Here is a 135,226-nt window from a genome sequence, read left to right on the forward strand (position 1 = left end):
GTCATTCCATCAGCTCTGTAGGAGAACAATCTATGCATAGACTTGGTGTTAGTCACACCAGGAAAACAAGCTGTAAGGCAAGAGTTTTGCTTTTCTTTTATCTCCACCTGCCACCCAAGCTCCATGTGTTTCTCTTAGGGAAACATTTTCAACCACTGCTGCTGCTGTTAGAGGAACATAGGAGTATATCAGTGTGTGAGAGACTGGGTGCTGCCTCGTTCTGTATTTGTTTCTAAACACAATGAAACAGTGCAATGCTCATTGCTTCAGGAAAAAAAACCCAAACAACCAACCACTCACTCCAGAACATAAATTGTCATCCTTTGGGACACTCCTTGAGGTAGCAAAGATGCCTTGTGTGTGCATGAAATGTTTTCTTTGCACTAGTGTCTTCCATATTGCTATATAACCATAAATTTCCTTTGCTTTCTCCTCTTCCACTCTCCTCAGATGCCTGTACCCTGCATCCAACCTTCTGCATGTACTTTAGGCAATTAAAACTAAGTGAGATTTTGCTCTGTCACCCCTGGTATTTGGAGCCATGGAAACATACTGTAAGTAAGCAAAGGGCAGAGATCTCACGTTACACCAAGGCATAACTTTATGGGTGCATTAGAAAATTGCCTGGTATTAATCCTACTGAGTTTAAAACTGATCAAGCATAAAATAGCCCAGAAACAATGCTTTCAATCCATCCTGCTGACTTATTCCTGCATATAGTTTGGTCCCAACTCAATCAACAGTCAGCCTTTAGATAACAGGTGCCAATTTGCCACCTGTGAAACATCTTCAGCTTGAAACCTGAGATCTAACTGAAGCAAGAAAAATCAGCCTGAAGTTGAAACCACTTGAAATACCAAAGCTAATTTGAGATGGAGCAAGCACCGAGGAAGATGACAGGGGATGCAATGCTCCATGGTGCATCTTCACAAGCTTTTCCACACCCATATGGATATTTGTCAAGCCAGACCATAAATTAGACCCTGATAAAAAATTTTATCTGCTTTTGGTTTCAGGCTTCTGCTAGAAAGGACCTCCTGAGTCTGATTATGTTATGTACATCTTGTGAAATCTGCAGCAGGTTTATTCAGAATTAGGCAGCAACACACAATTTGTCCCTTTCTTTGTATCATCAGCCAGCAAGAAGGGGAAATAATATTAGCCAAGCACCATGAAACCATCCAAACAAGCTTCATTCATTAAAAAACATCATTGCAACCTGACCCTGTCAGAGGACTTTAGCACAGCTATGTGACAGCCACTCTGGGCTACTTGTCAGTGCAGAGCTGGAGTGTGAAGGCAGAAGAGGATTCATCCTGCTTTGCCCAGGGCAGGAATTGCAGAGCTGATGTTCTGGCCAGAGACTGCTCGGGACTGTTGACTTTGCTGCAGACAGTCAGGCTGGGGCAAACTCAGACAGCAACAAACCCTTTATGAAAGCAGCTGGGAAACAGAAGCAAAGACATCCAGTAACTGCCAGTTCCCACTGGACAAATTTAACCCATTCTGGCTGCAGTCTGGCCTCAGCATGCCCAAGCAACCAGTTTTCCTGACTTACAGCCACTCAGCCTCTGCCTTTGCTTCATTACACCTTTAAATGGAATGTCTCCAGAAATGTGGGACTAGAATGGACTTCCAGGGTCCATTCCACAGTCACTCCATATTCTGATTCCCACCTTAAGTTCTTACAGTATCATTTTAAAAGCTGGTGTGTACAGGGGGCAACTTTCCCCACTCCCCAGCTTGCTGAGCAGCTGTCCCAAACCACGATTAAGAACCATCCTTGGACGTAAGATCTTATTGCTTCTCCAGGGCATACAGCAGCTTGGAGAACATGTTGAACAAGATCTGCTGTTGCTGCTTTTCTCCAAGCCATGGTAGCTCCAGAAAGTATGAGCTAGGGTGACTCCAGTTGTAGGTGATGGCATCAATGAGTTAGAAGGATTGGAGAAGACATCAGGAAACAAAATCAGGGCAGAAATGAGGGCAAAGACAGAGGTACCTTCAGCCTTTAAGACCATCTCCTTGGATCTTTGACTTTACTATAGTGCTATGGGTGCAAATATTGACTGTCAGGAGGACAAGGCACAACACAGTTTGTTCTGAACTGGGATAACTCAGTCAATGCAAGACTAGCAGACGGATGGACAGGAGGTGATACCTCAAACAAAGTCTGGCACTCCTGTAGAACATCCCTGGGAGGGAGATGGGGCTTAATTAGAAGTGATAACATGTTTATGTTATCATATTATCTTTTCATATTGTGTTTTCTGTCTCTGCTGAAAAATGTGTGTGCTGGATGTTGCCTGGAGTCACATCAGACATCAGTCTGCAAGAAGATACTTGACAAAAAATGTGAGTTTCGTATTGCACTGGATTCATAATGAAACTCCTATTCATTAGGAATTCAGCACAATGAAGCTAAATATAGTGCACCAGGGCTTAAAAGGTGAATCTCACATTATAGATAGATTAAAAGTTAAACATATTACCCTCTTTACCTATAAACTATTGTGTAGAGATATATAGATATAGATATAGATATAGATATAGATATAGATATAGATATCGATATCGATATCGATATAGATATAGATATAGATATAGATATAGATATAGATATAGATATAGATATATACAGACATAGATGCACACACATATATCACAGAATCCCTGAATGGTAAGGATTGGAAGTGACCTCTAGAGCTGCTCCAGCCCAACCCCCTGCTAAAGCAGGTTCCCCTTGCTCAGGGGGCACGGGAATGTGTCCAGATCGGGTTGGAAACCTCCCAAGAAGGAGCCTCCACACCCTCCCTGGGCAGCCTGGGCCAGGGCTCCCTCACCTCAACACCAAAGGACTTTCTCCTCCTCTGTTCCAGCCTGTGCCAGTTATGCCTTGTCCTGGCACTGGCCACCACAGAACAAAGATTGGCCCCATCTTCTCGACACCCACTCTTTAGGTATCGATCAGCACTGCTAAGGTCCCTCTTTAACCTTCTCTTCTCCAGGCTGAACAATCTCAGGTCTCATGGTCTTTCCTTAACAGAGAGATGTTCCAATCCTCTCAGCACCTTGGTGGCCCTGCACTGGACTCTCTCCATCTGTCACTCTTGAGCTAGGGAGCCCAGAACTGGACATAGGACTCCAGAGGAGGCCTCACCAGTGCAGAGCATTGGGGAAAGAGAACCTTCCTTGACCTGCTGCCCATACTTTTCCTTAATGTCCCCCAGGATGCCATTGGCCTTCCTCACTGTAAGGACACACTTCTGGCTCCTGCTTAGTTTATTGTCTGTGTAAGATATATACAACATACATATGTGGAGTGTGTGTATATATGTGAATACATATATATGGATGTGTCCTTGTATCTCTATGTGTTTTCCAGGAGGTTTTATTCCTTTACATCACTCAGATAGGGGCTAACTGGGATTTGCCACAGCACTTGCTTCCAAGCCCTCCAGGAGATTCCTGCAGTCACCTTTGCATCCCCTGCACAACGTGTAGATACAACAAAAGTGCGTTTCAGCACATGTGTCTCCCAAAGAGATGCCACATGCTGATAAACAGTTTTCTATAAACCTCACATCATGATCACACATGTATTAACACTGATAACTGCAGTGATAAGGTGCTTAGCTTATGCACAGCCCTGTTCATCAGCAGGTTGCAGAGTGCTTCCAAGAAAGGTTTTCATCTCCTCCCTGTTTTAAGGGATGTGAAGAAGCATGTCTGCAAACAGTGTACCTGAATTTAGGGAGTCAGTCTGATTCAGCCTAATAGAATTATAGAATCATAGAATCATTTTGGCTGGAAAAGATCTTTAACCTAATCAATTTAAACCCCTCCCCTCACACTGCCAACCCTATCACTAACCCATGGCCCTCAGCACCTCAGCTCTTAGAGTTGGAATCTCTCCAGGGATGGGGACTCCCCCACCTCCCTGGGCAGCCTGGCACAGGGGCTGACAACCCTCTCAGGGAAACAGTTCTTCCTCATTTCCAATTTAAACCTCCCCTGGGGCAACTACAGGCCATTTCCTCTTGTGCTATCACTCATTTACTCAGAACACTGGAGTTCAACGTGGGGACAAGCTGTTTGGATGTCTCCCTTTCATACTGTACCTTCAAAGGCACTGAACCACTGGACATCAAGTCTTCTGCTGTAAGCCAGACCCTTGTCCCATCAACTGGCATGAAGCAGGTGGTATATTTGCTTTCACAAAGTCCTGTGCTCCAAGAGATTCAGAGTTTCTGTTAAAATGCCATGGAAGAGCCTGGCCTGCTCTTCTCCAGAAGGAGACATTTTACATCAGCTATAAATCTATAGCTCCTTCCCTCACCATTCTTGATATGATGAGGAGAACAGGCCTTCCTCTCTGTGCAAATTCACCAGTGCTTAGCTAAGGCACCCAGCAGAGAGCTCCAGGGCATAACACAGAAATCCAGGTATATCCTGGGACATCTTGACACAGGCAAGGTCAGCATGGTGGGAACACACTGCTGGGGTGTGTTCTTCAGGGCAAGAATTTCCCCATGCTTCTGGGACTTCCATCTCCACACTGAGAGGACTTCCAAGACAGCTGCACTCACACCTTTGCAAAGCACTTTTCATTTGACTTAGTTACTCTTCCTGCTTTCTTTCCAGTAAACTGGAAGAATTAACTATCTGTCTGACAGCCACAAGAGGTGTTGTTTAAGATCCACTGTAATTCATTTGCCTGATCAGTGTTAGCCAAATTAATGGCCAGTGCATGAGGCAGCCAGTTATTTGGATGGTTTTTGTCCCTGGGAGAGGTTAAATAAGGACAGTGCTGAGAGCTGCACCGAGATTTGGCAGTCCTAAAGAGGAAGCCTGTTTCAGAGACTAACCTCCTGTTTTTCAACTGAAAATGTATTTCTTCAACTGCCTCTGCAAGTAGAGGATGAACATAATTTAAAGTGGAACTTTAGCAGCCTGGAAAATAAAATTAGCAGGAAAGAAGATGCACTTGTTTCACTTTTCTGCCTCTTCCAATATAATTTTTTCCTATCATTATCTTCTCTCATTTGTAACAGCTTCCCATCTTGCTCTGAGATTTTTTTTTGAGTCATCCAGCATCTCCAGCTACAGAATCACAGTTATCATTTTGCTAGGAAAAGAGCTTTAGGATCAAGTACAACTGTTAAGCCAGCACTGCCACAGCCAACATTAACCCATGTCCCTCCACCCCACAGCTCCACAGCTTTGGAATCCCTCCAGGGATGGGCATTTCACCACTGCACTGGGCAGCCTGTGCCAGGGATTGGCAACCCCTTGAATAAAGAAGTTCTTAATATTCAGTCTAAACCTCCCCTAGCACAACTTGAGGTTGTTTCCTCTTGTCCTGTTGCCTGCAGCTTGAGAGCAGAGATCAATCTGCTCCCCGCCACAGCCTCCTTTCAGGGAGTTTTAGAGCATGAGAAGGTGTCCCCTCGGACTCCTTTTCTCCGGGCTGAACACCCCCAGGTCCTAGGAAGAACTTTCAGGTTGCCTCTCTAAAATCCAGGGAAGCAGTTTATGGGCTGCCCAGATGGGCTGTGGAGGCTCCTTCTCTGGAGACATTCCAAACCCAGCTGGATGAATTGCTGTGTGACCTACTCTAGGTGGTGCTGCTCTGGCAGGGGAGTTGGATTGGATGAGCTTTCGATGTCCCTTCCAGCCCTTGAGATTCTGTGATTCTGTGAATATCACTTGAGTTTTCAGACTTTGCTCCTCCTGACACTGGCTTCTTATGCAGAGGTATAACCTTTCCCACCTCATAAGGTTGTTGTGAAAAACAGAAAAACCAAAGTAACAACAAAATAGAACAAAACGTGTGGGAATCGTAGCCTGTGGTAACTGGAAACATGCCTGCAGTGGTGATACACAAGTTTTGAGCTGAGACAAATCAAATTGATGTATTTTAGTGGGAGATTGAAAGGAAATGCAGTTGATCTGCCTGCAGAGAGTCACATCATGTTAGCATGGGACCTGAACCCATCTAGAAAGGTCAGGGAGAAAGGGATAGAAGAAGAAAGAAGATGACAGGGTGTTATCTCATCTTACACCAAAGTATATAACTCCAGGTACTGTCAGATCCAGGATGTCATGCAAGGAGCAGATAAATTCATCAGCTCTTACTGGAGCCTGCACTGATCATGCTTATGGACACAGCATTGTCAAAAACCCTACAGTATCTGTAAGACCAGAAGAAGAGGCTTCTTGAAGGAATCTCACAATATAGTAAAGCTAACAGCAGGGAAAAACAAATAAGCACATATACACACACAAACAAAAATACAAAAGAGGTAAAAATCTTAGAATTTGAGGTTTGCTTGCAGTAAACTCTGATGTAACAGGCACAAGGAGGAGATCTTCTCAAAGGAGATCTTGCTGCTGTTGGTGTGAGTCACTCAGCTCTGCAACGTCAATGCAGGATGGAGCAGATGCACGATGGCAGCTGGCCTTTGAGATCTGAGACAAGCAAACCCTTCTGAATCTTATTAACACCATGGTTTTGCCTCTCAGCAGTGATTATTTGCAGATACAAAGGTTGGAGCCCAAAGCAAGTCGTTGTGAGCATCTCTAGTGACTCAGGCCTGCCATCCTGCCTGAGCTGGACCTCTTTGTAGGGAAACATCCAACTTGATTTGAGATGTAGGGATAAGACCCAGCAGATCAAACACAGGCAGTTCTATTGGCATGTCAGCTAATTTTTCCATTATCAAGATTAGGGGTTATTTAACCTAAATGGGGCAAATTATTCCCATGTTGAAGTGCCTGATGTTTTCCAGGGATTAAGATGGGAACTGTCAGTGGTCAGCTCAGAGGTGATGTCTGAACAGTAAACATTTAGCCATACAGTGCCATTTAGCTGCCTGAACACTGTTGTATAAGGAAGACAAGTCACCTAAATGTTGTCCTACTCGCTTCATACATCATTTCCCAGAAGTGTGTGGTTTCCTGGAGATTGCAGGAGAGTCAGGTGTTTGCTGGGAGCACTGGACAGCTGGAAAGAAACACAGGCTGGGAGCTGGACAGCTGTGTTTCAAGCACTGGCCTGTTGGATTCTCACAGCTCTATGGATTTTGGAAGGCAGTTCCAGTTTGCCTTTGCCTCCAGCCAGCTCCCTACCATCCCTTGCCCTCTCTCATCAAGCACATAGGGAAACACCTTTCCTACATGAGTGCAACCAACAGGGCATCTGTGGTCAGCAATAGATTTCCAGTGGAGATCCCTCTAGTCAGAGAAGACTGAGGGGGGAATCTCATTAATATTTACAAGTATCTAAATGATGAATGTCAGGAGGTTGGGACATCCCTTTTTTCTGTTGTATCTATTGACAGAACAAGGGGTAATTGGATGAAGCTGGAACACAAAAAGTTCCATTTAAATATAGAAAAATCTATGTCAGTGTTTGAGTGAGGGAGCCCTGGCCCAGGCTGCCCAGGGAGAGTGTGGAGGCTCCTTCCTTGGAGGGCTTCAAGCCCCACCTGGACACATTCCTGTGTGACCTGATCTAGGTGGGACTTGCTTCTGCAGAGGGTTTGGACTGGATGATCTCTAAAGGCCCCTTCCAACCCTACCATTCTATGATTCTATGACATGAACCTCTTGGATGCACTAAGACTACAAGAAAAGGAAAAACAAAGCTGTCCCTTTGCTTCCTTTTTCAAAGTGGTTGAAGTCTAGAATATGTTCTCACCTCCTGAGAACCTCACAAAACAATTTAAGGGCCAGGAGATAACTTCAAAATCTGTTCCCTGATCCCTCCTTGCCAGGGAAGAGAGAAGAGCTTTCCTCTTCTAAGGCATAGGTTCAACTGCAGCTCCAAAGACAGCTGACCCAAGGTCCTTGCTGCTGTACTAAAAATAGGGTGAATCACGTGGCTTCTGATAGGCACAAAGGCCAGATGAGATTATCATGATGCTCCTCTCTGAATTGCAAAGTTGTCTGTGAATATTTTAAAAACAGCACCCCAAAGGGGGGCAGTGAGCCCTCCCCTTCCACTGTTATCTGTTAATTGACCTGTCTTTCAGTGCTGATATGCAAAGACATGTCCAAGCCTGACCCTTTCCACCTGTCATCCAGGATATCAGTTACAACAATCAAAAAGTAAACTTGTCTTTCCTTGATCTAAGTGAGAGATGGGGTGACTGTAATCACAGCATACTGCCCAGAACCCGCCCATTGGTTTTGGGCACGGGAAAATGTTCAAATTGATAAGGGAGACTAGGAATCTTGGCAGTCACAAAGGTATTGAACATTGCTGATAAAGTATTGATCTTTTTCCTTTTGCCTCACAGAAATGTCAAGGCTGTGTGTCGTAACACCAAGAGGAATTCATGGCTGGGAGTCCTGGGAGTTCATAAGTCATCTCTATCCAGCCCACAGTGACTGGGTAGGTTTCCCTCAACAACAATGGACCCAAGCCTAAATCCCAATGGGATGCTTTCCATGCTTTGCTGAGCACACCTGGGCAGGGTTGGATGGTGCTGCCTACACAGGGCTGAGGAGGGTTGTTGCTGCTCTGATTAGGAAGGCCTTACAGGTTTGTCAGGGGGCTGCTGTATTGGGTTTGTGTGGGAAGGTTTTGGTTGTATGAGGGCTACAGGGGTGGCTTCTGCCAGAAGCTGAAAGAAGCTTCCCCCACATCTGATGGAGCCAATGCCAGACAGCTCCAGGAGGGACTTTCTGCTGGCCAAGACCATCAGCAACAGTGGCCCTGTCTCTGGGAGATCAGACTGAGGCAAGGAGGGAACTGGAAGAACAATGCCAGCAGAGAGAGAAGAGTGGTAATATCTGAGAGCAACAACACTACAGACACCAAGATCAGTGCAGAAGGAGGGGAGAAGATGCTCCAGGCCTAGGGTCAGAGGTTGTTCTGCAGCACATGGTGCAGGCCATGGTGAGGCCCTGCCCCTGCAGCCATGGAGGCCGTGGTGGAACAGAGATCCACCTGCAGCCCCAAAGGAGGCTGTGACCCTGTGGGAAGCCCACTCTAGGGCAGCTCCTGGAAGGACCAATGGTCTCATGGAGAAAGGACCCTGGGCTGGAGCAGGTTTGCTGTCAGGACTTGTGATCCTGTGGGGGACCCACACTGGAGCAGTTCCTTCCTGAAGGACTGCATCCCGAAGAAGGAATCCACATGCAGTAGTTCATGAAGAACTGCAGCCCGTGGAAGGATCCATGCTGGAGAATTTCATGGATGACTGTCTCCCATGAGAGGGACCCCACAATGTAGGAAGGGAAGAGTGTGAGGAGGAAAGAGTGGCAGAGATACCATGTGATAACTGACCACAGAGAAATCAGGAGTGAAGTTGAGCCCCGAAAGAAAGAAAGAGGGGGAAGGTGTTTTAAATATTTTGATTTATTTCTCATTATCCTAATCTGATTTAATTAGTAATAAATTAAACTAATTTCCCCAAGTCGAATCTATTTTACCCATGATGGTAACTGCTGAGAGACCTCCCTGTCCTTAGCTCAAGCCATGAAGAGAGGGAGTGATAGAACAGCTTTGGTGGGCACGTGGCACACAGCCAGAGTCAACCCACCATGTCTGTGCAAGTGTATCTCCAGGGTTTGTGTGACCACACTATGCTATCAGTGTGTACTACACCAGACAGTCACAGCATGATGAGGAAGAAGAGGTCAAAGCATCCTTAGTGTTATTCACCCTCTTCATATCTCCAGTAAATCCGATCTGAACCAATTTAAAGACAGAATAAACCTTTGGGTTTATTCCCTCACATTTCTTCTTTCAACCTCTTCTCATAGACTCTCCCCTCCCTCTTTACTGCTGTCCTCAGCCCCTCACGTTCCTGTCCATCTAGGAGGTCGTTGATGTTGTTGTTTTGTTTCTCTTTATTGCCTTACAGATTGTGAGTTAAGCTGAAAATCTGCTCTTCTTGCTGGATAAAGAGGCTCGTGAAATCAGGCATGTCTGTGCAATCCCATCACTCCACTGACTTGACCCATTCCCATGCATTTGGTTTGTGGAAAATGAAGTTTCTGTGTAACTAAAGGTTTCTCTAATTTGCCTATGAATTTGAATGCCCACACATACACACAGTTTTATTCTTTTCCTTTGGGGAAAATGAAGGCAGACAACTTCTGCTTAAGATCACTTGAATCTGTCTGGTTTGGTTCTGTTAATCAGAAAGGAAGCATGGGGTCATGTTGACCTCATGCTTTGCTTATTTTCTTTACACAGGGACTTCATAAAAGCACTTTCCAGCATCTTGGACCTTTTTCTTCATCTGTGAGGCAAACTGTCAGTGTGGACATTTCCCATGGTATGCCCTGGACCTTGTTCCTCACCACATCCAGTGAGAAGAGTGCAGTGCCTGGCAAGAGTTAGATGGGAACCTGGTACAATGAAACCCAAACACAGATGATCTCTTACAGCTCAGAAAGATTCAAGTTAATTGTTATGGAAAAACACCTCAATTACAAAAAGCAACCAAACAAGTAGAAAATGTAATTCATTCATTATCACACTCAGGAATCTGAAACGATTTCTTTTGGACTAGAAATACCAAAATAAGGTCTTTCCAGAGGTGTGTTTTAGGGGAGGGATGGTTAATCTGGAAAAGCCAGTATTTCAATGTGGCTTTGACTTATTGAGGAAGAAAACAATGGCATTCCTGTGGGCCTATAGTTCTTGTTTCAACTAGCTGTAACGTGGCCCCACATCCAGCAGCCTCAGCACCTTCTGGGAACTGCGCAAGCCACATCTTTCACGAGAGACGTAATTCACCCAAGGCTTTTTGGAGGCTGGCTCCTGTACTGGTGGGTGCAAGAGACAGAGCAAGTTTGAGGAAAGGACTGCAAGAAAAGTGGGGAAAGAAGATACCTAGAGAGCTTCTAAAGCCGAAAGAGGAAATCATGAGAGTGAATTTTTGTACTGAAGGGGGAAATGTGAGTTGAAATGAGTGTGCACAGTTGAAGCCTTCACCAACGAGGCATTCTCTGCTCAGGATCATATGAGAGGCATGAGTCACACACTGTCCCTGCCTCTACCTTGGAGGGACAAAGTGCAGCATCGCAATTTGCAGTGCAGTCTGCTGGAAATAATCTCTCCTGGACAAAAGAGGTTGTTGGAAGCCACTCCCATTTCCAAATGCCAGCATGTGGAAGCATGTAAAGAATGACAGTCACAAGAACTGATATTTGAGCAGGAAAAATAGTGCCAAGTGCTATATATGGGCATGGGTATTGCCATGTTTATTATTGTTATCACCACTGGAATTATAGTTGTGGCTGGAGACCGTGCCTGATATGAGATCTCCTTTTAGCAAGGGCTGTCTGCAAATATTGCAAAAGACAGTCCTTTCTCCCAGGGCAAAAATAAAAAAAGCTATTAAAAAATATCCCTTTTTTAGTAACAGCAAGGTCATCCTGTGTGTATAGGCAGAGTTAACTTCAGGTTATGCCAGAAAGCTATGCTAAGTGCAGCCAAAATCATCTATCTGAGTTTGCTCCTCTTACCAAGGAGTTTTATCTCCTGGTAGACAAGAGGTGGAAAGGGTAAAGTATTGTCATCCTCTACTGAGGCACAGTGAGATGAAGCAACTCTTCAAAACCTACAAGAAGATCTCCCTAAGCTCAGTCTTCCTACTTCAGAAGAGCAGAAACTAGGTTCTTCTAACTTGAGCTGGGTGAGAAAAGGCTTTGATTACAGAAGCCAGTGCCCAGGCTACCTGACCCAGGAGAACTCAACTCTTAAAATCAAGCTATCAAGGCAAAACCCACTAAGGTCATCTGGTCATCTTCGTCTCCTAAGGGATACCCATAGCAGAGAAGGGTCTTGACTCTATGTCAGTCACAATCCCTAAACTGCAGACCAGTTTGTGCTTTCAGAGAGGATCATGTGTGTCATTTCTTTCACTCCACAATTTCCCATCAGATCTCCAGCTGTTGCTCCCCAAAAGCATAGATCTCTCATAGTCCTGTGCCATATCTGCCTGCCCCACATGAGGACATCCCAAGTGATACCAGACAGCTCTGTTTAAGAAACAGTTTGTTCTCCATGTGCAGGTGTCTCTCTGTGAGTTGGGCATCCAGTCTCCTGTCACAGTCAATGGAGACTTAGGGCTCTACCAAAGTGCCCACACAGATTTGTCTAGTTGAGATGCATTGATTTGTCTGAAATATCTAAGCAGGAGAAACAGATAAAACATAAGACCTCCAGGAAATGTGTTCCCTTCTGGAGTAGCAACTGGAGGCTGGGAGGTACTGTAGGTCCTCATATATAACATCAGCCACCTCTGCTGGGAAACTGAATCACATCCCTAACCTCTTAGGCCAAATCCCAGCCATCCAGTGTACCCTTCCCTGTGGGGTCTTAAAAATATTTCATGTTCCTTCTTATATTCAGTCTTGCTGTTAGAAAAAATGTATTAAATGAGCTCATCTGTTTTCCAGCAGCATCCCAAATAACTTTCCAGAGCAAAATGAGCTATTTCAGAGAAGAGGAAAGTGTGGCACAGAGAGGTTAGCAGAGATGCCTGTGGTCATCCAGAAGGCAGAGCTGGGAACAAAGCCTAGTTCTCTTGACCATCAATCCAGGCCTCAAATCAGGAAGCGAAATCATGTCCATCCCAGGCTTTGATCCTCAGGTCCAACACAGGAGCTGGTGGAGTCCAGCTGCTGGCTGGAGGCTGCCCTTTTTCCCATAGCCATAGATTGGAAGTAGTGATGTTTCCAACATTCACTTTATATAACATCCAGCCTCACTTTTTAACCTACTTGAGGGCTGACATCCATCTCAGGAATATCCTGGGACTCTCAGAGGAAAGGCTATATTACCCAGCTTTGATGCACAAGGAAATCCCTGTTGCATTTGCTGCAAGGCACTGAAACTCCTCTCTGTGCATTCCCCCTCCTGGCTTTGTGCATTGATATTCTCCCCCATCACACTGCACTGATGCGACTCTGTGCACTGAATTTTAATTAGTGGGTAAGGGGTACAGTCCTCATACAGAAATCCATTAAAAGCTGCCTGCTATTGAAGGGCAGTGAACAGAGAAATGTGATTGTCTATGAGCCTGAAAACAAAGGCAATGTGCTGTGATTGTACTGGAAGCAAGGTACTGTCAGTGGAAACAGGTCAATATAAAAACAGCTCTCAGCTGCTGCATTGAAAAGTCTGGGAAAACGGAGATGAATAAGTGAAGCAATTTAGCTAGGAGGCAAAAAAAAGAGGATGGAAAGAAGCTTTATTTTATTAAATCACAGCTGCAGCTTTCTATCTTTCTTTTTTAAATTCATGGGATGCTGGAGAGAGAGGTCAGGATCCTCATTCTTCAAAGCTGATGTTCAAGCCCCACACACAGCAATTCCAAGCAGAGGCTGCCTTTTCACTCTGCATTTCTAATCTGCTGACCACCCCTGGGGCTTTCAGGGCAGGTCTCACAGAGGCTTTCAGCTTTAGCTGGAGCAGCCACTTCTCCCTGGGTGAAGGAGAGTCAGATAAAGCCTCTATAAAGACCTGTGGGTGTCTGACTTCTAATAGAGGTCCCACAGCTCATTGTCTCCATGGATTCAGCCTTGATTTCCACTCTAACACCCTTATAGTATGGAAATCTCTTGAAGAAGGGGTTACCCAGTGCCAACCAACACAACCTCTGTCCTTCAGCTGCCAATCCCAAAAGCAACTTTGTTGTCTTCTAGATCCTGAGCCATATCTGCCAGCTGTCTTGTAGCTGGGGCAAGTTTGGGCACATGAATCCATGTCCTGAAGTGGGGTGAGACAATTGCCACCTCCAACCTTAAACACCTTCAGGCAATTCAGCTGGAATTGGTAGGTGCAAAGGCAAGTCCCACAAGCTGTGCTGGCATCTTCACCTGCATGTTCTCAAACAGGTAAGATATTAATTTAATGTTGACTCTTCATGATGTCTCTCAGTGATGGGAAAGCCCAATTCCCGGACAGGGTGACAGGTGTTGCAAGCTATAAACTTACCCAGACCCATCTATGTTTGACATTTCTGCGTCCTTCAAGCCTGAGATTTCAGCTTTTCTGCCCTGTAGGCCCTATTTCACAGCCTTTAAATGACAGCCAGTGTATAACATATCTGTCTCCAAGTATCATGTCTGTATTTGGCACTTTAGTGCAGCCTTCCAGAGTTTTACAGCAACATTAAATGCTGAGAAGGATGCTTTGGAAGGTGCCTGTGTGTGCATTGATGGTGTTCTCTGCACCATGCCCTCCTTTGACTTTCTGTTAGGCCAGCAGGAAGGAAACTTGTAATTGCAACACAAACTATATGCCAAGATTGCTCGGTTTTGTGCATGGTCAACAGTGCTACCAGCATCAGTGCTTCAAGCAGGAAACAAGTCAAATGAGGAAGGAATCACAGGACAAGTCTAGAAATCTCCTTGTTGTACTGCAAAAGCACTTTCCTCCTGCCCTTCATTTCTCCTCTCATTGAGTTACATTCCCTTGCTGCCCTGAGTCCCTCTGCCTTGACATATCCGGAACTCACTAATTAGCTCTTTCGAGCAGACACAAAAACCCCCACTCACAGTCCCCTCTTCTTTGTAGTGTTGGCTGGGACCAAATTCAGGAGCTCAGTTCACTTGCTTGCTTCTGTAGTATAATCTCTTGGGTACCTGAAACATCTGCTGGGGAGCCAGGAGCAGCTGTAGAAGTGGGAAAGCTACACAGGTTGGGTCTTGAGAGTCCCCAGATATTTATGAGTGGAATTAGCTTTCTGGATACCATTGAATATGCCAAGGGCAGAAGAGAGTTGTTTAAATATTTGGGCCTAGAAGTAACTGCAGTGCCCAAGGGCATCCAAGACATTTGCCCAAAACTAACAGACATGACAGAGGACCATAGTAGACAGAGAATCAGAGAATCATTTCAGTTGGAAAAGACCTTTAAGGTCATCAAGTCCAACTACTCACTGCCAAGACCATCACTAATCCATGTCTCTCCGCTACATGGCTTTTAAATACCTCCAGGGATGGGCACTCCACTATTTCCCTGGGCAGCCTGGGACAGTGGTTGACAACTCTGTTGGTGAGAAAATTGTTCTTAATACCAAACTAAAACTCGAGGCCATTTCCTCTTGTCCTATCTCTTGTTACTTGGGAAAAGAGACCGACACACACCTCACTACTGAAGACCAAAGATGATGTATCATAGTGACTAAGGTGGCAGCTAGCACCTACACCTAGACAGCTGAAGGCTGCCCAACGTCTCCTGTGAGTATTTAGAGGCTTAGACATCAGACTCACAGGAGGACACCATGAAAAGAGAGGTCTATGGCTCTGGAGCTGAATCCCACCACTGAGAGTAGATATGTACATCTGAAGTGCTGTCTACACCTCTTTTGAAACCAGTGGAGGAAATAGGCTCTTTTGGGACAATTCATCCCACTTGGGAGCAAATACATAAATAGCTCTATAGCAGACACAAAAGTCCTAGACATCAGCACAAATATAGTGTGAGTGCCCACTGTTCTTCCTACCTATTCCCCCAGACTTCTCCACTCAAAAGACAGCAGCCAGTACCCATTTTCTTCTGACTCTTTGGCTCCCACTTACTTTCGACATCAAGCTCACATTTCTGATTCTTCCCTTCCAGTCATGGCAGGATTACACATCTGTGTTCATTTCTTTCCCTTTCCCATCCACACAGACTTTGCTTCAAGAATAAAGCTACTGTATACTTCCATCCTCATCTTACTTCTTCCCTCAGGACACCTTGTTCCTTGCCTGGCATGTCTTTATTCAAACACTTCCTTAAAACAGACACTGGAGTTGTGTAGCTGACACATCCCATCATTGAAGCAAGGGGGAAAAGTTCAATAGAAGTTACATTTGGATCAGTTCAGATCAGTGCATGAAGTACCCAGTGGGGCTGGAGGAGAGCTCATCCTTCAGTGCTTTCCATTCTCAGTTTTTGCACAGAGCACTACTTCTTGGGTGCTGATTTTACATTACAAATCACATGGTGAAAAACATACATGTCCTTTGGGCTAAATTAAAAATACTGCAAAACCCCTTGGAGGTGACTGACCCTTTTAGAAGGGCAGATGACCAGCTGGGATAAGTCAAGTTCTGGTTTCACCTTTCCACCATGCAGCAATACATGGTTGCCACATGTTTTGGCTCTCTTCTAGAGATAGATGCTGCTACTATCTCCCATAGCTTCTTTTTTTTTCATCTTGGCTACTGGGATGAAAGATAAGAATGGGATTGCATGATGATCAAACTGTTGGAGTCATCTGAAGTCATCTGACATTAATGAACCAGAGACCTTAATGCTAAACTTGTCTTTTAATCATCAACCATATCGTAAATAGCTTTAATCCAAGTCTCAAAGGAATTGCTCTGCAAAAGGGGAACAAAGCCTTTTGGGAGTGATTTTTAAATCACTCTCATTATACCAAATATGATGAGCCTAAGAGAACCAATATTTCCCCTTCTTTTCACAGTGCTTCAAAATAGGCCAAAGATATCTTTAGAGTTAGCCAAAAGAAAAGGAAATTGCAAACATCTGATTCCTCCTTATTTTCTTCAAAGTTCTTGTTTCCACATGTGCTTATAAGACTTTATTCCAACCTTCACTGCCTTATCCAGAGTCAGCCATGACAGAACTTATAGACTTCCCAGAGTGAATCAGAAGTTGGCGTGAGGCAGACATAGGCCTCGTATGAGGTCACAAACAGTTCAAAACAGCAGAAAGAGGACAAAAGGCAAGAAGGATCTACAATACAAAAATGCAAATACACGAGACTAAACAGAAAGGCATGTGAGATGCAACATATGTGAGATGCAACACATGTGAGATGCAGCTGTGTCTGGTCACTTTGGACCTTGTGGAAGAGTAGGTTGTATAGACAAGGCAGCTACAGGAGCCATATTTGGGTCTGGAGAACCAGTCTTACAAGGAGTGGGTAAAGGAGATGAGGTTATTCAGACTGGAGAAGACATGATCAATCTCTACAACTGCCTAATAGAAGGCTGGAGTGAGGAGGGGGTCAGCCTCTTCTCTCCAGTAATGAATGACAGGGCAAGAGAAAATGGAGTCAAGTTGCATCAGAGAAGGTTTAGATTGGTGAGTGGGAAGAACTTTTTCCCTGAGAGGGTTGTCAGCCCCTGTCCTAGGCTGCACAGGGAGGTGGGGGAGTCCCCATCTCTGGAGATATTGCAAAGCCGTGTACCTGAGGTGCTGAGGGCCATGGGATAGTGATCACAGAATCTTAAAGTTTGGAAGGGACCTCAAAAGATCAACCAGTGCAACCCCCTGCCAGAGCAGGACCACCTAGAGTAGGTCACACAGGAACTCATCCAGCTGGGTTTGGAATGTCTCCAGAGAAGGAGACTCCACAGCCCATCTGGGCAGCCCTTACAATGCTCCCTCACCTCAAAGGGGAAGAAATTCTTCCTTGTATTTCTTTGGAACCTCTTCTGTTCCAGCTTGTGCCCATTGCTCCTTGCCCTATCATTGGCCACCACTGAGAGCAGTCTGGCTCCATCCTCCTGACACCCGCCCTTTACATACATGGAAACATGAATGATGACACTCCTCAGTCTCCTCCAAGCTGAAGAGCCCCAGTTCCCTCAGCCTTTCATCATAAGGGAGATGCTCAGCATCTTTATGGCCCCGTAATGGCCCTGACAGTGTGAGGAAGACAGTGTGTCTTTTCCAACCGTAATGATTCTATGATTCCATGTGATAAGAGGAAAGGCAGCAGGATGGAAGGAGGCACCAGGATCTAATAACAGTGATTGCAGTTCCTGGCTGCCTAAACCTGTTGACATCCAGGCTTCTGGGTCCATCTGCATCTTTACTTCTTGCCCTTGGGACTGTGAATGTTCTGAGACAAGGGCATGTTCTTAATCTGTTCAGTGGGACGCCAAACAGCTAAGTGGTCTCTGTGCCAAAAGACCCTCAGTCCTGTGGCTCCTAGCAATCACAGAAGATGCACCAAAGTCCCAGTATCTGCAGTTTGTAATCCTGCAATTCATTGCCAAAACTTTCTGTGTCTATGCCTGGTATTTGCAATATCGACCATCTCTTCAGTCTAGGTGACATTCAGCTCAGGCATAACCATGCCAGCTGGAAATAAGGATTTAATGCACAGCTTAGGTTCCTCTGTCCTGCGGTAGCTGTGGCTCTGTGGAGCCCACAGCACATTAACCAAGCATCTGCTCAATTTCTTGGGCACGTTTTGCAGTTCACATCAGTTCCCACAGCTTCACTAAGAAGGTCAGAGAGGGTCCCACAGCCTGAGTCCACTGGGATGTGCTTTCTCCATTGAGAAGGGGAAGGAGAGGGCAGAGATGAGTCTGTAGCCTTCAAGTTGAACATCTCCCTTTTCTCTAAGCCCTGAACTGCTGAAACAACGGTTAGGACACAGAGAGTGTTTTGTGACTTCACCCAAGGAACAAGATAAAAATCTAATTTCATGAAGTGCTGGTGGAGTCTGAAGCTAAGAGGACAGAGCACCATTCTCCGTGGCATGACCTCTTTGATGTCTTGCCCAGAGAGGGTGTGGAGTCTCTTTCCTTGAAAGTCTTCAAGACTTGCCTGGACATGTTCCTATGTGACCTGATCTAGGTGAACCTGCTTCTGCAGGGGGGTTGGACTGGGTGATCTCTAAAGGTCCCTTCCAATCCCTACCATTCTATGAGTCTTCCCCTTCCATCAATGAGCATATGCTCACAGCATCATCAGAACCTAGATTCTCCTGTGGATGTGGTCTAAGAGCCTTTGGCATGGGCATCACATCTCTCTTAAGGTCATTCCTGCCTTTAGTAGTAACTGCTTACCTTCATGCTGAGTTAAATGACACTCATAATTACAACAGGAGAGATGTCATCACTGAGCATCTCAATGAAGTTGTGCTCTACCCATCACAAAGTTCAGTTCAGATAAATTGCAACCAAGTTTTTCACCAAACCACTGCATCAAGTTTGGGATTTCTGAGAGGCTGAAGGTTATGAAAAGCTTCTGTCAGTGACTTTTGGGGAACTCTGGGACAAAAGGCTCATGGTTTCTGGCAGAGGCCCATCTCATTGCGACATTCCTCCTGAATTTGTTCACACAGCTTCCCCACCATCTCTCTTTATGTTTCACACACACATTCTCAAGGGCAAAAGGTGTTCTCTAAGGCTGAAGAGGTTTTTTTTTTATTTCAGACCAAAGAGAGGCTAACAAAAACTTAAAATCATGTGGCAAAGATGAAGAGAGAATGAGTCATTAGTGCAAAAGGACACACCTGCGAGAGGAAATCTGAGCCAGCTTCTTCCCCCTTCCTGCAATGTGCTGCCTCATACAAGGGACTGAGAATGTGTCCTTCTTACCCTCCAACCAGGCACATCCAGAATCAAAATCCAAGTCCTGGACTCCTCCAGTGCCCACAGCTTCCATTTCCCCAGCCAGCTGCAGAAGGAATAAACAACTTCAGTGTCGCTGCATTTCAGCAAAGGCAAGCAAAAGCTTTGTATATATAAAAAAAACCAAGTCACATTGCAAGTGACAGCAAACTCAGACCACAGGCAAAGTTCCTGCAGTGAAGTGAAACTCAAATGTCTTCAGCAGATTGGGCAAAAACAAGCCAGCTTCACTTGAAGTCATCTGACAGGCATTTTCTCTTCACTGATGCAGGAGAGGAGACATCACCTGTTTCCCCAGCTCCCTTCTTGTCTGTTCAAAGCCCTGCAACCACAGAAACAGAGATGATCTCGTGAGGAAAACCTGGAATTTAATATATGAGAAAAGCTGTTATAAAAGAAACAAAACTAAACAAAACAACCTCAGGGTTTTTTGTTGGTTTGTTGTGGGGGAAAATCTGCTTTTCCAGAAGCCACTGTCTGCCTTAGCCCCGTGTGATTTCAGACACCCCACCAAGTCACTTGGAAGACAGGCAGCTCAGCTTGTATTTATACTCAATGCAGAGCAGCAGGGCTTCATGAGTCCTTGGTTTCTCTTCTTCCCTTAAGATTTCCCCCTTTCTTCTATTTATCTAGCGAAAAAACTTCTCCTACCCAAAAAGTGGGTAAAAACAAGGAAGAAAAGTGAAAACCTGCATGAATTTTATCAAGCAGTGACTGTTAAAAGATACCTGAATCCTAGCTTTAAAAAAGAAATGTGTTTCCAAACTTCTTTTCACCTGCAATCACTTTGCTGAATTCAGGCAGGATTCACAGGGAGCTTCTGCCCATCTGAAGCTGTGCTTTACACCAAGTGCTTCATACCAACAGCACTGTCTCAGCCCAGGTCCTGAGCTTTTAGAGTCACTGGGAGATCAAAGCCCTCAGCATCATCCAATCCTAATCCATACAGTGCAAGACTGAGCCTGGTAGGAAAATTAACAGAGATGGAAATAGTTTTCACTCCCACTCATCCTCCTCCACTGCAGAGGCACTGGTGGCTGTTTCAGTCAGCTGAAGCTGTGAAGAAAGAGGACAGTTTACATTCCAGGACTATGGGTCATATTCGAGCCTGTTGCCTCCCTCCTCATCGTTAGGGAATGGCTGTCACAACAGGAAAGCATTCTACCTTAATTTGTCAACCAAGCTGGCTGTTGGCATTTAACCCAAGGCCAGGGTTTGCTTTTGGCACAGATCAGCTTCTCACAGCTTCTTTCATGGAGCCGCCACCAGTTTCCACCGTTTTTTGCCTTCATGTTTACTTCTTTTTCTCCTGCTGCTATTTCCTGGCTCTTCAGGTCCACGTGACTCAGAGATTTCCCGGACTCTGACTCTGTGTTGACATCAGCTCTGAGAGCTGATATTAATAAATACCACTCACTCCTTATGAGAAACCGTAATTGCAGAGGAGGTGGGGAGGGTTGATTTGGCTTTTGTTAGAGTGAGGACTTTGAGTTGCCTCTAAATCCATATTTGGCCCTGAGTTGTAGCTCTCCTGCTATAAGGAATCAGTACAGTTTTAATGACCAAAGGAGAGAAAGTGCAACACCCTGCTTTAGTTTGGTTCCTGGTGTCTCAAGAGACATGTCTAAAACAAACCATACTCTGAAACACCTGGTATAGACATAAGGCAAAAGTCCAGCAAAGCCTTGAGGTGATTTGCATGTCCTCAAATCACCTCTGAGAGTGACTTCATCTCCATGAGACTCAGTAACTTGAAAAAAAACAAGACAGAAAGAAAGGAAAAAAAGAAACAGTAAAGATATTTGAGACATGCCTAGCATCTGTCAGCTCAGGCAAACATTAGTTACTGTGTAAATACATCTGCTTTTCCCTGCTTGATGTTGTACATTCACTTTTTCCCTTAGAAAAAAAGCATTTAGAAGAAGCATTCCTTTAAAAGAAGCTCGTGCAGCACTTTGGTGTCAATGTTATTTACAGTGGGTCTCAGCACAGCAAATCTGCACCAGCCCAAACACAGGTCATCTAAAACCCTTCATCCTTTTACAGATTCTCAGTTTCCTCTGAGATTTACCTGACACCACAGCTTTTCTACAGTTGGTAAGATTTGGTTTTAACATGCTTTTTCATCCCATGCTTTTGTGTCCACTGCCCTGCAATCTCAATCCTTTGGCCATATTTCAATAGATCCACTCAGAACTGCATCACCTCTTCTTTCCAGGATGAGGACATGCCCCTTGCAAGCGCTGCCTGGGGCCATGGCACGGTGCTGATGGGAGCCAGGAGCCCAGGGAAGCTGCCATGCCACAGATAACACATGCTCACACCCACACTGAGGGTGAATTATGAGCTGTCACAAGAATAAGGCCATCAAACATGCAAGTAAGGCAATGAATGCCTCTCCTGTCAGTACAGGAAACAATGACATCACAGACCTGGCCAGAATCTTGCAGTACCATAGACTTTCAATCTGGTTTATCAGCAATGTGCCCTCATGACCAAGAAGGCCAATGACATCCTGAGGGCATCAAGGAGTGTGTGGGCAGCAGGTTGAGGAAGGTTTAACTCCTCCTCTGCTCTGCCCTCCTGAGGCCTCATCTGGAGTACTGTGTCCAGTTCTGGGCTCCCCAGCTCCAGAAAGACAGGGAACTGCTGGAGAGAGTCCAGTGCAAGGCTACCAAGATGATCAGGAGATGGAATATCTGTGTGAGGAGGAAAGGCTGCAGGGCTGTTCAGCCTGGAGAAGAGAAGACTGAGGAGGGAATCTCATTAACACTTACAAGTATTTAAAAGGTGCACTCAAGAGAATGGGGCAGCACCTTTTTCTGTTGTCTCCAGTGACAGATCAGTGAATGGACAGAAGCTGGAACACAAAAAGTTCCATTTAAATATAAGAAAACACTATTTCACTGTTAAGGTGAGGGAGCCCTGGCCCAGGCTGCCCATGGAGGGTGTGAAGGCTCCTTCTCAGAGGGTTCCCAAACCCATTTGGACACATTCCTGCGCCTCCTGATCGAGGGGAACCTGCTTTAGCAGGGAGCTGGGTTTGATGAGCTCTAGAGGTCCCTTCCAAACCCCACCATTCTGGGATTCTGTGATATGAATTCCAGCAAAGTAATTGAGTCTACCTCCCCTTTAAAAGAAAAAAAATGCAACAAAATAGAACCCAAAATCAGACTTCATAACCTAAGCAAGATGTCAGGAGAAACGCCCCTGAGTTCTGCTGAGGATATTTGTTTTTTCAGCCTGGATTTCATTTTTGTTTGGGTGTGTTTTTTAATCTTTTAATAACTCTGGCCAGAGTCATTCCTCTCTGAAATCTGCCACCCTCAACCTAAGAGACAGGAATAATTCTCCTCTGCAAATGCAAAAGGGCACCTTTTAAATGTTTAAATTCTTTTTCTTTTTAAATAAAAGGGAATTTGGGGTTAAAGGATCAATGCAGGCAGACCCAGGGGGGGAAATCTTGCCTAGCATTTGGATGGGAGGTTTTGGCTGATATCAAACCTCCAGAGTAGGAAGTTTGCTGGCTTTTTCTCCAGGTCTGTTTTTTTTTACCCATTGCTCCTCTGTCCCTGTTAAGGTGATGCTGTTCTGCTCATGGGTGCAGGCTGGAGCACTTCTGCCCAATGCTTCCCACACTTGTGGGCATGATAAAGGTGATAAAAGTACCTCTTCAGTGCATGCAAAGGTTAAAATCCTCTCTGTCCTGAGCACTCTCAGCATTCCAAAACTATCCTCTCCAGTGCTTAATGTGGATATAACCACCTCAACATCAGTGGCTCAATGCACCACAGGTCCTCATGAATTTCTGCACAGTTTCTTTGCTGATGTTGAAGCACAGTGTTTTACACTCAACAGCTGGGACCCCTGTAGAAGAAACAGGATTCAAACAAGACAACAGCTGTGTTCAGAGCTGTTCAGACCCACTTTCCAAGCAGCTCAGACCAAGCCAAAGACCCGGGGCAGAAATAACACACTTTCCCACCAAGCTCAGCTTTCCCCATGGGTATTTATGTGTAGGCCTTGGTCTCACCATCTCTATCTCCATTGCAAAGAAAGCCTGAGCTGCAGCAGAGACTGATGAATCCAAGCCTCTGGAGACATCAGAGTGACAACACAACAAGGATGCTACAGCAGACTTCAGAGTGAGTTTGCAAGCACCAGGAGCCAGGATGGGCTCTTTCTTTGCATATCAGCAATACTTGTCCATAACTGCCAAGCTCGGAGCCATAGATCACTGGAAGGCTATCCTGGGAGAAGGCTCTCATCTTCTGAACAGTCAATGCTGGCAGTGGTCTAGGTGGGCTTTCAGTCTGATCCTATACATCTGCTTCATGCTCATCTTACTCTTACATGCCTGCCTCCTCTAATTTCAGGGTTGGCATTAGACTGACCCACTCTCATCCCACTTGTGCTCGTCTTGTGCACTATGGGCAAGAGCCAGAGAGTGCAAATAGAAGTGTTGTGTTTATTTGTACAGAACAACATCCAAATGACTACACTGTGGCCATCCAGCCCAGTATTATGGCTGACAGCAGTGACCTAAGGGAAAATATGACAAGATAAACATAGTCACATTTTTCCTGAATGCTCTCCCAGTCAATTTGTCCAAATAACTTTTCAAACCCTGAAAGCAGCAGGACTCTGTCTGTGGCATATTTGGTGATGGAAAATACGTCCCTGGCAGTGGAGAATATCCATGGATATGCACAGCTTTGCTTTTCATCCCCTGTGCTTTAAAGAGATGCCGCAGCCCCGAGAGAAGCACTCAGGGTAGGAGTGAAGGTCCCAGGGAAACACAGCACAGGAAAGCCTTGGATGTTAAAACTATGCCTTTTCTTATAGTTAGATATGAGTGATTTGAGCATGACTAATGAGACTACTACTGGAAAATTAAAAGGATCTTGCCTGGGGTGTGCTATCCTGTGTGACCTGATCTAGGTGGATCTAGATGATCTCTAAAAGTCCCTTCCAACCCCTACCATGCTGTGATTCTGTGATCTGTAGTAACTCTGTTAAAGCCAGTTCTGTCACACCAAAGCACGAGCAGCATAGGGTCAATCTGAATGACTGATGTTCTGGGTAAGAAACTCTTTGTGTCTCCAAAAGTAGTCATGTCTGTGCTGTATGTCCTCATGGACAGATGTTAGATTTTGCTACTAGCTGTGCTGGTTATTTCAGTATTTAAGTGCAAATATCCCACAAGAGAGGCTACAGTGTGGCTGTGTCTCTTGAAGAAAGTTGGAGCCTTTAAAAACAACTGAATCATTTTGGAATTAATGAGAGGAAAAAATCATGAGGAGGTGTGAAAAAGGAACCTGTGTAATAAAACATGATCAAATCACACTCCTTTAAACATTAAAAACTACACGGAAAAGGGCTTTAAATGGTTGAAAGTGTGGGAGTAATGTCTGAAGAGCAACATCAAGGTTTGGCTCAGGACACATTGCAAGGGAAATGTGAACACTCCAAACCTGTGTAATGACTGCTTTGTTCTCAGCCAGCAGCAGAGCCTGCCATAGCAAACTAGGTCCCCTCACACCACCTCACTGGAATAATCCTGCAGAGGAATGATTTTTGCCTGACAGGTAGCAAAGAAGCAAAAGATTTAATAGACATGAGAAAAGCATCACTCAGAGATCTCAGCAGGCCTAAAGTTTGAACCCAGGCGTAGTCATGGAAGAAAAACTGTCAGTGATTCTGTCCTGGAGACTCATCAGTGACCTCGTGGCTGCTTTCCCCTTTCTGGAGCCAGTACAACTATCCTGTCAATACCTAGAAGAATCTGCCTTCTTGACATCTTATTCCTGGGGCTGGAAGGTGCTTCTCTCCAGGGAATGAGGGATCAGCATTATCAGTCAGACAGCATTTCTTTTTACTTCTCACCATCAGTGTCTTGGGTTTTGTTCCCATTTAGTTCAAACAAGTGCTGTCTTTCCTATATAGAGTCTTCTTTCATGGTTTTACTCAACCAATGTCTCAGAGAGACCTTGCCTGTCACAAATCCCACCTTTTCTCTGTAGTGGAAATTCCTTACATTCCTGTGTTCCTCATTTCTGAGAGGGAAGGCAAATATTCCCATCTCAGCCCCTGCCCCAGCACCTAGCTTTGCTTGATTCCTTGAATAACATGATTGTACTAGAAGGTGACATCCACAGAGGGCTTTCTCCTAGTTGGGAATAAAACCAGCAGACTTGGGAAGGAACAGACCTCTGGGATGTGACAAAGCTCAGAGGTTTCTGTGGCCCAAAGACGGGGATGCAAACCCTCACGTGGCTGTCTGCCTTCAGTTTTACCCTCACCCTCCTCCTTGGAGCTGAGTGCCTTGAGCTAAGAGCTGGTTTGAAATCCTCATGGCTCACTTGGTTGGACATATCAGGTGCTCAAGCTGTCCACAACTGTTACCCACAGTTGAAGTGTCTCAGAGACTCCCATCTGTCCTCTATCCAGGGTAAAAGAATCCCACCCCAGCTCTCCTCTTCAGAGCAGGATGAATCTGTAGTCACTATTGATTCCATCTTGCCTGATTGGAACTTAGACATCCATCTCACATCTACAAACCTCTGTATAGGAGTCTCCCTGTGCAAACCAGAGCTAATTTCAACTCATTTCTGACCCTTGTTCCTTTGTAGCTATCGACTTGGAAAGATAAAACTAATGACAGCAGGACTCAATTAATCTGACAGGAGCATAGAACAGGAAGACTTCAATGAGTCTGACCCATTAACCCTAATCTCATAATTACTCTGCCATTGATCAGGAAGTGTGCACTAATTGGCAGAGCACTGGAACAGAAACTTGCACCTATGCATGAGTCACAAGCCTAATTACCAGCTCCTCCTCCCAGGCCTCATTAAGGCTGGAACTGCAGCAGATAACATTAATGGTCTCCCCCTACTTTTAGATGAAAACAACACAAAATTACATGAGAAAATTAGTCTTATTATTTGCCTTGCACCATGTTGCCCTTGTCAGATGCTTAGTAGCAACACGGTCTCAAAAGAATTTACATGCAACGGTGATCTAAACCAGCCAAGAAGAGTCCAGCCTTGCTCTTTGGATGACATTTGAACCAAAAAGGGAAGGCTCATGGACTGATTCTCATTTATGTTGTCTCCTTTTCTTACCCATAATGACCTATAGCCCTTGGAAAGCCTAAGGCAGACATGTAGAAATAACTTCAGACCATCTGGCTGTATGTCTCATCTTCTCCAGTCTTCCCCCAGCTTTGCAGGGCTGGAAGTCCCAATGACCTAATGTGGTTGATCCTTGAAGAGGTTTCCCACTGCTCTAGGTGATAAGTTTGCTTCTCATTAGGAGGAGCGTGGGCTTCATCATGCCCATTTGGTTTGGCATAGATAGAGGTCCAAGTGGAGAGTAACTGAATGGTTTTACAAGAGTAGGAACTGCTTTGTTCCCAGTGCTATTCTCATCAAGTTCATGAAGAACTGCAGCCTGTGGGAAGGAACCACATTGGAGAACTTCATGGAAGACCGTCTCCTATGGGAAAGACTCTGCGCTGGAGCAGAGAAAGTGTGAGGTGTCCTCTCCATGAAAAAGAATCAGCACTGTGATGAACTGATTGTAATCCCCATTCCCCAACCCCTTGCACCACTGTGAGGGAGAAGGTAGAGACCCAGGAAGGAGGGAGAGGTACAGGGAAGGTGTTTTAAGATTTAGATTCATTTCTCATTACCTTTTTCTATTTTGATTGGTATATATCAAAGTAATTTCCCCAGGTTGAGTCTGTTTTGCCTGTGACAGTAATTATGGGATGATCTCCCTGTCCTTATCTTTAGCCAGCTGAGGAGGAGGAGTGATAGAATGGCTTTAGTGGGCACCTGGCATCCAGACAGGGTCAAGCCCCTATAACCCACAGGAGATTTCACAAAGCATGAGGAGCTGAAGCAACTCCAGTGCACCAAAGGGGAACAATTACAAAGGAGAAAAGAGCTTTGGGCTTTGCAGCCTTTCACTTTCCAGCTCAGAGTGACAGTTGCATGCACCACAGAGGTGCCTGAGACCAACAAACCTGAGTTTCATCTGTAGGGTCTTGTACAATGCTCAAGGGGAAGAGCCAGAGGCATTTGACCATTTCATTTCCCATCAGCATGCCTACTGAAGATTAAGCATTTCCAGTCAACGAGTCTGATGAGTCCTGTGACCAACGGTTCGAGAAAGAATGACTGTAAGCAGGGACTGCCTTTCCTCTTTCCCTTTCTGTTTCTCCTGGGGATGTCACACCAATCATTTTACTACAAGGCAGAGTGTTTTGCAATAACCACTCACACCAGCCCTCCCAGTGCTCTCCACACTGTTTAGTGTGCAGGACTGCTTTGGAGAAGTGACCTGGATGTCCTAAGCCTCACTCAGCAGATGTATACATATGTAGAAATACTGCACTGGTGAACTTTGTGACACCTCTGCATCTTCTGGGAAGGACCTTGTGGTGCTCCTCAACCAAATAAGACGGAAAGTTTCACTTTTATTAGTTGATGTTGCAGCCAGAGTGTGGGATCCAAGCAGTTCATGGCTAGAAGCATCCCTAAATCAGTGACTCAGGAGTTCTTAAGCCTGAGCAATGACCTCTCACATGCAGCCCAGATTGAACCCTTGCTCCATGACCATGAGTCAGGACTGAGTACATTTAGCTTCTCACGTCAAACACAGTTTTGCTTCTGCTCTTGTTTCTTTAGATGTCCAGTGTGGAAAGAAAATAAGGTAAAAATAAAAGAATCAAACAAACAAACTAACTAAAGAACCACAACAGTGTTTTGCTATTAAGCTGCCTCAGTCCAGGCCTGCTCCCACATCAAGAGATTCGTTTGCTAAGAACTGTCTTTCTGCCTTGTGTCTTTAGAAATTCTTGGAGTTAAGTCTCAGTTTTCGTATCCCAGGTTTGCTGCAAAACTCCTTTTTAAGCTATTGTAAGCAAATTGTGACTAAATATTATGTCAGAGAGGTACAAAGTCCCCTCCCCCTTTAATTAGCAGCTCACCATGCAGTAAAGATCAAATTCCACTGCCTGCATGTGGCATGTAGGTTGGCATCTTGCTACTTCACGTGCCTGGAAGACAGGATTTAAACTGATAACAATGATATTCTTGCCCTTTCACAATCTGTCTTTCATCCAAGGACCTTAATCTGCTTTAGAAATTCTGGGAAGCTCTGGCCAAGTTAAACATCACACCTCTCCCTGAATTGTTTTTATTCACTATTGTTTCAAGCATCATCTTTGTATGCTCCAAATATGAGTGACTGGGGAGAAAGATGGCAACTCTCTGTGTTAGATGATTTCCTGCCAGCCATGTGACTCATCTTTATTCTCCATGATTTCTCACAGAGCTGCAAACATCCACGTCTTCCTAGGACCCTGTGGAAGTGGGTCTGGAAAAGGTAATTCTGCTTCAACTCATCATTGAAGCCAGGGTGAAAGGCACACAGCAAACTGAGGCAAAGTCCTGTCTTTCAGGCTCTGTTTTTTACTTTCACATTTTTCCCACACGTCACCTCCAACAGGACAAGAACCTGAAAACAAAAAGGAAAATGAAAAGGAAAGAAGGAATAAAACTTGCTAAAGCACAACTGACAGCAAAGGATGTGGAGCAGGTGTAAGATGAACCTGTGGTGGATGAGAAAGGATTGAATACATCCCTTTTCTCCCACAGGGGAAATTTTAGCTGGTTTTAAGTCATTGCTTGGAAATGCTTAACTCCTTGTGCCTGAAAATAGCCATGTCTCTGAGAAGGTGGTCAGAAGCTACAATCTGACTCATTCAAGCTGTGTTAGAGTAAAAGAGAAGCAATTTCTATGTGGAGAAATGCCCTCTGGAAACCACCTGTGAGTAGAGTCAACAGGACAGGCACTCCTAGCCCAGATCTGGAGACCACGTCAGCTGAACATGATTACCATGACCACTCATGAAGAAAGAGTCAGTTGTCCAGCATGTTAGAGGCTATTAATATATGGAGCTTTCAAAGTCTCCATTACCATGGGTTTAGAATAGATGAGGGTAGTATAATATATATATTTTATATATATATATATAATCTATGTATTTCTTTTTCCCCCTGACTTTGCAGCATTTTCTACCAGAGGCATGGGATCAGTTGCTCATGTCAGTTGCTATAAACCAAGTACAAACGTGCTACCACAGGCTCCTCCAGAGCCTGTGGGTGCTGAGACCACAAATTGAAGCCACAAGGATGAAAATTATAAGCATTTCTGCATTCCCTGGCATTCAAGACTTCTCTAGTCATCTTACAGACAGTGAGGAATTCATCCTGTGTGGAGAGTGCTCAGTATTGTTCTCAGTGTTTTACACGGTACTGTGAGCCACAGAGATGTTTAGGAGTCCTGGCCAAGGTCTTGGAGGAGTTTTGGTCACAAATTCAGGAGCAAAGCTCAGATGTTTCCTCTCCAAAATCCTGCTGATTGAGTACCATAAAAGGTTTCTTGTCCTGTCACCTCAGGTAGATGCCTTTGTGATGAATCACTGGTAGTAAAATAGAAGATGTAATAATTAGAACAATTAACCCTTACATAAGCAAGACATGATGCAGTGTACAAAGATCTCCAATAACTCCTTATCATGATTTTGGATCTAGAAAAATGGAAAGTTAAAGCATTCAGCCCTAGGCCTTTTCACTCATGGGTATGTTGGGGACCACAGAGGCTCTGTAAGGTCACTGTGAACTCACGGCTCTCTGCATGCCATGGTGACTCCACTGCTTCCCTGGACAGCCTGTGCCAGGGCTTGGCAACCCTTTTGGTGAATAATTTATTACTAATACCCAATCTAAACCTCCCCTGCCACAACTTGAAGCTGTTTCCTCTCATCCTGTCACTCATTACTTGAGAGAAGAGACCAAACTCAACCCAAACACAAACTCCTGTCAGGGAGTTGCAGAGAGTGCTCCTGTCTCCCCTCAGCCTCCTCTTCTCCAGGCTGAACTCCCCCAAATTTCTCAGCCACTACTCATCAGACTTGTTCTCTAGACCCTTCCCCAGCTCCCTTAGCCTTCTCCAGACACATTCCAACACCTGAATGCCTTTCTTACAGTGAGGGACCCAACACCAAACACAGCACTCAAGGTGCAGCCCCACCAGCACCATGTACAGGAAGATGATCACTTCCCTAGTGATGTCTTACCTAGATGCAGTGTTTGGCAACACCCAAACACCAAAGGTGGCTGAGACACACCCTGGTTAGTCTTATCACATGCCTAAAAGCTGTCCCAGGAAGGCTAATTGCAACACCTCATCCCTGGAGCGTTCAGCAGGTGATCAGGGTCACATTTTGCATGTCAAATTTCCCAGCTGGAAACCTGGGTGATGCCCACCAGGAATTGGGGAGGGAGGGAAGCAGAAACTTACTCTTCTCCTGCCATTTTGCTCCAGGAGGAGCAACACAAGCATATCCACTAGAAGAGATGCTGTTAAGAAGCTGGTGAAACCCATAGTTTATCAGGATGTTACCTCTGTTTGAGAGAAGTCCTTGTTACTCATGGCCTTTGGAGAAATGGACAATGGGACTACTCTTCATTGGAGACAAACAAAGCCAATGTTTGAACAGGAGTTTCATTCCTACAGAAACCACTGAGCAGGAGGTGGAGGGTGTTTGATTTTTCTTGGGAGAAAAAAAAAGCCTGCAGGTTGCTATACAGAGGACTCCTAATTTACCCAACCATCTGCAGCAGAGGGCTGGTGATGAATCAACACCAGCTGGAGCTTAGCAGAAGCCTTCACGTTGCAATTATGCCAGGCTGTGTGTTTGCATCTTTGTTAATGAGAACCTCCCAATTGTTTCTGATGCTTACTGCTTACCTTACAACAATGCTGAATCAAGCTGATCAAATTCTCACTACAAAAGCATGCAAGAGGGCCTGAGATTGCATTTCACTCCTAGATGACTGCAGTCCTGGATGACTGCTGGTGGTACTAAGAAAACTGGTTTTAATTAGCTCAATCTCCAATTTTTAGTTTCTCCTCCAAAATCTCCCCTGCTTTTGGGTTCCAAGTTCCTCAAAAGCTGCTTCCTTCTGTTTTCCAGGTCCCAGAAGATCTGATAGTATATCAGACAAAGTACTTGGTGTGGAAGCATACTGAGGTCAGTCCCCAAGTCCCTCAACCAAGTTGATGTCCAGACCAGCTGTATAATTTCCTGCTTTTTTCAGGGAGCACAGGAGAGATATTTAAATTTGCATGTGGATATTTTGTTAAAATTGTGACTTGGAGCCATCCCACATCCCCTTTCATGAGCTCACACTGTTAACAGTTCCTATTGATAGTTTCACTAACCAGATATATATAAATGCAAACAAATGCACATTAGCTTCTTGGCCATTGTAAAATACAGCAGCAAAAAGTGGTGCTGAGCTGGGATCAGACATTTATGTGTCTGGAAGTCTTTGCACTCCCTAAATAAAGGCAAGTTCTTCTAAAAGATTGATGGCTTATCTGGAGGCCTTGACATTTGCTCACATGAGAGGCCGTACAGAAGATACCCAAGCCCTGCTCGTTTCCATTATGCTCTGTGATGGCTTTGTAGATGATGTGAAACACTTACACATTGTGGTTCATCTTCCCTCTTGCCTAGAATGTGGACTGCTGAGGGCTGGGAGATGCTGAAGCTTCTGCATAGCCTTTGGCTTCATCTACAGAAGCAACAAAGTCGAGCTAACTCAATTTGAGGTCTTCACTTTATGAAACTAATAACCAGGCTCTCGGGCAGGTAGAGAGGAGCATGTGTGTTTTGAACCACTGCTACCACCTGAAAGTGCAGGGGAAGGACATACCCCACAAATTGCCTTAGAATGACAACAAGTCTTCCCACATGGATGCTGACTTGCTGTCTTGCTCCAGAAATTGCATCTTTTGTAGGCCTGGTAGGGGCATTCACAGAATCCCAGAACGGTGGGGGTTGGAAAGGCTCTGCTGAGCTCATCCAGCCCACTCCCCTGCTAAAGCAGGTTCCCCTCCATCAGGGGGCACAGGAACGTGTCCAGCTGGGGTTGGAAACCTCCTGAGAAGGAGCCTCCACACCCTCTCTGGGCAGCCTGGGCCAGGGCTCCCTCACCTCAACAGCAATTTCTCCTCATGTTCAAGTGGAACTGCCCATGTTCCAGCTTATGTCCATTACCCCTTGTCCTGACTGGGCCCATCATCTCAGTGCACACCCTTCAGGTATTTATCAGTATTGCTAAGGGCCCCCCTCAGCCTTCTCTTCTCCAGGCTGAACAGCACGAGGTCCCACAGCTTTAGCTTGACAGAGAGATGTTGCAGTCCCCTCAGCATCTTGGTAGCCCTGTGCTGGACTCTCTCCAGAAGTTCCCTAAACTGTTGTACCTCTGTATTCTTCTACCTGGGAAGAGTACAGAGGATCAAGTTCTGCCCCTAACACAGGGGTTGCAAATTCAATGTAACATGACTGATTGTGTCATGTGTTAGAACATGCCATGGAGACAAATACTGTCCTTCAGCCACACCTGTCCTATCACACATTAATCTAACATTTCTTCTGTGCTTGATGTGAGAGATATTTCTTATCTGATCACAGCAGAGTCAATGAACCCAGAGTGATAACTTTCTCCGTTTCCCTCTGACCTTCACTGGATGGTCTACACAACCTTCACCTCGTGATTTTATGCTGACAGTGGAGAACATCTTGTTGCCAGAAGCAGATCAGAAAGAACAGCATCATAGCTGCCAGTTATTATCTTTTGCCTGGCTTTTGCTTGTTGCCAGATAACAGTCCCCAAATATTTGCTTTTTGTTGGCCTTTGTATGAATTTTTAAGAGAAATAGCATCAAGTTTTTTGATCCCAGACACCAGCATGTTTCTAAATTTGTACTCAGTCATAGGAAGAGCAGGGCAATAGATTCAGCTACTAATGACCCCCATTCTGTGAGCCTAAGAGTATCCTCTAAACCCATTCCTGGAGGGATGACAAGGAAACCAAGACTTATCACGGCAGTAGATGGCGCTGAAGACCTTGGAGCTTATCAAGGAGCCTTGATCAACCCACATCGACCTTGTAGGCTGTCCCAAAAATCCCTCTGCTCCCTTCCAACAGTGAAACCGACCCAGAGGAACACAGGGAGACCTTGCCACTGAAACCTGGGCCACTTTGGGTTCAGCACAGGAGCTGACTTATGCTAAGTCCAGGGATACTCCCACCATAAGTGGTATCACATACCACGAATGACGTCCAACTGGGAGTCTGAAAATGGCAGCAAGCCATGGACCACAGAAGAGCAGCCATCTAGAATGCCTTCTCTATAGACTTTGTGACCAGCCTGTTTCAGCATGGTCACCATGTAGCTGACAGCCACCTTTCTCTGATATCAGTTATCTCTTGAGGTGCAATTAACTACATTTACAGCTTCAGAGATGTGTCTCAACAGAAGTGCTGCAAATGAGCTGGAAGCCACTGTCTGCCACTGTTACCACGAGATCACTGGGTACCTGTGACGGTCTGTGTCATGGGATTTCAGGTCAGGAGCCATCACACCTCCTCTTATCTGATAGAACATGCAGTATCTCAAGTGGAACTTGACACATCTGACTGTAAAATCTAGCCCGACCTCTCAGGCTTCCCTTCCTGGTCTGATCATTTCAGGAGAAAAGAGCAGGGGAAGGTGCTCCTTTGGGCCATTATCTAAAGGTGAAGGAGTGCCATAGGCTACGGTGGCTTGGCTCTGGGACCACAAAGCTTTCTTAGCTGGAAAGTGCAAATTTGTGCCTATTCCACTGGTGGGTAGTTGTGTCTGTGGAAGAAAAGCACAGTTACAGGAGATGACTTCAGGTGGAACCAATGTCGTATTGAACAACTTTCTGGTGTGACCAAGATGAGTTTTGTCGTCTTCAAAACACAGAGAGCAGAGCACATCTCCAGAGCTGTCTGACCCCAGCTCACTAGCCAGTCAATGGAGTCATTGACACATGGACATTTTGTCACCTACATCTAAACAATGGCATCCTGGCCTGGATCAGGAACAGTGCTGTCAGCAGGAGGAAGGAGATGATCATTCCCCTGGACTCAGCTTTGGTGAGGCCTCACCTCCAATATTGTGTCCAGTTTTGGGCCCCTCTCTACAAGAAGGACACTGAGGTGCTGGACAGAATACAGAGGTAGGCTGCCAAGCTGGGAAAGGATTTGGAGCACGTCTCAGATGAGGAAGGGCTGAGGGATCTGGGGCTGTTCAGCCTGGGGAAAAGAAGGCTCAGGGGAGACCTCGCTCTCTACAACTACCTGAAAGGAAGCTGTAGGGAGGTGAGGTGGGTCTGTTCCCCCCAGTAACAAGCAATAGAACAAGAGGAAACAGCCTCAAGTTGCACCAGGGGAGGTTGAGGCTGGATGTGAGCAGGAATTTCTTTGCTGCCAGGGCTGTCAGGCATTGGAAGGGGCTGCCCAGGGAGGTGCTGGAGTCACCGTCCCTGAGGGGTTTCAGAGCTGGGTGGATGTTGCACTGAGGGCAATGGGCTGGTGGTTGATAGGGCTGGGACAGAGGCTGGGCTCCATCAGCTTAAAGGTCTCTTCCATCTGAAACCATTCCATGATTCTATCCCATGGTCCTCACACTCCCTGTTTTCACTGGGAGCTGGACATCACCCACCTTTCTCTTGAAGTTAAACTGTAATGTGGACACTGAGGCACATTGCAAGTGCTACAGACATCTCAGCAAAGTCTTAGCAAATTGCTGTCATAAAGAGGATAAAAATAGGTTGTCCCTGATAAAGATAAAACCTGTCCTACATTACCTGTGAGTACAGAGGCAGACAGACTTGGGCCAGAACAAGAATCTCAATGTTGCCTTTAATTCTCCTCTGAGCTACCAGTTCAAATTCAAGTCTCACCGGGGCAATGGAGAATCATCCCAGTGACCACTTCTAGATAAAATCCTAACTCCACAAAGTACTCAGATTAGCTGAGGAATTCCCTCCTTTTTACATCCTTGGAGACACTGAAAAAAACCCTTCCCCTGGGGCCCATTCCCTGACCTCCAGCAGCCCGTCCTTATTCATCACATCCCAGGTCATCATGACCATTTTAGGCAGGAAATGAAGCTTCTCACTAAAACCTCTTATCTAATCACCATAGTCAACATTTTGAACTCACTAGCCCTAAAGGCATTTCTCCTAATATCCATAAAGCTGGGACAGATCAAAGGGTAGTTTATTCACGTGTCCTGGGTGCTCAGCATTATGGAAAGCTTTTCTCCCAGGTGCCACACCTCCACATTTTACCTGCAGCCTACTTCAGTATATCAGAGGATGAAGCACTTCAAGTGGTTACGAGGTCAACCAGGAACTTTTCCTCCTAAGTCACACAAGGGCATTTTGTTCTTCCCTCGGGACTCACATCAAATTGATCAGGACATTGATGCACGTGTTGCACTTCTGTTGATTCAACTAAATACAACAGGCATATGATCTTTATTTAAATGGTTCTGCTGACGTTTTTGCTCTGGCTGAGATAACCAGTGCTGTGTGCTAACTGAATTCCTCCACATTGCCATATAAGAGCATTCTGGTGTTAAACACTGGAGTGTTTGTGACCAGACAGGTGGGGAAAAGCTGTGTGCATATGCAGATTAAAATGGCATCATGTGCCACGTATGCACTGCTATAAACATCAGGTGTATGCATTATTATTGCCAAGGCATACAGATGATCATTTCCAGCACTCTGTAGGTAAGAGTGGGTGGATATATACACATATGTGCTAAATACATATGCACACACAAGTATATATATATATATGTATATAAAATTTTGTGAGTGCATGAATATAAATGGACAAATGTGTGGTGTAGAAGAGTGTTTAGGTGGAAGTTCAGATCACAGAATCTCAAGGGGTTGGAAGGGACTTTGAAAGCTCATCCAGTCCAACCCCCCTGCCAGAGCAGGAGCACCTAGAGCAGGTCACACAGGAACTCATCCAGCTGGGTTTGGAATGTTTCCAGAGAAGGAGACATCTTGGCATCAAATTGCTAGAAATCCTAGCATATTTCCAACAAATCTTGCAGGCAGGGTCTCTTCCCTCCTCGTGCCTTAGCAGACAGAAGAGTGCCCAGGCTGGCTGGGAACACAGGCATCTGGCAGACAGTGTGAATGTGTGTGTGTGCCCCTGTGACAAACAAATATTTGGATGCTGAGTGGAGATGAATAAATGCTTGCCAGTGTTTATTCCACACCCCAGGGTGGGGCTGGCACTCAGGCTGATCAAGTGAACCTTTTTTTGTGTTTGTTTTGTTGGTCTCCAGGATTTTTCCCTCCCTCCCTGTCATCTCCCAGCCCTTCAGTGAGGTTTGGCTTGGGGAGGAAGGTCCTGTTGGACAAAGCTAGTTCAGGCAGAGGTGGGCTGATCAGGGAGGTTTAATGAGAGGTGAGGAAAGGAGAAGCATCTCTAAGTACAGAGTGAGTCAAACTCACCTCTGGGGAAGAGAGAAGAAAATCTGAAGTAGAGAAGAGGCGTTGACGAGGCTCTGTATGTGCTCTGGGTCACATCCTCTGCTGTTTACTCAGGCTGGAGAGATGTGAGCAGAAGTAAAACCTGATGTAGGTCACATATGCCTTTCTCTTTGCTCAGTGCCGGAGTCAAAACATCCCTTGGGCAAGAGAAGGAGGAGACAAGGAGCCAGTGCACTGTCTGGGAGATCAGATAGAACTTGAAGTGCAGTCCTGGCATCGATGCCATTTCTCCCAGCTTCAGTGCTCCAAGTACGAGGCAGGTTTTACATCTCCCTAAACACTTCTGGGTTTTTGTGGGCCTCATGACAGGCTAGTTTGGCTTATCTGAGGCTTTATTTTCATAATCACATAGCTTTGCATAACTGATGAACACTACCCAGCATGTTCTGTAAAGCAAGCACTGGCTGGCAAGGAATTTGCTGGATTTATGCACCTAAACAACAAGCATGGGTTGGTTCCTCATCTCCTCCTCTCCCACCCACACTGCCTTCTCCATGCACAGCCTCTGGTCTCTGTATAAAACCTTCTGGATGGTTAATTCAGCATATCAGGGGTCTATCTACAGCTCCACATCCATGCAAGGCCCAGTGCAATATTTGCTGCATCTTGGTCAGCCTCTAGGCATTGCCCTCATCATTTAATTGGTCTCGCTCATTAATTTACTGACTTGAGGACTTGAGTTTCTGATGGTACCAGTGACAGCAAAGTCAAGGTGTTGGACACCTCTGACATCTATCTGCTGTGGAGGAACCCTGTGGCAGGTAACACAAAGCACCTGACCCCCCATCTCATGCAATTCAGACATGAGGCACTCATAGGACCAAATCCAGGTCATTCAATCATAGAATCATTATGGTTGGAAAAGACCTTTAAGATTATCAAGTCCAATCCCACCCCTCACCCTGCCAAGCCCACCACTAACCCATGTCCCTCAACACCTCAGCTACACAGCTTTGCAATATCTACCCCACCTGCCTGGGCAGCCTGGCACAGGGGCTGACAACCCTGTCAGGGAAAAAGTCCTGCCTCAGCTCCAATCTAAACCTCCCCTGCTGCAACTAGAGGCCATTTCTTCTTTTCATATCACTTGTTACTTGGGAGAAGAGACTAACACCCACCTCCTTTCAGGCAGTTCTAGAGAGTCCTCAGGTCTCTTCAGCTTCCTCTTCTCCACCCTAAATAACCCCAGTCCTCTCAGCTGTTCCTCATCAGACTTGTGCTCCAGCCCCTTCCCCAGCTCTGCTGCCTGGCTCTGGACATGCTCCACCACCTCAATGTCCCTCTTGTAGTGAGGGGCCCAAAACACATTATTTGAGCTGGGGACTCATTGGTGCTGAGTATAGGGCCATAATCATTTCTCTGGTCCTGCTGGCCACACTATTGCTAACACAAGCCAGGATACCATTGGCCTTGGCCAGCTGGCTCATGTTCAGCCAGCTGTCCTCAGACATTCAGGACCAAGAGAGCAGTTCTGCCAGAGCAATGATTCAAGTGAGTCAACTGAGGGAACCTTCTCACCAGGAGATCACACGTAGAAATGGATCACAAGATCAGTGTTGCTGGTTGCCTCTGTTGGGGAAACAGCAAAGGAGACTTCAGGCCCTGTGACCTAGCAATGGCAGAATACTTACTCTCTGTCACACAGTAACTTGAATATGAGCTTTGCCTGAGCCATGTAGCATGCACTAATTACTGGAAATGGCTGGGGCATGTGGTGACATCCTGCCCCTTGCTCTCCTTCTTTCCCTGTGCTGCTCACAGCCCAGTCTCTCATTTCAAGCAGCTGCTTCTCACCTCCCAGCCAGCGCCAGGCAAAGATGCAAATCTCACTCACTTCTACTCCCCACATGTGAGAGGAGTGCATTTACTGTGGGAAGTCACTACCCACAGCTTTAAATACCACTGTACTCAAAGCCTCTATCTGCCTCCAGAGCTCCTCCTTCAAGGGAGGGGGTCAAACCCACATACTTTCTGAAGGCTTTATTAGAAGTGGATGGGGCAAAATGCACCTGAAGTCAAACAGCCTTATTGCTTGGGCTGGCTGCTGCTAATTTTTCCAACCTGGCAGAGAGTTAGGCAATGCAAAAATTCAAGTCTGGTTGCCAGATGCAAAAGAGGCTGCAAATTTTTGCCAGTGGCAGCACCTGCTGAACAAGGCACAGGTTGTAAATCAAAGAATCAGCACTAACAAATGCAATGGCAAGAAGGTGAAGACAGAGTAAATATCCAGTCTGGACACCAGTTACAGGTTGTCCCATGTTTTATGACTCCACAGGTTCATCATCTGCCCCATTAGACAACATCACTTCTGCTGCAATCTCCCAACCCCATCAGATCCCAGACTAGAAGGCAGTGATTGGAGTGAGATGAGAGCACAAGGCTGATGCTCCCTGTAGGAAGAGCATCTGCTCAGGATTGCTTAATGCCAGGTCTCAGGATTGCAGAAAATCCATACTTGGGACCATGGGGCTGGAAGGGGGATGTTGGCTCTGGAAGGCAGAGAGGATGTGTTTCCACCTTGGCTTTCTTTTGGGAGATGCCTTGTCTGTCCGTGAGAGCAGAATGGACTTAAACTCTGATTTTTTATGTCTTCCCCATGCAGGTTTATCAGCCAGTCAAACTTCTGGAGATCCAGGTGGTTACAGGACTCTTGCTAGAGGCTATAACAGAAATCTATCCCTCTAGGGATGTGTGAAGTATGTCTGGGGATCACAGAGGATGAAAAATGAGATTTACCATTTCTTTTCCCAAACTCTTCCTGGACAAAGACACCAAACACAGGGTTTGGGCTCCAACAGAGCTTTACTGAATCCATTGTGCAGCCTGGATCCCTCACTGACCTCTTGGCTCCCAAGATGCACAGATAAGCATATACCACTCCCAGACTTAATAACAGTCAAAGTAACAAAGACAACAATAATAACAGTAATAATAACAATAACACATTTTTTCCATCCATCAAGAGCCAGACCTGCCTTGGAGTGATTTACACACATACAAGTTGAGAGACCAGCACAACAGGCAACTTTCAGTGGCCCAGTGACCCCAGCTGTGCCTTTTTAGCTGGGAGCTACTGTTCAAGAATGGAGGCTGCTGTTCAAGAATGGAGGCTGCCACAGAGGCAGAGACACTGCAGAGATCTGTCAGCTTTGGTCTACAGGGTGATGTCCTCCAATGAAGAGATCTCCCATGGAGCTGTGCAAAACGCCAGCTGGGGAACAGTGCTGCTCACCTGCCCTTCCAGCTAACCAGAGCTGGCACGCAGCTGAGGGTGAAACCACTTTCTGCCTCTGCCTCAAACTCCTGTGAAATGGGTGGTTCCCCACAGCTCTTCCTTTCCACATGCAAGCAGTGGGGATGCAGCCATTGGGATGGAGTTTCCCTCTGTAAGCACTGGGACTTTCCTGGGGCTGTGTCTGGCATGCCCATGGTGTGCATCACACTCACAAGGCTCCGTCTCTGCTCCTCACCCAGCTGCTCCCAGTCTTAGCCAGTCTGTCTATCATGCAGTCAGAATTGTTTAGGTTGGATAAAACCCTTAAGATTATGGAGTTCAACCATGAACCTACCATTGCCAAGTCCATCAGTAAACCCTGGGCACAACGGCCTCCTGACAATAGGCTGCTGCCTTCAGCTCTGTCCACAGACCCCACAGGTACAACCACATAATCCTGCTGTCCACTGACTGCATCTGTAGCCAAGGTCTTGCTCAGTGTGCCTCAAATAAGGAACTAGTTTGAGCACTCTGAATTGTTTTAGGAGAGTCCCTTTTGCCTGGAGAACACCCCAAGGTGATGCAGACAGCCAAGCTGGGTAGTGGGCATAGTGTGGCTGCATCCAGGAGCCACCTCTGAACCATGCTGTCCCCTGAATCCACCAAGCATGGATCCTGCTTAGCTCAGGCCACCACTGCACCAGGGAATACACCAAAACATCACTGATGATGATCACAGCCCCAGCTCCAGCCCTTGCCCTGACCCTGTTGGTTTGCCAGTATCAAAATAGCCTGGCCTGTTGCTGCAGAAAGCTTCAATTTTTGACAAACCAATGTTTTCAGCTAGGAAAAGAAAAGCTCACCCAGAAGAATCCTGCCTGGCTTTGCCTCTGTTCCCAGTTTTACTTAAACACAGTTGATTTCTCCCAGTAGCCACAGCCCCTGCTGTGCTCCTGGCCTGCTCAGATGAGCAGGCAGCAGGGCTATAAATAATCCCAGCCAGCCTGAGAAACAGCCTCCTTGACGGCTTTATTTTCTGCAGGCATGACCAATCCACAAGGATTTCATTTGCTCTTTGTGCATATTTGCTTTGGTCTCTTGGTTAAATAGTGTATTTCCACCCTGGAACACGTCTGGTTTGTAATTGAATGCTTCCGTGTGTGCTTTGTCTCATCTGCCATGAGCAGAGGTGATGATAACCCAGAGCAGCTCAGCTGCAGCTCATGAGATCTATCTCAAACATGTCTGGTTCAACAGAGGAGACAAGGCCTCATTCTGCAAGAGCTGTTAGGCCTGTTTCCTTCAGTGGATTTATTCCTAAACCTTTGCAGCTAGTGTTTATTCATCCAGAGGGATCTTGGCCTCTGTCATTTGTGTACTGCAGTTGGATGCAATTGGATGGCGAGTTAGCGTGGAACTCCCTCACAACCTGGCTTTGAACATCCTCCTATGGAACTGCTCCCTGCTGCTGTTAAATCACCTCTCCAAGACAATGCAGGGATGTAGCAGCTGCTTAACATTTCATCCAGCCTTGGCACAGGGGCAAGTAAGTCCCTTTTGAAGCAGGCAGCCAATTTGCTTGTGCTCATGAGCAGAATATCAGCTTCTGTTGTATATATTCTGTACATAAACCCATGGGCCCTGATGGGATGCACCTGCAGGTGCTGAGGAAGTCATTGCTAAACCACTCTCCATCATCTTCAGTAAGTCATGAGGTGAGGTGCCTAAGGGCTGGAGGAGGGCAAATGTCACTCCAGTCTTCAAAAGGGGGAAGAAGGAGGAGCTGGGAAAATACAGACTGGTCAGCCTCACCTCCATCCCTGGAAAGGTGATGGAATGACTTATCCTGGGTGCTGTCTCCAGGCATTTAAAGGACAAGAGGGTCATTAGGAGCAGTCAATATGGCTTTACCAAGGGGAAGTCATGTTTGACCAACCTGAGAGCCTTCTATGAAGATGTAACCAGGTGGATAGATGGTGGCGGCACAGTGGATGTGGTTTATCTCAATTTCCCACCTGGTTGCTTTCCTGTGTGACCTGCCCTAGGTGGTCTTGCTCTGGCAGAGGGGTCGGACTAGATGATCTTTCAAGGTCCCTTCCAACCCTTAAGATTCTGTAATTCTTGGACAGTATGTATTTATTAGTTATCACTTGTCTTTTTGCACTGATGATTTAGTTTTGTGCACTCAAGGATTTTTACAGGCCCTTCCAATGATGTTCTGTAATTCTGTGACTTTGATCCATAACCTGGGAGCAGATGCAAAGACATGAGAACTCCTGTATTCCCACAACCAGGTGATGGGTTGGGTATTATGATTGTTTGGAGTCCTGCCTTCTCTTGGCAAACATCATGCTTTGCAAAAACTTTGCCTGTGCCAAAGACAAGACATGAAGCTTAATGCTCTGTCTCAGACTGGCTCAAAACCCCACCAGCACAACCAGTAAGGGAAATACTGTGCAATGCATTGCACTGCCATCAGGAAATACCAGAGGATTTTGGATTCCCAGGTTGTGTATGTGTGGAGAAAACCCAAACAAGCGTCCCAATGAAGCTGCAAAACTCACATTACAGACTCAGACACACAACCAAGCTATTGTAATGGCAGCCAAAGCCCAGCTGCCTGACATGTGCATGGGCTCACCCCGTGTCAGGCCTAGCTTAACTCTCACAGCATCACTAAGTCAGCCTCTCTGCAGACAAATGGACTTCACTGTGGTGGCAAAAAGCTTTCCCAGGCTGGCTGACATCCTCACAGCCCTTAATCAGCACCCAGTCACGTCTTACCCAGCCCTGGAGCAGCAGTGTGAGCACACAGACAGCAGCAGCTTTAGGAGGAAGCCACAGACATGCTCAGATCAGATCAGCAGATAGAAGGTAATTAATAACTGCCTTAAAAACCACCAAGGACAGACAGGTGGGCTTTTTGTTTGAGCTATCGCTCCCAACCTTCCTCTCTGTCTGGGGCATTGCTGGCCTTCCAGCTCACACAGCTTCCAAGAGCATTTTGAGGGGGTGATAGTGAGATGCCAGAGACATGATGCTGAGTCATATCTACATAGTCATAGAATCGAATCATAGAACCATTTTGGTGGGAAAAGACCTTTTAAGATCATCAAGTCCAACCACTCACCTCATGTTGCAGAGCTCACAACTGGCCCATGTCCCTCAGCACCTCAGCTACATGGCTTTTGAATATCTCCATGGATGGGGACTCCCCCACCTCCCTGGGCAGTCTGTGCCTGTCAGGCTAAAAGCTCTTACTCATCTTCAATCTAAACTTCCTCTGGTGCAACCTGAAGCCATTTCCTCTTGTCCTATCACTCGTTATTTGGGAGAAGAGACCGTCAACTCACCACAACCTGTGAGGGAGTGTCAGAGAGTGCTCCTGTCTCCCCTCAGCCTCCTCTGCTCCAGGCTGAACATCCCCATTCCCTCAGCTGCTCCTCATAGCACTTCTGCTCCAGCCCCTTCCCCAGCTCCAGTACCTATCTCTGGACATGTGCCTGAACCTATGGTTCCTCTCTGCTGGGTGTCCCAGGAGGTAATCTGTTGTGTTGACAAGTTGGGTGTCCAGCCTCATGAAAGTTAAGGGCAATGAAACCCCTATTTTCAATGAAAACCCCAATGTGGCCATTCCACATTCCTTCAGCAGTGGGGCTTCTTCCCCTCTGCATTACTTCAAGTTATTCTGGTGTGGTGTTTTCAAACGAAGGAATGCTGTGTCAAAACAGGCCAACACTTTGTTTGAAGCATCTTCAGCAAAACAGGGTTTGTGGCATCAAAAAGAGCTTTGGACATTTTGAAAAACATCAGTTTCCATTCCATTTGGACAGGAAAGTATTTTTATTTACGTTTAAAAGAGAAGATCTCTGGTGAACCAAAAGCCTGTTTTTCCATCCAGCTTTAGCCATGAGTCTTGCAAACCCTTCATTATGGCTCTCCTGACTTCATTCACTTCCCTCTCAGTCCCATTTCTCTCATAGTCTGCTGATTCTTAAAAGTGATTTTGCAGATCCCTTGGAAGATGGAGACAGACTTGTCTCACCTCTGCAACAGACCCAGTGTGCAACAGGAACAACCCCCTGCACCAGGACAGGCTGGGGATTGACCTGCTGGAGAGCAGCTCTGCAGAGAGAGACCTGGGAGTGCTGACTGATAATAAACTGAACATGAGCCAGCAATGTGCCCTCGTGGGCAAGAAAGCCAATGGCATCCTGAGATGCATCAAGAATGTGGGCAGCAGGACAAGGGAGGTTCTGCTGCTCCTCTACTCTGCCCTGGTGAGGCCTCATCTGGAGTCCTGTGTCCAGTTCTGGGCTCAAGAGGGACAGGGAACTGCTGGAGAGAGGCGAGTGCAGGGCCACCAAGATGCTGAGGGGACTGGAGCATCTTCCTTATGAGGAAAGGCTGTGGGACCTGGGGCTGTTTAGTCTGGAGGAGAGGAGATGAGGTGGATCTTATTAATATTTATAAATATCTCAATGGTGGGTGTCAGGAGGTTGGGGCAGCACTTTTTTCTATGGTATCCAGCAACAGAATAAATGGTAATGGGATGAAGCTGGAACACAAAAAATTCCACTTAAACATAAGAACAAACTGTGTCAGTGTTTCAGTGAGGGAGCTCTGGCCCAGGCTGCCCAGGGAGGGTGTGGAGGCTCCTTCCTTGGAGGTCTTCAAGACCCTCCTGGACATGTTCCCGTGTGACCTGATCTAGGTGAACCTGCTTCTGCAGGGGGGTTGGACTGGATGATCTCTAAAGGTCCCTTCCAACCTCTACCATCCTATGATTCTATGGGCAAAACTGTGCAGGAAGAAAAGGCTCGAAGTTAGCCTTTGTACAATGGCCATGCTCAGAAGTACTCACTACAAGCCTGCATGCTGGTTTAGCAAGTCTGGAAAGGCATCCCAGGCATTATTACAAGTTAATTATGGCGAATATTAGTGCTTTATTATTTTATTGTGCCTTGCTTACTCAGCAGCCAGTCCCTGCTGGGTCATTTATAGACAGATACAAAAAATACCTTCCCTTCTCCAAGTAGCTTCTAAGAGCTGGTCTCATCTGCAACAATGGGGCCTGTGATGGTGGGAAGGTGTCCTGGAGAACATGCCCAAATAGATGATATCCTCTTAGGGAAAATCTTGGGGAAAACATTAAAAGGATAACTGAAAGTACTGGCTGGAAAGGCATTTTGTGGCAAAGGCTCTGGCACAGTAGATTGGGTACATCTCAGGTAGAAAGGGCAACCTTCTCCTCCAAGAACCTGTTCTGAGGATAACTTCCAGACCCTTCCTCTTTCTCCAGTAGGTTAAAACCACAAGTGCAAAGCCAAAAAATAGCTGACATATAACCCTTGTATCCATACAGCAGACACTGGGCATGGTGGTTGAGCAATCAACTGGGTTAATGAGCAGGATGTCTGTATTCTATCAGAGGATAAAAGGTGGCCTGGTGAAAGGAGGACAGTCTTGAGAGATGCCTATGTGTTGCACAGAAAATAGAGAGCAAGAAGAGAGTATGTGGTGCTGCAAATGCCCAGCGAGTGCTAAAGGATGGGGCAATTAGAAAGAGCGAGGTGATGCGTGGTAGGAGAGCACGTCGGCCATGTGTGACAGATGAATCAAGGCTGGGCAGAAGGAGGAGTGAGTCAGGGCTCCTGGTGGTGTCACCCATCGGAGTGGGTGACATTAATACCATCTGGAAGGTAAAAGATCAGTGGTGGAACAGTCAGAGTAAGCCACAGTCCTTCCAGCATCATCAATGGGAGAGCTGGGCAGGAAATTAGTGGGACTTCTGCTCCCAATGAGGGCATCAGTACCCCTCACCTCCCCTAAACCAATGCATCTCCTGCCAGCCAGAAAGCCTTCTCCTCTCCTCGTTGGGAGAAGGCAGCTCTGCCCACAGGCTGGCACCCAGCTTTGCTGGAGGCATTCAGCACAGGCTAACACAGGCTCTGGTTTGGATGGCATTCATCGAAATGTCAGGGTTTCTCTCTGCTGATGCTGAGTCAGCTGTTTTGGTGGATAAAGGCAGCAAAAGACAAGAACCCAGCTTTAGAAATGCCTCCTCATAACGACCAAAATCCCAGCTTAATTGTGGGGTTTGAGCTGCAGCTAGAAATATGTGGATTTGGGGCTGTGCTCATTCTGGAGCTGCCCTCCACCATGGTAATTATTCCTTAGGTCTTAATTACTGTTTCTCTTCGTAGCTCCAGTGCAGCCACGCTCTTTGGTCACAACCTCTGCTGCCATCCACTTCTCTAACTTCTGCACCAGGCCACCAATTGGTACAAATTTTTGCCACCACTGATTTGAGTACAAAGAGTACACAGTTGCCTCTTGTGACAGTAAACACCAAACAGTGTTTGCTGGGTGTCTGGCTAGGAGTGGATGCAAGAATAAAGGTCTGAATTGTACTAGAAGGAGAAAGAATTCACAAAGCCTGTCTGATCCTGAATGTTGTCTCATCATTCAGACCATGCTGTCTTCTTAGATCAGCAAGATATTATCTCCTGGCTTTGCCATCAAGTTGGGTGGACAAATGTGTCGGGTTTTGTATGGCTTGCCATGGACACCATCAGACTCAGTAAACTATCAGGTTGCAAATTGGTTTGCTTTTCTTTAGGGTCCTGGTAGATAACATTCAAGACCTCTCAAGGCATTTAGCCCATCCTCAGTTGGGTTGGAACTGCTGAGTCCTCTAAGGGATAATGGTGGCTCCTGGGGAGATCTGAGACCTGGCAACACTCATTGACTGATTTCTTTGCATTCTGTAGACAGTCTCATGTGGATACATGTTGGCTAGTGCACCAAACCACAAAGAGAGCACAGAGCAAACCTTCCAACAAAGGTTTCCCAGGGCTCAGAGCCCAGATTGGCCCCCATAGCAGCAAGGAGCAGTTGCCCCATGGCCTCCTCCCATGGTCCTGGGGGTGGACCACAGAGCAGGACAGAGGATCAGCAGGATGTAGGCACTCTACATGAATTTCAGGGTTATGTCAACCATTTTGGTCTTGACTCTACCACTATTCCTCTGTGCACATGATGTAATTTCTCCTAGCATTGCTGACAACTAGATTCAGTTTCAATTCATTTTTCTAACCAGAAGCATTGCCAGCAAAAGCCAACTGACCAAACCTTTAACATCTACCCTGACTCCTGCCCTGGCTCCAGACAGCTGCAGCTCTGCAAACAGGGTCCAGAGTCCATTTCAGACAGTGCACAGCAAACAGATCATCCCCTAAGAGGAAAGAGATTAGAAAGGAAAAGCACATGGCTGAGGAAATGACACAACCTGCTTTCTCATGTGACCTGTTTTCTGAAGGGAAAAAAAACCCCAACCCAGAACACCTCTGTGTTTATCCAGGAAGTTACAAAGGGCTGTCACAAGGTGTTTGTCACTGAGCAGCTATTTCTCAGCAGCAGCTCAAAGGCAGAAATGTTTCCAAACAGCTCTGAGGATTGCTCCTTATTGCTGCACAGAGTGGGGAGCAGGGCTGGGAGGATGCTCTGCAGTGGCCTGGAGGGTAACAGAGGGGCTGCACAGATGCAGATTTCTCCAGCAGATCCAACTCATATTGCTTAGTCGTATCTGAGCAGGTTCAGATGCAGACTGGATAGCTGCTGATGGTGACAGTTGTCCCCTTTCTTTCCTTCTAGATGAGTCTTCTTCTACTGGACCTTTTAAATTCAGAGAGGTTTGTCAAAAAACACTCTAATGCTGTTTGGAAAGAGCAGGACTTCAGCATGGTAAATCCTCTCAGCTATTGCTACTGGGAGTCTGCCTGGTGAAAAGCCAAGGTATGTATGGGCAGGAGAGCAAAAAGATGGGCAGGTGGGAGGAAAAGGAGCCAGCAGGTAGTGGTGACTCCCTTGAAGAGCAGTGAGCTGAAGGATAGGACCAGTGTGGGACCCTTGCTCACTTGACTGCAGAGATGTGTAGTACCAAGGGCATGGGACCCCTCAATGGGCAGGGGTGAGGTGGGAGTTCTGCAACAGGAGCAACAACAGAAGGGTTTTATCATGGGCATGAAATTGCTGGGAGCAAGTTTGCAGCCCCTCAAGACCCACACTTGGGAACAGGCTGTTTCACACCTGGGGAGAGGACAGATAGGAGAGAGAAGCCCCATCACTGCCCCACCACACACTTTAGTCTCAGAGAGGAGAGAGGACACAGACATGCAAGGGTCAACTGTCCACATCCATGCAGCCTTCCCTTATCCACAAACAAAGCCCAGGCTCTGAGCTCACCCAGGGCATGAGGAGGGGACACCAACATTTACCAGGGTTTAGGCACAGAGAGACTGTGATTTACACAGGTCACAGATTTACATGGCTGCAAAATCAATTTTCCCCATTTCAGTAGTGGTGGCACCATGTTTGTGATGGGGAAAGTGCACAAACTGCACTGAGATGCCTAGAGCTGCTGCAAATAATTCCTGTTACAGCCACAACCAGCAAACTGCTTCCCCTTGCAAAGCAACACCCTCAAAAATATCCATCTCTTTTCATTTTTCTTTTCCTTGCAGGTGAAAAAACAAAAGGGGAAAACCCCTCTGATCTCATGAGGTGATGGTAGTGGCTCCCCAGCCAGAGGCAGGTGAGCGGGTGCTGGCTGCCCTTCATCCAACACGCTGGATTGCAAAGGTTTGCCCATAGTTGATTTAATCCCTTGCACGTATCAGACACATTCCTGAGCCATCAATCAGAGCTGAGTCAGCCAGCGTGACTGGGCTGCCCTTTTTCCTTTTTTTTTAGCAATCACAAGTTCTCCAGCCTTGTTTGCCAGCACTCAGCTGGGTTTGCTTTTCTTTCTTGCTTTAGAAAACAAATCAAAATGGGTCTGGGCTGGAAGCAGGGAAATGTTCCTGCTGTCAAGTGTAACCTTTAAAGCTGCCTTGCCTCGAGGAACAGCTCTCTGTGATGCTAGAAAATGCATCACATGGAAGTAAAATAAAGGCTGCTGCTTGGGATGGTGTTAGCCCATGAACCCCCTCCCCTGCATGGATGGAATGATCTGAGCCCCATCATCCTCCTTGATACAGAGAGAGGAGAAAAGGCTTTTTGGAGGGGATGTTTTCTTGCAGAGCAGCCTTGAAAGCACTGCCCATAGCCATGCTCAGGGAGGCAAAACCTCCCCCTTGAGCTCCCCTCACAAGGCCAAGGTTATCACAGCTTCAAAACAGCCCCTGGCCCCCCAGGGAAGGCAGGGGAGCAGCACGGCTGTTGTGGCTACACGTAATCTCAGCCCACCGTGGCTGTCAGCATTATCAAAGCCCCTGCATCCTCCTGGGACACTCTGCAAGGCTCTGCTCCTTCCCCTGAATAAGGCAGGAGTGTTTCATCTCTGCTTGGGTCAAGGAGATGGTCAAGGTTGCTGGATGTGAAAAAAAATATAAAGAAAAGAAAAAGAAGATGTTGTGGTTTGTGGCTGTCCCAGAGAACACGGCTCCTTCCCTGCCCCTAGGATGCTTCCAGGGATGAGCATTGCCCTAAAGTCTCACATGTCTGCATGCACACCTAGAGAAGTTACTGCAGATGCCTTGATCAAGCTTAAAAGCCTTCTCTCCCTGGTGAGGGGTCCTGTGGCACAGAGCAGTCAGAAGAGAGAAGGCAGACGGCCCCATACATCCCAGCTGTACTGCAGCAAGCCCCAGCCTACAGCAAGCCCAGGGAAGAGCAGGACAAAGGTTGTACATCAGCCAGCAGTAGGTAACTGCAGAGCTGAGTACAGAAACACAGCAGCCCACACCTTTTTGTCTCCCCTTTACTCCTAAGAAGTTTTCAGACTTAACTGCTGGAGGAGGATGGGCCTCAAAGCGGGTTGGGAGCACCCACTGAAGATATGCTTGAGCATCACGTCCAAATTACACCTTTCTCTGCTTCCTCCTCCTCTTTTTCTTTGGAGCCAGAAAAGAACTAAAATAATAAACAACCCACCTTGCAGGGTATTTTACAACTTTGCTTGCAGATGGCATCTCCTCTTTTCCCACCTTCAGGGCAAACACGGCAGTGATCTCAGCACAAGTCTCATCCAACCCTTCAGCTTCATTGAGCACCACATCATCTGCTTTCAAGAACTGTACTAGGTTTCAATAAATGGCTAATGCTGCCTCATTTGCAGCCTAGATTAAGATCTAGCCAAGACATACTTCAGCATAGGCTCTTTCTGCTCCACAGTGGTGGGTAAAGCTTGGGGCACATTTATTTGTCCTAAGGCCTGAAGGCCACTGATGAGCTCTTCACTTAATAGAAACCTTATAATTGCTGTAATGTGGTCAGAATGTGGCATCCTGGGATGCAGCAAGAAGAGTGTGGGCAGCAGGTCAAGGGAGGTTGTGCTGCTCCTCTACTCTGCCCTGGTGAGGCCTCATCTGGAGTCCTGTGTCCAGTTCTGGGCTCCCTAGCTCAAGAGGGACAGTGAACCTCTAGAGAGAATCCAGAGCAGGGCCACCAAGATTGAGAAGACTAGAGCATCTCCCTTATGAAGAAGGGCTGCAGGACCTGGGGCTGTTTAGTCTGGAGAAGAGACTGAGTGGTGGAACCTCATTAATATTGATAAATATCTCACTGGTGGGTGTCAGGAGGTTGGGGCAACACTTTTTTCTGTGGTATCTAGCAACAGGACAAGGGGTGATGGGATGAAGCTGGAACACAAAAAATTCCATTTAAACATAAGAACAAACAATTTCAGTGTTGGAGTGAGGGAGCCCTGGCCCAGGCTGCCCAGGGAGGGTGTGGAGGCTCCTTCCTTGGAGGGCTTCAAGACCCACCTGGACACTTTCCTGTGTGACCTGATCTAGGTGAATCTGCTTCTGCAGGGGGGTTGGACTGGATGATCTCTAAGGCTCCTTCCAACCCCCACCATGCTGTGATTCCATTCTACAAATGAAAAAAAATGGAAGCCCAATGGCTTCTCTCACTGAGGTCAGGAGGGATCCACGAGGCACAGGAACACCAGACAGGCCTGTGTGACACCTGGTGACCCTCAGGCCACCAAGCCACATGTGAGATGGGCCTGAGAGCACAACCCCTAACACAAAGAAGCAGCAGGTCAAGTCTGTATTTCAACAAGGTATTTTATTGGTCCAGCAACTGCAAAATATACAAATTTCTGAAAGGCATACCCTGTTTGTAAGCTGGCACAGCTTTAGATCAGGCAATTATTCCAAATGTATATACAGAACAGGTAACATACCACAAATCCAAAAAACACACCCCACCCCAAGTAACCACCCTTCTCTCCAAGCTTTGCAGTATACATTAAATAAATAAAGAACGCTTTGCTATCAAAAAAACAACCCAATAAAAAAATAAATTCAAGTATTGCAAAGAAAAACAAAACCAGGGGGAAAAAAAAGGGGGAGGGGGAGAGGGAAGAAGTCATCGGTGTGGTTTGACAAGTCCCCATCTTGGCTAAAGTATCACTGCCAAATCCTCAGCCCAAAAAGAAGTTTGGGGCAGCGTGATGGCAAGGGGCTGGCACCATTCCACCTACCACCAACCTCTGTCCAGCATGAGGATGTCTCTCTGCTGGTCAGACACCAAATTTTTCCTCTTGCTGGAAAAAACCAATGCCAGGTTCAAATTCCATCTGTTTGCAGACCTACTGAGACTTTTTATTCCCAAAGAATGAATGTTTAGGGTCATTAAGCTTTTTTTGCTGATTTTATATATACCATTTTATATACACACACAAACACACACCAAAACATCTGCAGAATTAACATGTGTACAGGATTGATCATGGGGCAGCCAGACGTCATGTTTGCATTCACTGGCTTATCTTTTTGTAGCAGGAGGAGAGATAAAACTCCCCAGGAAAGAGGCTGAAAAGCCAAGTGACTCTCCCTCCCAAAACATTCAGTTATTCTTCAAGTCAGAGAAACTGAAAGAGCAGATGTCAACTGCACAGGCAGGGAGGAGCCTGCTTTTAATGTGGTTATTACAAAAAGAAAGAGGGGGAAGTGTTCTTTGTTTCATCTGTACAGGAATATATAATACACATATGCACAAGCTGACACAGGCAGGGCACTGCTGGGACCTTCTCTGTCAGCAGACATGGACTGAGCATGGTCCCAGCCCCCTCCTGCCATCAGAAGGCTGAAGATACTAGGCACTGTGGTTCACCTTTTCCCAAAGGAAAAAACAGACCAAACTCCCCCCACCCCCCCCCCCCCAAAAAAAAAAAACCCATACACATAAAGAAGGGGAAAAAAACCCTCTCTCCAAACCTCTCTGCTCCTATCTGTAGGGATGTTGTTGGGGAAAGTCATGGGAAGGATGAAACCAAAGGGCTGCCCCATCTCCAACTCCCCAGCCCAGGGCTGCAGGAAGGCTTAAGCTGCTTTCACCTCCTGCCTCCAGCTCAGCCATGCAGGCAAAAAAGCATGAGATGGGGATGAAGATGCTGTGCATCAAGAGTGAGAAATAAAACCAACCCAAAGCCTTAACAAAGAAACCCAACTCCACCTCACATAAAAATCCCAAATCCACAGACTTTTGCACAATAGTGGTTAATTGTCATTTTTAAGTGTGTCTCACAGCCTGGGACAGGCTGCCAAGAAGCAAATCTCACATATGAAACCACTGGGAGCTGCTGATGGAGTTGAAGTCAGGATCTCTCCCCATTCAACACACACACACACAACACTCACACCCCTTGAACACTGTAACTACTATTATTTTTGTAGTCTCAGCTTTCCAGCATGCAAAATATAATTAAAAAACAAAACAAAACAAGTTGCCTGTATTCAGGCTTCCCCCCTAAGGGGCATGACTTGAAAAAACTAAAATAGTTATGCTCCTGCCACAAATAAAGTGCAAAAAACCAAGCAGTTTGTAGTTGTACACACACACACCCCCCTGTGTGCATGGATATAGTAAATTAAGAGAACACAGACAAAAACTGTGCATGTGGCTTTTTGCAGGCACACAGTGACTCCTGCATCCCAAGCCAGACATCTGGCCACCTCCCTGAGACCTGTGTGACTGCAAAAGGCATCTAAGCTCAGCCTGTTCACCTGTGAGGACATGGGGATTCAACTCTCTCCCCTGAAATCTCCACTCTCCTCCAAGACAGAGGAAAGAGCAGATGCAGTACTGGCACAGCCACTCAACTAGTGCTCAATCTCCCCCCAGATCCACACATGCCAGAACTCAGAGCATCCCTTGGTGCTCCCAGAGATGAAAGCATCACCTGAGCCACCACTGATGTGTCTCTCCCTACACTACAGGCAGCTTGTGACTAGTTTGAGGAGCAGATCCATATTCTCTGCAAGCCCCTTTAAGGTGTATTGATAAAACCCACAAAGACAACACCCACAAGCACGTTTTTGAGGGTGGTTTTTGGTTCAACTCAGCAGTTCTCACTGTGAAGGATTTCACACAACTGCCTTCCTGGTGCTTATGGGCCAGGCTGTGCATGTGCAACAGACAGGACTGCAGCACAGTGCCTCTCTTGAAAAATAACTCATAACAATTAAAAAAACAAACCCAAGAAGCTAAACAAACCCCTTTACACTTCCCAACCCTTCCCCTTATTTCTCTGCTAACCCCGTACCATCCACATATATACACACCCCACCCAGAGACAGATGGGTACCAATCGCCTGTACAAAAGAGGAGATCAAAACCGCTTACAGAGGGAAATTACAACTCCTGGGAGCTAGAAGCACTTTACAGCTTGCTACAGCCTAAGAGGATGCCAGAGAGGAGAGCAAATGCTGCAGCCTAAAGATGTGGTGGTGGCCCCAGGGAGCTCGGCTCCTCTCCTCCGCCGCTCTCCCACTTCAGCAGATGTTTGCAGGTGAAGGGGCACGGGCAGGAACAGCTGAGGCTCGGCCTGGCTGCAGATGGAGGAGTCTGGAAGCAAGCTGGGGGATGGCTGGCGGTGGGATGGGACGCTGGTGTCACTGGGGGCCTCGCCGCAGCGCCAACGGAGTCACAACGGCTTCGGAGAGTTGTTCATGTTCTGCAATGAGAAGGAGAAGGGCTGGGGTCACGTTTGGGTGGGACCCATCCCAGCAGCATCTTCTATGTGCACATCAACAAGGGGACAAAGGGAGTCACAAAGCAACGGTACAGGTCACTACAAAGGCACCCATCACAGAGGAGAGGACACTGGCCACCCACGGAGAGCTGACGTGCTGCACACACCTCTCTCCCCTCCAGCATTCCCCACTCCAGGGTGGGAATTTGGCAGAGACCTCCCTAAAAGCTGAGCTAAAATATAAGGCAGCTCTCCCACCCTATTGCATCTGTGTAAGTCCAGCTGACAGGGGACCACAGCGTCCATTCAAGGAGCCTTCTTGCTCCCCTTGAGGAGTGGGCAACGTCTACCCTCCCACATCTACCAAGGAAGTCACTGTTTGTCCCCCACTTTGCACTGCCAAGCGGATCACAGAATCTTAAGGGCTGGAAGGGACCTTGAAAGCTCAGCCAGTCCAATCCTCCTGCCAGAGCAGGACCACCTACAGTAGGTCACACAGGAACTCATCCAGGTGGGTACAGCTGTGCTGAGGACCAGCATGGGGACCAGCCACCAGCAGCAGTAGGGCAGGAGCACCCACTGTCCCCATGAGGTCTCTGAGGCTCTGGAGCTGCTTCAGACACAGCCCTGGTAACAGGGTAGCACCCATCAGTGTGCTCTGAGGATCAGGAAGCCAGAAACAAAACCAGCTAAACACAAGCAGAACCAGCCCCAAGGGTGGCAGGAGAAACCCAAGGGGAGATGATCACAAGGACATTTCCCAGTTCACAAAACTACACAGAACAGGCTGGGGGGAGAAAAAGGGGATTAGGAAACGGCTAGGAAGGTTTCTCAACTTGTTTTGCTTTTACTACCTAAAACTGCCTCTTACAAGCACCAGTCAAGCTACAAGGCAGAGCAGGCTGAACTGTTCTGTTATCTAAGGAGACAGAAGGAAGGTTAGGAAGAGCCACATGCACCACAGCCATTTACCTTGGAAATATTAGTAAAGAGAAAACTTTGAGAAAGTGACAAACGGGTCGTCTTTAAGCATGAAAAGTGAAGGGGAGAAAAAGGGAGGGGATCAGGTGGTTGTTGTTAAAAAGTGCACTTTGGATCACAAACCAACCAAAAGAAACAGAAATCAATCACATCACATAGTCCCATGACCCCAAAACATCTTGATCCCACAGCCAGGAGGTACACAGCCATGTTCCCACCTACACCAGGTGTCCTCTGGTCCTCCTGGATGGAGGTCAAGACCCTAATAGTGAGGGCTGAAGTACACACTGCCAATCAAGTCCCATGATGCAAACTGGGAAGGAGGTACCTTTCACCTCCCCCTGACACCATGGAAGTTGTGGTGAAACACAACAAGGGATCAAATGCACACATGCTCAAGACAACAGCCTCCAAGAGATCACAGCAGCATGAATGCCCCTGAGCCTTTGGAGCATCTTCTAGGGTCCCTCAAAAGCAGTGTCTGAAGTCTCCCTTAAGGTAGTGGAGTCAGGCTCCCAGCAACCGGAGATTTTCAGCTTGCTGCTGCCAGCCTACACCTGGGATGGATAACCATCCTTGCCTGCTCTAGGACAGCCTACATCTAGCAAAACCTGATGCAGCCATCTCCCAAGCTCAGTATCAGAGCGTGTTGTCAATGTCCAGCACTGAGGCATGCAACACTTATTACAAAATAGATGGAGGAAAAGGTGGGTGGAGGGACAGACAAAGGAATAAAAATGCTTTCAAAGCAAACTAAGACCACCAGGCACTTCAACATGGGCTTCTATACCCATAAGGAGCATGGAAAGGAGCACAGACATGCAGGCCATGCTGAGCAACTCAACCACTACAGTCGCTCAGGAGCGTGAGCATCTTCCCCAACCCATCAGCCAAAGCCACATGGGACCTTCCCAACTTCCCTTTTCTCAAAAGCATTCACTCTGAAAAGGGAAGAAGTGTGGGGTTCAGCAGCTGTTACATGCAAGCAGAGCTGCATTGTGGCCTGGCTGTTTTGTGGCAAACCCCTCCACCTTCAGCCCACAAAACCAGCCAGGATAGGGATGTACTTGAGCTGATTCAAACTCATCTACAGACAGCAGAAAGACCCCATGACACTACTTTAGCTGAGTCCTGAAGTCTCCCTGGTCTTTCAGAAGACATTTGAGCACAGCTCAATGATTGCTGCTCTCAACTCAATAGTGTAGCATGAATTAAGTCCTAAGGCTTCAAAGGTACCCAGCAGCCGTCCTGTCTCTATTACACAAGGATCCAACAGCACTGAGCCAAACTGTCAAAGCCTTGATTGTTCACAGTTAGTGCATTAAATGCTCAAGGCATCTTGATTTCTTAAGACATAGAGGAGGACAATATCCTTGTAACTACTCTGCCTATGACATCTAGGCAGGCTGTTCCCAAAATCCAGGTTAGCAGAACTGCAAGTGTCAAGGCACAGAATCAGTTCATATTCCAAAAAGCCCCACACTCCTGTTAAAACCTTGCTGGATGCTGAGGTCAGAACTTTCCCCAGATACCTCTGGTGCCATCACTCAGACACAACTCTGAGCCCTCAGGAAGGACAGTCCAACCCAGGTTTAGCACCTACAGCACCGTGTGCCATCACAGAGGCGAGAACTCCAGGAAAACCCAGCAGCATCTCCCAAGGAGGGCAAGGAATTTTGGACATCAATAGAAGGCAAATGATAATTTGCATCATTTCTCAACAAAATGAGGGTATTTAATCAAGAAAGGATACTTAGGGGTTGGACAAAGCAGCATCCAGTCTCCTCTTTACCTTTCCTAAAGGATATGCAGTTCCCATACACACATCCCTTCCTCCCCCGAGAGATGTTAACTCCAAGAAGTCCAAGCCCCAGATGGCTTTCACAGCAACAACACAACCACTGGGATGGCAAGAGACATGGAAAGGGGATGACAGGGGCAATAAGACGCAAGAAGGTACTTACAGGCATGCCTTCCCTAGTAAAGGCTGCAGAGACAGAGAGAATGGAGAGAGAGGCGTCAGTACCACTGCATGAGACCGGCAGCGAGGAAGGGGCAACCCCAACAGCCTCAGCTTCCCAATCCCAGGCCTTGCTGCAAGGCTCAGCCAGCCCAAGCAGAGCCCTGAAAGGCCAGAGACAAACAGAGCTGCCCCACTGGCTGCTTGTGTGGGGTGGGAAGGCTCATGCGAAGCAGGGACCAAGCAGAGCAGCTGGAGGAGCACAGCACCCTTCCTATCCTGCCCAAGGAGAGGACACCAGACAGTACAGACAATGCAGAAAGGGGTTGGGCAAGACAGTGAGATCCAACAGACAGCTGGTGGGAAGGGTGAAGGGTCTCCTATGTATGTATGCTGCTTCTCTGGTGTCACCCCAGCTCCTCAATGAGCACAGGGAGAGAGTTTTTCTTCCTGGAGAAGTGTGCAGCAAGCAAAGGCTCTCTACATCCATCCATGGGTGGGTGAAAGAGGAGAGGAGACATAAATAATCACACAGGTTTCACCCGGAGCCGCAGAAGGCAAAACTGGGTTCACCATGCCAAGAGGTTTTTGCTCATTCAGTCCATTTTGCCTATTGCCCTAGGAAAGAGGAGACCTCTCCAGACAAGTCCTGGCATCTCCTCCTTGAGGGAAGCACAAGAACACTTGTTTTATTGCAATGCTCGGGTCTACACCGGAGCTGATGCATGCAGGGGGAAGGCATGAGCCCTTAGGTCCTGCCCATGTAAGAGATGCAGCTCCTCAGGAGGGTGACACCACAATGCCAGATGCTGAAGGCACTAAATAAATACAACCTGGAGCTTTTGGAGGGGTAATTATGACACACTCAAAGCCCAACAAAGGATCAACAGTGACTCTTTTCCCTGAAACCAACCCAAAGCAGGGAAGGACAGCAGCCACAGGAGAAGGATGCAACTCCAAGACAACAGCCCAGGTTACACCAAGTATAAAGCTGTTCCCCAGCTTCAGGAGAACAAACAAACAATAAAACAAGAACAGAAAAGAAAACAAACAAAAAAAAAGGAAGGAATTTCAACTAACTTGTCCAGGCAGCTGCGTGGGCACTTCCTGAGGAACACAGCCTGGCAGGGTGGAAGAAACAGCCACATGCTCCTCAAAGCTGTTGATGCGAGGTTTTTTGATGGGCTCTGGGCTTGCTAGAGGGGTAACGCTATTACGTCTCATGAGCGGGTTAGGTCCCTTCTTTGCTTCCTAAATTAAAAGTGAGACAAAGGGAAAAAAAAGTAAATCAAAATAAAATAAAAGGGGAAGAAGGTGATAGTTATAAAGGGAAAAAAAAAAAAAAGCAGGTTGGTTGGTTTGGGTTTGGGTTTCTTTTCTTAGGCAGCCTCTGTTTTTCCCCCCCATGATCGCTGTCAGTGTGAAAAGGATGCACTGGAAGGTTCCAGACACCAAAAAAAACACCCCAATGCAAAGTGTTCCAGAATGCAGCATGATTTCCCAAGAAGGGAAAGGGTAAAAAAAAAATCCAAAAGGCCCTGCACTTAGGAATTAAAGACTCTTCTCACCTGAGCTCACCAAAAAACACCCCATCACAGAATGCTTAAACTCTGGTGCTAATGGAAAGCTGTGACTTTGCATGACAGACGTGCCCATGGTCTCCTCCTCAACACCAGTCCCTCCCACCCAGGGAGAGATGTGAAAGCAAGAAGAGGGAAGACAAGCCAGCTCAGGCTGATAAGGAAGCTTTGGGAAGTGGGAGCAGAGCAGCCAGCACGGGTGGGCAAGGCACCAAGCTCCAGCTCAAGCGAGGTGGGACAGAGGGACAACATCTGCACGGCCAAGCAGAGGGACCCCAGCACTTCACATCATCTCACTCCATTCTGCCTGCAGCCCTCCTGCCATCCCCAGGGAAGGGGGAGGAGGGCATTGTTGGCCCCCACAACAGGGGGAAGGACCAGCTTCCCCCTCTACGGCCATTGTCAGAGAGAGGGGCAGCTCAGATGCTGCCACCCACCAAGGTCAGAAGGCAAAGGAAAGGAGATGGCTCTGACCATCTGATATCCAGCTGAACTCCATCACCACCAGGCACAGCTTAGAAAGGTCCCAGCAGCTGGGACATGGACACTGCCAGGGTCCCTCAAGTCCCCTTTGGGTAACCACCCAGCCCCAACACTGAGCTGGTGTCCCTGTGCTCCAGCCTCTGAGCTCCCAGTGGAGCACACGGCAGATGGACCTGACCTTGCAGGAGTTTTCCTCCACAGGACAGGGTCTCCTGCCCAAAGCATCCCCAGACCAGCACTGCCACTCCCCATCCTACAGAACAGCACACTCAGTCCTGTGGAGACATGGACGTGCCAGGGAAAAAGCCACATAGGCAATGCTGGGCAAGGTGTTGAGTTTGGACTCTGCCAGCCAGCTGAGAGAAGTCAACTTCTCCATCCATGGCTCTGTTCCCTTCTTGGGCAAGTGGATAACTGCACAGGTGAAAGACCAGGGAGGAGCTTTTCCCTAGGCCATCTTTAGTCTAGGCAAACACTCTGGGAAAGCAGGCACATGCAATAGTCCTTTTCCCTTGGAAAACCCTTGACTAGACATGTCTTTGCAGAGCAAGAACACATCTGACACTCCAGTCCTTCAGCAGCACTTCCCAGCACCCAGCTGAGCATCTCCCCACACCCACCCCAGGCATCCTTACTGCCAGAAAGGAGGGGGACATCAAGGGATGGCTCTGAGGAAAAAGCAACACTCACCTCTGGCCGTTCCCTGTGAGTGTTGACAGCTTCAATGTTCAGTGAGATGGATTCCACTCGGCAGCCTGCAGAAGGGAGCACAAGGAGACAAAGAGGCCATCAGCAAAACCAACGGGCACAGGATGCTACAAAGTGATCTAGCCCACACCCCTGCTCTCCTCCCAGAGGCAGCTTGGATTCAGGATGAGGGTCAAGTCAAATTCCTTGGTACATTTAGTAGAAAAGCCTCCACTTACCATAGGCCACTGGGGTCAGCTTCAGCACTGTGTGAAGGGGACATTTCAAGTAGGGCATTTCATCTGCAGAGAAAGCAGAGCAGGAGAGTTATCCCATCCCTTCTCCAAAAGCAGGCTCAGACATCTTCCTCAACAGCTAAGGCCATCCCACACCAAAGAGATGCATCCTCCAGGCCCTGCAAGGACCTAAAGACCTCCCCAGAGCCCTATTAGCCCCCCTCCAGCAGGACCTATCCCCTTCCCAGGGACAGGGAGCTCACCTGCACTCTTGTCTAGGAAGTATGCCAGGAGACAGCGCATGACAGCCTGGTGACAGATCACAAGGACGTTCTCTTGTCTCTCCAGCTCCATGATGACCGGCTCTAAGCGCTGCACCAGATCTTGGTAGGACTGAGGTGGAAGAAGGAAAGGGAGATATGGCATAGAATCAAGAAAATGAGCACCTCAGAAGAAACAATGGTCATTGTCTTTGCCCATCTATCAATTTCATGCCTCTAATTAAATTAAACCAACATAATAACTGCTAAAGAAAAAAAAAGCAGTTCAGCAAATCCTCATCTTCAGGCTACTCTACAACATAGCTCAGCAGAAAGAAGCCATTCACATCCCCACAAACTCTCCAGAACTGTAGCTTAAGGTAAGCAATAACTGCACAAGGGCTTGGAACATTACATGTCTCATCTTAAAAAGGGATTTTCTACAGGATTTAAGTTCCAAAAAGTCTGGAGCAACTTGAAAGCCTCCAAGGTTTCAAAGGACTTCATAAAGAATCACGACAGGCAGGCAGAACACCCAGAGTCAATGTCAGACATGTTGTCATAAGGATGTCTCCAAAGATTTTTGCCAAGTGTCTATGGATGTAACAACTTATAATTTGGAGGTAAAAAGCACAATTCCTACTCTAATCATCCAGATCTGAAATCAATTCTCCCCTCATTGTGTCACAGATTGCCAGGAACAGAGATACCAACACTAGCCCTTAGGGTATGATACTGAGAGCAGGGGTACCAGTTACTGCTTGGGAAATGACAGAAAAGGGAATGGATGTAATGGAGAAGGTTGGACTAGAAACCTCCAGAGCTCCCTCCCTACTGATTTGCTACAAAGTCAGTTTGTTAAGGGATAAATTTCTTAACGAGATCCTCACATACCACAATCTCACAAGAAAACAATGACAGAGGTAAATAAGCCCTGGTCTTCCTTGCTTCTAGTTTCTTGAAGCACTTGCTGCTCCCTCTGCTCCAAGTACAGAGGATGGGATAAAGCCAAGAAGGCCACGTTTAAAGGAAGAGAAACAACTTGTGAAGGTGTCTCCTTGCAGACCTACCTCCCCAGAAGGATAACGGTAGTAATATTTATCCTGATCACGTAAAGCAAACTCCTCTGGATACTGCTCCCTAATTTCTTCATAGGTCATTTCTTCACACACACCCTGCCAGAGCAAGACATCCACAAGTTTACTGGACATGCTTAAAAAGCATCAGCACACTCAACATGGAAAACCTCCTCCAAAACAGTTATCTATAACTGAGTGGGCATCTACAGAGCAGTTCCAAGCGAAACCAATCTCAACCCAACATCTTGAAGCATTTGCACAAGGTAAAGCTAAGTTCAGGGGCCATGTTGGGAGTACTGCAACAAAAACACCACCCCCTGCAGAAGGAAAAGTCTCCCCAACAAAAGGCCACTATTACTTAAGAGGCTGCTGCCATCACCCTCTGCCCAACAGAGCCCAGAATGATCTGTTCCTCCTCAAATCAAAAGACACTTACAGCATCGATTTCATTGAGGGCCTTCCACTGCTCATAGGGCAGTTGGAGAGCTTCTGCTGTTTGGATTGTTCTCTTCAGTTGGCTGGTCCAGACTTTGAGGTCCTTCAGGTTCTGCTCCTGAACAAACTTGTTCAGTGCGTGTGCAAACTGTGGGACAAAAAAAAGAGGTTGATTACTGATCTACAGCTTCCCAAGGGGCCTCCTTCCCCAATCCCCAGGAAATGTTGCCTTCTCCAGGACTCTTTTGCCTTCTATAGACAGCCAGATTAGCTTTCTGCTCTGAGGTGATGAGCACCCACACATTCACCAATCCCCAAAGGCTATGAGGGGTATGAGAACAAGGAGAAAACAGCAACCTGATGTCATCAAGGAACAACACCAGCATGCAAGACCACTCTTAATCACAACTCTGACTGTTTGTCATAGAGCTAAATCCAACTATTCTGTAGATCTTGATTAGTGTCACACCCTCAAATGACTCCCTTTGGAGTTTAAAGTCATCTGGCAAGACAAAATAGCTATTAATCCTCCTTGAAGTGGCACTACTCATTATTCAATCTGAGAGCAGCCTCAGAGCTGGCTGTCTCTGCTGAAGTATGGCAGCAGTCCTCCTACACCCCAACCAGCCCATGCAAGGTCTGGTCCAACTAGAAGATACTCATAACCTTCTCTCCTAGAGATTCCTGCAGCCCAGCCTCTGTTAACCTCTAACCACATGCAACATCAACAGCTGGAAAGTCTTGCTCTGAGGCCATATCCAAGCCCAAACTTAACCAGCCCTATAGATGGATCCTCTGAGCACCCAGACTGTCAAACACACAGTTAACCCAATGCATGGCATCTACAGCCAAATTACTCCCAGAAGCCCTAAGGGAATATTCCTGCCCTTACCTTCTTGCCTCTGTTGGAGAGGCCTGAATCCCCTCCAATCTTCCCTTTGAGGTTGAACTCGCTCTCGCCGTGCCGACACAGATAAATGGTGCGGGGTTGGACGTGGATGTTCATCAGGTAGTAAACAATCCTGCTCTGGATGTGATCCTGAACCCTGTTGACCAGGAACCGGCGGCCAACATCGATGATTTTGATGAGAGAAAGCTCCCTAGGAAAAGCAGCACAGGGAGGGTGAGGGGGTTGTCAGCAGGGAAAGCAGAAAGAAGGAAACACTATCCTTGAAAGACATCCTCGTGAGGTGTCTCAGTCAAGATAATCATCCAGCTAAAAGGATTTCCTGCAGGCTATTTTCAACAGGAAGCCAAGAGGTAATGGCAATTCATGGACAGCTAAGCAACACCAGTGTAATCTCCATTCCTCCTTGCAGCAGTAAAGAGGATTAAACAAGACTAGCAGGGAGCACGTTCCTCCCCAGGACAGGGCTCAGCAGGACCAGGATTATCCACACAGGGCACACGGATGTATTTGTGAGCAGAGGAAAGGTTGGGAGGTGCCTGTGTGGTCATGCAGGACAGCAAAGGTCTTCCCAGGGCACACAGCTGAGTAGAAACCAAGGGGCTTGCTCAACCTTGGGGTTTGAGCTTGCTCAAGTAGTTCCTTTAACTGACAGAAGCAGCTTAGAAGCACTCACACTGAACTACTTTCCCCTAAACTTCCATATATAGATCTGCAGGACCAGCACATCTAAGCCCAGAAGAGCCTGGGAAGGTTTCAGTATCTCCCTAATACAGGGCTGGAGAAAAGCAGCATGTTCAAGGAAGAAGCCCAAGTTCAGTGAGGCTTGGCCATACATTCTTCTAGCACAGTCACGTGTTTAAAGACAAAGTAAAATACAGCTCCATGCTTCATTGCTCCTCTCCTGGGAGAGGAAAGACATTCAAGCCAGTTTAGAAGCCAGCAAAGTCTCTCACCGGTCATAATCATCGGGGTCAAGGGGCTGGTAGCTGGCCTGGTAACAATTGATCCTCTTCATGAAGTCCTCCATGGCATCAGCAGAGTTACAGTCCCGGTAGTCAGGGCTGGACAGTTTTACTTCCTGGGAAGAGGAAAAACCCACACCCACTGATGGGTTAGGAAGCTTTCCAAGGAAAACCACACTAATCCCAAATTTCAGAGTCCTGCCAAAATCCAGCTATCAGCTGAGCCACTTGAGTCATCACTTACTGCACAGAGAAGCAGCAAACTAGACCCCAAAACTAAGCACAAGGTGAGAAAGCCTGGTATAAACCATTGCATGATCTGTATGGATGCATATCCATCTGCTCCCATTCTCCCAAGAGCTGGGGTAATACCTTACCACCCACCACAGTGGAAAACAGCTTTATGGCTGAAAAGCATCAAGTTTTAACAGTTCCAGTTGAGGACAGAATGTGCATAAGCTTAGGGAAGATGCTTGTCCTAGTCCTTTTGAGTGACTAAAGCTCCCAGAAGGTGGAAGCCAACTTGGCTGTCCATCATCTGAGGTAGCAGGTGAACAACATGTTATTTCTGTGCTTTCTCAGCATCCTTTAGGAAGCCCATTTCAGGGGCAGAACAAAACCCTTCACACAGACTTTCATTCCCAGCCACTATAAAACGGCTCACAAGGTTCACAACTGGAGATAAGGCTGGAATTGAGCCCAGCAGAGGAAAGGACACTTGTATGCAAGTTAATCACACCTAGGTAGGCCAATTAAATGTTACCCTAGGCAAGCCTAATGAGCAAAGGTGGTAAATCAAGGGTCTGCTCCGAATGACTTCAGCCAGTGGCAAGAAACCTCTAAGTTGAGCTGCTAATTCTTCTCAAAGCAGAGCCAGATAGATTCTGGGAAGCTGCATATGGATGAAGACACCAAGTCTGACTCCTGTCCAACTGAATTTAAACCTCTAAACAACATCCATCACTGCCAAAAGGTGAGAGTTTGATGAGGGCCAGGGTCACCAAAGCATTCTGAATACATTTCTATCCTTGCTAGCAAAGCCAGACATCAATGGAAATACAGAGAGCATGGAAGGGAGCTGGGGAAAGGCTACAACAACTTACTTTCATTACTTTCAGGTGGCTCTGGGAGAAAACCACTTCTTTCTCATCCCAGAACAAATAAACCATGAAAAGCTAAAAGCCTCCTAATCCCCCACCAACTCTGTCAATATTCACATAAGAAAAAGTCAGGGTGCAGGTGGCAAACCCTACACAAAGGAAAACGAAAGCAAGACATTTCTGTGCTTACCATAACATTGCTGGCAACTACTGTGGGATCATTGCAGATAGATTCGATGAAGAACACCTGTGAAGAACAGCAAAGCTCAACTGAAAGCCACCAGAAGGTTTGGAACATTTTGCCAGTTCCTTGCTTAACCCAACCTTCTCCCTGCTTGACCAGAGAGCTCTCTTCCCTCTGCCCCACTCCCATCCTTTCCTCCTCCAGGGCTCAGTACTGGGAAGGAGGGAAGAGTTTCACATTTTTAATCAGACCCAGCAGCAAAAGTCTCCTTTATGCAGGAGCTCTGTGAGGACAGCACATTACTGAAAGAAGATAAACCTCTGCAACCTGATCGAGGTGAACCTGCTTTAGCAGGGGATTGGACTGGATGATCTCTAGAAGTCCCTTCCAACTCCTACCACTCTTTACAGCAGCCCAATGGTACCAACCTTGAACCCGTTTTCTTTGGCAAAGTTCAGGATCATCCCTCTCCTCTCCCTTGTCGTATTGGTGGCATCAAAAACCTTTAAAAGCAAAGATCTGGATTAGCACACAAAGTGCCTAATTTTCTACAGAATCCTTCCCCAGAAAGGGAAGTGCAGAGAGAAGCACCCAGGGCACAGCCCATGGAGCACATCTCTGAGCTTACCGCAATCTGGCCAGCCTCCTCTGTCAGGTACAGCTTGACATCCCTTAGGGCAGCCAGGGCACACTGCCTGCAAAGGAAGGGACAGCCATCCAGTCCTGATGTGCTCAGAGATGCTTGTGGCAGCCAGCGTATGGATCTCCACAAAGGATGACTGGCTTTGGGGCCCCTCACTCACCTCTCCCCCTGTACCCAGGGACATTTAGGAAAGACACCCTTAGTCTGACAAAAATCTAAGGGCCATAGGTGCCAACCAGCATGCTGGGCTCTGCAGCAGAGGCAAGGGTAGATCATAGAGCCACAGGATCATTTGGGTTGGAAAAGACCTTTAAGATCATAGAGTCCAACCACTCACCTCACCCTGCCAAGCCCACCACTAACCCACAGCACCTCAGCTCCATGGCTTTGCAGTATCTCCAGGGATGGGGACTCATCCACCTCCCTGGGCAGCCTGGCACAGGGGCTGACAACCCTCTCAGGGAAAAAGTTCTTCCTCAGCTCCAATCTAAATCTTCCCTGGGGCAACTTGAGGCCATTTTCTCTCATCCTATCACTCATCACTGGGGAGATGAGATCTTGTGCCACCTCACTACAACCTCCTGTCAGGTAGATGAAGAGGCAAAGGCCAAAGCTCATGACAGATCTCAGTTTTTAGCTCTTGGTGCCCAAACCAGGCCTTCCTGTGCAGGCAGGGAAAATTCAAGCTAGAGCCTAGCTTGTGTGCTCATCATCCCCCAGATAAGCTGGGTAACCACACTGCCAGCCCTGGGCTTCACCATCCCTTTGGGACCCGAGTGCTCACACTTACCTCCTGACTTTCATGGCCTCCTCGTTGTCGGGGCGGAAGAAGTCATAGGAGCTGTAATGCTTCACGGCCTCCCGGCGATACTCCCCCACGTTGAAAACTGCGTGGCAAGCACAAAGACCATCAACACCAGGAGCAAGCACCCAGCACAGCTCAACTCAGCTGGGCAGTTTCTGCAGATAATGCTTTCTAGCAATGGGCCAAGTGACGCCCTCAGAGCAAAAAGCTCAGGGACATCTGTTTTCAAAGTGAAGGACAAGGTGGGCTGCAGCAGGAACAATGGGAGGACATGGGATAGTGGAAAGATGCCACACTCCCTCCCAGCCCCCAAGGCACTGAGCTCCTGGAGCACTTGAGGAGCAGCCCTCAGGCAGCCAGGGAAAGCCTCACCTTTGGTTGGGACACCAATCCAGTTGAGGTAACGAGTCAGCTTCTTGGAGATGTAGGTCTTCCCACGGGCTGGGAGGCCAACCATCACTATCACAGTGGGGGAATTGGCAAGCTGCGGCCCACAGGCTACAAGGAGGAGAAAGAACTACATGAGCAGTTGGATCTTGCATCGATCCTGCAAGGCTGTTGACTCCAGGCCAAGCTTTCATCCAAGTCCTTCAGCAGCTAAAGGAAACCCAAAGCCTATGTTGCCCTTGCACCATTATCTCTCCAGTATCTTCTCTGAATCCCTCTCATAAGCCTGAACAACAAAAACCTTGAGCACCTCAATCCACTGCCTCATTTCTGCAATAGGATCTGCTGAATGATCAGAGCAAGAGGCATGGTAGATGGCTCCATGGCTGCTCCAGTGAGAAACAACTGTCCCAGCTGAGCCATACTGACCCAAATTCCCCTGGGACCACACAAACCAGGGGAGAGGAATCAAAACCTACAAGTCACAGAAAGGAGAACATCTTGATGGTTGAAAAATGTTCAAGGAGTCAGCAGCTGCTCTAGGCTCTCTTCAGTATTTCTGTGCCTCAGTTTCCCCTCCTCCAAAACACCCTCACACAAAGCAAACACACTTGGTCTGGTCCCCACAGCAGTTCACTGCAGACAGGGCTGTTGTGCTGACATAGGTCTGCACCAAGATCTTCACCTTCCAAAGACTTGCTAGCTTTTTAAGCTGAAAATGCAACCAACTAGCAGTGCTCCAGAACTGCAGAACCACTGGCATTTGAAAGCAGATATACAAGAGGGACTTATTCCTCATAAATCCATTTTAAGCTGGGGTGGTTTTTTTTACTGTTTAATTTGGTGCTGAGTTGGCAAGTGAAGAGAAACTCTCCAATTCACCCAAATGGCATGGCCAAAACACAGACAAGTCAGCTGCTCCCTTCTGCCTCTCCTAAATGCTTTAGAAAGTCAATGCCTCATTCAGTTTAGAGGAAATTGCTGAGGTTGCAGGACTGGCAATGTGGTTTGGTAATTTTCTTCTTTTCAGTTCCCCACAGCCTGGTCCCAGCACCATGGGATGCTTATGGACTATCTGGACCCATATGCCCCGTGTGGCAGCATCCTGCTCCTCTCATGTGATGCTGGAAAAGCCAAGTGCTTTAAATACTCCAAGGAAGATCTGCCTAATGGAATTTGGCTTAGCCAGCAGCCTTTCATGCTGCCCTGCCCAATTCACCAAGAGCCCTCAGGGCAAAGGCAGAAACCCTCCGGGGGATTTCTCACCCACCCTTCAATCCAGCCAGGGAGGCCAGAGACCTCACAGGAAAGGAATGCAGGTGGCAGAGCCATAAAAATGCAGCCTAATTACAGTTGGTCTGAGTGCAGAGCTCTGCCTTCCCCGCCCAGCTGCCCACAGGTGGGACCAGAGCCATTTGGGGATGGAGGAGGCTGTGCTGGAGGCTGGGGTCGATTCTTCTCATTGGAGATCTGGGAAGGAGCAAGTGAACTGAGAGGTATCCACGGAGCATGCAAAACACATGGGATTTCCTTCCTAAGAACAAAAAAATCCAAGCACTAAAGAAACCAAATTAAGGCCACAAGGAAGAGCAACGATGCTGGTACCCAGGAGGGCAGAGAGGAACCACCCAGCATCTGCTCAGCTGCCTCTCCAAAGCAGACTCAGCAGGGAAAGAGATGAGACAGTCATCTAAAAGACCCCTCCCCCCCCAAAATATTCCACATTCCTCAGGCTGGAGCTGCACTCACACTCACTGCCTTTGTGTGACATGCAGCCCGGTGCTGTTTCAAAAGCCTGGGCCACCTCCCACTGATTTCAGCAGCAAGCTCTGATTTTGTATGCTGGAGACCAAGGAAGCTATGTATATACCCAGGGAAAGCCCCAGGAAGCTATGTATATACCCAGGGAAAAAAGCCCACTCATATCCTCAACCAACCCATGGGTTCAAGTGGGGTTTTTTTCCACAAAACTCAACTACATAGTAAATACAGGAAGGAAGGGGTAATACCTGAATAAAGAAACTCCTCCCTTCTCTACCTGCCTGCAGACAGAGGATCTTAAAGAGCAGAGGCAAGAGGATTTGTGGTCATTAATAGCATTTGGAGAGGATGAGGACAATGCCATGTACTGTTCATGCCCCTCTGGATCCAGACAGCCCCAGAGTGGGGGCACACATGCCACCTCCAAAGAGTGCTGCAGGAGTTAAACACCTGGATTCAAGGAATCCCTCCCCAATTTGGGTTTGCTGCCAAAGGAAAGACTCAGGTTTTGCCCAAACCACAAGAAACAATCTCTTTACAGAGCTGGGAAGCACTTCCTAAAAACACCAAGATAGGGAGCACACATCTCTTATCAGGAACCTGAGCCCAAACCCAGCTAAATCACAAAAGCCTCCAGGAAAGCTTTGCACCAGGGATGAAACTGAAACCAGTGTTTTGCTCCCGGTGCTTCACAAAGACCTAATTCATCATTTCTTTTCAGCGCTGCTGGAGAGCTATCAGGGATTTCAGTGCGTATTCATCACTCCTTATCGACATCTACCCAGGTAAGTCAAGGTCAGGGATGACTTTGGGAGAGCTCAGTCAGGGTATTGAGAAGTAGCTCTTCATTGGTGCTTTCTATCAGCCACGAAGTCGGCAGGGATGCGCTTTCACGCTTCACCAGAGCCAAGGGAAGACAAAAGGGGAAGGAAATTTACTCCTGTAAGAGGTTAAATAGAACAGCTACCGCTCCACTCCAGGCATTTTTACTGTCTCCTGGTAAGAAGCGTCCCCCTGCTGCCACAACCCCACACGTCCTATGTTCATCCTACATTCCCCTTTCCCAGCTCCTTCCCGCTGCAATTCCGAAATGCCACGGCCCCGCAAAGGTGTGAGCTCTGGGTTTGCACGGACACCACCTGCCCACCTCCCCTGAGCCGGAGGGATGGGGAGAGAAAGACCACGGCAGTGCGTTTTGCTCCTGGCAGCCCCTTTCCTGCCGGAGCATCCCCCAGCCGAGCCCCCTCCCCTCGCCTGGCTCTGCCCATCCAGTCGCCTGCGACGACTTGACTTTCCCAGCCCCTACGTGAGAGACGTGCAGCTTGACAGCGATTGAATGGATCGCCGTCAAAAGGCATCGCGGCGCATCCATTCCAGCGGACAATCGCACTAATTATTTCACACACAAGGAGCTTTCCGAGGATGCTCCCACTCCCTCCCCACCCCCCCCCAGCACCACACCAGCCTCACGTCTCTTCATACCTCTGCTCGCACCCTGCTCTGTGTTGCTGCCGGGGAATTAACAGCACCTCGACTTTACAATAATCACCTTGGGTTTAAAAAGTAACCCACAAACACATCTAAGAAATCCCCTCCTTGAGCAGAGCGAACGGTGCCCTGGCTGGCTTGTTCCCGCCTCGAAAGTAATTAGAAGCCACATTACGCTATTAATGAGCCCCTCGGTGCCTTAACATCGTAAAGGCACGTTAGTTTTCTGCTCTGCCAAGGAGAGAATTCTCTCCTCTCAGAAACCGGTTTGAATAAAGCGGCAAAAAGCCGCCGCGGACACGAGGGATTTCTGTCAAAGGTGCCAGTCCTCGGGGAAAACGCTACAGCTGCACGGTATTAAGGCAGGAGACATTTTACCCGGCTAAAAGCAAAGCCCCGTGGCAACCCAGATGTTCAGCCTGTTGCTGAAAGGCATTTCCTCGGCAGCATCTGCTGCCAGAGCTGCTCCAGGGCTCAGCCACCTGACCCCCGGCCATGGGGCAACAACTTGGGGGGGGTCAAAAGGAGGAAAGGCTGATGCAGCCCGACTGCCCCAGCCACTTGCATCCTTTGCCAGGCTGCAAAGTGCCACCACCTTCTCCTCCTCGCTCCCGCAGCCCCGGCTCTGCGGATTCCTGCCACGCTCGTTTAGAGTTCCGCGGAGTTGCCCAACTGGCAGCTTGTCAGTTCAACAGTCGGGCGAGATAAAAGAGACGTGTCTTTTGAGTTTAGTATTGTATTGTGATTCACGATTTGTTTTCTAGTGACACAGGGGATGAGCCAAGCGTTTGCTTTTGTTATTTCCTTTGGGTTTTTCTCAATTTCCTTTTAAGCCCGGAGAGGTTGTTTTAAACCCTGGGGATGCCGGCAGAGCTTTGAGACGCAAGGAAACCCCTGCAGAAGCTTTTAGCCTTCATTTTTTCCCCTCCCTTCCACCTGCCTCTCATCCCAGCCCACGCACAACACGGAGTAAAATGCACCTCCCTCAAATCCTTCTCCCTAATCGCGACTTCTCCACCCCTCAAAGCACTAAGAAACCTCAGAGCAAGGTGCCAAGTACCCTGGAAATACCAGCTCAGCTGGTACGCGGGGTTACCGGGCTCAGCAACCCGCTCCCTTCTATTTTAACCCCCAAGGGCTGGAAAGGGAGGTGCTGGGTGAGGGGTGGAAATTGGGACACGCGTGTCTCGGCGCTTCTCCGCATCCTCCACGGAGCCACATGACGTTTGCACCTTCCAGCGGCTCCCGGGGCTGGGAAGTGAGTCACGGGATGGCCGCGGGTGGGATGGATGCGCGCACGGGGAGGATGCTGGAGGAGGGGAGGGAGGGATGCTGCACGGGTATTACGGGAAAGAGGGGGTAGGGGGGTTGCTTCCCACTCCATCCCACAGCGCGGGGTACTCACAGCGGCGGGGCAGCGCCGGGCGGTTGTCATTGGGAAGCCAAATCTTCTGGATGCGGCTTTGCGTCAGCTCCATGGGCATTTTTAAAACAAAGGTGGTTTTGAGCTCTGCGTCCACGTTGATGCGTTTGCGGGGTGGGGAGGGAGGAGAGGATAAAAAAAGAGGAAGGAGGAAAAATAGGTAGCAAAGAAAAAAAAAAAACCTCAAAAAGGCGCTTTTTTTTTTGGTGGTGTCGCCGCTTTGAACCGGCGGCGCTCGGCTGCTGCGCCGAGGCTCGCTAAGGCTGGACGGCGCAGGAGGGGCGGGAGGAGGAAGAGGAAGGACGGGGCTTGAGGGCACAAAGCCGGCAAGAACGGCAGCAATAGCACGCTCCGAGAGAGGGAGAGCGGGCGAGTCCTGCCGCTGGTTTCGCTACAAATCTGGATGCGAACAAAAACTGCTTGAAAAAATAAAACAACCTCCCTTTTAATCTGCAAAAAAAAACAAACAAGTAAAAAAGGAGGAAAAAAAATCTCCACGCGAAGAAGGGCTGAGCTCTGCTCGGCTGCTGCAGGGAAGCTGAAGCTGCTCTCTCCGCTCTCCCTCCCGGCTAGGCAGGCGATGAGCCGGCACCGCCGCTCGCCGCCTATTTCTAGCCCGACGGGCCGCCCGGCCACTCCCGCCCCCCGGGGCGGGGGGAGGAGGAGGAGGAGGGCGGAGCGGGGGGGGGACCGGCGGGACCGGAGCCGCGCTGCCGCCTGCCGCCAGCCCCCTGCACTGCAGCGGAGACAAAGGGGGAACCGCCGCGCCCGGGGAGCCCTTTGTTCGGGGGGGAGGGGGGGGGATCGGCCCTCACCGTGGCTTCAGGGCGAGGGGGAGGAAGAGTGATACAGGAGGTCTCTGAGCTAAAAAAGGATGAAGTTTGAATAAAGTGTGTTTGAAATAGACGTAAAAAGTAAAAGGCAAATAATACAACTCAAAGGGAAAAAAAGGAGAAGAAATGAAACAACGTAAAAAATAACTATGAAAGGAAAGGAAATAATAATAGAAATAAATATGAAAGGAATTTGAAAAGTTAAATGAAATACAAAGGGAAAAAAGGCAGAAAACAAAAATATCCCTGACAATTAAACGAAGCAAACACTTGAAAAAATAAAAGTAGTTTTCAATAGAAAATTAATTAAAAGGAAATGAAATTATTAAATGTTTAAAAGTTACATAAAGAATAGAAATGAAGTTAAAATGAAACGGAATAAATCGATAGAACGGATTAATAGTTAACCCCGCTGCGGCGGCACGCGGGGATGTGCAGGGTCCCCCCCGCTGCAGGGGGCTCCGCGCCTGTCCCGCGGCTCGGGGGGCTCGGAGGGGTCCCGGGGGCCTCATCTTCGCTCCCGCACGTCGCTCACGTCGCACATGGCGGGGCCGCTCCCCGGCGGCGGCTCCTCCCGCGGCCTCCGCTCCGCCCCGCTCCGCGGCCGCGCAACGCAACGCGCTACAGGCGCTACAGGCGCGGGCGGGAGCGCCTCCCGCAGCTCCCCTTCCACGGGGTGAGGCGGCGGCAGGGAAGGGATGCTCCCTGGGACACAATCAGCTGTCAGCTGGGCAGGATTCTAGGCACCCATTCATTGGATTATCATCTTAATTTATGAATTTATTATTTTATGACGCGCTGCTTTTACTCTCTTTGCGATTTTATTATTTGTTGGTGTCTAATTTTTATCATGTTATTGATTTTGATAACCAGTTTGATAATATTTGTCTTTTAAATGATATTATTTCAATCCTGTTTTGCTTTAATCTTATTATTTTAATCGTGTTTTAGTTTACTCATATTTTATTGTTTTTATGGTGGCTTGGGTTTACTCTTTCTCATTCCCATTCTCTTCATTACTTTATCATACTTCTCATGATTAACCCAGGTTCCTGCAAATGACTTTTCCACCCTAAATTCAGCTCTGAGCAAACAGCCCAGCAATAACACTAACCCAAAGCAGCTGCTGCTTGCAGCACAGAAGGTTTAGGGGGGGTATCATCCAGGTGTCACCCCAAAAATCTACCTGTAGAGATGCTGAAGCCCCAAGTTTGCTTACCTCTTCCCCCTCACCACCATGGGGGATGGCACTCAGGACCTGCTCTAGGTGGTGCTGCTCTGGCAGGGGGGTTGCACTGGATGAGCTTTCAAGGTCCCTTCCAACCCATAAGACTGTGATTCTGTGTGTGCCACAGTAGGGAAATATGGAACTAGCTCCTAGAGCTGCAGAGGTGGGAGCACCATAAAGCAAATTTGGCATGAAAATTTAAAGCCCAATAAGGAGCATCTTGGATGGTTTTATTCTAAAGGGCATTTTCCTCTCAAAGAAAACGCTTCTATTTTTGTAATGCATCTAGAAAGAGCGTATTTTTGGCAATCTCCTTAGATGGAGACGAGATGGATGGAGTAAAAAAAATGCACAATCCTTCCCTCTCCTACACAGGGTAAAAAATATACACTCACAGGCAAAAAATAATGGGGAGGGAGAAAGAAAAATAGCTACTATGAGGGAGCTGGAAAAAGAGAGATTTGGGATGTGGGAAGGAAGATGAGGGAGAGCAGTGAGGGCTTTGGCTGGCAAAAGTGGGGATGGGAGTCACACATAACAGTGCTCCCTGGACCACTACCAGGAAAGGGCAGGAAGGGGGGTTTGTTTCCACATTCCCAGACCTTTTCTCCCTGAGGGTTGCCAGCTAAAACAGAAGTCAGAAGAAAGGGAGAAAATCCACGTGATGTTACTGGAGTTTGGGCATCCCCCTTCCTTCAGCAGCTCTGCTCTCTCCTCTGCTTCCAAATTCACCACCCCCACACTCTCCAAAGGAGTGAAACCCCGCCTGAATTAAAATCACAGTCACTTCAAATTAGATCCACCTAGTAATTCTTGGCTTTAAAACCTCCCAAATAACTGGAGCGGAAGAAGTTCAACTCCTAAATAAATGGCCTGGTTTTCAAAGGCATGAGCACCCAGCTGCTCCAAGCCAGGTCAGCTGGGAGAAGCATTGTTGCTATTTTTAAGGTATTTTCACCCTGGGGAGAGGGTGTTGGGAGGGACAGCACGAGCTGCTCCCAGAGAATTGATCTTGTTCCCCTGAGCAAAAGCACAGCTCCCTAAAAATAAACCTGGACTGGTAAATAAGCTGTTGCTCAGAGCTTTTGTGAAAGGAGTGCCCACAGGGTGCTTAGCTCAGCGGTTTTTGGGGAAATCACAGACACTAAGGAGGATAAATGGTGGTGGGAAGAGGTGTGTTGGGTTGCTGAGAGTCATCATGTGCTGTGGGGCAGCGGAGGATGCTGTCCTGCATCCTCTGCTTTGTTGGGTGAGGAGAGATGCAGAGGGAGGCATAAATCAGCCAAGCATTTACTCACCCCCTGGCAGGAACCTGCAGGGATGTAATAAATGCAAAGGGACGGGGGTATGGATGTAATGGCAGAGCTTGAGAGCTGAAGGTGAGGGGGGAAAAAAAATGACCTTGAGCATAGAGGTGGCAGGTCTAGAGGGATGAGAGAGGGGAGGGTGGTGCAAAGGAGGAGAATTTGGCAGAAAAAGATGAAAACCTCCCATTTCTGTGAGGACACCCATCTCTTACAGGGTTTACAGGCTGCAAACTCCCCCAAAACACCGAAGCCAAAACCCCACAACTCCCTCATGAGCTTAAAAGTCTCTTCCAGCTGCAACCATTCTGTGATTCTCTGATCTAGCAACCCATCTCAAACAGTGCAATTAGGCTCTGGTTATGGCCCAGAAATCACAATCCTGGATGAAATTCCCTTTGGTAGACCTCCCCAGTACCCCGGGGCTACCAGCCAGCCTCTGCTGGCACCAAAACACAGGCAATGTGGCAGCGACTGCTCTGGCGAGCCCCAACTCTGACTAAGCCATGATTCATCCTCCCCTCTTCTTTTTTCTTTCTCTTTCTTTTTCTCCTCTAAAGGCAACTTGGAAGGAAAAGAGAAGTCACATGCATGCCTACATTGAGTATAACACAGAGCATCTCCTGAGGATGTGCCATGGAGGAGGACAGGGTGCAGCATGATGCCCAGTGGGATCTGAGTCGTACAGTCCAAGCAACTCTTTTGCACAGTTCAAATTTGGAGAGGGTGGCTTGGAGTTGTGTGTGCATCACCATAAAGATGTAGCCACACATGTGCTTGGTTAACAGCAGGACAGCTTGACTCAGTTTTCAGCACCACCTCAATTTACCAGCCTGGGATATGGGCACAAAGATTTCTGCCTACCCTGGGAAGGAAGTTGCAAAAGTCAGGCAGCAGCCACCCAAATTCTGGTTAGTGCATTAAGGACAGCTTTTTGCAACAGAGAAAATGATTCCTCCTGGCTGACCCAGGGGTATGCATACACTTATGTGGAAAAAGAAAACCATACCAAAGAAACACTAAACTTTGCACTTCTGAAAAGAAAACCAGTGGGATCCTGCAGAAGCCAAGAAAATGCTTTAGGGGAATTGGAGGCTTTCAAAAAGGTCAAGGAGGAAAACAAATAGTTGCCCCCTCTTCTCACCCATTGTCTGCTGAGCTGTTCTGGTGCTGATGGCACTTTCTTTGCAGGTACTTGAAGCCTGTGAAAGGTGCTGAGGGTTGGGCTTATGGAGAAGGGGGTTTGGCAAAGGTTGATAAAATCCATTTGGGTTTGGAGGTCACAGTCCTTTGTGTGTGCACATTTCAACCACCTCCCCCACCCCTCGCAGGTATTTCAGTTACAGGAATAAATAAATGAAGTGCAAAAGACATCATCAGGTATCATCACTCCCTCTCTTCATCTCACCCTCTCCCACATTCTGCTCCAGCTCTGCTGCCAGGGAACCACAGTGAGCCCCTACATCTGCCCCTGTAACACATCGAGCTGGTTCTGCCATGGAAGGGAGGGGTTTTTACCTCAACAGAAACACTTTTTCCTTCCTCATTTCTTGCCTTTCACCCCCTGCCCTTGCCATCTCACGCTCCCTTTCCTCCTCAGCGACATCGAACGTGCAGCACTGACCCTGCTGCTGCCCAAAGGGGAAGAGAAATCGGGCAGAACCCTTTCTTCGCGGTGTTATTTCAAGGCAGGGTTTTCTGCAGCCATGACAGGACCCTGCTCAGTGTGGGACTGGGCAGTGCCTTACCCTGAAAGCAGAGGAGAGCTCCCGATGGACACCTCTGTGCAACTGGGAGGGCTGAACCCTTCCCTGGGGCTGGGGATCAGAACAAGGCAAAGACCATCCCCCCTCCCTTCACCTGCCCTTGCAAACACTGCTCTTGAGACTGTTGCATGCTGTAAGTGGACTTGATGTGCTCATGGAACATCTTCCTTGCCAGGAGGAGTTCATGTAGCTCCTAACAAGCTGAGCATGTGAGGCTGCCACAGGCACACCTTTGGGTTCAGCTCTTCTGAAAAACAGCTGCAAGCAGAGAAGGGGGAAATGGAACAGGGTTCAGTGCCCAATGCTGAGAAAGAAGGTGCTGAGCCTGAGATGGGGAAATCCCCACAGAGGCATGGGGCATCAGCCCCACTGTGTCAGCTCCAGGCCAGCATCATGCCAGGAGCTGCTCTTGCCTTTGCTGGCAGCCAAGAGGCAGGAAAAGCCACAGAGGGGTTGCAGAAATGGACAGGGCTGCTTTTCCCAACACTTAAGCCATGAGCAGCAGAACTCAGCCCTTGTGCACACGACCTCACTTGCAATGACGGGTACTAGCCAGGCAGAAGTAAAAAGAAATCATTTCACTATCCACTGACAAAAAACCCTGCCCCTTGTGTTTTTCTGTAAGTGCTTTTTCAGCCACATTCAGCTGACTCAAGCTGACCTGCTTGCCTTGTCCCAGCCCCATCTGGATAATGCACAGTTTCTCTGGAAATCAAGGTCCAGACATTAGTGGTCTGACTTGATCTCAAAGGTCTTTTCCAACCAGAAAGATCCTGTGATTCTATGATTAGCAGCTCCTGAGGACACAGCCACAGTCCACATTCTCAACAGCCAAGAGGTACAGACTAAGAACAAGCCAGCCTCATCTTTCTCAAAAGTGTTTAGTGATCCAGCCTGCTAAGAATGTACTAATGGGTGTTCTCAGGTCCTGGTTTCTGATGCCTGTGATTCACTGACAGCAGTCAGTTTCCTCTCACCAAAGGGTAACTGTCCAAGAGGAGACAAATTAATGGCTTTGGTTTATCTCTGAGGCTACCTTACATTTTGGTCTTGTCTGTTACCTATTTCTCTTGCTGTCTCTCAGTGTCTGGAGGAGCCAAGTTTCAGAAACTGTTTCAGAGACAGTAAATCCAGCCTGAAGTCAAACCCTCTGTCATGTTACACTGACAGCCTTGCTAAAAACAAGTATTTTTTGGAAATTCCTTCTCATTGAAGGGCCCTTCATGCAGGAGGATGAGGGTTCAAACCTCTTTTCATTTGAGATGTCAGATTTGTGACCTAACCAGAAGCAATTGGTTATAGTTGGGTAAGTTAAAGGCAGATAGGAAAGCAAATGGGAGAGTTGGTATGCATTGCCTGGCTGGGATGAATATGGGAAGGATGACAGTGTGGATTGAGTCTCAGTTACACAAATTAGAAGCAAAAATCACTCAAGGATCCCTCCACCACCCCCATAGAGAGATGGGTGCTCATGTCTTGGAGGGTCCATGGGAAGACCTGGTAAAGCTCAAGGCCAAAGATGAGATGGAGAGGTATAAGATGGGTGCCCAGTAGCCAGGACTGATGACCCCAAAGGAGCCTCCCAGACCAATATTCCTGTTTAAAATCCCTGGAAAGGAGTTTCATTAAAAAAATACAGATCTGGAAACAAGGTTCTGAAGCTACAGCATCCATTGGAGCAGGGACATTTCTCAGCACTGCTAAGTCTGCCCACAAACAGGTCCAGGAGGATTGAGCAACGTCCTGTGAAAGTTCCTGACCTTACAAGTCTAGTGCAGAGCAAAACTCACCCCATAAACGGGCTAATTCATGAAGATAATGGACTCCCTAGGTTGCAGAAACAAATATGGGGTTCTAAAAGTGGTTATGAGGTGATCAGATGGCAAGAGGTTGGGGATATTCCAGTCTGTGGCATCTGATACTGATTCTCCTTGAAATGAAATCTGGCTGCAAAATTTCAGGCTTGGTCCTTGAAGGCTATGGATCAGTCAGAGAGCCAACATTCGGGTTTTGTCACTGCCAGACACTCCAAGAAGCCAACATTCACATCAGCCTTGTGCCTCCTACTCCAGGTACTTTTACTCACACCAAAGGAACACCTCCTTGTTTGCCCTGTGGTTTTAGGGTGTGAGATTCCTTACTGAACCTTCTGGGATTGATTTAGGATGTTCAACTTGACTTCAGGTCACCTTGTCCCCAAGAAAATTGCCCCAATCACCTGTGATAAGGCTCAGCACAGAAGTGTTGCTGCTTTGAAAGGGTTACAGGGTTACTCTGTCCCAGCTGGCAGGTCAGATATTACCCATCCTGCTGCTGCCAGCACAAACCTGGCACATGTCAGGTGCCCCCTAGCCCTAATTTGTGCTGGAGAAGGATGCAGCAAGGCAAATGCAGCAGAAAGGAGCTAAAATCCCATCTCTCAGGTTGTTACAGGAGCCATTTCCATGGAGATGCCCCATGGCTGAAGTTTTTATGTTCACAGTGAGCTAAATTCCAGTCCAAGGGTGCATTGGGGATGCAGCTCTCCCAGCCTTCTGCCTGCAGGGCCCCAGTGACTGGTATGAAACCTCCAGTGAGTCTGTTCCAGTCATTTATGGTGGAAGATGGTCACCCTCTGGAAATCACAGCCTGTCATTATCACATGGACACTAGGATTAAACTATTTCCCAACGTCTCATTAACACCCACCTTTCATTACTAGCCTGGATGCTTATCTGATCCTTGCAGGTTATTAAACCAAACAATGGCAAAGGCTGTGGCTTTTCATTCTGGAGCTGACTCACCTCCTGATGTAACAAGCCCAAGCCAGTGACAACCTCAGCATTGCCATGGTGACCCAGAAGCTTTTCAAGAGCTGTGGGCAATGATGTCATGAAGCCAGATACCCAAGAGATCCTGGGGGAATCTCTTCAAAGTAATGCAAGAACCTACAACACAAAGCTCTCAGGAAGAAACCCTGGTGGTTTGTATTCCTGCTGATGGAGTAGGAGGTGCTCGTAGGCAGCTGCATGCTCTGCATTAATCACAGCCCAGAAAAAAGGGTGGGTTTTTTTATCCCTGCTGTCAGCCCCTGCTAATACCAGTTTAGCTCCTGATAATGGGGCTTTTGATCAAGGAGGGGATGAAACTCCATCCTACAGCATGTCAGGAGGATCTGCACTGCCTGGGAGGCTCAGATGGAAACATTCCCTGGGGGATGCTGAGTAGGGAAGAGGCCTCACAGCCCCCCACAGCTCCTGCCATGGCTTCCTCCATCTGCAGCAAAGCTGTGGGTAGTATTTGGGCAAGGATTTATGTCATTTTACGTCTCTGCAAAGGGCTAGTCACTTGCCATCAGTAGAAAGAATTGGGTACTCCCAGAGCAATTCACTTGCCCTGCTGTGAATATTGATTGCAAACCAGGATGAGATGTGGCCTGGAGGAGCTTGTGAGCATGGAGAGAAACCTTCAAGCTGTCTGGGCCCAAAGCCATCTGACAGAAATCTCAGTGCACTCCAGCCCCAAATCACAATTGTCTCTTCAAACCAGAGTCCCACATAGGGAAGAAGAGTAAGGCTTTGATGAGGAGATGCATTTCGAAACCGCATACGTGCTGAGGATCTTTCCACCCACACCCTCGTGAGCACGTCTGCCATAGCGACAGCCTGCTTGTCCCAGCTTCCTCCCAGGGCTGGGATGATCCAGGCAATGGCAGGTGATGGTTGCCCAACAGTGCTTCAACTTCAGCCAAGAAGAACCACGTTTGGGACCAGCATCACCCCTTGGGTTGAACTATTCCCTGGATCAGCCTCCCCAAGGGTTCACCTCTCCATTCAACTGATGGAAACCACAAGGCATTGAGAAGCCAGGGTCTAAGTGTCTCTCTTCTTCAGACTATTGCCACGTGCTTTTAAACCTGAGACCTGCAGGAACAACCCCCTGCACCAGGACAGGCTGGGGATTGACCTGCTGGAGAGCAGCTCTGCAGAGACACACCTGGGAGTCCTGGTGGATAATAAACTGACCATGAGCCAGCAATGTGCCCTCATGGGAAAGAAGCCAATGGCAGCCTGGGATGCATCAAGGAGAGTGTGGGCAGGAGAGGTTGAGCGAGGTTCTGCTCTGGTGAGGCCTCATCTGGAGTCCTGTGTCCAGTTCTGGGCTCCTCAGCTCAAGAGGGACAGGGAACTGCTGGAGAGAGGCCAGTGCAGGGCCACCAAGATGATCAGGGGACTGGAGCATCTTCCTGCTGAGGAAAGGCTGTGGGACCTGGGGCTGTTTAGTCTGGAGAAGAGGAGACTGAGGGGTGATCTTATTAATATTTATAAGCATATAAATGGTGGGTGTCAGGAGGTTGAGGCAGCACTTTCTTCTATGGTATCTAGCAACAGGACAAGGGGTGATGGGATGAAGCTGGAACACAAACAGTTCCATTTAAACATAAGAACAAACTGTTTGAGTGTTTGACTGAGGGAGCCCTTGCCCAGGCTGCCCAGGGAGGGTGTGGAGGCTCCTTCCCTGGAGGGCTTCAAGCCCCACCTGGACACGTTCCTGCGTGACCTGATCTAGGTGGAGCTGCTTCTGTAGAGGGGTTGGACTGGATGATCTCTAAAGGTTTCCTTCTAACCCTACCATTCTATGATTCTATGGCTACCTTTAGGAGGTCTGGGAAAGACAATCAAGAGAGAAAGCATGTGGTCAATAGGTTGAAATTCAGAATAGTCCACAACTACACTGAGAAACGCCCAAGGACCAACCAACTGAAAAGCCATTATGATATGGCAAAGACTTCTGATTTCTCTGCACCAGGGACAAAAATCATCATGAGATGAAAGAGTGACAGAGGCTCTGCCCTTGACACAGCAGACACCTCAAAGGCTGGGGGTTTTTATTCACCTGCAAGAGTCAGTCTGAGTTTCCATATTCTTTGCTGCAGCTCTCTGCAGCCAAAGCCTTCCACAGGTAACCTTTCAGATCTCTAGTTTCCTAACAACTCTCCTAACTGATTTTTTGGAGCCAAATCATTGGAATCAGATCACACAGATTGCTGGAATGAAGAAGTTAAATAACTACATTTCCTTATCAAGGTTTTCTTACCATTTTTCTCCTTATAGGGCAAAGCTTCTCATAAATCTAATTCCTAGCAGATGTTTTTAATGTGTGTGTTTCATTTCATCTTTACCAAGCCATGGAGACCTGGCTGGGGAATAGAAAAGAAAAGCTAAAATTGTCCAAAAATATCTACAGAATTTGTTTTTTCTTTCCAATCAGACATGAAAAATATTAACAGGAAATTTCTCTGGAATTTGGGGACAAGCTGACACAATATGGGGAGCTTGTAACATATTTTCTTCAATGCATTGAAGTTTTCCAACCTGCAAGGACAAGCTGTTAACAGCTCCCTGGGGAAAAAAAAATAACAAGAAAACTCATCTGAATGCTTAGATTTGTGCCCTGGAGTTTAACATACAAGAGCAAAGTGGCCTTCAGGTACCTGGCAGCTTGGTAGGGATCACGAGGGAAGATGCTGTGCTTTGTAGCACTAGGGAGTGCCCCAGTTTCCTCCCAAGACAACTGCTTTTACTTCAGCTGAGAGCCAGAACCATGAGGAGGTGGCACAGGTGGAAGCACTCATTGGCCATTAACCATGAGCTGTCCCCACCAGATGTGATAGAGAATAGGGAAAATCACTTTTATTGCATCTGCCTCAGTATTTCTGGCCACACCACTCATCAAGGCATCACAGCACAAACTCTGTGCCCAAATAGGGTTCAGTTTTTCATTCTCACTCCTTGAAAACCAAACAAATGACACCCAAAGCCATGGGCTCAGCCCTCATGTCCCACCCTGCCGTGCCCACACGCTCCCCTCTGCCATGCCAGGGGCTCCTCTGCTTGCACATCCCTGGGCTGAGGCCGGTGGTGACGGCACAGCCAGAGCCAGGGGGTCACATTTCCCTACATGGCTGTTTACCTGGTGCTTAGGCTCAGTTAAAACAACTGCTGGAGTGGTCTGAGTCAACAAGAGATCTGACAGACACTCAACTCCTGGGCAGGCTCTCCTGCCAACTTCCCAATAAAGAAGAGAGCTGGGCAGGGGCTCAAGGTATGACCTTCCTTCACTTCATGTTGTGCATTTATCACCTAGCTGTCCCAGGCACCTAAATGATGGGCATCTCATACTCACTGCTGAGTGAAGGTGTTTGTGGTGCCTCATGGATCGGAGGGATGGTTGGGTCTCCCAACCCATGCATGGAAGCATTGGGAGATACAGTCTGCAGCCATTGGGGTGCTGAGACCCATAGAGGTTTGCAAGGGCAGAGCCCAGAGCATTTCCCAAACCTGTCAGCTATGCAAAAGCTGTGGTTGTGGCTAATGGGGATCCAGCCAGCACGGGTTAGGGGTGAAGGCAAGGGTGGCCAGACTAGCTGCAGTCCCCTGTATCTGCAGGATGTGCTTTGAGCACGGATGCTTTCATCCCCTCTCTGTCCTGCCTTAGACACATGCTCGTTCCAGAGCTGAGTAGCTAAATAACCCCCAACCCCCTTCTTACTCAGGGTCCAATCCAGCTCTCCATGCCTGGACAAGCACAGCTCCCTCGGACACGTGCAGGTGCACACGCAACCTCCTCGAGCCCTGGCAGCTCATGCCGCTGCTGCCTTGGGATGCCACTCACAAATCTGGTCCTTTTGCATTCAGACAGAGCCAGTCATCAACAAACCAGGGGTGACTAAGGCTCAGCGCTGGCACATGCCAGCCTCATCCCACATGGCCATGTCTTGTCTTGTTCCCAGTCGGGCCGTTAGCCGCCAAGGCCACCCAACCCCACGGCTGCAGGCATGGAGTGGTAGAACAAGCCAACAGCCCAAGCCAGAAAAGGTAACCATATCCAAAAGCCAATCCCAAAAAGACCTCATCCTACTCTCATGTCTGCCACTGAGAAGTTGCCCAAACTGCTGCCGTTGCCAAAGCCATAAAACCACTTAATGGTTTCTTAAATTACCCTCCTGTTTACGGCGCCAGTGCGTTTGACTTGGGTTTGTCTCTGAGCAGCTCAGCTGCACCCAAAAACTGTGAAAAGAAAGCAGGGAGGGGAAACAGAGCAGCAACCAGAAGTGATTTCACGTTTAAGGCTTTCCTTGTGAGGAAAGGATGAGGAATCTGGGGCTGTTCAGCCTGGAGAAGAGGAGACTGAGAGGGGATCTCATCAACACAAGTATATGAAAGGTGGATGTCAAGGGGATGGGACAATACTTTCTTATGTAGTGTCCAGTGACAGGACAAGGGGTAATGGGCACAAGCTGGAACACAAAAAGTGTTCCACTTAAACTTAAGGAAAAATTTCTTTGGTGCTGAGGTGAGGGAGCCCTGGCCCAGGCTGCCCAGGGAGGGTGTGGAGGCTCCTTCTCGGAGGTTTCCAAACCCGCCTGGACACGTTCCTGTGTGACCTGATCTAAGTGGACCTGCTTGAGCAGGGGGGTTGGGTTGGATGATCTTTAGAGGTCCCTTCCAACCCGGTAGGTCTGAGATTCTGTGCTTTACTCCGTTCCCCCATATACATGTTCTTCACAAGCGGTAGGAGCTGAAAACCAGTTCCCTGCCTTTGGCAAATCACCCTTGGAGAAACAAATACAAAATCATTGCTGGCAGGTGCCTCTTCTGTCCCATCTGATCCTGCTCAGGCCAGTTCAACAACACAAAGATTTCATCAGCAAAGCCATTTTCAAGTCCCTCTGCCTACCCTAAAGCCTTGTCCTCAGCGTTGAATGGGATTCAGCCCTCCAGCTGGGAAAAGAACCCAAAAAACCCCTAACCTTTCCTTTCCTTTCCTTTCCTTTCCTTTCCTTTCCTTTCCTTTCCTTTCCTTTCCTTTCCTTTCCTTTCCTTTCCTTTCCTTTCCTTTCCTTCCCTTCCCTTCCCTTCCCTTCCCTTCCCTTCCCTTCCCTTCCATCACCTGGGTCATACTTGGGGTGAGGGGACAAGTTTCCTCCAAATAAACACAGATTGGTGACTAAGGAGCCTTTATTCTCCACTTCAGAATAATTCAGGGCCAGGCACTCAGCCCCTGCCTTCAAGACACATGCAGCACAACCCATCCTCCTGCTCATCCCCCAGCAGAAGCATCCGGAGCATCCCAGCTCCAGAGAAGCTGGGAAGTCACATCCCCCTCCCCCCTCCTTGGGGCTTGTGGCCAAATTTGGATGCCCAGTACAGTCGGGAGAAAAACACCTCCTGTCTTGGCATGTTCCCTCTGCTGTTTACCCGTCTCAGCTGTTCTCCAGCTCTCCCTGGAGCTGCTCATGCCCCTGTCGCGTGTCTCCGGAGGAGGGATGACGGCGGGGTCAGGGAAGCAGAGCCCGGCAGCGTTTCCTCCCTGGTTGCATGTGGCCGGGGCATGCACAGCCCGTGTGCCTCCCCAGGGCTGGCACGTGCCCGGGCAGCTCTGCGTGCCCGTCGTCCCTCTGGGCTGGCCCAGCCTGGGCTCCCACAGCAGCTGCCTGCCAACAGGCCCTGCACAAAGCCATAAATCTGTCTGTAAACATGTTTGCCCTCCTCCCTGCAGCAGGCTGGAGGAACATGCAGCAGAGCTGACTGCCAAGGCGTCAGAGAGGAGAATAAATCAGGTTATCTGGAGGGTTGGAGTTGTTGAACGCCAACACTGCCCAAATATCAGCTGAGAGCCCAAATATCAGCTGAGAGCCCAAAACCAGGCTGGGGCTGTGAAGGAGCACAGCAGCATCTCCTTTCCCCAGTGGATTTCCATCACCCCTTCCCCATCCCCAGAGCAGCATCATAGAATCACAGGATGGTAGGGTTGGAAGGGACCTCCAGAGATCATCTAGTCCACCCCCCCTGCAGAAGCAGGGTCACCTAGATCAGGCCGCATCGTTTCTCCCTGAGCCATTCCACAGGAAGACATTTGTCCATCAGCCTCCATACCCTGCCCTCAAATAACCCATTCCAGGGCTGAGCAAAGCCTCCCCTAATTTCCAACCTCAACCTCTCCAGGTGAGGTTTGGACACTCTGCTCCTACCCACACGGGTTGACTCTGAAGCTCCACGGTGCACAGCAGTGAGGTCTGAGCCATGGACACACATCAAAAGGTGTCAGTGTGGGGGGTACATGGGAGGATGCTCTGGCATGGACAGGTTTGATGCACAGAGTGCTGGATTTGTGGATAAGAGCAGCTAAAGCCACAATCACCACAGCCTCCAGCCTCCCATGCCTCAGTTTCCCCCTCTCCTCAAGTGATAAAGCTGGAAATCTTTCAGTTAGCGCTGAAGGACTAGGGAGAGGGGCATAAAAATGCCTCAGTGGCCAACTATGAACAAACAAAATGCCCTTGGAGAGTAAAACAAGTATTAGAAACTAAAAACCAAAGGAAAAGCCCCAATTCCAGGGTGTTTTAGCAGGAGAGTTATATAGAAAATGCTGGAGGTTGGGCTTTCTGGCCCAGGAAGGACATATCTGACCTTGGCCAAGGAAGAACACATCTCACTTCAGGCCTCATGCTTTTGAGAAGAGGTTTAATTGGGGATGGAAAACACCAAAGAGATGTTTCCAGAGCAGGATATATGGGAGAGTATGAAGTTAGAGTTGGTTTGTGCTCCAGGAAGGAGAAAAAAAACCAAGGGAACAGCTTTCAGTGTGAAAAGGGGACATCATCATGAAAACGTTGTTCTCCTTGATAGCAAGGAAAGCTTAAGGCTGATACAGGAAAAGTTGCCAAGGTATTGGGGAAAGCCTAATGCCTCTTGGGAAGACAAGGAATCCCTCAGGAGAAAACACACATTTGAAGCTGCTTGTGTAAGTTTGACCTTGACTCCCAGCCAGGGACTGCCCCCCCTCTTCCCAGCCCCTTTTAATTTAAGCCTTGCAAAGTGGTTGTGCAGGGGGGTAAAAGCAGGGTGCCCTGCAGAGACGTGCGTGCACACACGCACTGGGCAAACTGGGATCACACCTCACTGCCTCCTGGGTTTGGAAATCCTCCCACACCCCTCCATGAAAAGCCTGTGGTCATCTGATTTCAGGCCCTTGGAGTTGTTCTGCACCCAAATGAGTTTCTCCATCATTTGAGGGTGTGCTAGGGAAGGGTTCAGCCGTGCTGCCATCCTGAGTGAGAGGAGCATCAGATGGTGGGATGTCAAGTGGCCTGGGGGTGGCAGTGGTGTGATCTAGGCACTGGGGTGAAGCCCAAGCCAATGCTGAGCTTCCAGTGGAGGGGTTGGACCTGTCTTCGTAGGCCAAGCACAGTCAGATGGGCTTTTCCTACAGAAAGTGGCCACCAAGCCTGGTCTACAGCCAGCAGCATGGATGGAAAGCACCAGGGTCATGCCAACGTCTGTTCACCATGTAAACACAGCAGGAGAGAGGCAACACCCCAAAAGGAAGGTGTTTTCCAGCATCCTGAGTTGCTCAGTTGGTTGCTGGCCCTGGGAAGGCAGGTTACAGGCATATCTGCCTGCTCCCAGGTGAGGAGATGAGCAGATGCTATCAGCAACTGCATCTTTACATGGTTTCAATTCCCAGACTCGGGAAGTCTGAGAGGCAGTTAACAACCCACCTCTTACCACCAATTCATTAGTGTGGAGTGATCAGGGTGCAGAGTGGGTCCCAAAATCCCCACTGGACTTTACAGCTCCATGGAGGAGCTGTACACCCTTTACAAGCCTCCTAGAGCAGTTCCAAGTCAGGTGGCAGTGATGGGCATCCTCCCTATCCACCACAGCCTGGCATCTCCTGCCCTGCACCAGCACCAGGAGACATGGTTGGCCTTGCTAACAGCCCCAGGAGCACCAACAGCAACACAACCACTGGGCACCGTCACTCCTTACTACACCCATTAAAAACTCTCCATCAGTGGCTGTAAACACTGTAAAGAAAGTGTAATGTCAAAGGTTGTGCCCACTAAGTGTTTTCCTGGAGGTGCAGGGAGCAGGGACGTGCCAGGACGGGTGTGATGAGGAGACAGACACCTGCTCCTTCGGGTCGTTGGCTCGTGTTTCGCTCAAGAGGTCAGTGAGGCGAAAGGGAATGAACTGAAACCCAGAGCCAGAAGGGAAATACCCTGGCAAGAAACAGCAGTCAGGGAGGGGGGGCAGGGGTAAAGCAGGACAGGAGGGGGTTGCCAGCATTCCAGGAAAGGCATTCATCGAAAACAAGGCGATGGTTTGACTCAGACAGGAGAGCCGGGGCCTGCTCTGCCGCACGTTTCCTCCCTGCCCTTTGAGCAGATGCCCACCGTCACTGTGCCCGGGACAGCAGCAGGCAGGACCACTCTCCACGCAGCTCCTGACCCCCACTTGGCTCCTCTACATTGACAGGAAGAAAATGTTTTCCAGGGCTGCCAGGAAAAGCACATCGAGCAGCGACGGGCAACGTGAGTGGTGGCAGCATGTGGATTGGCAGGGCATTGCCAGCAAGCCAGAAAGCACCCCAAAGAGGCCAAAGTATCCCTTCTAATACCAAAAAATGCTGCAGAAAGGTAAATCTCCACCCTCAGCTGTGATCAGCCTGCAAAAGCAGAGAGTTTCCCATCAGAGGGTGTTATGATCCGACTCTTTGGAGTCAGAACCTGCCTGGACACGTTCCTGTGTGACCTGATCAAGGGGAACCTGCTTTGGCAGGGGGTTGGACTGGATGAGCTCTAGAGGTTCTTTCCAACCCCAACCATTCTGTGATTCCCTGCAGGAGTTGTGATTTCAAGTAGAGGAAGAGACATGCAGCAGAAATAATAACTCAGGGATGTGGCACTGTGCTGCCCTTTCCCTTCATGCTGACATGCAAAAGGCACCTCTGCTCCTGCTAACAGGAGGCTCCTTGATCTCAACAAGCAGAAAAGAGACCAGAGGATGTCAGAACTTCTGCTAACAGGAAGCAAAAAGGCCAAAAAGGAGCAGCATTGTTAGGTGCCCTGTAGGCATGGTCAATGGCCATGGATGAGCTGCCACTGGGGCTGCTGAGCCCACCCATCATCCATCCAAGCACCTTCCTCTGGGCCTCCCTGTACATTGTCTCCTGAGGGGACCTGCACACCTGGCTTATGCTGTGCAGCTCACTCCAGAGAGCTGAGGAAGGTGAGAGCCATCTCATCTCACCTTGATGTATGAAGAACACCCATCAGACTGTTGTCAGCTTGGGAAGAGATGTTTAATCCCATTTGTGTGCAGTGACCATCAGGCACTGCTTGCTTTCCCACTGCCAGCCCAGCAGAAGAAGGACAGAGCTGAGGTTTCAGCCACAGACCTCTCAGGAGCCCATAGACCCCTCTCCTTGTGCTTCTTGCAGGATCTCTCCTTCTTTTGCCTCTGCAAGCTGTGGCTGCTCTTCCAGATTCTGCACAGCATCCCAACACCAGCCCACCATGACCATGACTGTTTTAATCTCCACTTTGCTATGGGTTCTCCTTTACCCTGCAAAGACAGCATGCTTGTGTCAGCAGAGCCCCTTTGCAGGAACAGTGTCCACCCTGCCTCCCCAAACCACAGCCCTCATCCATCCAGGCCCACCTCTGCCACCAGCACAGTCCTCCTTGGTGGCCCCAGAGAAGACCATCAATAGACAAAATCAACACCAACCCCTCTGGAATTTTCCCCCTCACCAATAAAGCCCCAAACCCACTTTCTTGCCCCATTCAAGCCATGGGTGATCCTTTGCTCACAGGAGCAGTAACATGCCCTGATGGCCAGTGATCCAAGCAGCAACCCCACCCAAGAGCTCCAAGCCAACTTACACCTTTATATCTACCCATAAATTCTACACTCATGGTGCCAATCATGGACTTTTCCAGCTCAATAGCACCTTGCACCATGCATCTGCCCTGCCCTTGCCAACTTGCTAAAGGCTGTACCCCGGGGAACTTGTCATTCCCAGAATCAGGCTGCAGATCTTACCTCCAGCTCCTTCCCAGCCAGGAAGGATTTCATTTGTCTTTTAATAAATGATAAATGTGCCAGGCTCTGCTCTGGCAATATCCTGGTTGCTTATCACCTGCAAGCTCCCAGGCTGCCTTGCCTCAGCTGCAGTAATTTAATCATGTTTTTCAGGAGAGGAGAAGGGTGGTTTAGGTGCAAGCTCCCAACACATGGCTCAGAGCTGCAGCCACGGCCAGGGCTTTGCCAGGGTAATGGCACTGTGTGGGGAGCTGGACTGGCTCCAGCAATCCCAGCTGAAGTGGTGACACTGCAAGAAATCAGTTCCTGCCATAAGCTTACTCCTTCTGGCTTCTCTGCTGGAAATACCTTCCTTTAATATCTGAAACTACCAAATGCCTTGAGGTTGGCTGAATGGCAGCTGTTGTACAGACATGAAGTGCAGGTCCTGGGGTAATGTCACTAGCTATGATGCCCGGGGAGAAAAGAGGCAGGACAGAAACAAAGCAGTGAGCATTTAGCACAGGCTTGTCAGGGAGAGCTGGGAAAGTGATGCCAAAGTTGCAAGCAGTGAGAAGCTCACAGAGCTTGGGTGGAATTTGCATTTTACTCCCCAGGATACTCCATTTCCACAAGAAGGGATGTGCAAAGACAGCTCAGGGCCTTCAAAATGGACATCCCAAAGTCACCCTGTGCCTCAAGCTACCTGCAGAGCAGCAACCTTCAGGTAGAGCCTTCTCTTTGCACCCCAGATCTGAGTGGCAGTGAGCAAGCACTGGGGTGAGATGCTGCTCCCAGAAAGCTCCCAAAGGAATGGCTCAGTTTCCTTGCTGAGCTGGCTGGAGTCCTAGTATTCCTCTGGGAGAACTGGGCAGGTATCCAGACTCCCATCAGACCGAGGCCACCACCTTCAGCAAGGATTTCAAATGCACCAAGTTGAACTAGAGAAGAAATATCTTCCTGCCTGATTGACTTGCAAACCAGGGATATGCACAGCTTGCTCTGTGCAGCTTTTGAAAGGCAGCCAGATGACAGTGCTCTCCACAACCCTCCTGCCTGGGGGCTTAAAAACATGCCCATGGAAAGCCCAGGCAGCCCAGCTGAAGGTATGGCTGGTGACACCAACCCAAGGGGATGCTCCCACCTGGGGTCACATCTACACAGACTGCAGCCAGGCCTTACGGAAAACCCCTACAAGCAGTGTCACAGCCAAACTCACACAGTCCATTCTAGCCCAGGGAGGTCTTGCAGCCTCCATCTGTGAGAAGAAAGGGTCCTTGGGGGGTCCCCAGCACAACCTGAGCGTGCAACACGTGCACAAGTGATGGGCAAAACCCACCCACTCTTGCCTCTTGCCTCTGTGTCCTGTTGGGACCTTGCCAAGGCGGAGCTGCAAGCTGCTGCAGAGCTGCTGGCAGCTGCTTTGGCATTTCAAGGTTGACCTCTAGAGGAAGTTTGTAGAGGAGGTTCGGCTCTGAGGGTGACACCGAAGCTGCAGAACCAAACTGCCAGTGCCAGGATCCCGAAGCTTTGCACATTAGCTGTGCACCCAGTATCTAGCAGCGATGGCAAGCACAGCATGGTGCCCCCAAAACTGAGTCCCCCCGCGGCAGGACCGCATGGAAACGCATCCTCAGCACCATGTGTCCCCAAGCCTGTCATTTCTGTCAGGGGATCCCTGCTGAGGCTGCTCCCCAACACGGGAAAGGCCCCCCAGGCTCCTCCCCGGCAGCTCAGTGTGTTTAAGCACTGACAGCTCTGCTCTCATCTCCTCCTGCTCTGGCAAACCGCTGTGCTCCCCAAACCTCGCTGAGAAACACGAGGTCATGCCCGCCACACCGTGCCAGCCGCGGTGTGTGACATCTGGGCAGCGGTGTGTGACATCTCATCTGGGCAGCGGTGTGTGACATCTCATCTGGGCAGCGGTGTGTGACATCTGGGCAGCGGTGTGTGACATCTCATCTGGGCAGCGGTGTGTGACATCTGGGCAGCGGTGTGTGACATCTCATCTGGGCAGCGGTGTGTGACATCTCATCTGGGCAGTGGTGTGTGACATCTCATCTGGGCAGCGGTACCCTCTGCCCCACACACACACCCGCCTGAGCCTTCAGCAGCAGCTTCTCCCCACGGCCTCGCACTCACGCTCCTCCTGACCTTTGTGTCTCCTGGAGAAGACTTTTGCCCCTCTGTTTCTTCTCCCAACAGAGCTGTTTGGGCAAAGAGCCACCAGGAGCATCCTGCGCCGTGTCCTGCCACGCTCGCACGGTGAGACCACCACGATGAGATGCTCTCAGGGGTCTCTGCCCCACTGTGAGCCAAGCAGGAGGGGAAACTCATCCATCCCCCCGTGTGCCCCACAGGAGCAGCCCTCAGGTCTCACAGCTGGGTCTGCCCCACGCTGCCAAGCCAGGGGATGGCAAGGGGAGGGGTCTCTGCCAGCTGCAGCCATGGGATGTGTGGGGATCTGGCTTGGGGTGCAGATGGGAGAGCAGCACAGTGTGACAAAGGGCTGTCCAGGTGGGGTACCCCTCTCAAAAGCCGTTTACCTCCCTGGTTTCTCCTCCCAGACCCCTCACAGCCGGGTCCTCCAGCCGAGCATCTCCCATGGACCAGCACACACACGCGCGGGTTGGCCGGTTCTCATCCTGCATCCCGCAAAACAACCCCAGCAGCCGCAGAAACGTCCTGCTCGCTCCTCAGCTCTTGCACCACCCAGAGCAGCTTATTCCCCCAGAGCAGAGAGCGAACAAAACCCCCACGGCCGAGGGAAGGCAGAGGGAAGGCAGTTCCCCTTTACAGGCTGCATTTCTACACCCCCCCAGCATCACCAGGCGGGCACAGCCCTCTGCTCCCGTCTCCCATCGCTGCAAGGGGGCACCGCACGACCCCCAGCCCCTCACCTCAAGGACGGGGGGAGCATCCCGAGCTCCTTCTCCCCCCTCCCTCCCAAACCCCAGCCCCTTACCTTTGCGGAACGGCATGGGGCAGGGGGCGCGGGGCTGTGCCTTCCGTCCTGCAGAGGGTTATGGACCTAAAACACCGGGTTCTTCTTTGTTTTCTATTCTCTTCCTTCCTCCTCTTTCTTCTTTTCAGAAGGAAATGGACATATTTGGGCACAGGGCGGCAGACACCCGCGTCATTTGCGGGCAGGGACTGCGGGCTGGGGGAAGTTCTTGCCAGTTCGGAGCTTTTAACCCTTCGCTTCCCGGAATCAGCAGCAGGGCTGGGAGAGAGGTGCTACAGCTAGGACAAAGAGCTGGTGGCCTTTGAAAGAGGTGGAAGGCGTTAGGAATGAGGTTTTGGGTTGGATTGTGGTAGTTTGGGGTTTTTTTCTTCCCCTAGTAGGAGCAGTAGAGAAGGGAGGGTAAAGGATGTGGGTAGGATGAGGTGCTGAGGGCTATGGGTTAACGGTGGGCTTGGCAGTGTGAGGTGAGTGGTTGGACTCGATGATCTTAAAGGTATTTAACAACCAAAAGGATTCTATGAGTCTATGATAATAGGGTTTTGGCCTCATGCATCACCTCAGCCAGTCTCCTGGGCTCAGCAGAGCACTGATCCCACCTTCTTTGTGGTGGCAATGGGCTGGGAAAACTCGACTGTTTCCACCACCAAAGAGCCAGAAACTCAGATCTCCCCTGAGCATCCCTTGCACAGGCTGGGCCATCCAAGGATGGGGCAACTGGAGGATCAGGTCCTGCCATGCAAACCCTCACACTGGGGATGTGCAAATCCTCCTCTCCTGGATTCAGGGCAGGGGCAGCAGTGAGGTGCTGGAATAGGCTCTGAGCTGATCCTGGAGTTTTGGAGAGCAAACAGATCTGTGGGGCTTAATCTGTCATTCCACCTGAAGCTCAGGTTGCAGCAGGAGGTGAAGGTGGAGCATTATCACCTGGGAGAGTTGTTTATTTTTACTGTGGTTCCTTTATTGCTCTCCCTGGAGGTGGAAAGAGGCATTGGCTTGGAAATGGTTCAAGAGAAACTCCTTCAGCTAAGCAGGGATGGACTTCATCCCTCCATCTCAGTGGTTAACAGTGATACTATAGGAGTTTTGGTGGCAGGGGCTGCTGGGCTTCCTTCCAGCAATTGGAACCCGTTGCAGGAGCTGGTTTCCTCCCTGTCCCTGGAGAACATGGCACAACAGGCTGGAGCTGAGTGTCTGCCAAAGCAAATGGAGCAGGCAGCCAGTTTCTTGGGGAACAATCACCCAGAAATGGTATTTAGCAACCCTTAAGGGCCACGGGCTGGGAAAATTGAAGGCAGCTGGGCTAGATGTCCATGAGGCATTGCCAGACACAGCCCAGCAGGTAAAGGAGAGTCCTTCTTCACTCCAACACTCACGTGCAAGAGGAACACAGCCCAGGCCTGCCTGAGGCCAGGGTGGCACAACAGCAACCTGCCTTTCACTCCATTTCCCAGCAGCAGCCAGCACAACACACAATGGGCCACCCCAAGGCCAGGCAGCTCCAGGCTGGGGCAGAGGGGCTGGAAAGCTGCTGGAGGGAAAGGGCCTGGGGTGGTTGGTGCCAGCTGTTGAACAGGAACCAGCAGTGTGCCCAGGTGGGCAAGAAGGCCAGTGGCATCCTGGCTGGGCTCAGCAGTGGGGTGGCAGCAGGCCCAGGGAGGTGAGGGAGTCCCCATCCCTGGAGATACTGCAAAGCTGAGGTCTGAGGGCCAGGGGTTAGTGATGGGCTTGGCAGGGTGAGGGGAGGGGTTGGACTTGGTGATCTTAAAGGTCTTTTCCAAGCAAAACAAGTCTATGATTGTTTAGTCAGAACTGACCCAGCCAACAATCCTTTTACCTTTCTCCCAGGTTTAAAGCCCATATTTAGCTGAGGCACTGTGACTTCAGCCCTCAGCTTCGTGTTAAACCCAGAACAACCCTCCTGGGTCAGGATGATGGAGATCTAAGGGGGCTTCCCCACCTTGCACCGAGTCAGTAGGTGTGCACAGCCAGGCTTTGTGCCAAGAGGCATAGGAGATGAGCCTTTCTGCACTTACCTGAGGGAAGCAGAGACATCTTTACCCATCCAGGGAGGAATGGACCTTTGGAGCAGTGATTGCCCAGCCAGGAAATCAGTGTTGAACTGAGCTCTCTTTCCAGTCAGTGGGATGGTGAGATACTGGGGATGTGGGTGCTCTGCTTGAGCTGCAGCCACTGACGCATGTCACGAGGTTCTCCTTCACTACAAGGATTGTACTCTGCAAGCAAATAATAATGCAAACAGCCCATTTAAAATATTTATAACCTTTTGAAAGGCTTGAGTGGCATCAAGCCAAGAAAGATGAGGGTGCTCGTGGTTGCTGGCACTGGGTATGTCTTAGGGCATGCTTACAGGATCCATCAGGCTTGCATAATCCTATTGTGGCCTTTTATAAGATGTCTGAGTGCTCAGGCAGGCTCTTAGCCTCACCCTCCCAAGCTACGTGTTGCTTGAAGTTGCTGCTTCAGGCCCCTTATCCCTTATCCACTCAGCTGCTTTCTTGCCAAGCTGCTGCTTTCATGCCTAAGCCAGTCTCAAGGTTGCACTCCAGTGACCAGTCACTGACCATCAAGAGCTGTTTATAGCCCAGGGGCTTTTGCTTTCAGCTCAAGTGCCCACGTTTTCAAAGCCTGTGGTAAACCTCCCACACTCCAGGAGCCAGAAACACCTGGTACCCAGTTCCCTTGCACACAGTGAGCTTTCCCTGTGTGTGGATCACAGCCCTGATGCTTCAGCCTCCCAGATTGAGCACAAGGGACAGTGGCAAGGAGGCTCATGGCCTCTCACCAGCAATAGCCATGCCATATCTGGCACACAACCAGGTCATCAGGGCTGAAGATGCAGCAGGAACTGGAAATGATGAGCTTTTGGAAACTTTCCAGTCAAATCCCATGTGTGCTGCAGCCTGACCTAGACAGATTACTTTTTGGTATTAGAGCTGGCATCTTCATATCACAAAGATTAGGTGTTCTATAAAGGTGTTGGGAGAAGATTGGATTAGAGAGATGCAGGTCAGAGACTCAGGGCCAGGTGCTCTTGGTCCCCTGCACAGCTCCAGATCCCAGTCTCCTGCTTTGCACTGAGTCATCAGGTTTTGGAGAGACAAAAGGAAATGGGCAGCATCTCCCAGGAGTAATCTGCAGGCAGCAACTACTTTTCCATGGCTTTGAGCTGCCACCCACATGCTTACTTGGCACTGGAGAGAAAGTGTCTCATTTGGAGAAACGTTTCCATCCTCCTGCTGCATCCAGAGTGGCAAACAATCAGTTCTGTTTCACACAGTCCAGACTTGCTGTGGCAAACCCTTGCCATGCTGTTAGTCAGGTTTTAAGATCAAAAACACTAGGGGAAAAACAAGTATTGATTTTATGATGCCAACATGATCTTTATATGAGAGTAGCTTTCCTCAGGCTTTTCTGTTCCCCAAGCTTGGCCTGCAGAAATGCTGCAGGAAAAACAAAGGTTGTGAGGCTTTGCCCATGACAAAGCTGGAAAGAAATGAGAACACGCTTTGCTTTCTATCTGATGATTTCAAAGTGAAGAAGGAGGAGGGAAGGGGGAGGAAACACATCAATAGCACTGTGATGGCTGGCCTTAGTTTTCCTTATTAGCCCTTAATCCCTGACTTCCTCAGAGGAGTTGAACCCTTGCAGGTGAAGGTGCTGCTTTCTGGGACTGTGTGTGCAGACACAACTGTGTTGTGTTACGTGGGATGACGTGCAGAGCTGTAACTGCTGAGGTGCAGGGAAATGGTCTTCCTCTGAAACTTGTGCTCAAAGCAAACACCTGAATCCTGGCTTGAGAATATTTCATTGCCACATGATTTCTTCCCCAGAAAGGTCTTTAAATTTGGCTGAGTGAGGGCAGCACCTTCTCTCAGGAGCAGAGGACTCATGGGGAATTGCTCCAGCCCACATCTCCTCCCAGTGACAGCTCTGCATCACTACAACTGCAAAACCCCAGCGTTTTCCTGTGCTGCCTCAAAGGACACAAACCCCACAGGTTTTCTCTTCCCATCCTCACAAGGGGAGCTTTGTGTGTTTTGCTAGAGTATCGTTTGAGTTTTGGTTCAGTTACTATACGAGTTTTACAAGTTGGAAGCAGCAAAGCCAGAAAGAGCTGCCCAGCTTTCTGCCTGCAGGAAAAGGTGGAGAAACCTGTGATGAGTTGAAGACCTTTGTCCTGGCAGGACCACATGGATTCCTGAGCTGTTGACTTGCTGCAAGCTCTCAAGAGGAGGCTAGAGATCACAACTTAGAGATTGGCAGAGCAAAACAACTCAAGGGCTGTGAAGTGGTGAGATGCTCAAGAACTGCTTTGGGAAGAAAAACCCATGTTCTTCCTACAGGAGGAATAAGAGGCAGGAGAGAAGCAAGGAAAGGGTTAGTCATCCTCCTGGGAAAGATCTTGTTTTCCACTTGAAAGCTCTCCTTGGGACCTGGAGGTTTTCAGCCTGGAGAAAAGGAGACTGAGAGGAGCCATGATCAGTCCCTACAACTCCTCAACAGGAGATTGTGGCTGGGCATGTCGGTCTCTGCTCCCAAGTCACAAGCAACAGGACAAGAGGAAACAGTCTCAGGTTGTGCCAAATGTTTAGATTGGAGATGAGGAACAATTTCTTCTGTGACAGAGTTGTCCAGCCCTGTCCCAGGCTTCCCAGGGCCATGATGGAGTCCCCATCCCTGGAGTGATTCTAAAGCCATGGAGCTGTGGGGCTGAAGGACATGGGTTTGTGGTGGCTGGGGCAGTGCTGAGGGAACAGTTGATCTTGATGAGCCTAAAGGTCTTTTACAACCTCAGCAATTCTGTTCTCTTCCATTTCTCTACTAACAAGTATGAAAGGCAGCATGAACCCAGTGCTTTGGGATTTCTCCACTTCCCAATGGAAAACAGAAGAGACACTGCAAAGTCACAACCATGAGCTCAGCATGGAGCAGAAATCAGAGCAGGCAGACACGAGAGGGAAGAGCTGCAGAAATATACACACTACCCCTTCTCCAGTTAACTGCAATGGTCTCTGTGGCTTTCATGTCTCTCCTCTTCCATGGCAGCTTTTCCACCTCAGTGTCTGTTTTCTCCCTGTTCATAGAATCGTTTCAGCTGCAAGAGACCTTTAAGATCACTGAGTCCAATCTTCAGGTAAGACATCACTCACTGACATGGAAAGCTGTGGGTTCACTCCCACATACAGGGAGCCACGAGCCAGACATAACCAGCACAATGACTGAAGGACACAGCTCGCTGCAGAGTCACAGCTCTAGTTATCATCAGCTACAGCATCATTCTGGGTAAGCAATCAAGCATGGGCACAGACAGGGACTTCCTCACCCATTTCTCTCTCTTGGGGAGCATAGAATCACAGATCATAGAATTGTTTTGGTTGGAAAAGACCTTTAAGATCAAGCCCATCACTAAGCCATAGCCCTCATCACCTCAGCTTTACAATATCTCCAGGGATGGGGCCTCCCCCACCTCCCTGGGCAGCCTGGGACACAGTCTAACAACCCTCTCAAACATGAAAGTGGAAGACTTTAGGTTTGCCCACTTATTTTTTCCCCTCAGCAGTTAAAAGTCCTGCAGACTTGGCTGCATTTTCTCCTCCCTTCCACTAACTTGCTGAGCTCCATCTTGAGCAACACACACGATTTTCCATAGTAAACAGGAGATTTTCGGCAAGCAGCACGGGGAACCCCCTGACCTGCAGGAAAGTGATCCCACCTAACACAGTGCTCACTTAAAGAATGTTTCAGAGTTCACAGATCCTTCAGTGAGCAGGAGAAAGGGGCTGCTGCTGGGTTTTTGTTCCTGACATGAGGCAGGAAGAGCTGTGATTATAGCTCGAGCTGCCCAGGGGTTAAGGGCTGTGGGCTCTGGAGCTGCCTGATGCTATAAGCAACTCATGTAATTGCCAGATTTTGCTACTTGAAAAATTGTTCTTGTCCTCTATGAGGCATGAAATGTCACTGCAGAGCTTCAAGGAAAAGGTTCCAGCTCACTTTGCAAATGTGTTAACAGGCAGAGACAAGAGCCCTTCTGCCAGATCTTGCCAAGCCAGGAAAGGAGTTGGAACACGTCTCAGATGAGGAAGGGTTGAGGGATCTGGGGCTGTTGAGCCTGGAGAAGGCTCAGGGGAGACCTTGCTCTCTACAACTACCTGAAAGGAAGCTGTGGTGAGGTGGGGGTCACTATTCTCCACAGTAACGAGCAATAGAGCAAGAGCAAATGGCCTCAAGTTGTACCAGGGGAGGTTGAGGCTACAGGGGGGTTGGATTAGCTGGTCCCTTCCAACCCCTACCAGTCTATGGTTGTATGATTCTATGAATCTCTTTGCTGCCAGGGCTGTCAGGCATTGGAAGGGGCTGCCCAGGGAGGTGCTGGAGTCACCGTCCCTGGAGGGGTTTCAGAGCTGGGTGGATGTTGCACTGAGGGCAATGGGCTGGTGGGTCATAGGGCTGGGACAAAGGCTGGGCTCCATCAGCTTAAAGTTCTCTTCCAGATGAAACCATCGTATGATTCTGTTGGCCTTCTCCCACACACAGACCAGTTATCCAATCAACAAACACCTCCCCATACCCACAAACAACCCTCCTGCATTACTCTGAGCACCAGTGCTCTGACCTCCTTGGCTCAAACAGGTGTTTCTTCAGAGCATCACAGCAAAACAACATTCAGAAAGAGGAAAAGCAGGTTTACTTATCCATTAAACAACATCACAAGTGAGAATCACCTGCCTGAAATGCAGTTTTGGGCCAAAGGAGGACAGAGACAAGGTTCAAATATTAAACCTGCAGCAAGGTATCAGTCATCCTGCCAGAAGCTGCCTCAACATCTCCAGCTGCACTTCACACAAGTCCCTTCTACGACTATAAACAGAGGTGTGTGGTAGTGTGTGAATGTTCTGCAGGAATTCATAGAATCCCACACTGGTGGGGGTTGGAAGGGTCCTGCAGAGCTCATCCAGCCCAACCCCCTGCTAAAGCAGGTTCCCCTCCATCAGGGGCCACAGGAATGTGTCCAGGTGGGGTTGGAAACCTCCTGAGAAGGAGCCTCCACACCCTCCCTGGGCAGCCTGGGCCAGGGCTCCCTCACCTCAGCACCAAAGCACTTTCTTCTCCTCTTCTAGTGCAACTTTTTGTATTCCATCTTTTCCCCATTACCCCTTGTCCTGTCACTTGAGAAAACAGAAAAAAAGTGATGTCCCATCCTCTTGACAAACATCTTTTAAGTACTTGTGTTGGTGAGATCCCCCTCTCAGTCTCCTCCAGGCTAAACAGCCCCAGGTCCCGCAGCCTTTCCTCATCAGAAAGATGCTCCAGTCCCCTGATCATCTTGGTGGCCCTGCATTGGACTCTGTCCAGCAGTTCCCTGTCCCTCTTGAGCTGAGGAGCCCAGAACTGGACACAGGACTCCAGATGAGGCCTCATCAGGGCAGAGCAGAGAGGCAGCAGAACCTGCCTTGACCTGCTGCCCACACTCTTCTTGATGCCCTCAGCATTGGCTTCTTGCCCACTAGCCCACACTGCTGCTCATGGGGAGCTGCTGATCCCAGAGCTGCTCTCCAGCAGGTCACCCCCAGCCTGTCCTGCTGATGGGCTTGTTCCTCCCGAGGTACAGGATGCTGCACTTGCCCTTGTTGAACGTCAGCAGATTCCTCTCTGCCCAAATTTGGTTTTCTTGAATTGCTCTGTTCATGGTCACACAGCACCAGGCTTGTCTGCAACTGCAAATTCTTGTTTCATAACAAGCTATCCCCAAAAGATCAGGACTTAGGAGAAACCACTGCTGGAGTCTTGGACAGCAGGAGCCTCTGTTCCCAGAGCAGACACAAGGACCAATCTGTATTTCTGCTCTCTTGTAGCTTCCATCATGCTCTGGAGGCAGATGCCTCCCTGTCCGTGGGTTTAGTCTAAGGCCAACCCCAAAGGCTGCACAGCTCTTGGAGCCCATGGGGGGTTTCAAAGGACAGCACATGCCCTGAGGACATGAGGAAAACATGAGTTGTACATGATGCAAAGTGACACAGTGATAAAGACTCTACTCTTGCAGCTACAGCAAAATCTTCAGCACCGCAGAGCAAGAGGGAAGCCCTTTATTAGAAGTCTTGCCTATAGGCCACACAAAAACCATAATCCTCAAGCCCAAGGGCTACTCTGAAACCCATCTGTGAAACCCCCACAGCTCAGCTTAGCAGGAAGCCAGATCTCCTGGCTGACAGTTCCAGAGTTTCACAAAAGCTCTCAATTCTTTCCTCTGGCACAGAGACTAAAGCCCAAACTCAGGCACTGCCACCAAGCATCAGCTGGGGTCTGGCCAAGGAGTGGTTCTGGCAGTGGTGGTGGGACAAGCCACCACAAAGCCTCTCTTGAAGGGTCTCCTTCCTTACAGAAACATAGATGTAAGGTTTAGAAATCCAACCAGTACCTGAAAAAAACACAGTTTTCAAAGTAGCAAATAAACCCAGCAGCTACAGGCAGGCTGTGCACTCTCACTGCTCAGCTGACAGCAAATTAACAGACTGCTAATGCAATCAACCCCTACTCCTTTTAAGAACAAGTGCCTCATCACCTAAAGGCAGGAACTCTCCAAAGGAGTCCATCATTACCACATCACTGGTACAGCCAGTGCTTGTAAACAACACAGTCAACTCCCCAGGATCACAAGCAGCTCTTGCTTTACTGGGAAAAAGAACAAGGTTATAGTCTGGTGCCCAGTCAGGTTTCAGTGCCAGATGTAAGTCAGTGCTAGTGTGAGCAGCCCTCAGCTGTATGGATGCTCTTGTTCTTTTAGGATTTGTAGAGAACTTTCATTCATTTTTAAGGCTCTGGAGCAGCTAATCCTGTTTTCATGAAGGACAAGAAAATCATTCAGTACTAGGCAGCATGGATTCACCAAGGGGAAGTCCTGTGTGACCAACTTGATAACCCTCTATGATGAAGTGACTGGTCTGGTGGACCCATTGGAGAGCAGCAGACACTGTCTACCTGGATCCAGGAAGACTTTCAGTGTCTCCCTGTAAGATCCTTCTCATAAAGAAGCTGTTGAAGCATGGCTGGATGAGCAGACACTGAGGAAGACTGGAAGCTGGCACAATGACTTATGGGAGGCCATCACCCAGCTCCAATGTGGTTTGGAGTAAGACTATGCTCAAGAGAGAAAATGAGCTAAAAGATGAGAAGATGTGTCCTGATTTAGCAAGGAGCAGCTTTTGGCTTGGTAACAGGGGGAGCGGGTTGCAGTGAAGACCCTCCCCCGGCTCCTAGGTTCAGACCCACCTCCGGCCCGGCTGGGCCAATCTGGCGCCTCTGCGATCACTATTTAGGGGACGGGAATTTGAAATGCGAGTTGGGAGGTGGAGAGTGATACAAGATGGAGGCGACCACGCGGACCCTTCAGCCAGAGAGGGAGGAAGGAACGAGAAGCAGTAGACCGGAGACCCTTCTGCCAGCCGTGGCGAGAATACAAGCTGTGCCCCTGAAACCTATGGAGATTCGTGGCAAGACTGAGAGCCACCAACAGCTCCGTGTGGGTGAGCCCGGACGGGCGAGGGACAGTGTGGGGAGACGGCCATGGCCCAGGCCGTGCTGGAGAGCCTGCACGCCGCAGAGCAGCCCGTGCAGATCTGCCATGCTTGTGAGTTACCCCACGGACTTGCAGGGAGGACTGGCGTGGAGTTCACCCGTCCTGAGGAGGGACAAACGGCAGAAGCTATCGGGAACAGACTAACTGAAACCCCCACTGCCTGTCCCCCCGAACCATTCGGGGGGGGGGCAAGGTGAAAACACTGGGATCAGGGCTCTGAACCCGGGAAGAGGGGAGGGGTGGCAAGAAGGTGTTCTTAAAAAGGCTGGTTGGACTCTTCATTGATGTATTACTCTGGGTTGTTTCATTTTGGTTATGTTTTGGTTGATTTTGCATTAAATTATTTTCTGTTTTCTTCCCCAAACCGAGTGGCCTGGTCTGCTTTGTCCTGAACCTTAAGCGGCAATTAAGCCCTCCCTGCCCTCGAGCAATCCTCAGCCTCTTCGGTACTCAAGGCTAATCGTGGCCTTTGTTCCCTGATGGGCCTAAACCACGACAAGATGTCACCCAGCTGTTTCTGAACAGGTAAAAATGAGGCACAAGGAGATGGATCATCCTGCAAAGCTGGGTCCAGTCCTGTTTAATGTCCTCATTACTGGGCTGGATGATGCATACCCTCAGTGAGTCTGCAGATGACACCAACCTGGAAAGAGCTGATGCTCCAGAGGGTCCTGCAGCCACCCAGAGCTGGAGAAATGGGCTGGCAGCTGCCAGGTCCTGTATCTGGGGAGGAACAACCCCAAGCACACACATGGGATTGGATTTAACAATGGATGAGTCTTGCTGAGGGTCTCTTGCACCAAGTACTGTAAGATCAGGAAATGCTCCCTCATCAGAATTCTGCCTCTGGAACAGGAAAGACTGAAGAACTGTTGAATCACTTCATTTGGGAAAAACCTCCAAGAACATCAAGTCCAACCCCTCACCTCACACTGCCCACCACTAACCCACGGCCCTCAGCACCTCAGCTCCACAGCTTTGCAATAGCTCCAGGGCTGGGGACTCCCCCACCTCCCTGGGCAGCCTGGCAAAGGGGCTGACAACCCTCTCAGGGAAACACTTCTGCCTCAGCTCCAACCTCAACCTCCCCTGGGGCAACTTGAAGCCATTTCCTCTTGTCCTATCACTCGTTGCTTGGGAGACCGACCCCCACCTCCCTGCAGCCTCCTGCCAGGGAGTGTCAGAGAGTGCTCCTGGCTCCCCTCAGCCTCCTCTGCTCCAGGCTCAACACCCCCATTCTCTCAGCCTCTCCTCACAGCACTTGTGCTCCAGCCCCTTCCCCAGCTCTGTGCCCGGCTCTGGCCACGCTGCAGCCCCTCAGTGTCCCTGTGGCAGTGAGTGAGGGGCCCAGCACTGAACACAGCCCTGGAGCTGCAGCCTCCCCAGGGCCCAGCACAGGGGATGGGCACTGCCCTGGGCCTGCTGGGAACCTCTTCAAAGCCTTCTGTAATTTTCTCTTCTATCTTTATGAAAACTGTGGGGCTACAACACACATTTTCTCCTCCACAGAAGGGTAAAATATCCCATCACATAGCTAGAGCAGGAGCCTGATTACAAATAAGCATCTCAGAAGGCAGGTGCTGACACAGACTGATGCACACAAAGCACATCTCCCCTGTCCTCATCCAAATTCACTTCAGAATCCAAAGTTCAAAGCTAAAACCACTTTTACTTTTGGTTGCATGGTTGTAAGGGAGTAGGGTGTAATCCCAGCTCTCCAGTCAACCTTCTGCATGACCTTGGGCAGGGCACTTGTTGTACCTGCTTCCCTCCCTCCCTCTTTGGCTGGCTCTGCAGACAGCAAGTTCTTTGGAGCAACAACTCTCACCTTTCACAGAATATCAGCAAAACAAGCTTGGATTTCAACAATAGGAACATTAAGAGTGTTCCCTGTGAACTCCACCTCACAGATGCCTTCAGTTTGACACCCAGCTGGCAAGTGATAACGTGTCAGCTGAAATTCAATGTAGGTTAAGTGCAGAACAGAGCAATATAGTCACAACATCTGCACATAACAACAGGCTCTGAAATAGCTGTTCCCACTCCTGAATGAAACCTTGGGCTTGTAAGAATGAAGAAAGCAATCAAATCAATACTTCCCTACTGCTAAAATAGCAGCCAGTGTTACAAATTAGGAAGAGAACAAGGCAGCAAATGCTTATGCCACTATGCAAATCCCCACTCTTAAGACTTAAGGGTTGATAATGCGTTAGGGACACTTCATTCAGCTCCAGGCTGACACGTCCTACACGTCCCTTTCAGCTTGCTGTTAGCTTCAGGACACTGGCAAATCTCTCCTAAGTAGGTGTCTAGCCTAGATTCCCAGAAGAAATGAACAGTTCCTACTTAGCCTGAGAGGAGACAGATTATTCATCACTTTAGAGAATCAGAGTATTTACATGGGTACTTAAAACATGGAATTAAAGCCTAACTGTAGGAAATTGAGCCTGAAAAACACCAAATGCTTCACCTATAGCAGGATAACCAATCCTGTACTGCCACTAAGGCAAATATACCTGAACAGGACACTGTCCTCTTCATTTGCTGTCAAATCATGACTTCTTAAGGCACCACACAAAAAAAGAAACAGAAATATTATTGCTTCAGCCCACAGTTCCAAGTATGTACCTTCCAGGAAAAGGTGGGTGCAGTTTCAAGCATGCAAACAAACAAGTGGAAGTCTGTAGCTGCAATGAACTCCAAATTAAGGGCTGCTGAGCCTTCTCAGAGGGCAGTGATCAGAAAGGGGAAAAGAAAATAAAAGCATGTGTAAGCAGGCTGAAGGTGTTAAAAAGTAATTTGAGAAACTACTAGAAATAGAAATAAGTCAGGAACAAGATTCCAAGGGAGGCAGGATGTAAGAGTTCAGAATCAAGCTTTCAAAGATATAGCCATACCCAAGAAAGTCTGAGCTAACACAGCCCGAGTGGAACAATGTGCATTTGCAATAAAATGCTTCCAAACTATCTTGTGTGACAAGGCAGGTCTGGCTGAGGAGCTCACTCTGGCCATCTGCCCCTCTGCTCTGCTAACAGTGTAGAAGGAGAGATGCTTATGCTGTTTTAGGGACCCCATGGGACAGAAGAATTATTTACAGCATCAATCTACATAAAACACTAAAAAACCAAGTTCTCTATTTCCAGGCTTTAAACTTTACCCAGAAGTCCTCAACCACAAGATTTTTAGAACCAAATGGTTAAAAATTTGCCAGCAAAGCAATTCTCAAAAAGACCTTCAGCTCATTGAGCTGGAAGCTCAGAAGCTGGCATTAGAGGGAAAACAGCAGAGCAGCTGCTTAGAAGACACACACACACACAGAATAGGCTGTATATCTCAGGAAATGCTTCCAGCTGGTCACTGACACTGAAATAAGAGCCACAAATAAATCAGGTTGCTTAGAGCCAAGTCCTATTTCAAGCAAAGTTCAGATCACACTAAACCTGTTATCAGTGCTTAACTTCCTACAAGTTGACTCTTATAAGCAAATCTATGTTAATTCTATACAAATTTCTTTTCCTACATAGTAGCAAAGAAAGTGTTGCTCAGGGTCAAACAGAAAGAGCAGAGCCAACACTAGAATCTTGATTCTGTTATTGGTTTTGGTGTCAGTCAGGGCTGTTTCTTCACCTCTGTGCAGGGAGATTTTCTAGCAGGGGTTTCCAACTACAACTTGCAGCACACGTGGTGCAGAAGTGACTGAGGGAAGGCCTTGCACCACAGAAGAGGACAGTAAGGAAGCCAACACACACGAGATAAAATACAAGGTTGGTTTTCTTTTTTAAAAATGGTTCTGTTTTACAAGCAAATGTTTGTACAGAGGTTGGTGGAACACAAGCAGACAAGAAAAAAAATCAGCAAAACACAAGACCAAGGGTTTGTCATATAGATCTGCAGCCAAAACTTATTAAAAGGGCAGTATCTGGAGATATTCACAGCGTCAATCAACTACAGGTCTATACCCCCTCCCCCTAATACATGTGTGTAACAGGAAAAAGACAGCCAACATCAGCTTTCAAACAGCTAAAATGCCCTCAGAGCTCACTCCCATTTTAATATTGGCACAATCCTATGTGTGAGGGAAGCAGAGAGACAACTGCCATCATTGCATAGTCACCTCTTGCCAACTCTTTGTCACATACTGTTCCCCAGTAAAAAGCAAACATCAAGTCAGGAGCAGAGTGCTGTGTGTTATTTTACATCAGATCAAAACAACAAAAACAGAGCTAAAAAAAACCAAGGTGTAGTGTTTGGTAGTTGTTTGTCAACTCTTCAGGTTCCCATCAGAGAATTTCCCTCTTTGAAAACATCCACTGGCACTCCTCAAAAAAAAAAAAACCCCAAAAGTCTAACCCTGATGTTATTCAATCTGAAATACAGGAGGAGGGAGAGCAAATGCCAGGTTTGAATCAACTAAACAAAAAGTTACCTGTGTGTGACATTAGAGGAAGAGAGAATCTGGTAACAAGAATGAGTTTCCCTCAGTTCTCCCTATAGCACTTCAATAAGGACCTACAGTCAGTTAATCCTGGGCATTTCTAGCAAAGATGGTCTGGCAGCACAGAGCTCCTGTTAACTGCCCACTTATCCCCAATTAAAATGGCCAAGCATGTGAAATTCCCTCCTCATCCCATTTCCCTGGGTTCAATCTGTATTTTCTTTGGATCTGGGGAGAGAGACTCATTCCTTGTTACTTTAGTCTCCACTCCGGCATAGTGTTGTCCTTAAGTCAGGAGAAAACAAACTAGCTGCCAACTGTCCCAACACCCCAAATCACTCTGGTGTGCAGAGGAAATACGAGAGCAAGGCTGTAACTCTGAGAAATACCATGAGGGAAGAGAAGCAGGATAGCACAGTCCTTTTCCAAAGCTTCCCACTTATTGTGGATGCAGCACAGGGACTCCGTGACGAAGCACCAGAACAAGGAAAGCAGGGACACAGACAAAGCATCTCCTCAGCAGTGGGTTTTTAAAGGAATGAAGTCATCTGTAAGCTCAAGAACCAAAGAGGATCCCCAGAGCATTAAGCAGAACTGTGCAATTCAAAACCACACAGACTTTGAATCTTACTTTCAAAGGGCTTTATATTACAAAACAAAAAATGTCACAACGAATGTGAAAAATCCATTCAATGAGGCTTGTTTCCAGTTTGCTGGGAAAGCTGCTGCTCTCCTCCTCACTCCCAGCCTACTGCTGAAAACGTGATTGCCAAAAACAGTGACACCTCCAGCTAGATTTTTAAAATCAAACTTGCTCTGCCAGATCCAGTACTCTGAACTTGTCCAGGTTGTAGAAACAAGCCTTCACGACTCTGCCTCCAAAGTATCTTCCGTTTAGATCCACAACAGCTGGAATGGAAAGCAAAAGCAGGTCAGCCAGTAGCAATTCCATCCCACAAACACTTCCTTAGCTGAACAGTCTGATCAGTAAGATTGTTTAATCTCTCTCCATGAGTTAACTCTGAGGTTCACAGGGTAAAATTTAGTATCCTACCTTTGATGGCAGATTCAACCCGTTCAAACTCTAAAAATATTCTTACAGCTTCATCATCAGGGGCACCAGGAATCTGAAACAGAAACACAAATCCACCAGCCCAAACCAGAATTAAATAGTAGCAAAAAAGACTGTTTTAAAAGGTGGTTCTTGACAAAAGTAGTGAAGAGAATACAATAAAATGGTTCCAAAAGCACAAATGCCAGAGAGTTTCTGACACTAGAGGTGTGTATCTTACAGATATGGAAAATCCAGAACCAACAACACAGCAAAGACCCTGCAAAAACTTCCAAGATACCCTTCTCTTAGGCAGTAGCAGGCCAGCTGTGAGGGACAAGTGCCAAGTTTGTTTTCAGAGCAGTCAGAAAGAGAGACAGATCATGTCTTACCTCAAAGATGACACATTTCCCAACCTTGCCATACTTCTCACATTCCTCCTTTGTTTCAACTTCTAGATCTTCATCCACCTCCCCTGCACCGACCATGTTCTGAAAGGTGAAAGCATAAGCCCAACTCACTGGACATGGTCTGTGCAGATGATCACGTAAGACAAGTGATGGATGCATCAACTGTGAGCACAAATACTTTAAGCTTCTGTTTACCAGACAAGAGCCACAAGAGGAGACAGTTCCCTTGCACTAAGATGAGGGAACTATAATTTAAAGCCTTGTTGATTTACAGTCACAACTCCTGTCTCAGGAAGACGCGTATTTTCTCCTCAACGCAAAGCACCGTGGAGGTGACAGCCAGAACTCTCTGAAAACTACACAGAGTCATTATCTCAGGAGCACAGGTTTCCACATTTCAACTAGTCCCCTCTGCTGCAAATACCAAGACACGTTCCCTTGCTCCCAACTTACCCTTAGTAAGACCACTTTAGTTGGGCACTTCAGTATCTCAGTCAAGGGGTTTGAATCCGCTTTCTTGCCCGTTTCTGTTATGAAGACAGAACCATTTAAGACTAAAGTTCCTGTAAACCTTATGGGGGAGCTTGTGTCAGAATCTTACTGTCCTCAAAACAATGGAATAAAAGCCACATAGTTTCATATTGGTGAGGAATTCAGAACTTGTAGCTATTTGAAAGGACAATAAGCAGAAAACTCACTGCTGCAGAATGTGAATTAAGCTACAAGACTAACAATGAATTATTTCTCTGAGGGAAATCCTAAGTTCAGAATTGTATCAGATCTCTTTAAGTACTAAAAACCAAATCTCCTGACTTCCAAGAACTTATGCTCAGGCACAGAGGTGCTGTTCTAGTAAGCCTAAATGTTTTCTCTAGATGAGACAACATCAGGGAAATGAGAGCAATATCTAAAGTAATTGGTAAGGGAGGAAGCCAGCAGGAGCAGAGCAGGATCATCCCTTGAAGAGGCTTCCAAATACTAAAGGAGGATCACTGAGGGGAGAAGGGAAGGATGAAATAATTGAGGACCACTTTAAAAAAAGAGACAAATTTCCACAAGAAGGAACACCAGTAATTCTTCCAACCTTTTCCTGCAGGGGCACATGGCAAGCAAACATCCAGGAGCTTCCACTATTATATTTTCCTGACCATGTTTCACAAACTCATTGCTGTAGGACAAATTTACCTTTCTCTGTAGACTCGCCAACAATGATCTTGCCACCCCTCTTGCTTGTTTTCTCTACTGACAGTGCTGTGCTCAGCCCCTGTTCATGTTTCCCCAGCCCCTGGCCCTCTCTGAAACCATACTTCTGCATGATTTTATGAGCTACTGTTCCTCTGCAAAGAGAAAAAACAAGCATCAGTTAGCAAAGGTTTCTCACACAAAACATCAACACTGCATTTCTCCTGAGTGCTTCAATACTCTGCTTCCTAAAATATCACTAGAGACTGAAAAAATGAGTTTCTATGTGACTTTACAACCTAGCAATTTGACAGCACCCTGAGAAGATGAAAGGTGTTACCCCTGAACTACAGATAGAAAAGCTGTCAGAGGAGGCTGACTAAATAAAGTTGTTCTCACTTGTCCAAATACAACCCAGCTTCCATGAGCAGTGCAAGTCAGCATCGTACGCTCTACAGCACAGCTTTGGAGACCTTTAAAGGTCACAGAGTCAAACCTCTTTGCCATGGGCAGGGACATCTTTCACTAGACTAGGCTGCTGACAGTAAATTACAAAACAGATTAGACCAAGGTCTATTTAGTCTGCTTTCTTGTCTTTTGCAGTGGCTGATTGCAAAAGCTTAAGAGAAAAGGCAGATGCTGAATGATCCCCTTCCCACAGATCACAGTCCAGTCTCTACTAGTTCAAAGTTCACATAAGCTTTGCTGCTTCTCCCTGTAACAAATCTGGATATCCTCAGTATTAACTTCATCATGTCTCACCTCTCTGAATTTTCAAGACTGTTGTGATGTAATGAAGTCCCCAACCTATTTAAAGGTACTTTTTTTTTGTCCCCTCTCTCAGTACCTTACAAAAAGCACCTTTACTGGCAGGCTTTGAAATTCACACTAAATAGACAGAATCAGAATATACCTTTACTTGTTGACATTTCTCTGGAGACCACAACTAGATAGGTCAAGGCACAAAAGATATGCCTTGGTGCAATAGTTTACACTGTAGTAAATATTCCATGCTGTCCCCCTCATTTTACCATCAGGCATATAAAATTACACAGGAAGTGAAGGAACAGTGACCACATGACTATTTTCCAAACCTACTATATGTAACACACAAAGACACATTAAAAAAGGCTAAAAAGTCTGGCTCTGTAATGCTGAATAACCAGTAGCCAATTGTCTGGTCAAAGTAAGGCAGGTTAGGGTGCATTTTTAAACACTTCCTTCAGTCAAGTGAAGGTCCCATGGTATTGCTAACTAGAGGTGGTAACCATGCATGAAGTTGTCTGACAGTAAAGAATTTGGTTATCTTTTTTCCTGAGCAATGTGAGGAAAAAAACCTCATGTTCATATAAAAAAAAGAGTCTGCATGAAAGAATGTCTCCACAGTGGAAATGTTGTGTGAAAATGTAGTAACTTAGGCTTTTATGTCTGTTCCTCTTGGATAGTTTTGACTACACTGTGGCTGCATTTCCACACCACCTGATATGATTAGTAAAGAGGACTACAGCTAACCACTACACCTTTCAAATGAGGTCTCTAAGCTGATTTTAACTGTAAATTTGACTTCCCTTTGTTGCCAGAGTAGTAGCACAAGCATTACACACAATGTTCATCCAAGGCAGGGAAGTACATTGACATATTTGCAGCCACAGCTGCCACATTCATGTAAACATGCTTTGGATCTTTGAACAAAGAAAGCAGAGCTGAAAGGATTTGCCCACTGGTACATGGCTACTTTAAGACAAAGCTGGAAATGAAACCTAGAGAAACTAACAAAGAATCTGTATTTTCCTGTCTATCACATTAGTTTGGCTTGTGCCAGCTTTAAGCATTTGATAGTGGAATGTGGCTCCAGAACTTGTTTAAAAGCTTGAATGTAAACACCTAATTGACTAAATCCACTGAGTTTTCTCTATCCTGCCACTTCAGGCTAGATGCCCTCAGACTAACCACATACATCCAATGGGTTGTTTTCTTTTCTACTGACAAACCATAGAATCATAGACTGGTAGGGTTGGAAGAGACCTTTAGAGATCATCTAGTCCAACCCTCTATTTTAACTTCTGGTTTCTATCACTTTCTAATGCCCTTTTCCACAAAATGTATGTCAAGTGAATCACTTACCCCATGTTAGCAAGGAAAGAGTTGCTAGGCCCTGTGGGGGAACGAGGTCTTTCTGGCTCATCATAAGCTGGAGGAGGAATAGCTGCTTTAGAAGATGGTGCCCGAGGTCTTGACTCCTCTTCATATGGAAATGATGAAACAGCTGAAGAAAAAGAGACATTTGCTTTTTCACTAGAACACTTTGTACGAGCTACCTACTTGTTATGAACACTAACTAGGCATTCAGTATAGCTCATGTATAGACAGCTCTGCACCAACAAACTACAAGAGAAACAAGAAAGAAATCTAAGTTAGAAGAATGGTTTCTTTGCATATAATTCATAGAACAGTTTGGGATGGAAGGGACCTTTAAAGGTCATCTGGTCCAACCCCTCTGCCACAGGCAGAGACATCAACTAGATCACGTTGCTCAGAGCCCCAGGCAACCTCGTCTTGAATTTTTCCAGCAATGAGGCTGCCACAACTTCTGTGGACAACCTGTGCCAGGGGTTCTCCATCCCCATCATACAACAAGTTCTTCTTTATGTTCAATCTAAATCCTCCCTCCTTTAGCTTAAAACCGTTACCTCTTGTCCTACTGCAACAAAATCTGCTAAAAAAGTCTGTCTCCATCTTTCTTACAAGCCCCCTTTAGGTACTGGAGACTGCTCTAAGGTCTTCCTGGAGCCTTCTCTTCTCCAGGCTGAACAACTCCAACTCTCTCATCCAGTCCTCACAAGAAGGGTGCTCCAGCCCTGTCAACATCTTTGTTGCCTCCTCTGGACTCACTCCAACAGCTGCATGTCTGTCCTGTGCCAAAGACCCCAGATTTGGATGCAGCACTGCAGGGGGGTGTCTCACCACAGTGGAGCAGAGGGGGAGAATCCCCTCGCTCAACCTGCTGCTCATGCTGCTGGTGATGCAGCCCAGGATATTGTTGGCTTTCTGGGCTGCAAATGCACATTACTGGCTCATGTCCAGCTTTTCATCCACCAAACACATGCTGCTTTAACATTCCCTCATCTCTCTCTCAGAAACAATATTTGAGTTGAGTTATTCTGTATTTACCTCACAGGACATACAGTAAGTATTTACAATGCATTTATTAACCTCTTATCAAAATGTTTCTTTCCTCCATTTTAAGAGGCCATCTCCAAAACAATGAGTTTACCTAGACAGATGGCAAGCAAACCTGAAAGCATCAGGAACAGTATTATGACCAAAAAAGATCAATGCACACAGCTTGGGGCCTAAGAAGGAATTAAACTCAAAGCAAAGTATTTATTTATACAAGCTCATGAGAGCTCACTGACAGTTTCTAACTGAAACTCTTCCTGAGGATGGAGATATATTATCTCTATCTATATACAGAATCATAGAATCAGTGAATGGTGGGGGTTGGAAGGGACCTTTAGAGATCATCCAGTGCAACCCCTCTGCTAAAGCAGCTTCCCCTCAATCAGGTCACACAGAAACATGTCCAGGTGGCTCTTGAAAACTTCCAAGGAAGGAGCCTCCACACCCTCCCTGGGCAGCCTGGGCCAGGGCTCCCTCACTTCACACTGAAAGAGTTTTTCCTTATGTTTAAATGGAACTTTTTGTGTTCCAGCTTCATCCCATCACTCCTTGTCCTGTCACTGGATACAAGAGAAAAAAGTGCTGCCCCAACTTCCTGACACCCACCACTGAGATATTTTTAACTATTAATGAGATCCTCACTCAGTCTCCTCTTCTCCAGACTAAACAGTCCCACTTCCCTCAGCCTTTCCTCACAAGGAAGATGTGTGGTGACTCTGTGCTGGCCTCTCTCCAGCAGTTTTTCTTGTGATCTGTTGTTGGTATTTTACCAAATAAAGTGTCAGGCATGAAGCCTGGGGATGTTAAGAGGCAAAAGCACTAGACTCTGAGACTTCTGCTAGAGCAGTATTTTCTCTGTTTTTTCCAGCCTCACTTTGAGCATCAAGTAACACACTGCACAAAGGCTTCCTTGTGAGATCATGTCACATTTTGAAAGCTCTCCTCCCTTAGGGTATTTCTACCATTTCCAGTCTATATTTACTTTTCCTTGACACTGCTCAATTGCTCTTGTTTACTCAAAATAATCTCTTTCTGTTTTTAATGTTTACACACTTCAAATGCTTTCACTATTATATCACTCTGCCAAGCTTCTTTTTTTTCTTTCCCCTCAATTGAATCTTCTTGTAAACAAAATCAGGATCCCCAAAAGAAAGTTTGTGTGCATAAAGTTCTTTTTTCATTATTCCTTTTCTAAAGTACACAATAGACTGTTCATTATTTCAATTTAAAACAATTAAGACAATTAGGCACACAAAAAAAGGGAAGTGTTGTTCTCACAGTAAATCTTGCCACCTAGTGGGTAACTCAATCTTCAAGCTCTCTGTATTGAAGACAACCCTGATGCACACACATCTCCTCAGAAAATGATGCTTCCTTCAAAAATTCTGTCTGTACTGAATAACCCCTTCAGAACTGATATTCATAAAGTAGCTCCTAAAGCAAAGGGTAATGGAAAAAGTTCCTCTCCATGCTGTGGAGTTTTCTAGTTCACCCAGAGAAACCCATCTGCAACATTTCTTTTTTCACATCAGAAATGAGGAACTGAACTTGGCTCTAAGAGATTGGTTTGCCCAATTGCTTCTCGAGCGACACAGAAAGAATCCTCTAACTGTGAAGCACAGGAGCAGCACAGGTTTCCCCCCTCAACTAGTGCAAGTTCTTCTGTCACAAAGAATCACATGGGAAGAGTAGCAGGAAGACTTATAAGTGAACAGAAGGTTGAATGAGAAATAAACAGCACTGCTAGGTTTTACGGAACAGGATTTTGATGTACTTACGTTCTTTGTCCTTCTCAACAAGAGAAGTGGGTGGTGCAATGGCAGCTCCTCCCATACCTGTGAGCAAAATAGAAGATAACACATTTCTGTGACTAGGTTCTGCTGCTCAAAACAGCTTCACTGAATCATCACAGCCGCTGGCTTCTTACCAGCTGACTCTCAGCACACATGGCTATCAACAGAAAAGGAGCAGGAGAGCAGTGTGAGAAGTGTCAATGGTGGTAAAGTAGAAATGAATGAAAGGCACATCAAGGGAGGCAACATCAAACTACAGTGATGTACTATATATAGTGCCTGTCACAAAGATGACTGCAGTGAAACAAATCTTCCGTTCTAAAACTGCTCAATCAAATGAAAAAGAGACTCAGTTCAAGATGAACTACACTTTCAAAACAGTAAAAGTAAAAATCCCCTTCCATATTTTAATGAGCAATATTCCTTCAAGGCATCTTCAAGGCAGGCCTATATCCCACCAGAAATCTGCTTTAAAACAACAACAGACCTGAATTAACTTACTGTAACTTTGTCAAGGACAGAGTATAAGGTTTAATGTTGTTTATGCAAAGACATCCGTCATCACCCAGTTGGACATCTTCTAACTGGTTCTAAGGGCATTCAAATAATAAATGCTGGAAGGGTAAACACTTTAAATAGTGAAAACTCCACATTGATTCTCAGAGCATGATTTTATCCGGCGCCTCATCCCTTCCCTAGGAACCTACACCATGCAGAAACTTATGATAGGTATCTACAAACCCATGTAAAAAGAGATCTTCCCACAAATAACTTAGCTGCCATCTGCTTCCATGGGAAGAAGAGTTTTCTGCATTACAACGGTTATGATGTAATAACATGCTACATTTATTCCAAAGGCTAAGAAACAACAGTGTATTTCATATGAAAGCAGAGAAATTCAGAATCCAAAGAGGACTGTGAATGCTCCCCCCTGCCCCGTTCTTCTCCTCTTTCCCCACCAAAACCAAAACCAGCTCCCTTACTTCTTTTTCGTCTCTCCCTTTCATAATCTTCATCTTCATCAGAATCTGGATCTGGTCTTCTTGAAAACCCACTGGCTTCATGTCTGTCTTTACGTCTTCTAGGAGACACAGCAAGTTAGGATAAGAAACCATCAAAGTTAACATTTTGCTTTTAATTTGTGATGCCACCTTTGCAGTGTGAATTAAACTGCTACACTAGTTGGTATTTTATTATCTTTTTCATGAAGGTGTAAGTGAACACCTTTACTCTGGGATTCTTTTCTCTTTGTGGAGTGGTTTTTGTAAAACACAAGATGGATTTGAAGCAAGATAATTTCAGACTCGAGCAAGTCAATTAAAACTTCTTACATTAGGTGAGAAATGCTTCAAGAACTGTTTGCACTTCGACTGTTACTGTGATCATAGAATCACAGAATGGTTTGAGTTGGAAGAGATGTTAAATGTCATACAGTTTCAGCTCTCTGCCATGAGTAGAGTCACCTTTCACTAGACCAGGTTACTCCTAGTACCACCCAATCTGCCCTTGAACACTGCCAGGGATGGGGCAGCAATGATGTCTCTGGACAACCTGTGCCAGGGCCTCACCACCCTCACATGGAAGAATTTATTTTCAACATCTCACCTAAATCTTTCCTCTTTCAGTCTGAAGCCATTACCTCTTGTCCTGTTACTACGTGCCATTGTAAAAAGCCCCTCTCCAGCTTTCTTGTACCCCTCTACATGACACTACTCATTTTAATATGGGGCACAAATCAGATCTCATTCCCAGCAGGATCATCAAGATTGTGCTATGGGATGCTATAATCAGCACTACTGTAGAACCAGACAACATTTCTGAATCTCTGCACTGAATTTAAAGCCAACCTACGCTCTTTAAACACCCAAGTTATCACAAAACATACATCTGATGCAGGCTTGGCTGGGATTGTTTGCTCAGTTTTAGATCTGGGTATATTCTGTAACTTCACTTCTCCTCACTAATTTTATAGATAAGACCACTCTCCCAGCCCAGGTACAACTAAACAGCAATCAATGTTGAGGCTGAGGAAAGGACAGCCCAGATCTGAGACCTCAGTGCTAGTTAAAGCACGACAGAGCCTCAGGCATTCCCCTTCCACCAGAACAATGAAGATATAATTGAGAGAAGACAGTCTTTTTACTATTAATACTAATTTCCACAACCTAAAGAGGGTAATAGATTATCCCTCTTGTAATTCCACAGACTTTAGATGAGTCATAACATGATTATTAATTTCACAGAAAAGAAGTAAACAATCTTACCACCTGCCTGGCAGATAGATGTTTTACCACCTATTGCAATAGGACATGAAATCTGCATTCAACTTCTTTAATGTGATTAAAGACTTCTTATTCCAAGGAAAGGGCATTAAGGTAATTAAAAACATGTAGTATTTTCTTTTGTCCAGAGATAAAGGAGTAACACAATTAACTTCAACTGAATGCAGAATGCTAAAACAGAAATGCAGCTATGTCTCTCAAAGGCAGTGCTAGCTGCATCTTTAAAACTGAAACACTTTCATGTATCAGGTTGGATTATTTTAAAAGAGAGATGATGGTTCATCATCAAGTCTTGAAAGGTCCTTCTCTAGTGACTTTATACTGACAAATGCAAGGTCAAAGCCTGATAATGATGCATGAAGTACCCAAATACTGCTGCTACTACTCAAATAGGTAAATGTAGAAAAGCTTTGAAAACTTTCAGCCAGAGGCAGGCTGTAAACATGTTAAATCTTGTAACTTTGCACTCTTAGGCAATTTTAGTAGGAAGATTCAAGCATATTAATTAAAACACTGCATACAGTATTCACAAAACCTTGAAGGATTTCCTTGACACTGTTTAGAAGGATAAAACTAACCAAATGGATTTTGCTGTCCTTCACCTAACTGTTAACATCACGAGTTTAAACAAAAGCCTTACTTTTCTCTCTCTTCAATCTCCTTTTGCCTCTCCAGCTCACGCTGCCTCTGTCGCTCCTCTCTTTGACGTTTTACCACTTTCTCGTAGTCATTTGGGAACATGGGATCATACTCATCTGCCAAAGGAATCAACACATCTCCTGCAGAGAAACCACTGGGTACAGGATCCTGAAAAAAATCCACACAACACAAAAGGAATTCTTTTCATCAGAAATCTGAAAACAATATCTAGTTGGACACCTTCACACTCTCAACACCACAGAAGTCAATTCCTAGACTTCTAGAACAGCAGGCAATGCCTTAATCCCAATGGTATTAGAAGAAAGTTTTGCTTTACTTAAAAGTAACTTTTCACCCAACCTCTCACTATCTCAAGTTTTTCCCATGAAGAGAGAATCAGCCCCATTCAACTCCCCTGACAAATATGAAGCAGCAGCAAGTCAACGTGGACACAAACTTCTCAAAACTCATTATCAGAAGTAGTCTGGCACCTTGCTGTTGCAGCCATCTGCAGGAGGGTCTTTCCACCATCTTATCAGTCTCTTTTATCAACTGCTATTAATGTGACACCCACACTGCTGCACATATTGTTCTTCTCTCAGCTGGAAGAACTATTTCAGAATGAGCATCTTTTAAAACGTTTCAGGGAGAAAGTCTCTTTGGATTCCTTAACATGAAAAATCCATTTTAAAAGGTGGCTTTTCTTGTTTTTTAAGTTGATTGTTGTACAAGTACAGTTCCAACATTGATGTAATCACATTTGCTATTTACCCAACCAATTTGCTGTCTTGCAAGACGTTTTCCAGGAGAAATACCCTAGGACCATTGCTTTATTTAAAGTGCACATTAACCCTAGTAATTCCATGTTGTGTCACATGGAAGTTTGTATACAACTGAAATATTCATTAATTAAAAGAATCTCTGAGCAGAGGAAGTAAGTTTCAGAAAAGGATTACTCCTTTGACCACTAGGAGAGCTGATTAAAAAATCAAAATACAGGCTGAAGCCAAAGAATGTCATAGAATCATAGAATGGCAGGGTTGGGAGGGATCTTTAGAGATCATCCAGTCCAACCCCCTGCAGAAGCAGGTCCATCTAGATCAGATCACAAAGGAATGCATCCAGGCAGGTCTTGAAGACCTCCAAGGAAGGAGTCTCCATACCCTTCCTGGGCAGCCTGGGCCAGGGCTCCCTCACCTCAACAGTGAAATAGTTTTTTTCTAATGTTTAAATGGAACTTTTAGTGTTCCAGCTTCATCCCATCACCCCTTGTCCTGTTGCTAGATACAACAGAAGAAAGACCTGCCCCAACCTCCTGACACCCACCATTTAGATATTGGTAAATATTAATGAGATGACATTTGGATGTCAATTTCAAAACATTCCTTAGCAGCCGGACTTTTCAGCTGCTTTGGTCTCACCTTTAAGCCAGCTGCTACATGAGGTGGTGTGTCCACAATCTGTCTCTCATCAGAAGAGCTTCCTCGTTTCAGGTCAATCACTGGAGCAAGGACCGTTGTTTGCTTTGTTCTCTGACTCTGGAAAAAAAACAAAATCATCAAAACACAACATGTCTAAAAATGTTAACAAACCAGTTTTCCAAAAAGCAGCTTCCTTTAGAGACATGCAGTTGGTATCTCCATTTTTTTAAAACTAAAAAGATTAAAATCATTGTTTCAAATGCTTCATTCTGCAAAGCTCAATATCTTCTTTCTCTTCAGTTTATCAACGTACACTAATTCTCGTTGTTTCTAATGAACCTTGAAGTGGATAACTTAGCTAATGCTTTATTTTAGTGGTGGCAAAGGATGCTCAGTTCTGGACACAGATGTTGTCAACTGTGGTTAAAGTGCTGCTGTACCAATACAGATCTGATGTGTCATTTCAAAGAATGTCTCAGTGAATCACAGAATCTTAAGGGTTGGAAGGGACTTCAAGAGATCATCCAGTCCAACCCCGTTGCCAGAGCAGGACCACCTACAGTAGGTCACACATGAACTCGTCCAGGTGGGTTTTAAAACGAGTGCATACCTTCCTCTTTTTTAAGCAAGTGAGATTGTATTTTGCTTTTACTCACACTGAAACATACAGCAGGTCAACAGTCCTCGGTTTGGACTAGGACCAGGAACATCCATTGAAAGTGCAGATAAATTTGAACTCAAGCATTTTTGGTTTGGTTTTATTTTTAAGAAGGGCTGGGACTTCTGAAGACACATCCTTCTTCTATATCATCTGATAAAATGGATTACTCTAGTCCTAACTCTGAATTTCCTAATCCTGTTCTATTAGTCTATGAACACATTGCCCATCAGTTACCTAGACAAAGAATATAGCTAATATAGTAGCCATTTACATTTTATTCATGTTCTTCCAGCTATCACCTAAATCCTGCCCTCAATTTTAGCAGCATAAATCAGGAGCAACTCCTGTGGAAAAATGCTGTGTCTACTGAAGTATTCATTATCTGCGCTATTTCTTTTTTAATCAAGTCATCTCACTCTATAACCTACATATCAAAAACAACACACGTTTCTTGCCTGAACCAAAACATCAACACTGCTTAAAGAAAAAGGGTGAAGTGCTGCAGCTATAAAAAGAGAAAATGTCTCTCCCAGTTAAAGCTCAAGGAGTTAGCTTGCACTCCTCTTCCCTTTCACAAACACCAGAAACACTTTTGCAAACATTTCTCATGCACGACAATTTGCACTTCAGCACCAACAGCCTTTGAAGTAGCAAGTATAAAATAACGCTCACACATCACTTCTTCACTCATTTTTAACTGAAGACTTCAAGAAACACACATCATGCCTTTTACCCCCTCTGTTTTGCTGGGCTTCTCAATATAAACTCATAAACAAATCCCAACAAAATTACCCCAAATGGGTATCGTAAGGTCATAACTCAATGCTCTGAGCACAAAAGAAGTATGAACAACAGAAAGTAAAACCACAAAGGGACTATACCTTTGCTTGTGTGAGAGCTGCTTTCTTCACTTGCAGTTGAGATTGTAGGAGTTTGAAATTCTTGGACCAGCCTTCTGTTTTAGAATCACTGGTCTCAACTCCCAAGTCATCGTAAAGTGACATTTTCTCTTCAATTTAAAACTAAAAGACAAAAAGAATCCAGGTGACACTACAGAAATTATGTCCAGGGTTTATTTACTACTAGTTTGCATACGTTTACACCCCATATTTTTATATATCTTTCTCCCAAAGCCAGAGAAAATGTTGAGTAATAACAGTTTTGTGGCTAGTAGCAAACACAACCACAGTAAGGCTGGAGAAAAGTAACTGTTTGAAAGGTAATGAATACTGTTCAATCATGAAAAGGTGTTTTAAGCTTCCTACAACTATGTTTGTAGCATCAGACACCAATCATTCCAGGCTTTGAAGAAGCTACACAGAAGGAATTTTGAGGCTCATAGAGAAATTTAGCCTCAAGACTTCTGAAACAAACACACAGGAATTATGGTGTCAGCTGGTCTTAAAAATAACACCAATAGCATGACGAGAAGACTATCACTTTGATATTGCATCTGACAAGAAAGAATTAGGACCAAATCCAAATGTAATAAGGCCTATTACCTGTGGAAAAAAAGTGTAAGCTCATTATTGAGTCTCTGATCAGTGTGGATGACAGTATCTTCACCCCAAAACCCTAACTTTTTAATTTACTGCAGGATCATAAGTGACTGATTAATGGTCTATGGTGAAAGTTTGTAGACTCATCAGCAAGATCTTGATCCCATAGATTCAACAGATGACTTATATTTGAGGGAATCTGCCCAATGTATAGGTGGCTGTTGCTGTAGATATATGCATTTATCCTGTGGGAAAAAGCCTCATGTGCAGCAGACAGAAATTATATTACAACTCCTAAAGGTGTCAAGCTCAGAGAAAAACATAATACAAAAAAATTAACAAATTAATCCTGTAATGGAATATGAACAACCATGGCTCAGCAGAACAGAGTTCATTGCAAGAAAAATCGAAGAGATTGCACTCATTACAGACTATTAAACACGAGGGCACAGGGAGTGAAAGATACTGGGGAACATTATAATGTGTATGGCAACCAGGTGAGGACAGGGCACTACAACAACTCCCACCTGCCAGACACGAGTAAAGTTTCCTCAGTTGGAGTGCTCCTGTTCCGAGGGAGTTGAACATTTGGGGTACGTTATGCTGTGAGCAGGGATATAGGGAAGGTGCTGCCATCGCGGGAAAGGGACAATGTCCCTCAACGCCTGCACGGGAGGTGAAGGGAGGGAGCACCAGGGAGCAAAGCAGAGGGATTGTAACCACGCCAACAGAAAGAGAAAGCTGTTAGTGGTCGGAGGGGGCCGAAGCCTGAGACACAGTCGGGCTGAGGGGCCCTGACACCCCCCCACGGGCCTAGACCCCTCCGAGGGGAGCAGCCAGACAGCCGAGGCCGCTGAGAGAGGACAGCTGCCCGCCTCCCGCCCCGCTCCGCCTCCCCACACCCCCTGGAGCCTGCGCCGGCCATTCCCGGGCAGTCACGGCCGAACCGAGGCCCACCGCCCGCCGCTCACCCGTCACCGCGCCGCCGCCATGAGCCGGCCGCTGAGGCAGCCGGGAAGTGCTGCCCCGCGCGCCGGCCGCGCATGCGCACTTCCGGACGGCCGCCGCGCTCGGCCAATGGGCGCCCAGGGCGGTGCGGCGCCGCCGCCGCTGTACTGCCCCCTGGCGGCGGGCCGTGGGCACAGCACCCGTCGCCCCCCGCTCCGCTCCGCCCAGTGCGCACCACTATGGCGGTGGGAGCAGCGGCGGGGGAAGGGGCTTTCAGCCCAGAAACGGGGGATGGAGGAAGCACTGGCATCCCTGACTTCCCCCTGCGCTTGCAGCCCGAATTAGAATCACAGAATCATAGAACAGTAGGGCTTGGAACGGACCTTTAGAGATCATCCAGCCCAACCCCCTGCAGAAGCAGGGTCACCTAGATCAGGTCACACAGGAACGTGTCCAGGTGGGGCTTGAAGCCCTCCAAGGAAGGAGCCTCCACACCCTCCCTGGGCAGCCTGGGCCAGGGCTCCCTCACTCAAACACTGACACACTTTGTTCTTGTGTTTAAATGGAACTTTTTGTGTTCCAGCTTCATCCCATCACCCCGTGTCCTGTCACTAGATAAAATAGGAATAAGTGCTGCCCCAACCTCCTGACACTCACTATTTAGGTATTTGTAACTATTAATGAGATCCCCCATCAGTCTCCCCCAGACTAAACAGTCCCAGTTCCTGCAGCTTTTCCTCATAGGGAAGATGCTCCAGTCCCCTGATCATCTTGGTGGCAAGGTGTCAAGTCAGATGAGCTGAAATTTCTAAGAATTATGGCCACTCACACTGCAGGATAAAGCAGGTGCAAATGAGCATGTGATACCATCTGCAAAGCAAAGCACAACCTCCAACCTCAAAGCACGTAGCATTGTCACTCCAACCTCAAAATACTGCAAGCACTATCTCTAACATACCACCACTTTCTGATGAATATAGTCTTTATCTCCATCTTTGCTTAAGTCTGTGCTACTGTGCAGTTTATTTCCCCACAGTTAGCTGAAAAAACAATGGTGCTAGTAAGTAAAGCTACTACTTAAAAAAGCTGTGATTTCAAGTTCTGGATTTGTGGTGGTTTAGCCCAGTGTCCACCAAGTCATAAAGTCACTCCCCCTCCTAAACTGGACAGGAGAGAGAGAAATATAACAAATGGCTTGTGAGTTGAGCTGAGGACAGAGAGATCACTCAGCAATTAGCGTCATGGGCAAAACAAACTCAGGGAGAAAAAGGTTTGATTTATTAGACAAACAATAAGAGCAGGGAGATGAGACTAAAACCATCTTAAAAACACCTTCCGCCACCCCTCCCTCTTCCCAGGACTCTCCTTCCTTCCCCCCAGTGACACAGGGGATGGGGGTTGTGGTCAGTTCATCACAGATGGACTTTGCAGCTGCTTCTTCTCAGGGGGAGGCCTCCTCACACTTCCCACTGCTACACTGTGGGGTCCCTCTCGTGGGAGACAGTCCCTCACGAACTTCTCCAGCGTGGGTCCTTCCCATGGGCTGCAGTTCCTCATGAACTGCTCCAGCATGGGGCCTGCCATGGAGGCAGCTCCTCACACCCTGCCCTAACGTGGGTCATCCGCTGTGAGAACAGTCCTTCAGGTAGACTGCTCCAGCCTGAGTCCCTCACAGGACCACAAGTCCTCACAGCAAACCTGCTCTGGCCTGGGCTCCTCTCTCTCCACAGACTCCCAGGTCCTGCCAGGAACTTGCTCCAGGGTGAGCCTCCCTCAGACTCACAGCCTCCTTCAAGCATCCACCCGCTCCGGCATGGGCTCCTCCACAGGCTGCCAGTGGATCTCTGCTTCCCAGTGGCCTCCATGGACTGCAGGGGGACAGCCTGCTTCACCATGGTCTTCACCACATATCACAGGGGAGCCTTTTCAGTGCCTAAGAACCCTCCTCCCCATCCTTCTTCACTTGGTGTCTGCAGAGATGTTTTCACATTCTCCCTCCCTGTTGCTGCTGCCGTTTTGCAGCTGCGCAAGACTTCTCCAATCTGTTATTCACAGAGTTGTTACCTCCATCATTAATTGGCTAGGCAGGGTCAGGTGCAGGGTCCAGCTTAGAATTGACTGGCCCTAACCTTGTGAGCTACATGGGAAGCTTCTGGGAACTCTTTCTTTAAAGAAGCCACCCCTGTAGCCTCCCTTCTACCAAGAAACTTGGCCCAGGCAAAACCACTACAGCATTATACTAGACTCTTCCCTCCCAGTTGTGCTGCTTTCTACTAAGGCAATGTTGCTAGACAGGGCATTTACAGATGGGTCTATTTTTACAATAACAGCGAAAGCTTCTTAAATACAGGAAGAAATTGTCTTCACTTTACTTATAGAGGATCTCCCAAGTACCTTCCTTTGGTTTCTTGTCCTAGCAATGCCTACATGTTTCAAGGAAGGATTGGTATAATTTCAGATATCTGTAACTTTGTGGAAGAAAGAAAATCAGCAGGACACTTGAATACTAATTTGTCGTGGTTTAGGCCCATCAGGGAACAAAAGACCACGATTAGCCTCGAGTACCGAGGAGGCTGAGAATTGCTCAAGGGCAGGGAGGGCTTAATTGCCGCTTAAGGTTCAGGACAAAGCAGACCAGGCCACTCGGTTTGGGGAAGAAAAAAAAACAGAAAATAATTTAATGCAACATCAACTAAAACATACCCACAAAAACCCAAAACATAACCAAAACGAAACAACACAGAGGAATACGTCAATGAAGAGTCCAACCAGCCTTTTTAAGAACACCTTCCCGCCACACCTCCCCTCTTCCCGGGCTCAGAGCCCTGATCCCGGGGTTTTTACCTTGCCCCTCCCTGAACGGTTCGGAGGGGCAGGCAGTGGGGGTCTCAGTCAGTCTGCTCCCAATAGCTTCTGCCGTTCGTCCCTCCTCAGGACGTGCCAACTCCACACCAGTCCTCCCTGCAAGTCCGTGGGGTAGCTCACACACATGGCAGCCCTGCACGGGCTGCTCCGACGTGCACCCAGTCCAAAGGCTGCAGCTCCTCTCTGCTTCTCGTGTGGGGCTGCTCTGCGGCGTGCAGGCTCTCCAACACGGCCTGGGCCATGGCCGTCTCCCCACACAGTCCCTCGCCCGTCCGGGCTCACTCACATGGAGCTGCTGGTGGCTCTCAGTCCTGCCACGGATCTCCATAAGTTCCAGGGGCACAGCTTGCATTCTCGCCACGGCCTGCAGAAGGGTCTCCGGTCTACTGCTTCTCCTTCCTTCCTCCTTCTCTGGCCGAAGGGTCCGCGTGGTCGCCTCCATCTTGTATCCCTCTTACACCTCCTGACTCGCATTTCAAATTCCCGTCCCCTAAATAGTGATCGCAGAGGCGCCAGATTGGCCCAGCCGGGCCGGAGGTGGGTGTGAACCCAGGAGCCGGGGGAGGGTCCGCAAACTCTTTACCGGGTCTTCACTGCAACCCGCTCCCCCTGTTACTAAGCCAAAAGCTGCTCCTTGCTAAACCAGAACATAATTTTACAGTGAAGAAACCCCATTGAGAAAAGAACTGGTATCTTATGTTAAAGGAAGGAATCACATAGTTAATTGCATCAAAAGAGACAGAGAAATTAGTGCAGACTGAAATGCCACAGAGCAGTGTCACAGCGTGACAGTCATTGGGAAAAAGTAAAAAGAGATATGAGCCTGGAAATGTGGAAAATGTGATAATAATGGGAAATTTCAGTTCCTTTTGGGAGCAAGTCACAAGAGGGAGGGCAAAGGCTAAATTATTAGAGCCATAAATACCTACCTATTAAATCAATTAATCAGATAATTCACAAGAAGTGAAGATTAAGTCTGGAAAGTACATTAGGAGTGGATCAAAATTTACCCATCACTGTAATAATAGCCACAATATACTTTTATGCAGTCATGTAGGAGCAAAGAAGCCAACAAAATCCATCTTATTAAACTCATGAAGGCTGCAGGCAGGTAGGAAGTCTCACCCAGCTGTCAAATCTAGAGATCCCTGACAGACTGGAAATGGAAGAGACATTTACTGGGCCATCCCCAGCACTGCACATCTTGGAAATAGGTAATGGCTGTGGCTGAAATCTCTTTTTCAGCTTTGTCTGCAAAGGTGGGGAAGCACTGGCCAGCTCTGCATCCTCCAACAGTCTCTCAATGATGGTGAATTCTGAATGTCCAACTCCATATTTTTTAGCTTTAGGATTTGAAACCTTTCCATGTTGGTGTTTTTTCCTCTTGAATCCCACTAATGATCACCATCTCAGCATTCTACCTCTGTATCCACCTTTCTCATCTTACCTGACTCTGCTCTATAACTTTTCTTGCAGCACTTTCTTCCAATTTAGCAACTTTCACAGCGGTTTGAGATGCATTTGATGCAGCTTGGTCTTCTGGACTCCCAGGAGAAGAGAGAAGAGGGATTGTGGAGATGGGGTTATAGGCAGAACCAAAACACTGTGAATAAACTCCTGTTTTTCACTCCATGAGAAGTGCCACCAGCCTTGGTAGAGACCCTTTGTTGTACTGACAGGCAACCTGGAAAAGGTAAACATTCAAGGAGGCAAAAGTTGCTGTGGATCCCAAATTATTCAGGGTAACCTGCCAAAAATCTGAAAGCAAAGAAAAAAGTTGCAGAAGGATGGCATAACACAGTCTGGGTGATGAGATGGTAGATGGGACCCAGTGTTAATGAATGCAAAGCAATGCACACAGAGAAAATAGCACTAACAAAACACACACAGCGTCAGGCTCTAAATCAGCTGCTTCCATTAAGCAAAGAGATGCTGCATTCATTGTGGGTAATTTTCTAGAAATGCCTACTCAGTGTTCTGAAGGAGGCAAGAAAGCAAACAGGCTGCTAGGAAGCATGAAAATAAATAGACAAATAAAAAAGGCAGAGAATCTAGTTGGTGTAAATCCAACATATACGTGCACCTTTGAGGGGTAATCTGCACCCATGGGCATCTCAGGAAGCAGCAGGGCAATGCAGAAACTTAAAGAAATCAGCTGTGTTGGCTGAAAAAGAGATAACTAAAGGGGATCCTGAAAGCATCAAGCATCTGAAATGGTAAAGAAAAGGTAAATAGGGACTTCTCATTTTTCTCCTTGATGTTGATCTCCAAGAAAATGTTAAATGAAGCAATGGTGGAGAAAAAAAAACAAAGGAGCCTTTAAATGCCTCATTTAATGTAATTTCCCTTCAGCTTTGAGAGCAGTTTTTGCTGGATGTGAATCATTTGTACCGTATCTTAACTATCTCTGCTGAGGCTGAGGACTGCAAATATGCAAGGATAGCATTAGAGGGCAGTGTGTCGCAACCTAACTGGAGGTGAGGTCTTCGGAGTGGCAATCGTGTTTGAAGGAAACCCTCCCCAAAGTCTCTGAGAATCAGGAGAGCAGAGCAGTTGCCAACTAGGCAGGTGGGAAATGGTAAGGACTGTAAAGTGACACAAAAGCAAAGTATCAGGTCTGCCCAGAGAAGTGTTGATCAAGTTAAAAACGTGGTTAAATGCCATCAGGTGATAGTTTTCAGCCAATAGTGGAGATCTGCAGAGAGAGTCGTGGGATGCCTGGTTGATAGTAAACTGATCATGAGGCAGCGATGTGCCCTCATGGGCAAGAAGCCAATGGCATCCTGGGATGCATCAAGGAGAGTGTGGGCAGCAGGTCAAGGGAGGTTCTACTCCCCCTCTACTCTGCCCTGGTGAGGCCTCATCTGGAGTCCTGTGTCCAGTTCTGGGCTCCTCAGCTCAAGAGGGACAGGGAACTGCTGGAGAGAGGCCAGTGCAGGGCCACCAAGATGCTGAGGGGACTGGAGCATCTGCTGAGGAAAGGCTGTGGGACCTGGGGCTGTTTAGTCTGGAGGAGACTGAGGGGAGACATTAATACTAGTTACAAATATCTCACTGGTGGGTGTCAGGAGGTTGGGGCAGCACTTTTTTCTATGGTATCCAGCAACAGGACAAGCGGTGATGGGACGAAGCTGGAACACAAAAGGATCCATTTAAACACAAGAACAAACTGTTTCAGTGTTTCAGTGAGGGAGCCCTGGCCCAGGCTGCCCAGAGGGGTTGTGGAGGCCCCTTCTTTGGAGGTCTTCAAGATCCACCTGGACATGTTCCTGTGTGACCTGATCTAGGTGAACCTGCTTTGACTGCATGATCTCTAAAGGTCCCTTTCAACCCCACCAATCAATGATTCTATGATGCCAGGCAGAGAACCCACCCTGCTGCATACCACATTTTTTGTGGTGGCTCTGGCAACACTTTCAAGCTTTTCTGGACTTCTTTGGTTTTGTTTTGGTTTGTTTTTTTCCCAGAAAATATCTGCTTGATTATCTCTGCTGTCTTCCCAATGACATTCAGCATTGCCCACATGGCAAAATTAAATATGAAGAGGAAAGTGCCAGGAGACGATTTATCCTGGCTTGGAAAGATTGGCTTTGGTTGGCTGGCTTGAAAAAAAGCAATGTGAAGGCATAACAACCTGAAATAATGGAAAATAGTTAGAAAGGCATTTGAAATATTCTTTCTTCTGCTAAGGGAACAGTTGAAAATGCCACTGTGAAAGCAAGGAAGGAAACAATGTATTTTCACCATATATGGAATGGCCCCAACCCCAGAAACTCGTGGCTTCTTTTTCACCTAGATTTTACTTACTTCACATTTTTTACCTAGTTTCATGCATGGGCTGAATTCCATGACAAAAAAAGAAGAGTAAGAAATGTCTCAGAACAGCAATATTTCATCAGAGATGAAGTTTCCAACACACATATTTCAATATTTTTGATCACAACTGGAGAAAGCTCTGTTGCTATTGACACTGCACACTGGAGTGTTTTTGTTTGGCCGGTGATGAGGGGAAAAAAAATTGCTATAAATGAGGAAACGACCATTTTGTCCTACTGTCACTGTCTCAAGCTTGTTTGAAGAACTGAGAAAACATGTTGAAAATGTAACAGTGAAAATATTGCACATGACTAGACTCAGTACGGATGCTGTCACTGAGAGAAAAAAATTGGTTGTGCTGTTCTGTTAGAGGAAGAGTTTGAATGGGAAGTTATTCAGATCCCTCTGCCTTAGCCATAAAGAGGCTCTTTGTGCCAAAAATGCAGGTTTCTTAGGTGCTTAGGATCCCATTGTCTGAGGAATCAATAAAATCAGAGGGATTTCATGGGTTTTGTGTTTGCTAGGAGTTGCACTCAGTGATCCCCATAGCGCTCTTCCAACTCGAGATATTCATAGAATCACAGAATGGTAGGGCTTGGAATGGACCTTTAGAGATCATCTAGTCCAACTTCCCTGCAGAGGCAAGTCCACCTAGATCAGGTCACATAGGAATGTGTCCAGGTGGCTCTTGAAGACCTCCAAAGATGGAGCCTCCACACCCTCCCTGGGCAGCCTGGGCCAGGGCTCCCTCACCTCACACTGAAATAGTGTTTTCTTATGATTAAATGGAACTTTTAGTGCTCCAGCTTCATGCCATCACCCCTTGTCCTGTTGCTAGATACCATATAAAAAAGTGCTGCCCCAACCTCCTGACACCCATCATTTAGACATTCTATGAGTTTATGATTTGATGAAAATGAAGAGAGATGAGAGAAAGGGAAGAGTTAATCCTCTGTTGCACTGGTCACCAGCTTTAAAACTAATAGCTTTGAGAAAGATTTTGGAAGCCAAGGCAAACAGTGAGGGAGGATTTAGAAGAGAAGGAGAAAATCAGCTTTACAAGCTGGCTTGCCTGCCATCCCAACCATTACTGTGTGTGCCTGTGGTGAAAGCTTTCATTCTAGCATTACCAGCATTCTTTTAGTTTTCTCTTATATCAGAGCCAAACCTTGGCTGAATTATTTGCTTTTTCCCCCCATATTTTACCATCTTCCACTCCTTTTTAAAGATCAAGTGACTTTAAATGCTATGGTGGAGATCCTTCACTATTAGATTTGTCCCATGTTTGAAGATTTTCTGCCAGGAAAGACCTCTGGTTAAATTCACTGAAGCTTTTACCATATTAAAAAGCTGATTCCCTTTTAGAGCCATTTAGTTCCTTTGATTTTCCATCCTAAAATATTGCTTCAATCTACTGCAGGTTTAATAGTGACACTAATGGGTTTCCTATAGTTTTGAGAACCCAGTTGGAGACTGTTTGAAGGATTGCAGGCATTTGTTCTCTGTCAATGAAAATCTCTTCAGCACTCAAAACCAGAAGGAGTCTCTGACAGCAATTTTATTGAACCTCATGAGGTTCAACAAGGGCAGGTGCAGAGTCCTTCATCTGGGAAGGAACAAACCCATGCACCAGGACAGGTTGGAATTGACCTGCTGGAGAGCAGCTCTGCAGAGAGATGCCTGGGAGTGCTGGTTGATAATAAACTGAACATGAGCCAGCAATGTGCCCTCATGGCCAAGAAGGCCAATGGCATCCTGGGATGCATCAAGAAGAGTGTGGCCAGCAGGTCAAGGGAGGTTGTGCTCCCCCTCTACTCTGTCTTGCTGAGGCCTCATCTGGAGTCCTATGTCCAGTTCTTGGCTCCTCAGCTCAAGAGGGACAGGGAAGTGCTGGAGAGAGGCAAGTGCAGGGCCACCAAGATGATCAGGGACTGGAGCATCTTCCTTATGATGAAAGGCTGAGGGAGCTGGGGCTCTTCAGCTTCGAGGAGACTGAGGGGTGACCTCATTCATGTTACAAATCCATAAAGGGCGGCTGTCAGGAGGATGGAGCCAGACTGCTCTCAGTGGTGGCCAATGATAGGACAAGGGGCAATGGGTACAAGCTGGAACAGAAGAAGTTCCAAAGAAACAGAGGGAAAAACTTGTTCCCTGTTGAGGTGAGGGAGCACTGGAAGGGGCTGCCCAGATGGGCTGTGGAGTCTCCTTCTCTGGAGACATCCCAAACCCAGCTGGATGAGTTCCTGTGTGACCTACTCTAGGTGGCCCTGCTCTGGCACGGGGGTTGGACTAGATGAGCTTTTGAGGTCCCTTCCAACCCTTGAGATTCTGTGATTCTCTGAAAAACTACTTTACTGTAAGGGTGGTGGAGCCCTGGCCCAGGCTGCCCAGGGAGGGTGTGGAATCTCCTTGACTGAACGTTTTCAAGACTGCCTAGATATGTTCCTGTGTGATTTTGTCCAAGTGAACTGCCTTTAGCAGAGGGCTTGGGCTAGATGATCTCTGAAGGTCCCTTCCAACCCCTACCATTCTGTGATTCTGTAATTTTCACCATCAATTGAAACATCTGAATGAAAACTCCTTCCAAATTTACAGGTTCATTTTTTGAAGTGAAATACAATTCTGGATTTGAGATTAAGTTCTAAGAACTGTGAGTTGTTACTGGGTGCTATGACATCACTCTGGAAATGCATCTGTACTGATGGCTTACAGATAGGTAAGGTTGACCTTCCACTTGCTGCAGATTTACATCAAATTCTTATGAACAACATTTTTCGGTCCAAAACAGCTGAATCCAAGAATTTCAGGTTCAAAGACAATACTCTGAGCTCCTGTCATGATGACCATGGTGACATTCTTGACATAACCAGGATTGTTTGGTGTTAATAAGCCCATTGATGGTCATTAAGATGCTCATAGGTAGAATCAAGTTGTACGGAGAGGTTGTGCAGTCTTCGTCCTTGGAAGTTTTCAAGAGCCAGCTGAGTAAAGCCAGTTGGGATCTCATGACCAACCTTGTGATAAGCTCTCTAATCTGAATTATTCTGGGAGTCTGTGATTATTTTTATGGATTTGTTACTTGCTATAACTCTCCAGAGAGGTGAGATCAAGAAAAGGACCTGTCATCCAAGTTTGCTCTGGATTACTGACCAAGTGCTCTGATCATGGGGTAAATCTGCAAAAGCAGTTCTCTCCCTCCTTTAGATGTTTAGCTCAGAAATAGCATGAATACTATAAAATGAAAGTGGGTAGTGGCACATGCTGTGTTCCCTGAATCAGCCACCTGCTTAGGCTTATCTCAGTGAATCCTCTATTGCCTGATTCCAGGTGACACCCTGTTGTTCATAGAAGAGCACCATGTCAGATGTCCAGATAGGACCTGTTATGTCAACAGGGATAACTGGATGTTTCCCTTGCACCTTTTGAATCACTCTAGGAACACCCTACATTTTGCTACTGACCATATGGAGAATTTGAACCCTTAAGATGGGTATCCTAAAATATACTATTGGGTTATTTTACTCAGGTATCTAAAAGGTGTAGGCCACCTTTTAGTCTCTCAATTTCTGATCTTCAGATTACATTCCACATAGTTATATTGATATAACACAGTCCAACCTCCTAGTGTAAGCCTAACCATTATGATTTCACAGAATCACTGAACAGTTGAGGTTGGAAGGGACCTCAGGAAGTCATCTGGTCCAATCAGCTGCTCAAGCAGAGCTACCTAGATCTAGTTGCCTAGAGTAGGACTGTGTATATTGGATATATAGACATACAAGAGGTGTCTTATACAATTGTAGTATACTTAATCTCATCCAATTACTGAGATACTCAGTTAGTTTGAAAGCATGGGCTATGGCCAGGAGGTGGATCATCCCTAGAAGGCAGTGCATGGAACAGCACTTTCTTAATTTACTGGCACAGTTTCCATACTTCACCTTAGGTCTCAGGAGTTATTTTTGTTAAAGGGTTTCATTTCATAAAAAAATTGGTGTGCTGTAAGGTTTTTGGTAACTCTACAGAACCACAAGATGCTGCTGTAGCAAGAAACATTCAGCAAGATCTGGACAGGCTGAGAGCTGGGCAGTGAAGCACCTCATGAGGTTCACCAAGGACAAGTGCAGAGTCCTGCATATGGGAAGGAACAACCCCATGCACCAGGACAGGCTGGGGGTTGACCTGAGGAGAGGGACCTGGGAGTGCTGGTGGGCAGCAAACTAACCATGAGCAGTGGTGTGCCCTCATGACCAAGAAGGCCAATGGGATCCTGGGATGCATCAAGAGTGTGGGCAGCAGGTCAAGGGAGGTTCTTCTCCCTCTCTGCTCTGCTCTGGTAACACCTCATCTCGAGTCCTGTGTCCAGTTCTGGGCTTCCCAGATCAAGAGGGACAGAGAACTGCAGGAGAGAAGCCAGTGCAGGGCCAGCAAGATGCTCAGGGGACTGGAGCATCTTCCTTATGAGGAAAGGCTGTGGGACCTGGGGCTGTTTAGTCTGGAGAAGAGGAGACTGAGAGGGGACTTTATCAATGTTTATCAATTGTGTCAAGAGGGTGTTGAGAGAATGGGGCAATCTTTTTTCTGTGATGGCCAGTGACAGGACAAGGGGTCATGGGCACAAACACAAAAAGTTCCAATGTAAAAGGATGAGAAACTTCTTTGGTGCTGAGGTGAGAGAGCCTTGGCCCAGGCTGACCAGGGAGGGTGTGGAGGCTCCTTCTTGGGAGGTTTCCAAACCCACCTGGACACATTGCTGTGCTCCCTGATCGAAGGGAACCTGCCTTAGCAGGGGGCTGGGTTAGGGATGAGCTTTAGAGGTCGCTTCCAACCTCTCTTATTCTGGGATTCTGTGAAAAAGAGCTGTGTGTTTATTCAATGCCATCTCATGTAAGAGAGAAAAAACTTTTATCTTGTGTTATAGAACAACTCAATGACTGAACATTAAGAAAAGATTAAGGACAAGGACTGATTATTCTGCATTCCAGTTCCAAGTAGGAGTTCTTGCCTCTTCCTTTGAAAGTATGATCCTGATTATTGGAAAGGGCCTGAAACTGAACTACATTGATGGGTAATCTAGCCTAGCCTGTCAATTCCTTTGTTTCTTAAGAAGCAGCATTGTAGTCAGAGATGGAGTACCCTAAAGTCCTTAATGATCTGGTCTCACAGCATCATGTGAGTCAAGTGAACACAACTGAATGCCGAGTTTTCATCTTTTTAAATATGAAGAGTTCACTATGCCTCTTGTTTTCACTTCTACACTCTCCAATTTATGTAAAGCCAAGAGCTTAACCATAAGCAAGCAATGCCCAGGTGTGAACATCATCCATCCTCCTGTTCCTGAAAAACAAGGAAGATCTAAGAAAAAAACCCCAGCCAGCTCTTCAGGTAACAGCCTTGTAAACAGCATTATCTCCACCGTCAGAGCAGACCACATGCACGTAAAAGGATGTCTTATCAAAAATATCTGTAATGGTGACCTTAAAAAAGCACAAGAAGTGCTAATGAATTTCTTGTTATTTTAGAAAGGGACTTTCTTCTCCGTTGGTGCAGAGAGCTTCCTGAGGCATAAACAAAAGAAGCTCTTCTCTCTTTTCATATGTAAGGTAGAAAACTTTTCAACCAAGCTTCTGCTCGATTGTTTTCTAGCTATTCTGAATTAAGAGGTGATGCTTCAAATGAAGACTTTTAAAGTACTGTCTTTGCTCAAAGACTGCATGACATTAAGCAGAAGAACATAGAGGCATCTCTACAGTAACAATCAAGATTGTTACCAACAATTTATTGTTATCAACATCTTACAGGTATTGGATAGGGAGAAAGGCAGGGAAGTGACTTTCCCAGGCCACATTGGGGGTTAATGGAAGAGACAAAATGAGGATGAGTTGCTCTTAGTCGTCTCCTCTGGGCCCATCCTTTTGGTGCTTGTTGCTTTCAGTAGTAGTTCCTTCTCATGGAGCTTGCCCTCTCTTGGCTCATCTGGTTTCTCAGCTGCATTTGTTGGCTATGATTTCTCATTTTAAAGCCCTGTGTTGGAGCTGGAAGTTACTGGGATGGAGCCTTCTGAAGGCAGAGGCAGACTGTCCCACCACAGAGAGCTCATGGCAATGCTTGTGGCTGTGAGTCAGTACCAACACTTCTGCTCTAACAATGTCACTTTTCAGGGAGTGTGAGAAGCTGAGTTCTGGCAGTGCACAGCTGTTTGGGATGCCACAGCAACCAGAGTGCAAACCCAATTGCTTTATGAGTGCAGTTCGGTCCTCCCTCCTGAAACCCAAAGGAGAACTTTTTTACTCTGAGTTTCTCCTGATCAAAGTGATTCCATCTGTTAAGGCTGGCCACACGGAGCCACAGTGAGAGGTGCTGATTCTGTGTTGAGCTGAAACAAGCTGTATCCTCAGTACTTGTCCTGTTTCACCACGTTTTCTTCTCTCCTCTCCCTCTGTGATTCATTTAGCAAAGCTCTGGGGCAGTGCCCATTGAAGACAAAGCAAAAAGTCTCTGTGTCTGGACTGTGACACACTGCAAAACTTGTTAAGGTGGAAAAAGGAACAAGCTATCCATAACAATGTCTGGGCCAAGAACTGGAAAAGAAACTGGTCATTTTAATGCCTTCATGAAAATCTTTAATATCTTATTCTTCTTAATTCCAGTTAAGGAGATGATACAGATCCCATCAACTTGGTGGATGTGGTTTGAACACTAAACAGTCAAGCAGGTAGACACTATCCATCTAATGGACTTTATATTTTCATACTCTCCCTTTTGTTCCTATAGTATCTGAGCTGCACGTATCTGGCATGGCATCTGGAGTACTTTCCTCTTCTAACTTTAAATGAGCTGACAAAACACTCCAAATTGAGGAGGCTCAGTGTCTGTCTTTTATTAGTCATGCCAGATATTTCGAGTTTTCCGCTTGCTCATCATGAAAACAGCTAATGAGACTATTTTTTGTTGAGTGCCACTCTTTCTGTCATGCAGGTAACAGATGTAATGAAGATGATCATGAGGACATCAGAGCAAGGGGCAGTTAAGGGTCTGACAGATATAAAGTAAATCAGCCCTGGGAAATCTTGTCCTCTCTTCACTGCTGTCACTGATGCCACACAAG

General features: G+C 47.4%; 2 protein-coding genes across 14 annotated transcripts; both read right to left on the bottom strand.

Annotated features, from left to right (window-relative positions):
• Positions 1–52,221: 52,221 nt before the first annotated feature.
• Positions 52,222–94,511, bottom strand: PFKFB3 (6-phosphofructo-2-kinase/fructose-2,6-biphosphatase 3). Of its 9 annotated transcripts, none has more exons than XM_062020268.1 (16): positions 94,375–94,511; positions 92,342–92,407; positions 66,708–66,833; positions 66,321–66,417; positions 65,516–65,582; positions 65,316–65,390; positions 64,894–64,950; positions 63,595–63,719; positions 62,624–62,831; positions 61,733–61,879; positions 61,288–61,392; positions 60,221–60,350; positions 59,961–60,023; positions 59,725–59,789; positions 58,052–58,222; positions 52,222–54,012 (listed from the first exon to the last, which is right to left on the bottom strand). In XM_062020268.1, the coding sequence occupies exons 2-16, from the start codon at positions 92,355–92,357 to the stop codon at positions 53,983–53,985; spliced, it is 1,482 nt and encodes a 493-aa protein (XP_061876252.1). In that variant the 5' UTR covers positions 92,358–92,407; positions 94,375–94,511; the 3' UTR covers positions 52,222–53,982. The 9 variants fall into 9 exon arrangements, with proteins under 9 accessions (XP_061876252.1, XP_061876251.1, XP_061876250.1 ...); XM_062020267.1 differs by having other exon boundaries at positions 92,342–92,458; XM_062020266.1 differs by having other exon boundaries at positions 92,342–92,461.
• A 12,487-nt stretch (positions 94,512–106,998) lies between these two features.
• Positions 106,999–121,543, bottom strand: RBM17 (RNA binding motif protein 17). 5 transcript variants are annotated; one of them, XM_062020276.1, is made up of 13 exons: positions 121,461–121,497; positions 121,017–121,154; positions 119,872–120,012; positions 118,330–118,446; positions 116,910–117,076; positions 114,971–115,065; positions 113,973–114,029; positions 111,139–111,280; positions 109,018–109,169; positions 108,286–108,359; positions 107,815–107,913; positions 107,426–107,498; positions 106,999–107,280 (listed from the first exon to the last, which is right to left on the bottom strand). In XM_062020276.1, exons 3-13 carry the CDS (start codon positions 119,992–119,994, stop codon positions 107,177–107,179), a joined length of 1,203 nt encoding a protein of 400 aa, XP_061876260.1. In that variant the 5' UTR covers positions 119,995–120,012; positions 121,017–121,154; positions 121,461–121,497; the 3' UTR covers positions 106,999–107,176. The 5 variants fall into 5 exon arrangements, with proteins under 5 accessions (XP_061876260.1, XP_061876256.1, XP_061876257.1 ...); XM_062020272.1 differs by having other exon boundaries at positions 114,971–115,068; XM_062020273.1 differs by lacking the exon at positions 121,017–121,154 and having other exon boundaries at positions 114,971–115,068; positions 121,461–121,543.
• Positions 121,544–135,226: the final 13,683 nt, after the last annotated feature.

Source organism: Colius striatus, chromosome 1 (assembly GCF_028858725.1).
Source record: "Colius striatus isolate bColStr4 chromosome 1, bColStr4.1.hap1, whole genome shotgun sequence".
In the NCBI taxonomy this organism is placed as follows: domain Eukaryota; kingdom Metazoa; phylum Chordata; class Aves; order Coliiformes; family Coliidae; genus Colius; species Colius striatus.

Coding starts and splice junctions, on each gene's coding strand:
- PFKFB3 (XM_062020271.1), bottom strand. CDS start 71,455: ATGCCCATGGAGCTGACGCAAAGCCGCATCCAGAAGATTTGGCTTCCC. Junction 65,391..65,515: donor AGGAGGCTGGCCAGATTGCG/GTAAGCTCAGAG, acceptor TTGCTTTTAAAG/GTTTTTGATGCCACCAATAC. Junction 60,024..60,220: donor CTTCCTAGACAAGAGTGCAG/GTGAGCTCCCTG, acceptor CTTTCTCTGCAG/ATGAAATGCCCTACTTGAAA.
- RBM17 (XM_062020273.1), bottom strand. CDS start 119,994: ATGTCACTTTACGATGACTTGGGAGTTGAGACCAGTGATTCTAAAACA. Junction 117,077..118,329: donor ATGTAGCAGCTGGCTTAAAG/GTGAGACCAAAG, acceptor GATTTTTTTCAG/GATCCTGTACCCAGTGGTTT. Junction 114,030..114,970: donor AAGGGAGAGACGAAAAAGAA/GTAAGGGAGCTG, acceptor TTTTGCTCACAG/GTATGGGAGGAGCTGCCATT.